The sequence below is a fragment of the Malus sylvestris genome, chromosome 2, assembly GCF_916048215.2.
Source record: "Malus sylvestris chromosome 2, drMalSylv7.2, whole genome shotgun sequence".
NCBI lineage: Eukaryota > Viridiplantae > Streptophyta > Magnoliopsida > Rosales > Rosaceae > Malus > Malus sylvestris.
In genome coordinates, this window is record NC_062261.1 from 35,442,186 (window position 1) to 35,556,519 (window position 114,334).

The window sequence follows — 114,334 nt, forward strand, 5'->3', positions numbered from 1 at the left end:
ACCAGCCAAACATTATACATTTACGAGTTTTTGGTTGTGTTATCTATGTGCCTATTGCATTGCCACAACGTACTAAAATGAGGCATCATCGCGGATTGGGCATTGATGTTGAACACCATCTATCATTCAATATTTAGAACCCTTGACTGGGGATATGTTTACCACGTGCTTTGCGGACTGTCATTTTGATAAGACAATTTTCTCGCCGTTAGGGGGAGAAAATAACATAATTCCAGAAGAACGATGATAAAATATCATTCCAGAAGAATGATGAGAAAAAACCGTTTCAGAAGAACGAAGAGAATTTGTCTTATTTTGATTCACGAAGCAATCAACATGAAAATGAAGTAAGAATAATTGAATGATGCAACGATGTATCAATCAAATGCCAGATGCATTTAATGATGCAACGAAAGTGATGAAATCACATATATTTGCTGCAAATGTGCTTACAAGAATTGATCTCCTTGTTGGACAAAAATAATGAGGCAACAAATGATTTATCTTTGCACGCCTGAAGCGTGGCAAACCCTTAGACTAAAAAAGATTCAGTCTTCCGAAAAAAGAAGAATATGGCACTACTGAACTATTGCATTCCTGAAGCATAATTGCTGCATGCCAGAAGCATGACAGTCACCGTACGGATACACGTCCCAGAAATGACAATCCGTGAACATGGGAATGTTGATGTCTCATGCATGAAGCATGATAGACATATATGTTCCAAATGACTCAACTCCCGGAAATGCAGATTAAAATCCAAGCTCTATAACGCTCAAGAAAAGGTTATGATCCGCATTCTCTAAACTATGACTGTCCTGAAAAAGATAGTGTAATACCCTTGAAGATGCAATGGATATCCAAAGAAATGAAAAGTTTTTATGCATGCGCATGCACATGAGAATATGGGATCATAGATTGATGATAACCAATGTTAATTTTGGTTTTTACAAGTAGCTACTAAATTCATCAATAAGCTGTGATGATATTGAGTTCCGTTCTTTTTCGTCAACAAAATTATTGGCCAAAATAGAGAAAGGCAATTCTATTACAATTTTGTAAGAACGTGGAAAAATGGACCTATATACTTGAATACAATACAAATAACCAAAATATGTTGAACCAATGAGGTTACATATAGGCATTTGTAATATAGTGAAATACACTCACATGATATGACACAAGGTTACTAATTGAAACCTGAAATTATACTCTTGTAAATGAGTTCATATGAATGGAGAATTATATACAAAGAGTTGTAAGTTGCCCACATCATATCTCCATTAGTAAATCCTTCAAGTATACATGGGAGTAAATTGCTCTGTATAAATTCTAAAGGAAAATGTGTCATGAAGTGTAGAAAATCCCTGAATGATTCAAATTGCTTGAAGTAAGCCATGGAAGGGTAAAATATAAATTATATACTCAATACCAATGGATGGTATAATTGCCTTAGTGAGTACTATCATTATGATATTATTGTAACATACTAAAATCTCTTGATATTATTAAATTAGAACTCCTGAAGAGTTGATGATATTAAATTGGGACTCCTGAAAAGTCAAGAAAGATTATAAAGTGTTAAGAGAAATATTGTCTCGAACAGCAGATCGAACAATATGCCAACACGAATCTTATCCATGATGTTTATGATATTAAAGAACCATATGGATTGAAGATTATGAGTTAAATACTCAAATGACGTCGACACTAAGAATGATCATGTATCTTCGTGAGGGTAAAGATAAATTGATATTTGGTCCAGAAGTATCACATCTTAGTGAAGTATATGCTTTATTGTATTTAGCATAATACATTGAATGAAATAAAGCCTATCTATTGATATCTCCGCGAAATTACAGACATGTACATACGCATGTGTTAAAATGAACAAACAGGAGGGAACATTCACAAAGGTTGCTCATGTGAAGCCTCAATACTCGGAAGTACCCCAGAATGGGGAGGCACCGGAGGTTAATTATTTGGAGCCTCAGTACTTAGTGAAACTCCAGACGGTTGAGACAATGGGTGCATTTGGAATAAAGTCTTGACCCCTGACCTTCAGATTCCAGTAGCTAGTTGAGCTTTCTTTTTATGCTCGTCGAGTAATTATTTGCAAGCATGTGTAACACTCTATTCTCATGCTTAAGCCCTCTAATCTCTTGTTTAAGACTTGCCACCTCAGCTATCAATGATTCAACTTGATAAGTTCGAGCAAGTAGGCGTTGGCCCATATTAGAAACAGATCCTGCACACTGAATACTAAGAGCCAAAGAGTCTTAAACGACCAACTCATCAGACCGGTTTGAAAGGATTCTGTTATCCTTTGGAGTGAGAAGATTCCTGGCTACCACAGTAGCGGTTATGTTATTCTTCATCACAAAATCCCTAACTGTAAGAGAACCATTAAAAGATAAGAATGACGGGCACCATATATTATCCTGATGCGGCTCGCCTGTATTAGTCCTAAGACTCAAATCTAAGCAAATATTAGATGGGCAAGCTATTTTCAGAAATTGATGAAAGAAAAAGGTTGGATATAGTGAAATTTTAGAAATACAACAAAGACAATTTTCACAAGTGGGAAATCTTCAAAGTGTGCAAATTTGAATACAATCAATACCTCTATAAAGAAGAGGCAACATGGCCACCCATTCAAAAATCGAAGAGACATTGCTCTCCGAATTTCAAAAGCCGGATTTCCCTGCATAAAGTCAATCAACATTTTTCAGACATAATTTCAGCTTTTCGGATATCACGTGCAACTTTGTTAAAGATCTCTGACAAAGTTGAAAATGCGTAAATCTTACTATTCCAACTACAACACTATTGCCGATAAGCGTGGATGACAAAGCCACATCCACACCACTACTTGCTATTGAGAAATTCCTGTGTATGTTGACCTCTATCTTCCATAACAAGGCAAACCTGCAAAAGTATCTAAACTCTTCCCCCTCTCCAAAAATGCATCTGCAACCAAACCTCTCAACATACTCAGTTTTCTTTCTCTCCGAGAATACCTCTTCAAAACAAGTCATACCAGAGCAAGAGTATCTCATATCATCAGGGACGAGAACAAGAGTATCTCATATCATCAGGGACGAGAACAAGAGTATCTCATATCATGCAATCTCTCTGTCATTTCCTTTGTCCTTGTTCTTACCTGCAAAGACAAGGATAAAGAAAACAATCAGTCAGAACCTGCAATCAACCTTTCGGTAAGGAACTGATTGCCTGGAAACTTTCCTGATTGCTTACCTAGCATTGCTCTCGAGTAGCCATCTTCAACTGTTGTTGGAGTTGGGTTTCAAGTCACCAAGAAGTGATGGACCATCCAAATGCAAGGGTTGCATTCCACTCCTGCATCAGAGGACAAATACTACAAGAGAAGATGCCACAGATGCATGGGGGAAAACTAAGGAAAATACCACTTATGCAAGGGGAATAGATAAGGCAAGTGAAAATGATACATTGATGCATGTGGAGACAAGCGCGACAAACACGTGTTGATTCTTCCCCGATAGAGCCGAAGATCACTTGCCATATGAAGCTTTTCATGGTCTAATTTCATTCAAGATCAAGCCTCGAAGGTCCTTGAAGAAATCACAAGTCCGATTAAAAATCAAGTGTCCACCACCCTTGAATCAAATTCTGCTCCAGATAAAAGGAGTAAATTCAGACCTTTGATGCAAGTCTAGCAGAAAGCCATCCAGCCCAGTTCAAGAAATAGCCTGTGGAAAGTCAACAAGTACAACATATGTGTTACTACTCATCGGGGGGAGCATCCAAAAACAGATCAAGGTTTTAACGAGTCAATCAAAGACTTATGGCCATCCAAGAGGGAATGTTATAATATTATGAGCCATTCAATGTGTGGATGGCCAACCCACTACATCCCACTCATCCCACTCTACATGTCCTCCCACTAGGAGCTACCATTGCTTGCTTTTGGTGCTCCTGCTTTGCCTATAAATCAAAGGAGATACGAAAAGAATAAATAGAAGAAAAGAATGGAAGAGAGAAGCCAGAAGGCTCATGGCAGAGAGAGGAAAAAGAGAGGAGATAATAGAGAGAGTTATCTTTGTAATCTTATTATTTCAAATTATAAATGAAAGCATCACTACTGTCCCAAGGACATACTCCAGTCACACTGTAGAGGAACCTCGTAAATTTTGTGTTTTGTTTATTTATTCCACTGCACATACCGCCGATTTTACAACAGTATTCCAATATACAAACTTCTGGGGTGTCTTTGTCACACCAAAAGTCACATCCTAACAGCATTAAGAAATACTGCTTCAATCAAAATTGTTCGGAATAATTCAACACATCATGAATTGAGCTCAAAAACCTTAATATACAAGTAATTAACAAACGACTTGAAAACATTACCTTTGAATTAACTTCACAATCAGCCTCTTATGAATGAACTTATTAATTGGTGTATTGGGGTATAATTGAGTTTAAATATTCTTCTAAATTATGATCACCATGTCCTGCGCTTATGTATTTATTCATTTTTCTTAAACCCTTTAAATTTCCGCATCTAGCCTCCTAAATTAGAAATTAAACATATATAATCTTGCAGTATAGCAGTTGGTAGCCTCCCGATTAGTAAGTGGGGCATCCATTCTCTGCAAAGAGAGATGAGTAACTTGGGAAATATTCTATCACAAAAATTTAGGAAATATTCATGGAAATTTAATTAAAAAGTAAAACCATGGTTTTATTGTACAAATGAAGATACTGCCTTTTTTCCTTGACAAATCCATATATCACATTTCCAATTTGACAAAATATATATCACATTACCAAAGTAGCTCAACACGTCCTCAATTGCATGGTTACTATTTGTCTCCCGCCAATTGGGCATGGCACAAAGGCACAATTCCAAGGCCTTAAAAAGGAGAAATTTTTAGTTGTGACAGGAATACGGATGGTACACCACGTGTTTTTATGCAAGTGGTGGAAAATTTTAATTTTTAAGTTATTAACCTTTTAACATACATAACCCACCATTTAAATAGGGACACGTGGTGTAACACCTCATGTGACAGTCACACTGAAAAATATCTCCTTAAAAAGGTGAAATTTTTTATTATACAGGAACACAAGTGATACACCACGTGTTTTAATAAAAGTTGTGGGAAATTTTATTTTTTAAGTTATTAACTTTTTAGCACACACATCCCACTATACAATGTATAGTGACACGTGATATACCACCTTATGTACCGATCACACTGAAAAATTTCTCCTTAAAAAGTGGTGAGAATTAGGGTTCACGGACGCGGACGCTCCTCAGTTCTCACGTGAACCATCGTCAGCTTTCTCTATTTGCTTTATTCCTCTCACATTTGTTTTCGTTTCTAGAGGGGGCCAAAACCCATGCGGTTTGTTTCCATTAGCAACAGCATCTCCAAAAAGAAGTAACTACCAAAATAGTGATGGCAACAGTGGGGGGGGGGGGGGTAGAAGTCAGCTTTGCACTCTCCATCTCCACCTCATCGATCATCAGTCGGTGATCTATGGCCTTACTTTGCTCTAGTACCCTCAGCTGAAGCAGATGGTTGAGCTCATACAAATCCAAATGCATACGATGTCAAAACCAAAGCGAAAAAGCGGGGGGGGGGGGGGTAGAAGTCAGCTTTGCACTCTCCATCTCCACCTCATCGATCATCAGTCGGTGATCTATGGCCTTACTTTGCTCTAGTACCCTCAGCTGAAGCAGATGGTTGAGCTCATACAAATCCAAATGCATACGATGTCAAAACCAAAGCGAAAAAGCGTACATGAAACCCAGTACTTCAAGTTGCAATGTTGTAAAATGCAGCTAGTCATTAGTCGGTGATTTTTTATGGCCATGCCCAGATGGTTGAGCTCATAGAAAGATCTAAATAGATACGACATCAAAGTTGAAGCGAGAAAAAATAATTGACTTCAGGTTATGAGATTGAAAAATATAGTCAGTCATAAATCGGTGATATATGACATTGCCTTAGTACCATCAGTTGAAGCAAATGGTTCATCTCCTAGAATGAGTTAAATCCATACGACATCAAAACCGAAGCGAGAAAACGTAACTGAAACACAATACTTCAAGTTGCGAGGTTGTAAAATGCAGTTAGTCATCAGCTCGTGATCTATGACCTTGCCCAGATAGTTGAGCTCGTAGAAAGATATAAATAAATACAATATCAAAACCGAAGCAAGAAAAATAATTGACTTCTGTTGGAGATAGTGCCACATCAGATGCTATCTCAGCAATTCTGTTATGCCACCTCAGATAAATGGTTAGTTAGTAACTGTCAGCTAGCTTAAGGACTAAGGGTCTATATAAGAAGGTTGTAAGGTTACTGTATAATTCATTTTTTCTGAAACAAATACAAAGATAATCTTTCTCTTTCTTCTCTCTCTCTATCTCTCTTCCTCTTTCACTTTTATTCATTTCTTCGAGTATACGGTTCTGTGATATCTATGCTTCTTGCCTTCATCAATGGCAGAATCATTGATATGTTAACATGGTATCAATCGCTCAGGACGGTCTTCTGCTGGTGATTTCTTCCGCTGGTGATTCTTGCAAGATCTACAGAGTCTTCTGTTGGTGTTCTTCCGTATTTCTTTTGCTGGCAACTTTGGGGTCTTTGCAGATAGCTCGAAAGGGTAATCTGTTGATGTTCTTGGGTTTTTCTGGAGTCAGGGTTTTATGCAATGGGTATGGAGTATGTGTTGTGCTATCTGGGGTTCATGATTCAAGATTCATGGCATTTTCAGGGTATGTTTGAAGTTAGTGCACTCTATGTGTTTGTGTAAATGTTAGTTGCTGTGTGAATGATCAATACAAGGCCGAAGCCGTTATTGATAATTTTGATATAATTGTGAAGTTGTTTTTCTGATATCCACTTGTTAAAGGCCGATGCCAAAGTGTGATTGCAGCGATATAGTTGTGTTTCTTGATTAACACTTGATAAAGGCCGATGCCAAAGTGTGCAAAGTATTAGATTTGAAATTGATTACAAGTTGTGTTTGTTTGATTGTTGTTTGGTTGGTGTTAATTTGAAGAAGAAATAAGGAATCTGGGTGAGAAAGGTGTTCGAAATTGGATAAAATGGCTGTAAATTCTGTAAAGATTGAAGGGCTTTTGGGAATGATAACTGTGAAGCTTCAAGATGACAATATTACAAAGTGGAGTTATCAATTTCAGTCTGTGCTAAGAGGGTATGATCTTTTTGAGTTCTTTACTGGTGAGTCTCAATGTCCATCAAAGTATTCTGTGAGTACAGAAACTGGGGTTACAAAGGAAATAACAACTGAATATAAAGAATGGGTGAAGAAAGATTTGGCATTGTTAAGTTTGCTAATTGCTACTCTATCTGATGAGGCGATGGATCATATTGTGGGTTGTAAAACATCTCAGGAGGCTTGGGAATGTCTTCAAGAAAGATTTGCATCAGTTTCTGTTGTTCGGGTGAATCAATTGAAGTCTGAGTTTCATACCATACAGAAAGGCACAGATTCGGTGGATAAGTATTTGTTAAGGTTGAAAGCAATCAGAGATCAACTAGTTTCTGCTGGAGAAAAGATTACTGATAATGACTTTATCATTGCTGCGATATCTGGGTTGCCACCAGAATTTGAAGTCATTAAAACAGTAATCTTGGCAAGGGATTCTTGTATATCATTAAAAGATTTTCGAGCACAGATTCTAGGTGCAGAAAGATATATTGAGTCAAGAATGACAAATCTCGCTACTTCTATGTCTGCTTTATGTGTGCAAGGAGAGTCATCGCATACACAGGGAGGACATGGAGGTTTTTAGAATTATGAACATGGAGAGGGCTTGAATTCTCAAGAGTTTCAAGGCTTTCATGGTGGATCTGGTTATATTGGCAATGGAGGAAAGAACTTTCATCCACAGCAAAGGAATAATTTCAACAGCAATAACAGGAGGTTTTATGGTAACAACAATCCTACCAGGTCTTTTTCAAACTTTGGAAATAGACAAGGTAATGGTTACACAGATAATGGGAAAAGTCCACAACATGGCACAAATGGCGCAAATGGTTCATTTTCTGGTAATAATAATTCCGGTTCTGGAAACAATTTCTCTGGAAGCAGTTCTAAGCAAGGAAACAACTGGAATGGTAACACCAATTATAAGTCTACAGTGTCACCTGAATGTCAGATCTGTTCAAGAAGAGGTCATACAGCTCCAAACTGTTATCAAAGACATAATTTCAATGCTCCTTCATCAAATGGATTTCTGGTATGCCAAATATGTGGAAAGAAAGGACATACAGCTCTGGAGTGCTATCACAGGAACAACTATGCCTATCAAGGTGGAACTCCACCTCAATCTCTTGTAGGAATGACTGCACAAGGGCCAAATTTACCCAGTTCACATTCACCTCCATCGATTCATGAGTTCTCAGGTGCAGACAATTGGGTTGTTGACACATGTGCAACTCACCACATGACTGCAAATGTAGATATATTAAGTCAAGTAACTCCTTATACTGGTGATGCTACAATTACTGTTGGCAATGGTGCAGATTTGCCAGTTTCTAACATTGGCTCATCTGTCATTCATACATCTTCTAAGTCTCTCATTTTGCATAATGTATTACATGTGCCAAAGATAGCTATGAATCTGTTATCTGTAAAGAAGTTATGTAAAGACAATGGCTGCTGGTTTATATGTGATGATTTGGTATTCTTTATACAGGACAAGGCAACACATCAGATGCTGTACCAAGGAAAGAGTGATGGTGGAGACTTGTTCCAGATTCCAGTAAATGTTTTTCAGAGAGCTTTTGCTAAGAGATTGGGAAGATGTGCTGCATTCTTGGGAAGGAAGGTTAAAGCTGTTACATGGCACAAACGATTGGGACATCCATCTGAAGAAATATTGAAGTCTATGCTACAGAATAGTCAGATACCAATTAGTATAGATGAATGTACTTCATTGTGTATAGCTTGTATTCAAGGAAAAATGAGCAAGTTACCTTTTCATGTAAGATCAGAAAGATCCAAAGCTGTATTTGAAAAGATTCACACTGATGTTTGGGGTCCATCACCTCAAAAGTTAGTTGAAGGCTATCGGTATTATATCAGCTTTATAGATGACTATTCTAGGTTTGTATGGATCTTTCCTATGGTGAATAAATCTGATGCATTCTCAATCTTTGTCAAGTTTTGTGCTTTTATGACTACTCAATTCAATCAAAATGTTAAATGTCTTCAATCTGATGGTGGATAAGAGTATGGAAGTAAGGTGTTTAAGGATTTTCTGCAGAATAAGGGTATTATTCATCAGTTATCATGTCCACATACCCCACAGCAGAATGGGATTGCAGAACAGAAACACAGGCATTTAGTGGAAACAACTTTGACATTGATGAATGAATCAGGTGTTCCTATACCATTTTGGTATCATGCATGTTCACATGCTGCATTTTTGATAAATAGAATGCATTGTAAAGTACTTGGAATGAAGTCTCCATACCAGGTGCTGTTTAATCAAGATCCTCAAATTCACAGTTTGAAGATATTTGGTACTGCAGTATATCCATTACTCAGGCCTTTCAATGACAATAAGTTGCAATCAAGATCAGTTCAATGTGTTTTTCTTGGGTTTACTCAAGGATACAAAGGGGTTATATGTTTTGAGATCAAGTCCAGGAAGTTCATATTGTCAAGGCATGTTATCCATGATGAGGATATATATCCTTTCACGAAGAAGAATAATACAGGCTCAAGTACTACAAAAGAGATGTCAACATCAACTCAATCACATATTGTGATTCATTTGCCTGAACTAGATACGCATGATCAAAGGCAACGACAGGAATGTATGAATAGCCAAGTGCGTAATGAAGAAACAAGAGCAGAGGATAGTACCAATTCAAGTCACAGTGAGCCAAATGACAGAGTTTCACTTGTTATGGAATCTGTATCTCCAAATCAGCACCAATCTCCTAGTAATCATCACTCTGGTACAAATCACATGTTGCCTGTCAATTCTCCATCACAACTTGAGGTCATTCTTCCGGTACACTTAAAATCAGATTTTAATGTCTCCACTACCAATCCTCCTGAGTCTATTATAACTAGACTAAGAAGTGGTGCTATTCCAAGAAAAGATTATGCAACCATGGTTGCTTCATTGCCTGAATTGCAATCTCTACAGTTAAATGAAGATAACTTATTTACTGGAGGATACTCATTAATTTCTGCAATTAGTGATGTAACAGAACCTAGTACATTTCGAAAAGCGGCTAGTATGCCACAATGGCAGTTGGCAATGCAAGAGGAATATGATTCTCTCAGAGCACAGGGAACATGGACATTGGTTCCACCACCACATGATCGATCCATAGTTGGCAGTAAATGGGTTTACAAGATTAAGAAGAATCCAGGTGGAACGGTGTCAAGGCACAAAGCTCGATTAGTGGCTCAAGGTTTTTCTCAGGAACATGGGATTGACTACTTAGATACTTTCAGTCCTGTAGTACGACACACAACAGTAAGGATCATTCTAGCAGTTGCTGCAGTCAATTAGTGGGATCTAAGGCAATTGGATATTAAAAATGCCTTCTTGCATGGTGATTTACAAGAAGAGGTGTATATGAAACAACCTCAAGGCTTTGTTGATTCTGATAAACCAAATCATGTTTGTAAACTGATCAAATCATTATACGGCTTAAAGCAAGCTCCCCGCGCATGGAATTCCAAGTTCACAAGCTACTTAGCTACATTGAATTTCATTGCATCCCCTTCTGATACAAGCTTATTTGTTAAATATGATGGTGTTGATACAACTGTGTTACTGTTATATGTGGATGACATCATCCTCACAAGATCAAATTCATCCAAGGTTCAGCTTATTATTACAGAATTGTCTGAAGTGTTTGAATTGAAAGATATGGGGAAGTTGACCTATTTTTTAGGTTTACAGATTCAATATAAAGCCAATGGTGATATATTTGTTAATCAATCAAAGTATATTACAGATTTGATTCACAAGGCAGGAATGGATTCATGCAAACCTGCAAACACACCTTGTAAGCCTCACAATCAACTACTTGCTGCAGAAGGGATTCCAATGGCAGATCCTTCTTTATACAGGAGCTTGGTCGGATCATTACAGTACCTAACTTTCACACGACCAAATGTTGCCTTTGCAGTTAATTCAGTTTGTCAGTTCATGAACACTCCAACAGAGCTACATTTTGGTGCAGTGAAACGAATTATCAGATATTTGAAAGGTACTATTCACACTGGCATTAACTATACTGCAAATACATTGTTTAGTCTCAGTGCATTCTCGGATTCAGACTGGGTTGCGGACCTAAACACTAGAAGATCAGTGACTGGTTATGTTGTGTTCTTGGGGCACAATCCCATATCTTGGCAAGCGAAGAAACAAAGTTCAGTCTCCAGAAGTTCAACTGAAGCTGAATATAAGGCTCTTGCACACACTGCGGCTGATTTGGCATGGGTGAGAAATGTTTTGAAGGATCTGAGAGTTCAATTGTCTGCACCTCCAGTCCTCTACTGTGACAATATGTCAGCCATAGCATTAAGTGCAAATCCAGTGTTTCATTCTCGGATTAAGCATTTAGACACCGATTATCATTTTATTAGGGAGAGAGTACATAAGAATGATTTGGAAGTAGTGTATGTGCCTACTGCCGATCAAACTGCTGAGGTTTTAACAAAAGGGTTACATAGTCCAGCATTCAATCGTCATTGCTACAATCTTCAACTTGGGAATCCCAGTTGAGATTGCTGGGGGATGTTGGAGATAGTGCCACATCAGATGCTATCTCAGCAATTCTGTTATGCCACCTCAGATAAATGGTTAGTTAGTTAGTAACTGTTAGCTAGCTTAAGGACTAAGGGTCTATATAAGAAGGTTGTAAGGTTACTGTATAATTCATTTTTTCTGAAACAAATACAAAGATAATCTTTCTCTTTCTTCTCTCTCTCCTCTCTCTCTTCCTCTTTCACTTTTATTCATTTCTTCGAGTATACGGTTCTGTGATATCTATGCTTCTTGCCTTCATCAATGGCAGAATCATTGATATGTTAACAACTTCAAGTTGCGAGGTTGTAAAATGTAGTTAGTCATTAGTCAGTGATCTTTGACCTTGCCCTAGCACCCTCAGTTGAAGCACATGGTTCAACTCATAGAAAGAGTTAAATCCATAAAACGTCAAAATCGAAGTGAGAAAATGTAACTTAAACCCGATACTTCAAGTTGCGAGGTTGAAAAATGCAGTTAGTCATCAGTCAGTGATCTATGGCCTTGCCAAGATGGTTGAGCTCATAGAAAGATCTAAATAGATATGACATCAAAACCGAAGCGAGAAAATATAATTGACTTCAAGTTGCAAGATTGTAAAATGTAGTTGGTCATCAGTTGGTGATCTATGACCTTGCCCAGCTAGTACCTCCGTTGAAGCAAATCGTTCAACTCATAGAATGAGTTAAATCCATACGACGTCAAAACCGAAGCGAGAAAACGTAACTGAAACTCAATACTTCAAGTTGCGAGGTTGTAAAATACAGTTAGTTATTAGTCGGTGATCTATGGCCTTGCTCAGATAGTTGAGCTCATAGAAAGATATAAATAGATACGACATCAAAACCGAAGCGAGAAAAAAATAATTGACTTCAAGTTGCGAGGTTGTAAAATATAGTTAGTCATCAGTCGATGATCTATGGCCTTGCCTTAGTACTCTCGGTTGAAGCAGATGGTTCAACTCATAGAAAGAGTCAAATCCATATGCCATCAGAACCGAAGCGAGAAAACGTAACTGAAACCCGATACGTCAAGGTTCGAGCTTGTAGTTGGTGGCAGTACCCAAATGGTTGAGCTCATAGAAATATCTGAATAGATATGACATCAAAAACCAAAGCGAGAAAAGATAATTGAGTTCAAGTTGCGAGGTTGTAAAATGTAGTTTGTCATTAGTCAGTGATCTACGGCCTTGCCCTAGTACCCTCAGTTGAAGCAGATGGTTCAACTCATAGAAAGAGTTAGTAGATCTGTTTGGAAATTCAAGTTGATGTATATACTTCATACTTGTTTGATGCACAATGCAGATGTAGAAAATTTTATTTGAAACTATACAAAATAACTTGAAGGAGGTCAAGTATGATTAGAAAAAGTCGGAAGAGCTTATTTTTTTAAGCAAAAACAATGGGAGAAAGACGTGATTTCTTATGAGCTGCGGCTGTATGTACTGTATAGTAGAGAATTGAGTGGACCTCCTCATACAAGTCCCCATCAGCTTAGAGAAAGGAACTTTAACATATGTATTGAGACAACATATCTATAAGGATATGCGAATGTCTTAGCCTAATACGTCAATTTTGCAAGCAGATGCTACATGTCTTATACAAGGACTTAATTTTATGGGTATTAATACTGGGAATCACTCGTGTTCAGTAGAAGGAGATTCACAAGTCCTTATCAACATCATTAGTGGCAAGGTGCAACTTCTTTGAAGAATAAAGTCGGCTATTGAAGACATTATTCACCTCAGGAAACCAATTTTCAGGAATATAATTCACACATATCTTCCACAAAGCCAACATGACAACTGATGCAGTCGCTGAAATTGGACATCACTGTAACCATAATTGTATTTAGTTTCACAATTTTCTCATTCCGTTACAAGGTATATGTAGTATGATTGTATCTGTAAAGATCCTACATCATTGTAATTCCAACTTGTTCTAAAAAAAAATTATTTGATTAAATTTTTGTTAGAGTGAATTTTGAAATGATATTAATTATTGTGATATTAATTGTAGGTGAGCTTGGTATTCGTGATTTAGTTGTTTTGAACTTGATGGCTTTGCTTAGTTTGTTGGGATGCTTTGCAATCCTTTTCTTTGTGGGGTTCTTTCGCTCGTCAACATTTTCTTCTTGCGCCTTACAAAAAACATGATACTATTTTGTAGTCTTCTATGTGGCATGGTTTGAAGCGTGCTTTGCCTATTTTGAATAATAATGGTTGTTGGATTATTCATGATAGAAAGTCAATTTCCTTTTGGTTCGAAAAATAGCTGGATGACTCAATTATTAGCCCTTTATTATCTTTGGTCATTTCACTACTTACAGATCTTTTTCGGCTTCAAATGTTATTGAGCCTCAAAGTTGGTCTTTGCCAGATTATTTTATGGATTTATTCTCTTTTTGTGGTGCAATATATTCTACATTTACCTAAATTGTTCTGGGAGCCCTAATCTACTGGAAACTTTTCATTTTCTTCTGATTATCATCTTATTTGAAGAAAACATAGTCATTGTGCTTGAGCTAAGTTGTTGGGCAACATTTTATTTTGCCTCGACTATTTATTTTGGTTTGGTGGCTTTTTCACGATAAACTTTTTACCGAATGTACACTACAAGGACGTGGTATTTCTTTGGCATCCATTTGTTGTTTATGCTATAATTCTGAGGAATCTACTATTCATCTTTTCTTCCGTTGTTGGATATTGAGATAGCTTTGGAGGTGGTTAGCATGTCAATTTGGTACCTCTTTGTCTTTTTCAAATTCTCTGGTTGCTTTTTTTTATTTTTTATTTTATTTTTATTTTTTATGTCTAAGTACTTAAGCACACCCTTTTCCAATAGTTATACAATGTTTGAATTTTTGTGGGTCGTTCTACTATTTCCGCTATTTGGAAACCTCAAAATAAGTTTATATTTTTAGGGTCACCCTATCTATATTCATCGCCTTTGCATGTCTATCAATTCTAGGATCGTTCATGGTGGGAAGCTTATTCTTGATTATTCTAAGGGTTTTAGCACTTGTATCATTTCTTTTTTGGGGATCCAACATATTCCTCGCAATACGCCAAGTTTTCTTCCTGTGCTTTGGTCTTCTCTTCGGTTTCCTTGGATTAAACTTAATACAAATGATTTTTGTAAAGGAAATCCTAGTCCTACTACTTGTGGATGAGTTTTCAGGGACTGTTATGGTCAGTTTCTTAGTGGTTTCTGCCAAGGGATTGGTTATCGCAACTCTTTTTCACAAAATAATCAGCAATTATTATTGGTGTAGAGTTTGCATATTAGCAGGGTTGACAATATCTTTGGTTGGAAAGTGACTATTCTAGTATTTTTTATGCTCTCCAATCTACTAATTTTAATTCTCCTTGGCCTCTTCATATCAACAGTCTATTTGTTTGGACCGCATTTGGAAGATAACTTTGTAAGCCTCTCACATATATCGTGAAGGAAATATTGTTCCGGATAATTTTGCTAACATGGGCTTGATTCCAACTTTGGTATGGCTTGATTCCCTCATTGGCAACTCGTGCTGCTTTGTTTTCAGACTATATGAGCTTTGCTGGCTTGCGCTTATCAAATTAATGTGTCTCTCGACATATAGGTTTGTTTCACTTTCTTGTTTTTTCATAACCTTGTGATGTTGTTCAATTTGTTTTGCAGGTTTACACCCTTAGGTTTGACTTTATAGGTTAGGTTTCATGTTCTCCCTTTTTTCCTTGTACATTTATTGTTTTCGTTTCTAGAGGGGTAAGGTTTATATCTCCTCCTTTTTCATGTATTTTTTTAATCTTTTTTTCTTATATTATGAGGCATTAGGTTTATGTTCCTTCTGATTTTTTTAGTGATTTTCCTTCTAATTAAGTATAGTTTTTTTTTTGTTATTAATAAAATTATTCTTGTACCATCGATATTTTATAAAGAAAAGATGAAAAGGAAAGGTCGGAAGATGAAGTTATAAATTACATAAAGGGGACAAAACTAGAAAGCAAGAGAGTAGGGAAACCATGTGCCCTTTTTTTTTTTTTTTGGTGAACTGGAAGTTCTCATTATCAGGGCAAAGATGCCAAAAGTAAAAACGAAAGCCTACTGCGAGGCAAGCAAAATAACGAGGATGAAAACTAAGCAGTGTAAGGGGTTGAAAGAGAACCCGACGCCGCTACCAAAGTTAAGACGTCACCCCTTACATTATCAATACATAAATTTAAGGGGGGCAAGGTAACCCATCATTGTTTAGGACATGAACAAGAGAAGATAGGGGTCGATCGACCCAAGTTAAGTCACACATCTCCAAACATCTTCGCGATCCCAGGTGGTCTGCCGCCATATTGGCTGATCTTGGGATCCAAGACTAGCAACAGTCTTGAAAGGATTCTCCCAGTTTCTTGCTCTTTACTAGAGCGGGAAAAGCCTCCCAACTGCCATTTGTTAGCGTATCCCTAAGGCATGAAATTGACTCCAATGAATTGGATTCAATGATAAATGAGTTCAGACCCAAGGAAATACCCAACTTGCACCAATGAAGAATGGCTAGTGCCTCAGCCGCCGCAATGCATGGAGCAGAAAGACGGTACCTACGAGCTACAACGAAGCTCCCATCTGAAAAGCTAGATGTTGCTTTCTTTTCCAACAACAACCGATTAACCCGAAACAGGTGATTGCTGCCATTTCCACCAACACCAGTGCGTTTATGGAAGCTTCTCGTGTTCCCGCTCTGAATTTGATGTCAAGCAGCCACGTCACTCCGACAACAGCCCAATGGTTTCCACCGGGCCCCCAGTTTGTCAAAATTAATGTTGATGCCAGTTGGTAGGCTGCTTCGCATGCGGGGTTTGCTGAGGTTGTTGCCATGTGCCCTTCTGTTGTCCAAGAAATGTCTCACTCGAGGTTTATGAGGGAAATAGTTATCATCGCTAAACTACAATATTATGGGGCAAAATGTTGCATGAACAATTCATATGGGTCCTTCGCAATATCAGTGAGATCTTGAAGATAGTGAGATGTAGCAATTTCGTGGATGTAGGTGAGTCACTAGGGGCTGCTTCACTTTCTTCATTAGGAGCGATTTTATATATATATATATATATTTAATTTTAATTTTAATTTTTGCTTCAAGTTTTTATAAAAAAATTGAAAATAATTATTAAGAAATATTTTTATTTTCGAAAAAATGAAAATAAAAAATGCAAGAAAACAACTTTTGCCTCTTAACTAAGTAATGAGAATAAAAGACTCCTTTTTGAGGTTTAAAAAAAAATGAAATTTCATTTAATGAGAAAAGTCAATACTTTCTCATCAAACTAGCCCAATAAAGTGGGAATAGTCAAAGTCTATCTAGCAAAAAGGCTGAAAATAAAAAAGAAATCATAATCCTTAACCTACAAAAGTTGATCGCCATCACCTTAATTTGACGAAAGCATCACAACGCAAAACAATTCAACCCTCTTACCCCATATAACTTTTTTTCTTTTTATTACTTGTAAACAAAGGATATTTTTTAAATGATTTGAACTTTTAACCATAAAACCTTTTGCCTTAATAAGATAGAAGAAGATAAATAAAAATGGAATCTGACAAAATGAATAATTGACCTTTGTTAAAGATGTCCCCTTGATCTCCATCATTACATGCAAGTGAGAGAGCGGCTGATGCATATGTCCACAAACACAAGTATTAATTTTCTCCATTACTGTTGAGCAATTGCAGAGCTGATTTCGCTTCACAGGGAAAGAGAAACCATGCACAATTGCAAGTTATCTTTTACGACAAAGAAAGAGGTAACTACACACTAAGGTTTGGAGTCACCTTGTTCACTCAGAACCCCTAGACAACTACCTAAGATCATGCCTTCGAAATAGAAGCAATCACCTACTGAAGGTCAAATATGGTCGTTAGATGTCATTACATTACATCTGATAATTAATCAGTGATTGTACTAAGTACTTAGATGTATTGTAACCAAGTTTCAAAGTCACAATGTGTCAAATATTCAGAGAGACATTTCATTGTTCACTTCTAACCATATCGATGTTGTCCCAACTTAACCACCTACCTATTATTAGGTGTTGAATTTTAACCCAAAAGACCTTGATGTTATTAAGAGTAGAACCATACATTTATATATTGTGTTTTATTTTTTCCAATTTCCCGTTGTGGGACTTGTATTCAATACAATGAACTTCACAATTTAGCCTCTTTGATCCTCCCCGTTCTTTGAAATTCCTCAACCTTCTCCTCACATAGTCTAAGGACAACTAACAAAATTGGAAACAGGAACAAAATAATAAACACAGGAAGAATCATGTGCAAGGGTTGACTAACACTACAAGAATTGTAAGTATTAGAGGCAATTTTATTGGCATCTATTAAACATTAATGGGTGGATTTATCATAGATTTTCGCCCCTAAAAAGGAGGAGTGGCGAATAACATAATCGCCGCTAAAAGTGGCGTCGCTAATACTATTTCCGCACTCAATTATGATTATTTCCGCTCCCAGTTTTAGATTCCATGCTGGCAATTAAGCAATAAAGACATTTAATTCTGCCCCTATTGTATTATTATAATATTAATAATATTCACAAATTTTACAATTTAATGCTATAAATAAATAATTGGACCTGTTTTAATTGAAAAACGTTTTCATTCCCCATAAATGATATTATTAATAGGTTTCTTTCGTGTTAAAATTTTTGGTTCAAATCTAATATATCATCATGGTATCAATACAATCAAAAGTAGAATCAAAATTTACTTTTCATTCAAAACTCTTTAGATATACAAGATTAAACTTCGATCGACACATGATGGATAAATACAAATACACCAAAATGATGCATCTTCCATGATCCATTCTTTGATCTATTTCTGGGTAACAACATTTCACACGAACAAGAAAAACAAAATCATATAAACAGATAAAATTAATGCAATATAATGAAAACAATGTTTGAGTAGAACTCACATGAAAAGAAACGAGGATAAACATCTACCCATCGCAATACGAATAGCATACAAAACCTGCAAAACAAACAGAAAAATCAAACCTAATTCATCCAATCTGGATTCATGATGAAATTCATCATCTAATGTATACAAAAATAAAACAGAAAAGATAAATAAAGAACACAACCAAAAGATTTATAACCAATTCACTTCAAATTCTTCACACCCCGTCAAATATACCTGCAAAATAGCAGATCGAGAGAGAAAAAATTTAATCAAACAATACTAAAAGTGTGACTAACAGTCCCTAATTTCCTATGTAATTTCTTCCCGAGTGTGTAAATTGACATTTATGCCCTTGTTGGCAAAGTGTCGTGGACGCAATTACGCAACTTTAAATTATTTTTCTTACTATCACAATTAAATTGTACTCGTCATTACAAGTGTGTGTTAAATTATTCAGTGTAAAACACTGTTTTTGATAAGGTACGGTAAATTTCTTGTGATTTCATATGTACAAAATCCTATCCTTTTTCTTCTTTAAAACCGGATCCGTGCCTTACACCTCACCACCAATTATTTTGCTTCCCACTTTCTTTCACCCAATCAATCATCATCTCTCTTTGCTCAGCCAATCAGAAAACACATCACTCTCTCTCATCTTCTTCGTCTCTCTCTCCCGGCACCCGAGCCATCCTCTGTAACACATACACCCACCATCAAACTCATAGATCGAACTAGTGACCACCACCATTGTGCTCTACTCGACCCCACAATCACAACCGTACCAACTGATCATGACTTGGTTGAGTTTTGAGTGGTCAACGAGGAGCAACTTGGAAGCTCCAACTCGGACAAGTTTTCACCAACGCGATCCCGGCCGAGTTATGACGTTTTGAAGGTTGTAGAAGCTTCTACTCAACTCCCCGAGGCTCCTAGTACAAGTTTAAAGAATGTTCAACATAAAAACAAGCAAGTTCAAGGAGTCGAGTTTTTGACTGAACCTTTCAAGCCATTTTCATCCACCTTTTGGACCTCTAAAAGGTATAGACTTGTTCTACTCCTCAAGAACTTCATTTCCATGTAAAGTTTGTCAAAAATGATTGGGAAATGAGCAAGCTATAAAGGTTTGAAAATTTTCCAAAAAACCGGCCACTTTTTCCAATTTTCGACTAAACCAAACGGTGGCCAACGGCAACCCACAGGAGAAGATGACGAATATTCCGTCAAACTTGATGGAATATTCTAACGACGTCAGGTAACGCCGTTACTATTTAACGAAATATTCCTAACGTCTTTTAGGGTTCTGTCAGGCGTGTGCCTGCGTGTGGCCGTGGGTTGGGCAACGCATGAGGGCAAGTCCAGCCTCCGACCAGCGAATGGTTGACACGTGTGGGTCCGTGACTTCGAGTAGAACATTTTCGTACATTTAAACCTTCCGTTTGAGCAAACTATGGGGAGTTATTCCTAGCTTTTAGTGTATGTCCTTATTAACCAATTAGTATTAGTTGTTTCGCATATAGGGGAAACTTACCTCGAGGACGTAAGAGGACAAGTGAGACTAGGGGGCTACGATCCATCGACATATCAGTGAGTGGCCATTTTTGTTTTTGTATATATATATATATACACACACACACATATATATATATATACACATATATACATATATATATATATATAAACTTTATAGTTTCCACAAATGTTTTTAAATTGATTTATGCATTTTATGCCATGTTTTGTTAATTTTAAAAATGTTGTTATGTGGTTGAGATTTATATATAGTCATGGCATATTCATATGCATTTTACCTGCTCATAAATGTTGTACCGTTGTGAAATGCTAAAATAATTACAGGATGTGCAAGTAAGTATAGGTAAGGTTATTATGTTGATTGAAATTGTTAAATCATTATGGCATGCTTATATTCATATATTCTACTCATCATTGCTACACCCAGGTGTTAGTGCTCAGCCCAGGGCCAGGCTAGTCTTTCACGTGTTGTTCACATCAACACCACACGCTCGCCTTGGATCCAAGTAGGTGCTAGTCATGTCGTACAGATTGCAATAGACAATTTCAACTTGTATGTGGCAGCGAATAACACTAATCTTCACGTGATTGTAGCACTATAGCGTATATTATCATTGCACCTAGTCTTGTTGTACGAGTCGCATTAGGCAACTCCGACTTATGTGCTAGCATAGATTGATGAGCAATAAGTGAAGTCGTGCAAGTCGCATTAGGCGACTCTGACTTGCGTGCTAGCATAGATTTTTGAGCACATGATTATATCTATATCGCCGTTGAGATATTTTGTTGTTGCATACTCCTGGATTTACTGTTGACATGCATTTGATTTCATACCTATATGTAGTATGATTTTCTGGAAACTATACATGTTTTACAGCGAGGGGTTAGTATGTTCATAAAATAAATGGATTTTGTAAACCTTTGTTTTTGTGCCCACTCACCCTTTTGCTTTTTGCCCCTCCAGGTCCTAGATAGCTGACCTACTCTGTGGCATGCGAGGATTAGCGTCAATTCTGACATATTCCTGTTTAAACGTAGGAACTTATCCCGTTGTGTATTAAGTATTTTTCTAGTTTCGACTGCACTATTTGTCATCTATGCTCTGAACATTTGTATTCTATAGGTTCTACCCACTACTGCGGACTCACTTTAGTAGTTTGAATAAGTTCTAGTTTCTATTTTAATTTATTCACATTTTTACATCATTCACACTTTGGTTACATCACCTTCGGGTGACGGCCAGCATGCCTCGACTTTGATCGGGATGTGTCAGAAAGATAGCAATATTAATAACCAATGGAGAAGGAAATAAGAGAAAAAATATCTCGAAAAGAAAGAGAGAGCATGACAAGAAATATGAAGGAAAAGGGAGATGGGGAAGTTTGTGTCGTGAAAGGAAGAGAAAATAGGGGAGATGGATGTGCGATTATCAGAGAAATAGGGTTTTGATGATTTCTTTTATTTATTACGTTAAGGAAATATACAAAATAATTAAGGGTTATTATACAAAATGGTCCTTGAGATTTGCATGATCAATAGAAATGGTCTCTAAGATTGAAAATCAATAGAAATGATCCATGAGATTGTCCACCATCCATGATTTTGGTCCTTCCGTTAAAAACGATTTTGGGCAATTTTCAAAGCTTTGTTACTCAATCGTTTCTTAACCAAATTCGACCCATAATATATCAAAATGAAAATAGGAAAGTGTAGAATAAGATTATACCTATTTGGAAACCCAATGGTTGCCGGAGATGGCTGGAAAATATCCTGCAAGGTGACTGGTTCGTGGAAAAATTGGAAAACTCGCCAGAAACTGGGTAAATTTTAAACGTTCATAACTTCTTCAATACTCAACCAAATCGTGTGATTCAAAAACGAAAATAATACTTCTTGACGAGACGAAGAGAATGGTACCTTCTTCGAAGGCTAACTCACCATGGTTTGGTCGAACAACAGCTTGAAAGTGGCTAACCATTTTCGAGTTAGCCACTTTCGAGCAGTTTTTTTCAGTCAAACCACGGCGAGTTAGTAGTAAAGAAAGATGCCATTCTCTTCGTCTCATTAAGAAGTATGATTTTCATTTTGAATCACTCGATTTGGTTGAGTATTGAAGAAGTTATGAACGTTTAAAGTTTACCCAGTTTTCGATGAGTTTTCCAGTTTTCCCCCGGACTAGTCACCTTTCAGGCTATTTTCCGTCCGTCTCCATAAATCATTGGGGTTCCAAATAGGTATAATCCTATTCTACACTTTTTTATCTTCATTTTGATATATTATGGGTTGAATTTGGTTAAGAATCGATTGAGTTACAAAGTTTTGAAAATTGCCCAAAGAGTTTTTAACGGAATGACCAAAATCATGGATGGTGAACAATCTTAGGGATCATTTCTATTGATTTTCAATCTCAGAGACCATTTCTATTGATCATGCAAATCTTAGGAACCATTTTGTATAATAACCCAATAATTAAATATAACTGCATAAATATTCACATCCTCTCCTAATGGAAATTATTAAATTTGGAAAATATATGTTGAATTTAGAAATGTATCTCTACTAATTAATAAAACACTCATTGTCAACCAAAATCCTATGAAATTACCAATTTAACCATCTAATTAAAACAGAACATGTATAAGAAATATGGGGCAAAAATGTAATTTCACACAACCAAATTTTGCTGTTTTTTTTCAAAGCCTCACCTACATGTAATCGTAACATATCTCTAATAAAAATAAATAAATAAATAAATAACTTTCTCACTTCCACATTCTCTACCACTCTCTTCCTCTCTCCTATTTCAAAAACAAAAACAAAAAATATTCACACACTTTATGTGTGCCCATATGCTAATATTAAATTAAAAATATATATATATTAGAGGCGTACTTATCCTCTAATATCTAAATTTTAATAGAGGCATTTTCTTACGCATCTAAAAGAAGTAATAGAGGCAAATATTTATTTATGCTCTTAATGAAGATTAATAGAGGCAAATCCATATATCCGCATCTAATCTAATGCCCCTAATAGTTACAATTCTTGTAGTGTAACAAGGACAAGGATCATCTCCGGATCCTCTTTGTGGGGATCCAGGAATTAATCAATCATATCCGTTCATCGTACATCATGCGATTAGTTTTTGTTAGGTACTATTTATATTTAATTTAAAATTTAAAATGTTTTCTAACCGCACGATATACGATGAATGGACAAGATTGATTGATCCTTCAGATCCCCACAAAGAGGATCCGGAGAGGATCCTATTCCGACTAACAAAACTTTCAGCCGTATAAGAAGTGGTGGATTGTCCTAATGGTTAGGTATTTCTCTTTAATCCATTGCATCTCTTATTCAAACTCTTATCTCTCTTCCTTAGTGTATATTAGTGTAGGTTGATCACAATCTTGATGGTTAGGATCTATCCTTTTCAACTTACTGCATCTCGATTCAAATCAATACTGTATATAGTAGGATTGTGACTAACCATAGAACGAAAAAAGAGAGACACAAGTGTAACCAAAAACATTATGTGATAAGCATCTATTCGACCAATGTTGTACTTTTTGAATACATGGCAAGCATTTATCAAATGTGTGATTCCAGTAAGATATTGTCTAAATTGCAAGAGAGAATTTCTGTACGGAAAGGGCACCAGAAGATCGAGTTCGATGCCATCTGTTCTTTTTTGGAATAAATCATTGAAAATGGGCTTTATACGCTACGGAGTGTAATGGTGTGGCACCCTCACCACCCTTCATTTGTGAAAACCTGGCTTTCTAACATGAGGTCTGCTCATTGCTCAAGGGTTTAACAATTCCAGGGAAGCAATTCAGACAATCAGAGACTGCAACGATGAAAACGGAATCGTGAAAAGTTGACTGAGAGAGAAGAAAGATAGGAATAGAAAACGTAGCATCTTCATCTTGTTGTCTAACATCATATAGATTAAGTCACTGACTGAAAGGACTTCATTTCTAATTAAACTCCATCCACAAAAGTTTTATAACCATGCATCAGGAAACAAGGGAGCAAGCAAGTCTTATATACGTGATATATATGAACATCAAACTACACGTCTTGTACACTGTAATAAACTTCACCCTAAATATGCTAGAACATGTTTACTTCCATTTTCGGGAATGAAAATCATACGTAAAATATAAAGGATGATACCCAAACTGTTCAGTTATAGGATAAAGGGGTGTGATATTCACACACCCCATTTTACTTCTCACACATATTTTTAATTTTTAACCGTCGGATCAGATGAATTGAAAAAGATCAATGAACATAAATTATTAAGGGGTGCGTGAGAAGTAAAATGGGATGTGTGGATAGCACACCTCTAGAATAAACCCCTTGTTACGAGTCACTTGTTAATAATACCTTGCTGAAATCGGGAATCTACACATATTTACAACACGAGGCCCATTTTTCTTTTCATTCCTAGCGTTTTCGGGAATGGGAATGATAACCATACCTTTTATTCTCTTTGTTAAATAGTAAACATGCCCCTATAGACTTATAAAAATATCTAGGACTAGTATACGGATAATTACCCTGGTATATACAAGAAACTAACATGTTAATACTATAGTTGCTTCACTAAGTTACTTAGCTTGTGTTGACGCCTCATTTGCGTTTGCTCGGCAATCAATTACTGCAGGCTGACAATTTCCTCCTGATGGCACCATTGTTTCCCCCCTTGCACCGATACTAGCCTGAACGGATGACCCAACAGGCGGACAGAAGCATGGTAAATCGGTTTGACAACGAAGTCCCATTGCCCCAACACTAGACTGCAGATTACACTGGCTGTCCTCGAAATAAGTATTACTGTTGCATTGATTTCCGAAGGGGAAAACACCCAACTCAGTATCAATCTTTCCTCTAAATTCCAGCAAAAGGCCTCTCAGCCTTAAACGCTCTGCTTCAAGAATTGCTTGCCCCTGTAATTTCCTAACAAGTTGCTGGTTCAACACCTGCAATTTCTTGACTTCCTCTTCCAAATAAGCTGTATGTGCCTTCTTTTTCTCCCTGTACTTCCGAACTGCTTCTCTATTTCCCGAAGGCCTTCTTCTTCGTGGTCTCGGGATGGAATGATCTTTATTCTTGGTACCATCATCATCTTCCGATGAAAGAATTTGGGTGTGTGTGTGGTAGCAAGTGTGTGTATGTGCAGCATCAGGGCCAGGTGGGTTGCAAGTGTGAGTGTGAGTGCACGTCCGCGCGGTCTTCAAAAATTCATCGAAAAATGTATCTTCATAAGTTGAACCATGAAAATTGCTAGAGGAATTGGGATTTGGAAGCAAAGCATGGTCTGAAGTAACCACCTCCCCATCATCCATGTTTTCTTTGATTACTTGAAATAAGAACAATTTGAAGCTAAACACACAAGAAATATTATCTGCAAAATACACAATTGGGTCAATTCCCATTTTATTGGTATACAAATATAATAACTTGATGCATAATTAAACCAAACTTAGTTCTTACTCAAAAGTATGAGGGCTTGACTGCAGGTCCGGGATTCAAAATTGAAGTGGGATGAACTTTGAAGACAAATTTCATTAGTGAAAGGACTTTATCGAAATTTCTGCGGAGTCCCCTTTGACTGGATCCAAATCAAATCTAAATCAAGAACATATACAAGCAGTAGATCCCTCTGAAAAAATATTCAATAACTTATTTGAACATATAAGCAGAAAATCAACCATGGGCTGAACTCAGAAATAGAGGGCTTGAAATGGAAACAAGTTTTTTTGCAGAAATATATATTAAAGAAGATATAAATTCAACCAAAGAAGTAGAGGGTAATTGATAAATTCGATTCCACTGCTGAAGAGAATAAAAACTTTTAAGTGGGGCAATAATATATATGATGGAACAGAAGAGAATATAGAAAGCAGACATCTGTTGCAGAATATAGATAAGCAAGAAGATGATAGCTTGATCAAATTGTGAGCCAGAAAATTGTGGAATTCTTTGTGAAAGCAGTATGATTTATTAGTTACCTGATATTTGCGTAAGATTCTGTGAACATGATCCATCTGCCACCTTCAGATGTCAAACACCTCTATTTCGGTGGCAGATTCTCTGCCTCTCACTTTCCGTACCCTCCTATTTTATATGATTACGGTTAAACCACGTTAACATTTTATATTATTTTTTTATAGAGATAATAAGACAAAAATAATATAAAATATTGACGTGGCTTAACCGTGACCACACAAACAAGGGCACGAGAAGTGGGAGGGCAGAGAATCTGCCTCCCTCTATTTCTTGGAAAAGGATCCGGCCTGGTGATGCTAGGGATTTCACAATCGTGTCCTTTTATCGTACATCGTACGGTCAGAAATCATTTAAAATTCAAATATAAATAGTAACTAACGAAAACTGATCTAACGATGTACGATAAACAGATATGATTACAAAATTCCTAAAATCCCTATTTCTCTAGCACTTTTGTCACAGGATAAAATGTCAAACACTCAACAGTACCAACAGGATCCTCTCTGGATTCTTTTGGTGAGGATCATAGAGACTCGTGAATCGTGTTCATTCATCGTACATTATGCAATCAATTTTTATCAAGTACAGTTTATGTTTAATTTTTATTAAAAATAATTTCTGATGGTAAGATATACGATAAACAGACACGATTCACGAATATCTGAGATTCTCACACAAAGAGAATCCAATAAAGATCCAGATTCCCAGTTTTATTCCCAGCGCGTTCAGATAATACACATGGCATATTTTGTATTTTTATGTGTGCCAGTGTGACAGGGCCTGTAACGTGCTTTTCAGTTCTGGACCTAATTTTCACACCCATTATTTTAATTTATTACACATCTATTTTTACATATAATTAAATATAAATATGTAAAAGACTAAAAATAATGTGTATTTATTATTTCTCCTTCCGCTTCTTCCTTTAAATTGGGTTTATTATCATAATTTGTGCCATAAAATGGAGAATTGTTGTGGCTTGGCAACAAAGAAATCTTCTTCAGATTCCTTCCTCCTAATCAACTAAATCAGGAAATTCGTGCGGTTGAAATTTGATCCAACGGCTGATGTTATTATAACTTTTAAAATGAGCCCTTATTTGTAGTTGTTGGATCAATTTTCAACGACATGGATTCTCTGATCGCGCGGAGGGGGCCCTCACACAAACTCTCTAATTTGACACCCGCAAAGAAGGCCACCTCCATAAAATGGCCAATTTTAAACTTCTTTGATAACCGTTTTTAATTTTCAAATTAAAAGAAAACTAAAAGTTGTATGAAAATAGTTGGGTAATTGCTAACTCATTATGAGGCTAAACACACTCCATCCCTCTTAGTGTAAGTAATATTATTTGTTAAAAAAAATAACTGAAATTCTTTTTGAGGTCATAAAAAGAAGGGTTTTTATAAAAAATGGTCCATTGAATTGACCTACACAATCAAGATGGTTTCTGAAATTGAAAGTCTTCAATGTAGTTCCTGAAAATAAGTGTTGCAAATCAATGTGAACCTTCCATCATAATTTTGTCAAAAAATTTCTGTTATATACTAATGTGGCACATAAATGGATCCCACAAGATTTACAGGCTTTTATCATAAATGGTCCCTAAATTTGACCCACACTATATAAATATGGTCCCTGAAATTGAAAATCAATCAATGTAGTCCTTGAAAATAGGTGTCACAAATCAATATGGTCCATTGATCACAATTCCATCAAAATTTTTGTTATACACAATCAGATTATCTCAAGGCAGAGCTAGCTAGCCGTTCTTCGTATCACCATGATCACCAAGGGAGCGCTCAACAAGCTCTCCAAGATTAAGGTTGTAAGGATGTTGATCACCCAAACGTCAACGGTGATGTCACAGAAGTCGTCACCAATTCAAGCTATCGCCAAAGGTGGTCTCAATCCTGGTCAATTTCGATGAAGGGTGTCGAAGGGTGAAAAATGAGTGTCTTGAGAATTTTTTTTTTCCAGAATAAAGATGGCAAAGGCTACCATAGATGGAGGTAGAAGAGTGAGTTGGGATTGGAGGTAATTGCCGGACTGAGTTCATGGGTTGACAAACTTTTTAATTAATTATTAAATTATTGAACTTATTTCTAATTTATTTTTAATTAAATTAAATTTGTAGGATTTATTTATGTGTCGCATTAGCAAATAACATTTCGGACCTAGGAGATAACACAAAACATTTCCACCCGGAAGAGAAGGGAGATTTTCGAGCGTGCTGCCCAGTTGGATGTCATTGTTACCACCAAACTCGCCAGGTTGCGGCCGAGGCCGGAGGATGAGTAAACCTTGGAGTTTGCATGTTTCAGTAGTGTTTGATCCAAGACTATTTTCAAATCTGGTCATGTTAGTGGACATGAAGTAATCCATGTTTCATATTGTAATTCAGAAACGTGATTTATACCATATATTTCATACAAATGCTTTCGTTGTTAACTTGTCGAAACTTGTATTATATAGTTCTAACTCTGAAATAAACATAAAATAAACAATAAATCAGAAAACAATGTTATACTCTAGTTGAAATTAGGGGAAAAATCGCAACATACCGCAAAACACTATAAATATCAAATACTAAAAATACCCTAACTTAAAAAGTAAATCAAATTGCAAAACTTAATTAGCTAACTTTTCCAACCTATACGATCACTTCGGAGGAGATCCTTCTAGTCGGATATAGTCGTACATGATACCTGAGAAAGGGCCATTTGCACTTCTGGACTGAGTAAGATAGATAGTGTTGTTTCCTTCTCGTAGTCGAAAGCTTGGCACAACAACACTGAACAGCCGGTACAAACCATGAATTCCATGCCTTGCAATAGCATTGTCCTTCCCTATTAGCCTAGTTGTAAAATGATGTCGGTCGTTGGGGCTCTGGTCGTTCAATCGAACCTGCAGTTCTGCACCGTTTGCTGAGGCCAATGCCAACTGGAGTGTATAATCTCCGGTGTTCATTACATTTTGAAGTTGAAATCAAATTTGCCATGTGGTTCCCGTATACATATTGTTTGTACCATACTTAGGGTCTGTATAAATATTCAGGGGACTCAAATGTAATTATGTAATAAAGGAAGGGACAAATATGTAAAAATGGGAGGAGCCCTTATTCTATAAAAGGGTCTCCTCACCCTCACAAACGCTAAGGCTCAGAAGCCTCCTCACATCCCCTAAGCTCTAAGCTCTCTCAAAGCTCTCACTCTCATATTCAGAGCTCTCTCTTCCTCATAAATACAATATCAGTGTGGACGTAGCCCAAACCTTAGGGTGAACCACGATACATCTTGTGTTATTTACTTTCTTGCAGATTCACGGTCGGATTTACGTTGTTCCAAGACCTCCGGTTTCGTGCATTAACATTTGGCGTCGTTTGTGGGAAACGACATGAAAAGCTATGTTGGTTCTCTCTCAATTTTTCACCTCCGCCGTGAATCTGCAAAACCCAAGAGACAACCAAAACTCTCTCTGCCTCTCTCTTGCTTCTGATCTCTTTCACCTCTACCAAAAAAAAAAAAAAAACCAAGAACACCACTCTCTCTCTAAAAACCTAGAAAAGCCCATCTCTATCAAAACCCAAAATTTACAAAAAATAGAGCTTCTTCCAAAATCCCAATTACAGAAAAGCACCACTCTGTAATTTCCATGGCGAAAGCAAGAAACTTGAAGGCCTCTCCATTCACCACAAACCCACCACCGCCGTCGCTTATCGATCCCACCTCCTCCATCTCCAAAAACTCAAATGAAACTTTTTCCCTCTCACAGCAAACCGAATACGACGGTCGCGTTTGCTAACTTGCGCCGGCCGCTGGGGTCACTCTATGCACACTCAGGACCGCAGCTTCTCCAATGAGGCTACGATCGCCTACGGTTCTCTTGCTATTTTTTCTTCTTTTCTGTCTTTTCGTTACTGTTCCCACAGAGTCCGCCGAGTCGACTCAGTCGAACTCGGTGGCCGTGGCCGATGCGAAGACCAATGCCGGGTTGAAGAACTGGTCTCGTCGTGGGGAAGAGGACAGCTTTGTTGACATGATTGATCAAGCTCTAGAGCGGGAGTTCTCCGAGAACGAGCAGACCCAAGCCGAGAATGCCAGATCTCTACTCGTCGGTGCCATTCCCGGCAGAAAGAGAGGGACAGAGGGTGGAGAATGTCGAAGGCGATGGGTCTGGCGCGGCAGGGTCTCAAAGCTCTCAAACAATGCAACTTGCTCAGAGCTTCGCAGTCTGAGATACAATACGAACTTTCCTCTAATCCCTTTCAGGAAAGAGGAAGCTCTTCATTAGGTTATTTTGTGGTGGAGTGGGATTCACCACGGTCCCAAGATGTGGTTTTGAAGAGGAAATCTGATAGCGATGAAGAGGTTGCTGTTTCTGCTTTATTGGGTCCCTTTCACTCTGAGGAAAACTCTGTTGAAAAATACATCGAGTATCCAGGGGAAGCTTTGATGAAGGTATGTGTGAAGAAGCCTGGTTTGAGCTCAATGCTGCAGTCTGATTGCAGTGTTTTTGAGATTATCGGTTCTGGGTCTGTATTCAACATCCATAATGCCCATATTCTTCAACCATCAGTTGGTTTTGGCCCTTCTGTCTACAGAGGCCCTACATTCAGATGGAGATCTCTCAGCATGCATCAAGACCAAATCTCTCTCTACTCAAACAATGCGGGAAAAGTTGGTGACGAATCTGGCTCTGTCTCCGCCAAGCAGCAAAGATTCTGGCCTCTGCCAAGATGAGCTCCTCCAGTACCCGACTATGCTCGGGCCAATGGCCGTGGACGCCATGCTCTCCGTGATGGACCCCGTGAAGCTCGATCTCGTTAATAGCAGGCCGGAGGATGGGCTAAACATGGGTTGAAGAATGATGTTGTTGAGAGAATATTTCAGAAAAAGCATTAAAGGAAGAAGATAAAAAGAAAAAGTAGGTCTGAATGTGGAAAGAGACTGAGAGCGTGCAGGGGAAACAAAAGCAGAAAAGAAAAGAGAAAACGAAAGCAAAAGCAACAAAAAAAGGAAATGGCATTATTCCCTTGTCTGTCATCTGCCAAAACAAAGAAAAATAAAGAGAAAGCAAAAGGGAGGCACATGGGGACACTACAAAAACAAGGAATAAACACCCCACCAGAATGATGTACTTTATTTTTCTTATTTTTCAGAGACATCTGTATAAACCCCATCAGAGGGTAATCATAAAAAATTAAAAAAAATTAAAAAAAGGGCAAGCCCAAAATAATGGGTTGGAATGTTGTGTGAAGGGCGAATGCCCATATGCTTAAAAGAGCCAGGCCTCTATTATCACCAACCAGGTGATCAAAAGTATGCCCAGTACTTCAAAATTATTCGGCAGCCTGCCGCTATTATCACCAACTAGGTGATCAAAAGTACGTCCAGTACTCCAAAATTATACATGAGCATCACTCATGTCAATCATATATAAACATTCATGAGCATCACTCATGTCAAATCATACATAAACATTCATGACCATCATTTATGTCAACATTCATGTGAGTGGTGTAAACTTGCAAGTGCACAAGATAGTCGTAATATAGCGTGTTGCAAGTCCAAGTATCGTTCCCACGAGGATTCTAATTAAATCTCCAATTTGATAAACTAAACCAAATCTAATAATATTAATGACACACAACCCCAAACAACAAACTAGACTCGATCTTAATTAATAAATCAATCAAGGATGTAAAGAATTTGTTGTGATGATTTTATAAATGAACAAAAACATAACCTTAAGTAAAAACTGAAATCAAAGAAAAGAAACGTTGTGTTATAAGGCAAGTGATGAAAATCTAGGGATTCGGAATCAACCACAAGCAATCTAATTTAGGTTGCAATGCATTCAATGGATCTTTCAATTCTTTAGATGATAATTCCCGTATCTAAGTCCTTGTCAGGCACATTAGACCATAGTTTTCCTTAAGTGAATGATTCTCTCCTAGTTTAGGCAAAGGTCGTATATCCTAACATGCAGTCTATCCTGGGTAAGGCATAAATTTAACAAGTAGGACTCTTTACGCTCTAGAAAACAAGGGAACCAAGCAAACCATTATTCTTTGTCAAGCAATAATGTAATTTACCACACTTACCCACAAGAAGCTAATTGAATTATATTGCTAGTTCAGCCTCAAATTCACCTTCCAATCTTACTAGATGCAAAGCCCTAAGGTGATCAATCAAAGAACTCATACAAAGAGTAACAATTCAAACAGTGATTAAGCATTCATCTAAAAGAATCTAGAAATCCAATGAATAACATTAAAAACCATAAACATTCATGCTAGGGCATCATCCTAACCCTAGACAAAGAGTTTAGTTACTCATAAAATCTGAAAACATAATTACAATTCTGAAAAACATAAAATACTTCCACACGATGATGATGGATTGCCCAGGTGATCGGCGACTCTGTTTCACTCCTTGCTGCGACTTCTTCTCTGCACCTTCGAAAACCCCCAAAAACCTAAAAACTCTCTCTGTCCGCCTCCTAAAGTCCCCCCGGTCTGCCCTCTTTTATTCCTGAATGATTGCTGGCATACTTACTTGAATGGGACTCTTGAATTTATCTTCTGACTTGGATTAGTTCGTTGATGATGTGGCACACTAAACTATTAAATATATTAGCTATGCACCGTTTAGAATAGTCTTTAACTCTTCTAAAAGCTTCCTTTTTTTTACTCTGCTTGTTTCCTTTAGTTAAACTTTGTAAATCTGAAATCTCTTTGCAAATCCCGCGTAAAATCTTGCTGGCGGACGTCTGGTACAAAAACCACTATAACGTCTTCTAGGAAACTCAGAATCACGAACCGTAAAATTCCTCTGAAAGCTAACTTTCATATCTTTCCAATGGTATAAGGCTCAACAGCTGGTTCATTCTTAGGAAGTACAGCTTCTGCTTCCAGCATGCCAACTCATTTTAATCGCAAAAGTGCTCATTTTTCTTCTTTCTTCATCTTCACTCTTCAAATCTAAGAAAAACATAAAACTAAGTGAAACAAACTAAATTCACTCAAAAACATAACAAGAATCAAAACTAAAGGGCGTTAAAATGTATGCAATATTGGTCGTATCAGTGAGCATCACTCATGTCAACATTCATGAGCATCACTCATGTCATTCAACATAAACATTCATGAGCATCACTCATGTCAATCAGCTTCAAAAGCTTCATTTATAGAACTCTAGCTTCGAAAGCTTCATTTATAGATCTCTAGCTTCAAAAGCTTCATTTACAAAAGCTCTAGCTTTAAAAGCTTCATTTACAGAGCTCTAGCTTCAAAAGCTTCATTTACCGAGCTTTAGCTTCAAAAGCTTCATTTACCGAGCTCTAGCTTCAAAAGCTTCATTTACTGAGCTCTAGCTTCAAAAGCTTCATTTACAAAAGCTCCAGCTTCGAAAGCTTCATTTACAAAGCTCTAGCTTCAAAGCTTCACCTACAAAGCTTTAGTGCAGGGTATACAAATACTACCTCTGAACAACCGCCACTTCGACCCATACATGGATTCAATTTGAAGTTTCCAGCCAACAGACTTTATTGACCGAAGACTTGGGGGATTACATTATGTACCATATATTGGGCCTTAACTGGGCCTCATGAAAAATACTTGGGGGACTTAGCCCATTATCTATGTACTGAGGAGCGAGCTCTTATTCTATAAAAGGGACTCCCTCACTTTCATTAGAAAGCACCCATTATTCATGTACTGATGAGCGAACCCTTATTTTATAAAAGAGACTCCCTCACCTTCATTAGAGAGCATCACCGCCTACTAAGCAACCACATCGCCGCTAGCATCATTCCTAACCCATCACTTATGTATTGAGGAGCGAGCCCTTATTTTATAAAAGGGACTCCTTCACCATCATTAGAGAGCATCGCCGCCTACTGAGCAACCGCCTCGTCGCGAGCATCAACTCTAGCCCATCATTTATGTATTGAGGAGCGAGCCCTTATTCTATAAAAGGGACTCCCTCACCTTAAAATCTAAGCCAACCAAGGCAACATAAACCACAAGCAGAGCAGCCTCGCAACATGTGATACTTCTAGTTGAGCATCATTTCAGATTGAGCACCAACTCATATCGAGTATCAGTTCAAGACGACATCTAGTTACTTCAGCCTACACATAGATTGAATTTCAAGTCTCCAACCAAATGACTCTCTTGACTGAAGACTTGGGGGACTACTGTTTGTACCATACTTATGGCCTCCATATAAATACTCAGGGGACTCAACTGTAATTATGTAATAAAGGAATGAGCAAATATGTAAAAAGGGAAGGAGCCCTTATTCTATAAAAAGGTCTCCTAACCCTCACAAACGCTAAGGCTCAGAAGCCTCCTCACATCCCCTAGGCTCTAAACTCTCTCAAAACTCTCACTCTCATATTCAGAGCTCTCTCTCCCTCAGAAATACAATATCAGTGTGGACGTAGCCCAAACCTTGGGGTGAACCACAATACATCTTATGTTATTTACTTTCTTGCAGATTCACGGTCGGATTTACGTTGTTCAAAGACCTCCGGTTTTGTGCATCACCACATGTCATTTCCGATGTTCCTTGTCACATGAGCGAAAAACCAATCGTCACGGTGATTGTCAATACCAACGTTGTAGATGAGATCATGGTTGTTAGAACCAAAGGGATAGCAGAGAACTTTGCAAGGTTTGAATGCACAAAAGCTCGAAGAATTCTTATTTAGCTAAACAGTATTGTGGCTAATAAATAGCCTTACACTGAGATAGAAAGGAAAATAACCACCCACCACTTTATAGGTCCTATAATCGTGGTGCATGACTACGTTAAACAGAAAAACAATCTTGTTCCTCAAGTTAAGGATGAATTATTCAACATAACAGAAATAAACCTAAAAACAATGAGCCCTAACCCAAACGGCTAGGAAGCTCCAACAGTTTCATCATATTCCCTTAAACTGAATGCCATTGTCATTCAGTTTACACCTGGATCTTCATAAATACATCCAGCTTTAAAGGCTTCGTGAGAACATCTACAACTTGTTCTTGAGTAGAACAATGAATTAACTCCAAAATTCCATCCTTGACAAGATCTCGAAGAAAATGAAACCTTACATATGTGTGCTTGCTGCGACCATGCATCACATGGTTCTTCGAGAGTTTGATCGCTGAGATATTATCACAAAAAACCACCGTTGGTCTGCTTTGTTCTTGATTCAAATTATTCAGAATTCTTCTTATCCACACGACCTGACATGCACTTGATGTTACAGCTATGAACTCAGCTTTGGTGGTGGAGAGATTGACCACTTGTTGTTTCTTTGAAGACCAAGAAACAGCTCCCGAGCTCATTAAAAAAAACATAAACTGAGGTATTTTTCCTATCATCCTGATCGCCAGCATAATCACTGTTCGTGTACCCTACGAGTTCTTCACTTCCTTCCTTCTTGTGGAACATCCCAAAACTAAAAGTGCCCTTCACGTACCACAAAGCTCTTTTTGCTGCCAGTAAGTGAGACTTAGTAGGACACTCCATGTACCTACTGATCAGGCTGATGATAAACATCAAATCGAGGTGTGTGGCAGTCAAATACATGAGACTTCCCACCATCTACTTGTAGACAATACTATCAACTTCAACTCCCCCTTCATCTTTCGTGAGTTTAAAGCCAGGAACCACTGGATTATGTATTGAGTTACACTGATCCATATTGAACCTTTCCATAATCTCTTGGGCATACTTCCGTTGATTGATGAAGATACCATATGTCCTTTGTAATACTTCAATACCAAGGAAATACCTCATTTTTCCAAGATCAGTCATGTCAAACTCGATCATCATGGATTTCTTAAATTGTTCAAACATCACTTCATCGTTACCAGTAAAAATAAAGTCATCAACATAAAGGCACATAATCAAAATCTTACCTCCACTCGTAGATTTAATGAATAACGTATGCTCATAAGGGCACTTGGTGAAGCCTTCTTTGATGAAATATGCCTCAATGCGACTATACCAAGCTCGAAGAGCCTGTTTGAGTCTATACAAAGCTTTCATGAGTCGATAAACATTGGATTCATGCCCTTTCTTTTCATAACCTGGAGGTTGGTCAACGAAGACTTCCTTATTAATTTCCCTATGCAGAAAAGCTGACTTGACGTCAAGTTGGTGAATCACCCAAGCTTTCTGGGCAGCGATGGATATAACAATTCGAATGGTGTCTAGGCGAGCCACTAGTGCGAATACTTTAGCGTAATCAATTCCATATTGCAGATAGTACCCTTTGGCAACTAGATGAGCCTTATACTTGTCCACTTCTCCATTTTCGTTGAACTTTGTCTTAAAGACCCGCTTAACTCCTATGGTTTTCCCCCTTGGCAGCACTATTAATTCTCACATATCGTTCTTCTCAATGGCTTGTTTTCTTGGTCCATGGTTTTCCTCCATTTCTCAGACTTCACAGCTTCTTTGAATGTGATGGGATCCCTGTCAGTGAGCAAGGCTAAGTGTGCCAAGTTTGCATTTTCTTCATCAGAAAGACTTGTCCAGTTTCATAGTCTTGCATCCATACCGGTGGTCTCCGAACTTGTATTTCACGAGATGAGCTTTCATTATTTAACGTGTCACTACCATCAGACTCAGGTTCAGTTTCTCCAGTTTCTTAGTTAGCCTCAGGCTCTTCTCCATCTCCTTCGTCTTCCACATCTGCTTCCTCTTCAGTCTCCCACTCGAGATCAGCGAATATGGCTTGTTAGTGGCCATCATCCCAATTCCATTGTTGATCTTCTTCAAATACTACATCTCGACTAACAATTATCTTATTTGAAAAAGGATCAAATAATCTATAAGCTTTGGATTCCTCACTTACCCCAAGTAATATGCATTTAAAGCTCCTGGTATCAGGCTTTACTCTTTTGGTGTCAAGTACATGTACGTGTGAGATGCATCCAAAAACTCAAAAATGGTCAAATAATGGTTTGTGTCCACTCCACACCTCCTCAGGTGTTTTGTTCTTCACGGCAAGTGTTGGGCATCGGTTTAAAACATGCACCGTCCAATTTACTACTTCAGGCTAGAAGGTTTTGGGAATTTGCTTTGCTATCAACATGCTTTGCACCATATTCATAATGGTGCGATTCTTCCTTTCTGTGACACCGTTTTGTTTAGGTGTATAGGCAGCCGTCAACTGTCTATGGATTCCATTCTCGTTGCAGAAGTTGGTGAATTCTTGTGATGTGAATTCTCCCCCATAATCTGTTCTAAGGCTCCATATGTATGTCCCAATTTCCTTTTCAACTCTTGCTTTGTAAGACTTGAATGTAGCAAATGCTTCTGACTTCTCCACCAAGAAGTAAACCCAAGTTTTTCTGCTGAAGTTATCGATGAAGGTGATTAGATGGCGTTTTTTGTTGTTTGAACTCGGGTTGATTGGTCCACATATGTCGACATGCACCAACTGAAGAATGTTAAAGGCTCTTCACATGCTTGCTGTTAGAAATGGATCACAGTGTTGTCTTCTCACCAAACAATCTTCACACACTCTTTAAGAAACTTGAAACTGAGGCAGCCCTACCACCATATTCTTTTGTTAAAGCACCTTGAGCCCATTCCAACTAAGATGTCTATATCGATAGTGCCAAAGGTTTGCTTGATCTGTAGTCAGTGAAGAGAAGCATTGTTGTTCCTTTGGTGCGCAATGAGCAAGCACAACAAACATCATGTTGTGCGTCATCTCAGTTTCCATGATTAAGCCTTTCTCATAATGAAAGATTTTGCATTTTCCTCGTTGGATGAGTACTGCTAGCCCCTCTTCTTGTAACTGACCGATGTTCAACAAGTTGTTTTTTAGATCTGGCATGTAGAAGACTTCTGTGATTACATGCACAAACCCATTGACCTCCATTAGAATCTTACCCTTGCCTTGTATTGTAAAACTCGAGTCGTTGCCAAGCTTCACCGATTCTCGAAAACTGCTATCAAGATCACAAAACATGATTTGGTTTCCACACATGTGATTACTATGCCCCGAGTCAAGAAACCAAGTGTGCTCAATCGCAGCCTCTTTGGAATTCACAAGAGTCATCAACAACATCTCCTCATTTGTTTCTGCATAATTCACTTGTTGTTCCTTGGCTTCCTTGGCTCGCTTAGGGCATTCCCATTGAAAGTGCCCTAGCTCATGACAATTGTAGCACTCTAGGGTAGATTTGTCGAACCCAAACCTACCCCATCCTCTTCCTCTTCATCAATAAGTGCCTCGGCCTCTACTTCTTCCTCATTGCTGAGATCCATAAGTAATTTGAAGTGCTTGTTCATCGTCCACATGTCGGCTAATCCGTTATTCATGCACCAAGAGGCTACTCTAAAGCTCGTCTATAGACATCGTATCCAAATCATTGGATTCCTCAATGGAGCAAACAACGTAATCATACTTTGAAATCATAAACCTCAAAATCCTTTCAATGATTATCACATCATCTATTCGCTCCCCATGCATTCTCATCTTATTAATGATGACGAGAGTTCTGGCAAAATAATCATTAACCGACTCCCCAACCTTTATGTGTAACACTTCAAACTCTTTGCGAAGAGCTTGCAATTGAGCATGTTTGACACGCGTTGTTCCTTGATACTTTTGCTTCAAGGAATCCCATATATCCTTAGCCGTATCTTTCTTCAAGATAGTCTCCAGTATCGAACGATCAATGGCTTGGAACATATAGTTCTTAGCCTTGAGATCTTTCAGCTTCTGCTTCTTATAGGTCTTCTTCTGTGTCTCAATAAGGTCTGAAACTCATGATACTCCTGTTGTAGCAGTGATCCCCGTCTCGACCAACTTCAAATACTCTTTGGAACGTATAAAATTCTTCATCAACATACTCCAATGGTCATAGTGACCATCAAACCTTAGAATGGCAGGTTGCACGAAGCTATTCTCAAATGCCATATCTTTGTTTCTTCACTCTAGTACCTGGGTCACAAGCTTTTAATCAGGCCTTGTGATGGGGCTCTGATACCAGATGTTAGAACCAAAGGGATAGCAGAGAACTTTGCAAGGTTTGAATGCACGAAAGCTGGGAGAATTCTTATTCAGCTAAACAACTATTGTGGCTAATAAATAGCCTTACACTGAGATAGAAAGGAAAATAACCACCCACGACTTTATAGGTCCTATAATCATGGTGCATGACTACGTTAAACAGAAAAACAATCTTGTTCCTCAAGTTAAGAAGGAATTATTCAACATAACAGAAATAAACCTACAAACAATGAGCCCTAACCCTAACGGCTAGGAAGCTCCAACAGTTTCATCAATGGTTAGGGTATAAATCAGCATACCGATCCCACAAGCCATATTGTCTAAACTTGTTTGTGTGATTGTTGTTGAACAAATGGTTTGCCAGTGATGGATATGGATCCGGTATGTAGAGCTCGGCTGTAGATCGATCAGGGATGCCAATTTCGTTGGGCCACTTCTCAGAGGTTTGAAGGTGAGACTACCCAAATTTATTTCACTTGTTGGTTCTATTGTAACGATAGCCTCATATTTGTAGTCCCCAATAATTCCAGGAACAATTGCATATAGACTATAGTTCCCGGGTCAAACATTTTTAATGAGGAAATTACCTTGATTGTCGGCTCGAGTCCAAAACCGATAACCCTTGCATTCTCTTTGCCATGATCCCATGTCTCCAGGTGCAGCCAATCCCACATAAGCAGAACTAGCCCCAAATACGCCCTCGTTAATGTATGAATCATGTATTAGTAGTTGACCGGCAACTGATCCACGTCTATCGAAGCTAGGAAAGTCTTTGGACTCAATGAAATTGTATGGCCAACTATTTACTTCTTTAAGCATCTGCTCTTTAGCATTATTCCACAGCGAGAGGGACATTTGACTGATTCGAGCCTGTAACGTCTTAGTTCAGATGCACATAGACTGGCCCAAAAATCTTCTTCTATGGCTCATCTTCTGCAAAGCTCATCCCAACGTAGTGATCACTGTGAAACTCAGAAAGGGCAGTTGGGCCGACATGAGATGTAAGTACCTGCTTGAATGGCCCCACTGTGAGAAACTCATCACTGGGTGTGATGATCCACGCAAATCCAACCATGGACCTTAATGTCTTTGTTCTCCCTTGAGTACTGGTACTTGTCATCCACCTCTCCTCTAAACTCAAGATTGCTTGGATTCGTTAAAAGAACAGTTTCTTTATAGGCAAGTTGCTGACCTTTGCCATAGTCTTTGGCTGTTGGCATGAACCTTTGTATGTCGTCTGATACAACCATGAACTTAAATTTATCTTGTCTAAGCTTGAAAACAATTCTAATCTGATCGATATGCAATTGTGGCCACCCTTCTAGACGCTCAAATATGCGTACGTGTAAAACCTAATGAGACCATGCTGCATTATGTATCATTTGTCAACATTCAAGGGAATTGTCACGTCATCGACCAAGGGAAACATCGTAAGTTTTATTAAAAGATATCTCTATTTGGTCTGGCGTCGCTGTAACAATCTTAAATTTTGTTCCATATAGAGTGTAATTATTGAGAAAATATATTTTCATATTACTTACCAAATAAGATTACAATCTGAATGTATATATACAAGTTGTGTAGACTAACTAAATCATAACAACTAACAACTTTCCTTAACCTCTAAGTATTATCCCTTGATAATGCATTTACAATATTACCCTTAATATCCCTCCTCAAACGAGACTGAGGAACCCGAAGTTGAAGTTTGTCTCTGAGAAACAAAAATCGTGTTGTAGACAAGGATTTTGTACAGATATCAGCCACTTAGTCTTGTGAGTAGATGTAGTGAAGAGAGATATGCTTGGCAACCACTTTTTCACGGATGTAATGATAATCAATCTCGACATGCTTTGTCCGAGCATGAAAAACAGGATTCTTGGCAAGGGATATAGCAGATATGTTGTCACACCAAAGTTGAGGAGAACAAGGCAAACAATAGCCAACATCATCAAGTAATTGACAAATCAAAGTGATCTCAGAGGCAGTGTTTGCAAGAGATTGATACTCTGCCTCGGTAGAGGAACGAGCAACAGTAGGTTGCTTTTTAGCGCTCCAACTAATGAGAAAATTACCCAGAAAGATGCAGTAACCGCCAGTGGATCGCCTATCTAACTCACAACCAGCCCAGTCAGCATCGGAAAAGGCCTAGATAGATGGAACGGATGAGCACTTTGAGAACCAGAGACCGTGATCAATGGTGCCTTTAAGATATCGGAGTATTCGCTTGACAGCTTGGAAGTAAGATACTTTGGGAGTGTGCATGAACTGGCATACAAGATTGACAGTAAAACTAAGATCCGGCCTTGTCCATGTTAGATATTGAAGAGCACCCACCAAGGACCGATACTCAAAAGCAGTTTCAAGAAGAGAAGAATTATGATCAATCTTGGAAGTGCTCAGGGGTGTGTTGCAGGGTTTTGCACTAACCATTTTGGCTTTGGTAAGCAAATCCAGAATATATTTAGTTTGTGATAGGAAAATGCCAGTAGAAGATCGTTTTACCTCGAGACCAAGAAAATAGTGTAAATGACCAAGATCTTTAATAGGAAACAGATTGTTGAGCTGTGTGATCACATGTTGAGAAGTAACAGAAGAGGGCCCAGTAACTAAAATATCATCCATATACAAGAGAACAAAGACCAAGGATTTGTCCTTTTTGACAAACAGAGAGTGGTCACTTGGAGAATCAACAAAGCCAAGAGAAGCAAGTGCAACATGTAACTTATCATACCAAGCGCGGGGAGCTTGTTTTAGACCATATAACGATTTGTGAAGCTGACACACATGATGTGGCTTGGTAAAGTTTTCAAATTCGGGTGGTTGTTGCATAAACATAGATTCAGAAAGAGTGCCATGCAAAAATGCTTTGCTGACATCAAGTTGGTTAAAAAACCAATCAAATTGAGTAGCTAGGGTGAGTAAGATTCGGATTGTCACAGGTTTAGCCACAGGGCTAAACGTTTCAGTGTAATCGAGACCTTCATGTTGGTGAAAGCCCTTGGCAACCAACCGAGCCTTGTAGCGATCTATGGAGCCATCAGGTTTTCGTTTGATGTGAAAAACCCATTTGCAGCCGACTATGTTCTGTGAAGAATGATATGGAACAAGAGACCATGTTTGAGTATGAAGAAGAGCATGGAATTCCTCATGCATTGCTTGGCTCCAATGTGGGTGTTTTAGAGGCTTGGATATAGGTTGTAGGAATATAATCCATAGACAAATGAGAGGAAATAGGATGATTGGTGGCAATAAAAGCTTTAGGTTTGTAAATACCGGACTTAGATCGGGTTTGCATAGAAGATGGACTTGTAGGTTTTAATGGGGAAAAACCGAAGGAAGAAGAAAGATCAGAATATGGAAAAGTGCTTTCATCAAATATAACATGTCGAGAGATGTAGAGTCTTCCTGTAACTGGATCAAGGCATTTGTACCCCTTATGATTGAGACTGTAACCCAAGAAAACACAAGGCTTGCTCTTAGCATCCAACTTAGAAGAGGTATATGGCTTTAACCATGGAAAACAGAGACAACCAAAAACTATAAGTGTGCTATAATAAGGCTTTTTCTTGAAGAGAGACTCTCAAGGTGGGGGCCGAGATAGAGTAGGTAACCTGTTAATGAGATAGATTGCAGCTGCAAAAACATCGACCCAATATAAGTGAGGAACTTTAGATGCTAAAAAAAGGGTCTGTGCAATTTCCACAAGATGTCTGTGTTTGCGTTCAGCACACCCATTTTATTCAGGTGTGTGAAGACAAGATAACTGATGTTGGATGCCATGTTGTGCCAATAAAGTAGAGAACATAATGCTCATGTATTCACCACCAGAATCAGATCTCAAGGTAATAATTTTGGTGCACAGAACATTTTCAACCAAAGATTTATATTGCATGAAGACTGATAGTACATCAGATTTGTATCTCAGAGGGTAGAACCAACAGTATCGAGTAAAATCATCCACAAATATGACATAGTACCTGAAACCATCCTGAGAAGCTATAGGTAAGGGTCCCCAAACATCTGTATGAATGAGTCTTAATGGTTTCGTGGTAGTACAAGTAGTGGATACAAATGGCAATCTAGAACACTTTCCTAAAGCACAGGCTGAGCAAAAAGAAGAAGCCTTATGTTGGAACACAGAGATACAAGATTGAAAAGCTAGCTTATTTAAAATCTTGACTGAATGATGGCTCAACCGTCCATGCCACAGAGTCCGGGAAGCTTTCGCAGTAGCAGTAAGAGTTGTATGCTTGTCACCAGTGTGAGAAGAAGGATAAAATGGATAGAAGCCATGTTGAACAGGACCTTTAAAACGCATCCTCCCCTAAGAAAGATCCTTCACAGTAAAGTGAGAAAGATAAAGATGCATAGAGCATTGATCATCAATAAGAAATTGATTTGCAGAGAGGAGATTATGCTTCAGATCAGGCACAAATAAAACATTTTTTAGGGCAAAATTACTATGTGAAGTTGTAATAGAATAAGAGCCAGAATGAGTGATAGGCAAACCTTTGCCATCACCAATATACACTTGTTCAGGTCCTGTGTAAGCTTCAGGATTCTGTAGAGTGGCATAGTTGTTGGTCATATGAGAAGTGGCTCCAGAGTCGATAATCCATGGAGAAAAGGAGTTGGAGGTGTTAGCAACCAACGCAATTTAGGATGACTTGCCATTATAGTGAGGGTCCATGCGATGAGGACAGTCACAAGCTTCATGGTCAAATTGACGACATATTTGACAAGAAAGTTTCCTGTTTGATGAAAAATGTGGCCGAGTTCCGCGATTTGAACGCTGATTATTGCCTCGATTGAAATTGGAGAATAGTTGATTTTTGTTTTGCCTGAAATTGCCACGATAATTGTGGCTGCCTCGAGTAAAGGTGCGATCCAGTCCACGATTTTGATTGTGAGAAGAGAACAACTGTTGAGCAACATAGCCTTGAGAAATAGAAGGAACAGGCAGAGGAAAAAGACCAGTGAAGGTGTTGTAAGCTTGAAAAGAAGACACTGGTGTACTTTGCTTGTGATTGGTCAGCTGGATCTCTTTGCTAAGAAGCAAACCATGGAGCTCATCAATAGTAGTTGAACCATGACGAAACTAAATGGCATCCACGAACGAGTCAAATTCAGGAGGTAAGCCATGTAGAATGACAGAGATCAATTCGGAATCTTCAACTGGAGCACCAACATTAGCAAGAGCATCAGCAATCTCCTCAGTCCGTTGAAGATATTGAGCGGTTATGAGATCTCCTTTGGTGAGACTTCGAAGTCGAGATCTGAGTTCGTGGATGTGAGAATGCGAGGCAGCAGCAAGGCGAGACTCCAATTTTGCCCATAGTTCTCGAGCCGAGGAAACTCCAACAGTATAAGGAATTAGGGATTCCGAGAGAGTTGAATTGATCCAGATGAGAATGTTTTGATCATTCTCAAACCAAGCAACATACGCCGGATTAAGACTACGATTGCCGGAAGAGTCAGTGAGAAATTGAGGCGGCGCCGGCGAAGAACCGTCAATCAGACTGGTGAAGTTGTAGCGACAAAAAATTGGAGCGAAAAGAGCACTCCATGTTAGGTAATTGGTAGTGGTAAGCTTAATCGGAACCATAGATCCAATGTTCTGTATGGTAATTGAGGTAGAATTTGAAGAATTAGGGTTTGAAGCTTCAGACGGTGGAAGAATTGGAGAATCCGATGCAGAAGAGGAAGAGACGGCAGGAGCCATGATCAGAGATGTAGAGAAGAGAATCAATCAGAGAAGATCAACAAGATCGGAGTAGCAGAGATCAAGATCAGAGTAGCAGAGAAGCGGGAAGATTTGGGATTGAAGAGAGAGGTCGTCGGACTAGGGCGAGTGATACCATATTGAGAAAATATATTTTCATATTACTTACCAAATAAGATTACAATCTGAATGTATATATACAAGTTGTGTAGACTAACTAAATCATAACAACTAACAACTTTCCTTAACCTCTAGGTATTATCCCTTGATAATGCATTTACAATATTACCCTTAATAGTAATAACCATAGTTCCCGGCGTTAGGATCCCAGTAACCTCCTTGTGGGTTAGTTTTGACTTCAAGCAAGTTGTCAATTCCCTTGTACTGGATTCCAACCACGTCTCCTTCCGGAAAAGAAAAAGTGAGTCGAACAAGGCCATTGTTTAGCTCCACCAAGTTATGAGTCCGTTGTAGCATCTGAATTCCAAAAACGTCTCCTCCAATACTACCATGCCTGCTCCTTAGAGATCTCCTTACAGAAATCGTCTTCTCAAAATCACCATTATTAGGAAGGAACAAGAGAAAAGCAAGCACCGCCACTGCTGATGCGCCAAGGATGCAACTGCTCCATTGCCGTACCTTCTCCATGAAAACTCTATTACCTGGAACAATGTAGTGTTGTTTCAAAAACCAGATTGATCGAAAGGAGAAAATGTATGAAAATTCAGCAGTATGATCGTAAACTCAAGTCCATGAAACATTCGAGTGAGATAGACGCCTATTTTAATATACCACAATCGCAACAGATATGCTACGATAGCTTTACATGATAGATACAAATAGTAGAAAAAAAATATAAATACTATACTAATATTATGTAAATGGATAAAACACTAGAAATATATTATAAGAGAAACAAACACTAGAAACATATACTATAATAGATACAAACACTAGAAACATTAAATATCGCGAATAAAAATACAAGTACAAACTTTTTTTTTGTTCGATTATTATAATGTCTGTTATCAAATGTAATAATATAACTTTTGACAAAAAAAATGTAATAATATAACTAGTAAAACATGTTTCTAGTATTTGTATCCATTTAGGCGAATCATGTCCTTGATAACATTTTGTTAGCTAGTGTAAATAAGCAATTTCTAGTAAAATGCTTGTCTCTGTAATTTATTTAGACTTGTGTATATTTTGTATGTAACCGTTGAGTTTAAGTTTGTCTCTTGTAGTTCAAGAACGTCAAGAAATTTCAAAAACATCTGCACAAGGCCGGTCTTGACATTTTTGAGGCCCGGGGCAACCTTAAAAATGTGCTTTAACTTTATATAAGAAAAATTATTTGTTTTCATACGCAAGACTTTGAAAAAATAATACTTAGAAAAGCATTTCAAACTCAATAATTTAGAAATATGGAAAAACTAATTTATTTTGTATTGAGATAAGGGAACCAAAAAAACTCGAGCTTACAAGTAGATAGATGATGAGTTTTGTTCTCCTTCTATCTAAACTTTTAAAGCATTTTTATATAACTCATGAGTTATTTTTTCTTATTAACTAACCTAGTCAATATGAGACTAAAAAGATAATCATATTTTTGAGTCTTTAATTGATATGTATAAGTAATGAATGAGCACTAAATTAAATATAGTATTGGTCAAGACATACATACATTAATTTCTTGAAGGCTAATGCTAGGGATGCCAAATTTTTAAATCAAATTGTGTAAACCATATGATGTGATTGTTGATAATTGAATTATTACTTAAGTGTTGATTAATGTGTTTATTTCCTATTGGTGACACTTCATATGATTTGAAAATTTGGTCTAAAAATTTGGTCTACACATTACTCTTTGTTGAAGGTTAGACTTGAATTGGAATGAATGTCTAAAAACTACAATCCACATAGCAATGTAATAACCCGTCCCTAATTTTACAATTTTATAAATTTTTAAAGTGTGAATTTACCAAAATGCCCCTTAAGGCAAGGATTGTTGACTTTTGTTGACCATCATTTAAAGGGACGTACAACCCATTCTTTTAACGTATTTGTGTAGTACACAACGAGATAAACGTGTGGGCACAAGCGGAATCGGGTTTTGAGCTACGATGAAGATTTTACGAACTTACGAACATGAAGGGTAATTTGGTAATTTCCTGTTGGGATAAATTTTTTTTGTGTGTGTTGTTTTGTGAGCCGATGGGGCCTATACTCCATTTCTCCCTCTCTTCCATGTCTCCCATCTTCTCGGCCCATCTCTCATTTGTCATTCAGTCACTCTTTCTCTACCTTCACCTCTTTCTTTTTCTCAGCTTCTTCTCACCTCTCTCTTTCTACAACTGCAGAGAGCCCACGCCACACCATACCACCATCGCCGGAACAACAAGCACTGACCCACCACCACTAGCCACTTACGATGGTGGCTACTCCAACGAGCGTCAAAAATCCAGATCACCACGTCACCCTACTCTCTACACTCTCAAACTCTCTCATCTTAAAGTCTTCCATCTTTATTTGCTTGCACCGAAGGGTTGCAACAGTAACACCATCACACCACCTTGTCACTCTGGCGATCCCTCTGACCACTGAACCACCACCACAGTACAGTTACCAACCTCCATTCGAGAATTGAGCTATCTGGGCATGTACGAACCGAGGAGGAGTTTGTATAGAGTTTGACTTTTTTCGGCGAGTTTCTTCCGTCCACAACCAAGGTAGGCTTCAAGACTCCTTAAACCTTTCTTATAGCTCAATCTAATCCTACTTAACCATGAATTTCGTCTTGGTGAAGCTGGGAACGCAGTAACATTGGGTAGAAATTTTCCAGTTTTTTTGGAAATGAAAACCATGGTCATCTGACCACTTTCAAACCAATTTCCCGGCCAACACCTATCACGACTAGGCTTCCAATAGGTATAGACCGATTCCCTGCATTTCTAGCTTCAAATTGGTTTTTGTATCATTGATTTTGGTGGTGAATTGAGCTAGATATTAGCTCTAGAAGTTGGGCCATAAAACAGGTTGAACATCTGCTTCAAGAAGAAAGCAAGTACATTTGTACTCACAGGCGCGTAGGCGCATAGGCGCTCGTGAACGCATGAGGGTGGTCGGCTTGTGCGGCGCATGAAGGAACCCAAGGTCCCTCCTTAGGTTTCTCAATGTGCCGAACCCGATTCCGCCGTCCGTTTTTCGAAATTCGACCATTTTAAAATAGTTTCTTTATTAGCCACACTTTGTACGAAAACGTGTATATACGTTAGTGCGTTATATATTTTATGTAAATGGTTTCGTTTCTAGGTGAAATGCATCACAAGGATCTTCGATGGCCACGAGACAGGTTTGACCCGGCGACATGATTTGTGAGTGGGTCTTTTCTTTTATATAGCTTATATATTGGTTAGGTTTCACATACATATTTAATAATGAATTTTCTATGTGATTGCCATAATTAAATTAAAGTTTATAAGAAAGGTCGTAATGTTGAGAATTATGAAATTATTTAGAATCTTGCGGGATGCATAGGTATGCGTACTATTATGGGATGCCTTAATTATATTTGCAACCATGAATAATATATGTTGACTAGAATTATCGAATCATTGTAGCATAACTATATTTATGTTATATGCTCATCGTGTGCTACACCGGTGTTAGTACTCGTCTGAGACCAGAACCAGTCATTCACTTGTATGTTCACATTGCACCAAACGCTCACTTTGGATCCATTGTAGGTGCCAATCCTGACCTAGATTGCTATAGGCAATTAAGACTCATATGTGATGAGCGTAGTGCTAGTATTCACATGATTGTAGTACTAGAGCGTAAATCATTATTACACCCAGTCTTGTTATGTCAGAATACCTCTACATGAACTCATGTGTCAGCATATGTTGATGAGCATCCGATAATATATGTTCGTTCATTCGAGTTATTATGATTACCGATTGTCATGCAGTTTATATGTTGAATATCGTGTGTTGATGCACAAAACCGGGGTGGTCTTGGAACAACGTAAATCCGACCGTGAATCTGCAATGAAATGTAAATGACACAAGAGTTATCGTGGTTCACCCCAAGGTTTGGGCTACGTCCACACTGATTGTATTATGTTTCTCTGATGAAGAGGGAGAGAGAGAGCTTAGAGCTTAGGGGGTGTGAGGAAGCTTTGAGAGGGGGTGAGAAGCCTCTGAGGGTGAGAATGAGCCTCTCTTAGAATGAGGGGAGGAGTCCCCTTTTATAGAATAAGGGGCTCCTCCTCTTTTACAAAGTATGGGCTTTAGTGTGAGGCCCAAATACAAGGCCCAAGTCCCAAATATACGAGGCCCTAAATATGGTATAAACAGTAGTCCCCCAAGTCTTCAGTCAAGAGAGTCTTTTGGCTGGAGACTTGAAATTCAGTCCATGTGTGGGCCGAAGTAACTAAATGTCGTCTAGAACTGATGCTCGATATGAGGCGGTGCCCAATCTGAAATGATGCTCAACTAGAAGTAGCACATGTTGTGAGGCCGCTTTGCTTGTAGCTTATGTTGCCTTTGTTGGCTCGGCTTGTGGCGTTTGAAGGTGAGGGAGTCCCTTTTATAAAATAAGGGATCGCTCCTCAGTACATGAATAATGGGTGCTCTCTAATGAAAGTGAGGGAGTCCCTTTTATAGAATAAGGGCTCGCTCCTTAATACATAAATAATGGGCTAAGTCCCCCAAGTATTTTTTATGAGGCCCAGTTGAGGCCCAATATATGGTACATAATGTAGTCCCCCAAGTCTTCGGTCAATAGAGTCTGTTGGCTGGAGACTTCAAATTGAATCCATGTATGGGCCGAAGTGGCGGTTGTTCGGATGTGGTATTTGTATACCCTGCACTGAAGCTTTGTAGGTGAAGCTTTGCAAGTGAAGCTTTGAAGCTAGAGCTCTGTAAATGAAGCTTTCGAAGCTGGAGCTTTGTAAATGAAGCTTTTGAAGCTATTTGTCATGAGTGATGCTCATGAATGTTTATGTTGATTGACATGAGTGATGCTCATGAATGTTAACATGAGTGATGCTCATGAATGTTGACATGAATGATGGTCATGAATGTTTATGTATGATTGTCATGAGTGATGCGCATGAATGTTTATGTATGAATGACATGAGTAGTGCTCATGTATAATTTGGAGTACTAGGCGTACTTTTGATCACCTGGTTGGTGCTATTTTGGGCTTATGGGTCTTTGCCCTCCACAACATGCCAGCCCGTTTGTGTTGGGCTTTTTTTTTTTTTTTTTTTTTTTTTTGGTGGTATTATTACCCTCTGATGGGGTTTATACAAATGTCTCCGAAAAATAAGAAAATTACATCATACAAAAAACAAAGGTTTCAGCACAAAAGCTTCGACAGTTCCAGATCGTTGGTGCGTTGCTTTTGCTTTTGTTTTCTGCTTTGCATTTTCTTTCGTTTTTCTATTTTGCTTTGTTCCCCATTGCTTTTCTGCTTTTCTTCTCTTTTTTTGCTTTGCTATGTGCTCCCGAGGGAGCCTTCCTTTTTCTTTTCTCTTTTTTTTTGTGTTGCCCACCATGTGTTCCCCCATGATTCTCCCTTTTTCTTTTTCTTTTTCTTTTGCATCTCTCTCTGTATCTTCACCTGGTAGACAGAAGAAATCATAATAATAGAAAAATCTTTTGCTTTTCTCTTTTCTGCTTTGTTCCCCACTGATTTTCTGCTTGGTTGCTGCTAGGACTTCACTGCTTTTCCAGTCAGATGTCACCAGCGGTGGAGCCATGGACGTGGAACAGGAACTGTCGTGGGGAAAAGATCACACTTTCCATTTGGTGGAGGTATCTGGTCCTGATCTCCATCTCCTGGAACTTGCTTAGAAATTGGCTCATCTGAATCCACAGTATTTTCTCATTGATCCTACTTCTCCTCCTCTTTTAAGACAAATTATGAACTTCTGCAACTCTGCTTCTCTTAGAAGAACTCCGACCGCCACCTGGCCTTGCTTCCACAAACGACTCATCTGGTTATTTGAATTAAGAGGCAGCACCCCAGAATTAGATAGCTGAAAAGCCTTCGCCTTCCTTAAAATAGATCAAATTCCAGAGAACCCAGAAGCAGAACCTAGGCTACAACGCGGCGTCTTCGATGAGGTTCTGATTGCGAGAGATTTGGAGGGATCGATGGATGATGAAGGCGTAGAGAGCAGTTGCATAGAGAATCAGAAATCCCACCTCTCATTTCAACAACTTCATAGTTCTTCCTGCTGCTTCGGTTTCCTCTATCTCCTGAATTTCAAGCTTTGATTTTGTTGTGTGGGTTGTTCTTGGTGACCAACGACACCATCTCTCTCACTTCGTTTCTGCTCTCTCTCTCTGCCTTTTGATGAAAGGGGACAGTCGGTGTGGAGCTCCGCAGAAGAAAGATGGTAAGACTCGGTGGTGGAGAGATCGAAGCGAGTTGAGTTCCCGGATCACAGAATCATCAACGGCTCCGGCTGCGCCACGTGATGATTCCTTCGCCGCCTGAGCATCCCCGACATTGGAGACCCACTCCTGGCCGGACTTTTCCCCCTCGACCTTCCCGGCGACAGCCCCCTCGTCACCTCCTCCTTCAAAGCCGAAAAGATAAGAGGTGTGGTTTGTGGGTTTTGCAGGGAAGAAGTGAGAGAGTGAGAAGAAAGAATGGAGCTCTGGTGAAATGAAAGCAACTTCTGGGTTTTGATATTTGGAGGAACCAAAACTGCTCTGCGATCAATTGAAGTTGAATTGAAGTTGTTGGGCGGCACCAGTAACTGGAAGACGCCAATCGAGATCGGAAAACCATCTGGCGAAATAGACAGTCATCTTGTTTTCAGGGAGGAAGATTCTCCACTTCACCATCTCATCTGATTAGATATCTGTTCCTGATGATGTTGGAGCTTGGATCCAAATCCAAAACCATTCCCTGCCCGTCATGGTCCAGTGAAATCCAGCTTCTCAAAGCTGCAGTTTTTTATTTGTATTTTTTTTTTTTTTTTTTTTTTTTTTTTTTTGCTGGCGGCAGAGGCTTGGGCCTGCGTCTGAGTAGTCTCCTCTGGCGCCGGGACCAGCAGCTCATCCCGGGCCATTTCTAGAGCTAACATATCTCTGATTGGGAAAGGCTGCTTATTGGGAAATCAGATTAAGGAATATGGGGAAGTGGGAAAGTCGAAAGTTTTGAACCTTTTGTGAATCAATTAATTGGGTTTGTTGGTGGATTGGGAAATTTGGATCTGTGGTTTTTAGGTGAGCAAATTCACGGTGGATATTGTGGTGAGGTTTCACGGTGGTGAGATGAAAAATTGAGAGAGAACCGACATAGCTTTTCGTGTCGTTTCCCACAGACGGCGCCAAATGTTGATGCACAAAACCGGGGTGGTCTTGGAACAACGTAAATCCGACCGTGAATCTGCAATGAAATGTAAATGACACAAGAGTTATCGTGGTTCACCCCAAGGTTTGGGCTACGTCCACACTGATTGTATTATGTTTCTCTGATGAAGAGGGAGAGAGAGAGCTTAGAGCTTAGGGGGTGTGAGGAAGCTTTGAGAGGGGGTGAGAAGCCTCTGAGGGTGAGAATGAGCCTCTCTTAGAATGAGGGGAGGAGTCCCCTTTTATAGAATAAGGGGCTCCTCCTCTTTTACAAAGTATGGGCTTTAGTGTGAGGCCCAAATACAAGGCCCAAGTCCCAAATATACGAGGCCCTAAATATGGTATAAACATCGTGAATTGTTGCATTCTGGTGATATTACTATTTACAATAAACGTTTTCATACTATATGTAGTATATTATATGTGGAAAATATACTTGTTTTACGGCAAGGGGTTATAACATTTTCAAAAAGGTTTTACAAAGATTTATTTTTAGGCCCACTTACCCTTGTTTTTCGTCCCTCCAGGTTTTAGTGGCAGAGCTTTCGTGTTGACGAGGATTTCTAGCAAAACATTGTTATGAGAATACTCCTGACGGTATAATTCCTCTTTTACTAATACTGTACTTTACTTATGCTCTAACATCACGTGTGAAATGGGTTCATTCGCGCTCACATGTGCACTCTTCCATTTAGGCACTTCTAGGTTTAAATTTAGGGAACTTTAACAAAAAGCACCCGGTACTGTTCACTTTAACGAGAAACCACATTTTTACACTAAAAAGTCAATCCTGGTACTATTCACTTTACCCTTTATTTTGTCCTTATCATTAAAACTCAAAGTTTTCAAACCCTTTTCATTAGTTTTCCTTTAAATTTATTCACATATTCCACATCATTACATTCCATGGCTTTGTCACCTTCCGGTGTCGGCCAGCATAACTCGATTCAAAATCCAGGTCAACCTTCCGGATCAGGATGTGTGAGCAACTAGCTAGTAATTAAAAGAAATTAAAACCAAACATAAATTCATTAAAAAATGGAAAAATAAATAAATAATAGAAAAGCACATAGCATTTTGAACTCAAGATATTTTGTTAATATTAAACAACAGAAACCATTGCTTCTGATTAAACTTTGAAAAGAAATTCGTAAAAACTGGAAAGTAAAAAAAACGCACTAGTGTTTTGAACCCAAAACCTCCTCGTTAATTTTAAACAATATAAACCACCACTTCTGGTTGAACTTCTTGACCATTTGACCAAATTTTATAAAGGTATACTCTTATGAAAGAAATTCGTAAAAATTGGAAGGTAAATAAACACACATAGTGTTTCTTGTTAATTTTAAAGAACCGAAACCACTAGTTCTAGTTAAACTTCTTTATAAATTAATTGTAATTTAACCAAATTTTATGAATTTATACTCTTATAAAAGTATATACGAATATACAACCAAATAATTTTGGTGCCCACAATTTTTTTGGGCCCAAACAGTCGCCCAACCCGCACTGAGCTGGACCGGCCCTAAATTTACACATGTTGTCATGCATATGCATTAATAAGGGTGCAACTCGGGCGGGTTAGGCGAGCTTGAAGGTCAACCCAATCTTAACCCAACTTTTACAATTCAGGCTCGGGCTCGGGTTCGGGTTAGGTTTCAATTGAGTTCATTTGGGCTCGGGTTTACTTGGGTTGGGTTTGGGTTGCCCAACTTTTTCAAGTTTAATCTTGTAACAACTTAGCTTCTAAGAATTCCTAAAAAATTAAGTCAAGTAAGCTAACTCTAATTCCATAAATCAATCTACTATAAAGGTTTAGGATTAGAGACTACAAATATAGGCTGACTAATCAAAGCCTCTTATTTCGTAAAAGCTTAAGTAATTATAAAGGGTGATTTATTAAAAAATTATTAGAAAGGATGTTGGTTTTTGGACTTGGCACACTTGGGTGTAGTATGAGCATTAATTGATATGGGTTACAATCTGATTAGATTGGGTTTCGTTAGTTGGGATAGGTAGGATTGGGGATAGATGAGCAAATGATCAACCCAACTCAACCCAATCAGTGAATAGGTTGAAATTGGGTTGGGTTGGGGGGGTTTATAACTAAAACGAAAAACCCGCTTGTTCAGGTTTAAAGTCGGGTTGGACATGGGCGGGTTTGGATTGGCCCAACCTAAGTTGCACTCCTATGCATTCATGTAGTATAAAATGAGCTATTTGTTGTAAATATTGATGGCTAGCCACTAAATAATGTGATGGATGACTGTACCAATCACTTCAGACCAAATAGGACAAATGGGAATCTTATCAGTGGGAGTGAGCTTTACAGCAACTTTCAATGCTCTTACTCTCTATATAAATACAAGACACCTTATGCACAAAAGGTGACTGATAGAGAGACAAAAACCACAAAGTTCACAGGAGAGATAGGAAGGAAGAAAGGATGAGAGAAAGAGAAGGGAAGAGAGAAAGGAGAGGAAGAGGATGGGAGATTATAGAGAGAGTTATCTTTGTACTCCTATTATTCCAAATTATAATGAAAGCACCACTGCTACGCCGATGACGTACTCCAGTCACACTGACTGTAGAGGAACCTCGTAAATTTTGTGTCTTGTTTCATTTATTCCACTGCACCCATCATCGATTTTACAACACTATTTAGTTGTGGGTTTATTTGTATGAATAACTTAACTAGGTTTTAGTTAAAGCCCATATGATTCTGAGTCTGCACAAAACCCTAGCATAGGTGCTTGCCGCATGACTAGTTTTATGTTTTTGTGCATATTTAACATGCAAGATAATTAGTAGTGGTTTTTGGTTTTATCCCTTCACATACTTATCTCTTCATAAACTCTATCAGACTATGTGATTAGGGTTTACCTAACTAGGTTGATAAGGTTCTATGTGAGTGTTGGATGTTAACCTATATAGTATGAAGATCTTGCAGTGTGTAATAAGGAAGAACATTTTTAATACAAAGAGAAGAAGATGAGAGAAAATATGTATCTTTGTGTATATATTTCTTAATGAGCAAGTAATATAGGAAAGTTCCTATTTATACAAAGTAATCTCAACTAGTTAACTAAAATAACTTCTAATCTTAGGACAAGTAGCACAATCTCACTCATCAATTCATATACTTTTTCATCCCCTCAAACTCAAGCTTTGAAGATCCAAGCATTAGAGTGTTACAATGAGTTTAAAACAAGCATTAGATAGTGATTGAATGATAATTTGCAATTGGACGTAAATTGAAGCCCTACTATTTGAATTGAACTGAATGTCAATGATTAGAATCGGAGATTTTCTCTCCGTTGGCTGGATTTAGTCAAAGTGTAAGAGAGAGAGTAGGAAGCTGGCTCAGCGGCGAGTCCAGCGACACGGTTTGGAGGCTTCGGCAATGCGGAAGTCACTGGGTAATGGGGATTAGACAGTTGAGTGTTGCGTATTTTGGGTTTTTGGAATTTCAAATACAAATAATAGAATTTAACAGTATTAACTCTCTTTTAATTTTGCGAAATGTACAAAATAAATCAATATTTATGAGAGTTATTAGGGTCATCCACCTTATCAATTTTTATTTAATAATAGAAACACATTACAAGAAGGTGTCATCGAAGTATATTTTTTTCGATGACCAAATTCTTGATCTGATCTGAAAAGAATAAGCACACAACAAACAAGCATAAGAAATCTCCTACGTGGCAGACCACAATAAACAAAGAACACACAAGAACTAACGGTGCAAATATGCTACAATAGATTATTGTTGACAAATTCGGAATCGAGGATCACATAGTCATCGCTAAAAAACGAGGCCACACAAACCTCTAGGCAGTACAAATATACACAAAAACAAGTAAGCCAAAAAAGAAACCAATGTCGACTCCTCTCCACAATAATAAAATAGGGCACGCTCATCTCGACCATCTACAACCTCACTAAATCTGCGATAGTCACAACTCAATCAAGGTTCACCTGTCACTAATCTGGGCATGGAAAATGATTCGACCACAAATCTTGACCATGGTCCATGAACATCCTGTATCAATAAAATCCGCAACATTAATGGCCCAAACAAGCTGATTCCAACTCGAATATGGGTGTGGAAGTTGAGTCAGCAACAAAAACTGTCGAGTAGCACATGGTCAGCCACCATGAGATATAAGCCGTAAAAGGCTATTTCGACCAACCACTGACCCAAATTCACGAGTCAATCTCTAAATGAGAGCAAAGAGATGGGTTTGAGAAACATAGAGAGTTACGTACATTATATATACAGACTTATGTGCACCATATATAGGTCAAAGGGAGAAAAAATACGTATTCGGGACTTCTGCAAATACTTAATTCTGGCACAATTTCAAAGCAAATATCTTAAAAATTTTGCTTTGCTCGAACCATAGACCTTAATACCGAGAAATAAAAATAAATATAAATTTTTGTGCCACAATTACCACCGACGACCATTCTTTTCCCAACTATTGGCATAACTAATGACAATTCTTCAGGTACCCAAGTTTAGATCTAACTTAGACTCAGACTCATATTCAGACCTTCCTAGATCTTAAATTCGATCGTGACCCCGATGACATAAATGACCTTGACAATTTTAGCACATACCAAGATGACCCCAATGTCTCTGATGATCTTGATGACCTAGAAGATGATTCCGTCAGTACCTACTTCGACATTACCAAAGATGACTTCGACAATACCCCTGCAACGTCTTTATTGCCACAATGGCGAGCAATGTACTTATCTTTCAGTTTTTTGGGCCATTGTTTTTTATCTTGTATAGAAAATTAACTCTAGAACGACATATCAGATGATGTTTGACCTGGAAATTTTCTAGTATACTGCGTAACCTTCCAAGACAAGTGTAGCGAATGCTAACTATGTAACTTTGTAGTGACTAGAGTAAAGATAGTCTCCAAGCCTGGTGTGAAAGTAAAAGAGTCTCACATCGATGAAAGAAGAATCCTTGCAAAGGTTTATAAGAGGAAGCTATTCTTCATATTATCAATTGATTTTATGGTAAGGCCCTAATTTTTTCAGGGTATTAGACTAATTGACCCACGTGTGAAGCCCAACGGCGACGCGCCTTCCACATCCCTAGTTCATACTCTCCACGCGTTTGGCTTGAAAAGCCCAACAGCGACGTGTGCTTCACGTCATCAAATTCGTATTGTCCATGCATGTGTGGATGCGAAGGTAAAATAGTTACATCAGTGAAAGGAAAAAGCTTCCAAGGGCTTATAAGAGATTAGGCTGCACCCATATTACTAATTGATTTTATATAGTATGAGGATCTTGGAGTGTGTAACGAGGAAGAATAGTTTTAGTACAAAGAGAAGAAGATGAGAGAAAATATGTATCTTTGCATATGTATCTTTGCATATATATTTCTTAATGAGCAAGTAATACATGAAAGTTCCTATTTATAAAAAGTAATCTCAACTAATTAACTAACATAACTTCTAATCTTATGACAAGTGGCACAATCTCATTCATTATTTCATATACTTTATCATCCCCTTAAACTCATGCTTTGAAGATCCAAGCAATAGATAGTTACAATGAGTGTATAGCAAGCATTAGATAGTGATTGAATGATAGTCTGCAATTGGACGTAAATCGAAGCCCTATATTTGAATTGAACTGAATGTCGATGATTAGAATTAGAGATTTTCTCTCCGTTGGTTGGATTTAGTCAAAGTGAGAGAGAGAGAGAGAGAGAGAGAGAGAGAGAGAGAGAGAGAGAGTAGGAAGCTGGCTTGGCGGCGAGTCCCGCGACGCGATTTGGGAGCTTTGGCAATGCGGAAGTCGTTGGGTGATGGGGATTCAACAGTTGGGTGTTGCTGGTATTTTGGGTTATTGGAATTTCAAATACAAATAATAAAAGTTAACACTACTCTCTTTTAATTTTGTGAAATGTACAAAATAAATCGATATTGATGAGAGTTATTAGGGTCATCCACCTGATCTATTTTTATTTAATAGTATAAACATATTACAAAAAGGTGCCATTGAAGTATATTTTTCTCGGTGACCAAATTCTTGATCTGGTCTGAAAAGAATAAGCACAAAACAAACAAGCATAACAAATCTCCTACATGGCAGACCACAATAAACAAAGAACACACAAGAACAAAATGTGCAAATCTGCCACAATAGATTAATGTTGACATATTTAGAATCGAGGATCACAAAATCATCGCTAAAAAGCGAGGTCACACAAACCTCTAGGCGGTACAAATATACACAAAAATAAGTAAGCCGAAAAAGAAACCACTGTTGACTCATCTCCATAATAATAAAACATGGCACGCTCGTCCCGAACATCTACAACCTCACTAAATCTGCGATAGTCACGAGTCAATCAAGGTTCACCTGTCACTAATCTGGGCATGGAAAGTGATTCGACCACAAATCTTGACCATGGTCTAAGAACACCCTGTATCAATACAAATCCGCAACATTCATGGCCCAAGCAATCTGATTCCAACTCGAATATGGGTGTGGAAGTTGAGTTAGCTGCAAAAATTGTCGAGTACTGCATTGTCCACATGAGATCTAAGTCGTAAAACGCGATTTCGACCCACCACAACCACACCCAAACTCACGAGTCAATATTGAAATGAGAGTAAATAGATGGGTTTGAGAAACATAGAGGGTTATGTACATTATATATATAGACTTATGTACACTATATATAAGTCAAAGGGAGAAAAAATACGTATTTAGGAATTTTGCAAATACTTAATTTTGGCACAGTTTGAGAACAAATATCTTAAAAAATTTGCTTTGTTCGAACAGTACACCTTAATATCGAGAAATAAAAACAAATATAAATTTTTGTGCGACAATTTCGATCAACGACCATCATTTTCCCAACTCTTGGCATAACTAATGACAATTCTTCAAGTACCCAAGTTTAAATCTAACTTAGACTCAGACTCATATTCAGACCTTCCTAGATCTTAAATCAATGACCTTGACAATTTTGGCACATACCAAGATGACCCCAACGTCTCTGATGATTTAGATGACGTAGAAGATGATTCCGTCAGTATCTACTTCGACAATACCCCCACAACGTCTTTTTTGCCACACTGGCGAGCAAATGTAGTTATCTTTCAGTTTTTTCGGCCAGTGTTTTTTATTTTGTATAGAAAATTAACTCTAGAACGATATATTATATGATGTTTGACCTTAAAATAGTCTCCAAGCTTTCGGTGAGGATATGAAAGCAAAAGAGTTTCACATCGGTAAAAAAGTGTAGTGCATGCTAACTATGGAACTTTGCAGTGACTTGAGTTACTCCTTATATTGTTGATTTTATAGTAGAACCCCAACTTTTTTTATGGTACTAGAGTAGTTGACCCACGTGTGAGGCCCAACGGCAAAGCGCGTTCCACATCACCCAATTCGTATTCTCCACATGTTTGGCTTGAAAAGCCCAATAACGACATGTGCTACATGTCATCCAATTTGTGTTGTCCATGCCTTTGGCTTGAGATGTGTTGAGGATGTGAAAATAAAATAGTCACATCAATGAAAGGGAAAACCTTCTAAGGGCTTGTAAAAGATTGGATTACACCCCATATTACCAATTAATTTTAAAATGAAACCTTAACTTTCTTCACCTTTAATATTTAGCCTTCCACGATACTCAACCATGACATTACATGCAAGCCTTGGATGTGGTCCGAGGCCAAAGATTACTGACGAATCTAAGTAGTTGTTATTTCCATTGCTTGTAGTTGATTAAGATATTCACCGTGTAGACAAAAGACATCATTTTCGAGATCGTAAATAACAATTGGAAGTACGATTGCAGTCTTTTTTACCAGTTCAAACTAAAACAATACTTGGCTGCTGAATTTTTTCTGTTTTAATCCAATTAGATTTGAAAACGTGTCCAAATAATTCAAATCACAAACACAAACTAAACACGTATTCAAAATTAATTGAGCGAAAGCAAGAGTGGCTACTGAAAATATTGTTCTCCAAACTAAACTGAAAACAACGTTGAACAGAACACCATTTCAAACTTAAACGTGTCAAGCAACACCAACCCCGAATCCTCGCCTTTGCGTAACGATACAGCTAGCTCGCTTCGGGTAGCGCTCTGCTGCGAATGCAAATATTTCATACTCGTTACAGAGGGACACGTGTCATCACCATTTCAAAACACGTTAGCACATTTGAACCCTGTGATAATGATCGAGGGCTTAGGGAGAAGCCACCGCTGTGTTTGGCCCCACTGAACAGTGAGTAGTGTAGTTGTTGAAACCTATTTCGGTCGCAGAGAAGCATAGCTCTTAAGAATCTAGTTGAACCAATGAGATTGATGTTAGGTATTCAGTTCCCATGCAGTGGGGACAGCGATTTGAAAGGACGAACAAGTTCGGAGAGTTTCTACACACTCTTATCTTCTTTACATTTTCTTCTTGCTTCCCTTGTTTTTTGTTTTTGATTTTTTTTTTTAACAAATGAGATTATCTACACTAAAAGAGAGAGAATGAAATTAATTTTATAATGAACTAGTAATAATGTAATTTAAATTTATGGAACTTTAACGAAAAGCACCCGGTACTGTTCACTTTAACGAAAAACCACATTTTTACACTAAAAAGTCAATCATAGTATTATTCACTTTACCCTTTATTTTGTCCTTATCATTAAAACTCAAAGTTTTCAAGCCATTTTCATTAGTTTTCTATCTTTTTAGAGAAAAAAACAACATTTGTTTTGGGCAAGCTCGATTTTGGAGAAAATATAAGTTTTTTTAATAATACTTGCATTTATTGGGAATGCTTTTGTGATTAACATATATTTCCAGTATAAACTCTATAATTGTAACCGTTTAATTTTTTAATTTTCATTTAAAGATCATTTTTACAAAAATACTATTCGAATTACATATTATTTAGTCATCTATATGTGACAAATAAATGAACGATTCATCATGAATCTATTACTTGGTACTCACACAATCGATTTATTTCATATATTTAAATAATTAAACGATCTCTAAATTGAATAATATTTTTATGGAAACAATCTCCAAATAAAAATAAAAAAATTACACAATTTTGACCATAAAACTTGTACGAAAAACATACGTTAATAGGGGCATGTTTTTTGGTAAGTGAGCTTTCCTATATCCAGGGGAAGAATATAGGACAACAATTTTAAAAGCTCGTATTTTACTTGGCTTCAAAAGGAAGAAGAAGCGTTTAAGCAACCGCGCTATCTTTGTCTCTCTCCCTCGCTAGATTTTGGCCGAATCTCCTAATAGTTGGAGAAGACAGAGCATATATGGCGTCGCAACTCTAATGACACTTCTCTGCTCACTTTGAAGGTAACCCGAAATTTAAAAAAAATATGAAAATTGTTGTTCTTTACGATTTCTCTTTACCCAGGAAAGCTAATTTTGCTTGATCTTTTAGTTAGCTGTTTTGGGGTGTTAATTTTTGTTAAGGATTGGTAAATTAATTATTTTTCCTGTGCTATTATTCAGTTAAATGCTCTTTTGTTTGAAATTGTAATATAGGGATTTTATGTTCTCCAATTTCTTGTAGTTTCACAAGATATATATCATGATTTATTGCTTTTTTTTCCTAATTTTGCAAAGTATTTGTAACTTACTAGTTTTTGTTTTCTGTATTTTTCTTATGTGGAATAGAGGGTAAAGTTCAGCCGTTTCTGAATCGTTGATTTGGTTGATGTTTGCAGAATACATTTTCTGGTTATGGAAATACTCTCATACAGTTCTGCACCATGCTGTGATGCTGTAAGTTTAAGGGCAAAATTAGTCGATAAAAGCTCAAATTTACATCGCTCCGGGTTCCCAGATTTTAGGAGAAAAAGAGTTTATGGTGTTCGATTTGATTCCAGAAGTAGGTTGTTGAAGTGTCATAGTTTAGATCAGTCTTTCTTGAAGCAGCTAAATCGCCAGGGAGGTTTTAGGTTACCCAACACCAGTGAAAACTTCAAGCATGTTGGTCCGATTTTATCTAGTGGAAGCTCGGATGGCTATGTAATTGGCACGGCTGAGGATGCAAATGTTTCAGAAACGGGGGAATCCGTTACTAAGGTTTTGATTCCTGGTCTACCTGACGAACCCAAAGGCGAATTTGGTGCCCCAATAAGTAGTTGCTTTTGGGAATGGAAGCCCAAATTCAATGTGCATTATGAGAAAGCCGGATGCGATAACTTGGGATCCCCTCCAGTATTGTTTCTTCCTGGTTTTGGGGTTGGCTCTTTTCACTATGAGAAGCAACTGAAAGATTTGGGGCGTGATTTTAGAGTATGGGCAATTGATTTTCTTGGGCAGGGTAGGTCATTGCCATTTGAAGACCCTGCCCCTCGTATTAACGAAGAAGGTATGTCCGACAGGCAAGATACAGCGTGGGGTTTTGGAGAAAAAACCGAACCATGGGCAAGCGAGCTTGTCTACTCTATTGATTTATGGCAGGATCAAGTTCGTTACTTCATAGAAGAGGTACACTATAGCATTAAAGCTATTTCCTTGTTCCATTATTTGATGGATACAAAGAATCATATTTATAGGTTCTTTTTAGTAGATAATAACGATATTGTAGCTCATGGATCTTCTGTTTGTTAAAGTTTGGGAAGCATTTTTGATAACTTGGTCTATTTCCTTTCTTCTCTGTCCATTAGTGTTCATGCTAATTTGAGCATTTTACATGGTTCATTTGCTTGAGTTTGCTATGACTTAATACTTTTTTACCAGGGAAATATCATCTAATTTTAGTTTTTTCTTTATGAGAAGTAGCTCTCTTCATCACTTCCTTGACTGTCTATTCATGAGCAATATAAATGCAACCATTTTTCTTGCAGGTAATTGGTGAACCAGTCTATATTGCGGGGAACTCGCTAGGAGGATTTGTTGCTTTGTATTTTGCCGCATGTAACCCTCATTTGGTGAAAGGCGTTACATTGCTGAATGCAACTCCTTTCTGGGGATTTCTACCTAATCCTATAAGATCTCCAAGACTAGCAAAAATATTCCCATCAGCAGGATCATTTCCGTTACCTGCCAGTGTGAGAAAGCTCACAGAAATACTGTAAGTTCTTATAGCTGGCATAATTCTTTAAGATATGTTTTACAATTCAGTTTGTAATTTAGTATGTTTTAGATCAGTAAATGATAGGCTGTAAAACATCTTTGACATAGGAGCTTTGCATATGGATGCTGCAATTTATCTTTCCATATTTACCGGCAATCGAGTTAAAACTGTTTGAGTTTGCTTCATTGGTTTCAGTTGGCAAAAAATTAGTGATCCTCAGAGTATAGCGGAGGTACTCAAACAAGTTTATGCAGATCATTCAACAAACGTTGACAAAGTATTTTCCCGTATACTTGAGACATCAGAGCATCCAGCCGCTGCTGCATCATTGGCCTCAATTATGCTTGCTCCTCAAGGAAAATTATCCTTTAAGGAGGCTTTGTCCAGGTAGACAATACAAAGGGTCATAACGTATATGCATGAAGACAATTTTGTATGTGCTTTTGTTTTTCTGGTCCAAGTTAAGTGAGAAGCACCAGTACATTTTTTCTGTAGATGTCAAATGAACAACACACCGATTTGTCTTATGTATGGAAAAGAAGATCCATGGGTGAAACCTATTTGGGGCCTTCAGGTGAAGCAACAAGTGCCTGAAGCTCCATATTACGAGATCAGTCCAGCTGGTCACTGCCCTCACGATGAAGTTCCTGAGGTAAGCAGCATTTCACTAATCAGCACAGAACTATCCTTTTACGCGTGTTGAATATTTGCTATTGCAGGAATAGTTGGCATATATTATCGCTGTTATCTATGCTTTAATTTGGGTACACATTAAAAGTTTGTGTATTTTAGGTCAGTAAAGTAGGAAAGTAAATCTTGTGTATTTTTTGTGATTTTGTGTAAAAGTTTCTTACACAGCAAGAGTAACTCTTGTTAATTATTTGTAAATTTTTCTTGTACTGCAATCATGAAAATAGATATATAGATATTTCATTCATCTAAGTTGAGAGATTCAGCAAAGTCGATTGGTGTGATTTTTTGAAGAAGAGAATGCATGTATAAACCAAGTTCACTATCAGCTTTCCGTTGGAGCACTTTCGATTGGATTTTTGGATATCCTGTTTGATGAGTCCTATCTTGTTTTTTCGTTCTTAGAAGACTAATTGTCATTGTAATGCAGGTTGTGAATTACTTATTACGCGGGTGGATCAAAAACCTAGAGACTCGGGGTTTAGTTGCATTGCCTTTGATTGATGTCCCAGAAGGTACGCAGAACAACATTGCCAGGGACCTGGAATTTGTGAGAGATGGATCGAAAAAGTCAGTAAATGTTCGGTTCTTTGCATCCAAGTTCTCACTTTGGGACATGATCAGTTCTTATATCAGACCCCTCTTTCGGAAGTTATAGCTCAAATCATAAAGTAGCATCAGATTCAAAGAAAAATCATGAACATGAAACGAATAGAATGTAGACGCTGAAATGTATCTTATATATACGACGTATATAAAGTTGTTATATGTTTTATTTCTGTCATTGTAGTCACTTTGTCTCGCTGAATATTTACTTATAGCAAGAGTGACAAATCTACTCACTCCATCCAACTACTTTTCATGCTTCCCACCCTTTACAGAGCATCTGGGTAAAACTAGCTTCCTAAAACTGATTTGTAATGAACAAAAATTCTCTCCAGCGCACGCGGGGTGAGGGCATGGGTTGCGCCCATATGACCCTGGCCCAACGACCTCCTCTTTGGCCCGCTCCAATGACCCTGGCCCTACAATAGCCCCTGAGCCACCTGCAGACTAATTGTTAAAAGCAAAATGGTTGCCATAAACAATTAAATCGCTATAAGATTTGCTATTTTTCCGATGTGAGAGAGTTGAATCCGAAACCATTCGAAGAATCAACCGTTAGATCTAATCTTGTTTAACGGTTAGATACAGCATAAAAACTCGTATCAATGGTCAAGATTCTAAAAAACGTTAGGCACAGGCGGCGGGCAAAGGCCTAGCGCTTAAGCTAATTTATGTAAATTTATTGTATATCTTGTAAATAAATGCCTACTTACACTTTAAAAATATTTATTAAAAAAAACTAAAAAACTATACTTGTGTGGATAATAAAAGAATGATAAATCCATCCAACAAGTTCAATATTAAAAACAGTAAGCATATAATCATAATGAGAAGTATTCTTGAATAATTGACTAAATTTTTCTTGTTCATGATCCTTCTATTGGATTTGACATAAACTAAATTATTTAACCTTATTATATATAAACAGCCGTTTAACTCCAGACTGATTTTTCAAAACAATTTGCACTAAATCGCAACGGGCCTGCACCGCCTAGTGCCTAGAGGGCCACTTAGGCCGATTTTTAGAAGACTGCCACCTACCAAATCTAAACCATAGCATCAACGGTATTTTCAGGTGTATGCATATTTAAATGGAACAGTTCAAAACATGCAAACTTTTAGGCCGATCGAGCAGAGAATTGAGCTGTTCACCTGAAATTATGCGACGGCTCTCGAGCACATTCCCTTCCGTCAAGTTCCGGAACCCTAACCCTAACCCCCCAAAATTATCATCACCCTCCTCGCTATCCCTGTCGATCAAATCAGAAGCATCCTCGAGCTCTCCGTCCAAATCAAAATCAAAACCAAAATCTTGGTCTGTGTATCTCATTCTTTCCACCAATTCCCCAATCAAAACCTACGTCGGCGTCACCACCGATTTCTCTCGCCGGTACGTTTGATTTCGTTTCAAGTTTTATCCTTTTCATCTAATATGATGCATTTATGAATAAATTCTTATCTGGGTCTTTCAAAGAATCAAATTTGATCCTTTTCCTTAGCTGTTTGATAAATTTGTGAACAAATTATTTTCTGGGTCTTTCAAATCTATGCTTTGCCGTAGAGATTGATTAAATTTGTGCACACATTCTTATCCGTGTCTATATCATTCTGGGATAATTTGGTAGTTCTTTAGTAAAATGCGAAAGAATTGGTGGGCTCTGTGCTCACTGCACGGCTCCATGATACTTAGGTTAGTTCTGATTCTAGCTAGCCCCTGAGTTTCAGAAAGGAGTATACTTTTTGTATCTTAGATTCCTGTAATATTTCTTTTCGGCTTTTGAAATAATTAAGGGAATGAAACAATGATTAGTGTTATGCACATACATTGGATTCGATTAAAAATTATGAAGAAACCGCCAGTTTGTAAGGAACGAATAGTATGCAAGGTGAATTGTTCGTGATCACTTTAGGTTTTGTGGGTGGGGAGCATAGATGTTGAAATATTTTCTCCCTGTGGTGGATTTGCCTTCTTTGCTAGCTACATAGTTGTTGTAGGAATTTAGAGGAACTTTGTTTTAGCTTTCAGTTTCTTGTTTTGCCGCTGGAGTTAAGAGCAACTTTGTTATAGCTTTTTGCGTATTTACTTATGCTGTACTTGGTGATGGTGTCCCTCTAATTATTCTCCTGAAAATAAATGCTTATGTGCCCGCTTGTGTAAGTTTATCTTACATTGCTAGTCCCAATCCCGGATAAAGGAGGAGGGGGAGTGCGTCAGGTAGTCGACAGCCGGCACTCCTATCTTACGTCAAATCCTTGGAATGCTATCATACCAGCTCACATGCACCGGATCCCATCCGAACTCCGAAGTTAAATGAGTTTGGGCGAGAGTAGTACTAGGATGGGTGACCTCCTAGGAAGTCCTCGTGTTGCATCCCCCCACAGCCGACCCCACCTGGTGGGAAAAGGCTTTGTTGTGTTGTTGTGTTTATGTGTTCTTATGATCTGGTTATTTTTTTGCGGACTCAGTGATTTCTGGTTATCTTTTGGTCAAGCAGTAACTATAGTCTATTGTTATATAACTCTTATGCAGTTTGAAACAACATAATGGCGAGCTCAAAGGTGGTGCAAAAGCATCTAGTGCTGGAAGACCATGGATTTGTGCATGCCTAGTACATGGTTTTAAGGGCCAAAGTGAAGGTATTTTATTTGGAATTGGAAAACAAAGATTGTGTTTTAACATAGTTAATCCTTTTCATTCAGTCAATTTTTGGTCAATTTATGGGCTCAGTTTGTATTGCTTCAGCTGTTAAAGTGTTGCTGCCTACAATGGCACCCATTATTTTGAAGTGCCAATATAATTTTAAATTCGTCCACCACAGGGATGATTGATCAGGAGCTCCTTCCATGATGTGTATTTGGATGTGAAAAAATGTCTAGTTAGCTGTTAACTTAAGGGGATACGTTAGGATCGGGAGCTCCTTTAATGGATGAATTTTCAAAGAGTTTTCCAAGAACTAGAGTGGGAGGGATGAGCATTTTGTCGCCCAGTTTTTATGTGGTGGGATTAGCTCTAGTGTGGAGTCTTTTTATGTAGCTCTAAGGGGTTTCGTCCACTTATGATTAGTGACTCATTTTCCATGCAAATTTTGTATAAGATCCTAATGAAACTTAATATCATATTTTATGATTTACTAAACTGTACGCAAAAGGAATGGTTAATCAGATTTAGCTTTTTTCTGATGATCTTTTTATGTAAGCTAAGCTTCACATCTTGAACGCAAACAGACCAAGTAACTCTTTGTTTTCTGTTGTAGCTTGCGAGTTCGAATCAAAATGGAAAACTTTATCAAGGCGTTTGCCTCGGAAAAGAAAGAAACACGACGAGGAGGAGCGAGCAAATGATTTGTCACTTCCATTGCTACAACACAGGCAAGCAGCTCTGGATAGAGTTAAAGGTATACTTGATTGCACCCACTTAGAAATCGACTGGAAACTGGACCCTTTGTGATTTATAAGTCGCGTGGTCTACGTTTCATAACAATTTTTCATTGTAAATGTATAATGTTTAAGTAACAAAAAATGTTGTAAAACTCAGGAAGATGAGTCATATTTATATAGGATAACAATTGCTAGTCGAGAATGGTTGTCTACTTGTACGATAACACTGTATCATGAGATTGGTCAGTCCCATGGATGGACGAATGTCTTAATGTATGTTCTTTCTCTCAAGGAACGAAATAATGAATGAGAAAGGAAGGGACATTTGTTTTATGTTTGCTTTTGTTATTGTCATCTCATGGAACACACCGAATACAACGTCGTCGGTTCATACTCGCATTTTTCAAACAGAGTATATTGTGAGTAAAAATGTTACGTTCTTCTCATGGTGCAAGAAAATTGTAATTATTCATCGTACGATCTCAATACAACAGAGTTAGTCATTAAACTTGTGTTATAATACTTTCTATTTCAAACTTGAATTAAAATCGAACAGTTGATAACCATAATTTTCTTTAACTTATGTTTAATTTTCTTGAAGATAATCAGAATACATTCTTCAAGAACGCGGCAAACTCACCGTGTTCTTGAATCATTCTAACGTCAGCCTTGCACCGAATAAACTGCGGAAAGAACAGCCAATAGGAGGTCACCACAATAAACCCAAAGGTCAACGGCACGGAGATCACCCTCGGCAACCGGCACCTGCCCTTCAACGCCTTCTTCAAAACGATCTCAACCGGCAAGCACACTCCGTGCAAAACGAAGAACCACGTGACCTCCCACGTGGGCCTCACCCGCCCCATGCAGTAGTACATGTGCTCGTGCATGAGCCCCGACACCAGGAAGCTTCCGAGGACAGCCGGCAGAGGGGCCCACAAACGGCCAATGACGCCTGCAGAGTAGTCGCAGGTGGGTTCGTACACGGCGGAGCGCAGGATGCTGTGGGCCACGAGGTTCCATCTACGACCCCAGAAGTCTTGAAGCGACGAGGAGAAGTATGGGTCGTTGAAGTGTGGCTTGAGGTCCAAACCCGACAGAGATCGAGTCAATATTGTCACAAAGGCCAGTAAATTTTCCAGAGTAAGGTAAATGTACAAGTAATGAAGGACCAATACGAGATTTTGGTGGAAGTGCTCACTATACTTAAGGACACCAATTAGAATGACAAAAAGTATACCCTTTATTACTTGATTTAGGGGCAATTTTCGGGCGTTTTGGGGAGATGGGTTGGTTTCAATTTTAGAATTTTGGGATTTTTGAGGTGGGTTTTCTCTGTTTTGACGATTTGGATTGGATTTTGAGGGAGATGGGTAGGTTTCAATTTTAGGGTTTTGAGATTTTGGAGGTGGGTTTTGTGTCATTTGGCCATTTGGGTGGGATTTTGAGGGAGATGGGTAGGTTTCAAATTTGGGGTTTGGGGATTTTGGCGGTGGGTTTTCTTGGAACTCAATTGGAAGGCAACCGATGGCCAAGAAACGTCCAATGGAAATTGGTGGATGTGAAGCCAAAGGGCCTTTGCCAAAAGCGAAGAGTAGGAGCTTGAAGCTGCCGAGCCAAGAAATGAAAAAGGCAGTGCCACCTACAAGATGCATGGAGGAGAAGTTGAGAGGAAGATAAAGGAAGAGGAAGACAACTGGGAGGACACAGAAAAGTCTGGTTGTTCCTTTTGGGACTAATTTCCCAATTGAATGGCTGTAGAAGAAACATGCGAACACTGAAGACCATACCTTAATGAAGTTGTAGAATTCACCTTCCATTAATTGTTTTATGATCTTGCTTTCTGCTTTGTTGTTTATATCCTTGATGTTCAACTGTTGATAATCGATGAGGGACAAATTAGAATCTCATAAAAACAAACACAACATACCCACAATACCTCCAAAGACACTCATCTTAACAGAACGAACAGAAATTGCCCAACTCAGTTGGACATTCCCTTAAACCACTCCAACATAAACAATCATGCTTTTAGCACAACACAAACCGTACGGGGCACTAAAATCTGGGCACAAAAATTGAAATTTGAAGCAGATCCAGATATCTTCCGGCCTCTAAAAGAAAGAGAACCGTAAATGTCAATCTCAACGTTTCAGACTCACTAAATTCTAGTGTTTCTTCAGCTTTTCTAACAATGTGGTAGTTTCTGTGTGCTGTATGTGAGCTGAGAGAGAGAGAGAGAGAGAGCTGTGAGCTGCAAAAAACCTCATTAGTTATATCAAAGGGCATATAAGAAAACATGCCTTAGGAAGCAAGGTGCTAAACTTGTCTCTCATATACACATCCTTAGAGAGAGAGAGAGAGAGAGAGAGAGAGAGAGCTGTGAGCTACAAAAAAATCTCATTATTTATATCAAAGGGCATGTAAGAAAACATGCATTAGGAAGCAAAGTGCTAAACCCGTCTCTCATATACACATCCTTATTATTCTAATGAATTACCCAGCTACTACTCATCATCCAAGTTTCAACTCAAACTCTGCTGAATCATGTATGCCTTCACGCTGCAACCATAGGAACTGCAGGATCTCCTCGACTTCTTCAGCCTTTCCCAGCAAAATCACCAACTATGAGACAGAAAGAGAGACAACTTTAGTATTAGCTAGGAACACATAATTATTACAAAAGTCCAGCAGTGAGTAACATAACAACTTTGATCAGTAAAATCAAAAGGAAATAACGAACCTGAGCCTTCAACACAATCCGTCCATCTTCGCCATCCAGCTTCGAGACAACAGTAGAGGTGCTTATGCCTGTTCCCGTAGTATCCCCACAACATTAACCATTATGTTTATCAAAGTAGTACTGGAAATCAAACACAACACTTGTCAAATATCGACTTACTATTTTCAACCGTAACTCCATTGCTCTTGAGACTCTCAGCAATTGCGATCAAAGTGTGAATAGATATGTACCAAATAACTTGCAAAAGTTAGAACAAAATGCTGAAACTTGATGCAAACTAAAACCATGGCTGCTCTAATTAACACTAACAAATCAGTTGCCAATATTGTCAGTGACGGAAAAAAAATGCTAAAACACAATGTGAGTCGCAAAATATATGAAACCTAGATCAAATTTCTTGATAAAACCTAAGAATAACTCCAAAAATTACTGAGTTGTAAAAAAAAATTCAGAATCCCAGATCAAATTTTTGATAAACTTTAAAAACCCCAATTCGGATTAATATACCCATAATACCTCCAAAGACACTTAATTTTCATAATTCACGACAAAATAAAAAATATACATACATCAAATTTCGCTCTTAAATTCGAAGGAGGACAAAATTAAGATTAGAGTTTCACTGTTCTTACCCAAATTTGGCCAAATTCAAGCCTACCATCAGCAATTTCAGTTCGTACACCCTCAAATCACCATCACCCAGATAAATGTTAAACATGCAACAAGAAAACAAATCAATTCCCTAAAATTTCAAAATTGGGATGATCTGAATATGGACTAAAACCTAGAATACCTTACCTTGTGTAGAGAGGGTTTTAGAAAACGACGCCGTTGGAGGCCCAATGTAACAACCCGTCCCAGAATTTAGGTACCGTTTGGTACGTGGGACGGGATGAAACGGAGTGGGACGAGGCGTTCCATCCCACGTTTGGTGCGCCTAAAACGGGTGGAACGCGCTATTCCACGTGACGAATTTTGAGTGAATTTTCATTCCGCCTCACCCTTTGAAACGACTCGTTACACATCCGTGAAACACAAAATTATAACATCTCCGTCTCCTTCTTCTTCCTCCCTGTTTCCATCCGATGGCATCTTTGCTCCCTCTCTGTTCCGTCCCGTCCCGTCCCGTCCTGTCCGCATACCAAACGATTTACGAAACGGAAGAGCATTTTGGTAATTTCCCTTTGTTGGGCTAGATATTTTGAAATGGTTTGCTTTTGGTCTTATTTGGAGTGCCCAAGGAGGGCCCATCCTTTGGTTTTGTCCCTCGGCCCAAACCCCTCATCTCTCTCTTCCCTCACAGCCTTCTCTCTCTCTTCCTCACTTCTCACTTTCTCTCCTTCTCTCTAACACTCACCCCCGGACCCTATCTCCCTCTACAAGTTCTCCCTCTCTTCCCTAAGTGTCACTCATACAACCACACTACCCCAAACCAGCACCATTTGGACTTTGGACTTCGAAAACCCCATACCAAACGTCGAAAAAATCCACAGTTATGTTGCCACTATTCATTGTCTTCCCTGACGTGTGTCGTGGTTTCCCGACATTGAAATAGCACGGAGTAGCTTTTTCCCATTTTTCCGGCTAGCACTGCCACTTTCAAGGCATTTTCCGGTCAAATCACGGCGAGTTAGCCGTCGTGCAAGTTTTCGACGAGTTCTCCAGTTTTCCCGCAGACCAGTCATCTTTCAGGCCATTTTCCGGCCATCTTCGGCAACCATTGGGCTTCCAAATAGGTGCAATTGTTTATGGCATTTCCTTCTTCTCTAGTTTGCACAGCTCTTCGACGGCGAAGTATCTGTGAGTGGACCCCTTCCAAAATGCATATTTTACTATTAGAAATGCATACATGCATTTTTCAAACAATGTCGTCGGTTCATACTCGCATTTTTCAAACAATGGATTGTTTTATCAGCCATGAAAATGAAAATGCAGTGCCATGCCACCTCCAAGATGTATGGGGGGAAGTTCGGTTGTACCTCTTTTATGCTTTATTGTTTATGTCCTTAATGTTGATCTGTTGGTGATGGTGAACAAGGAGGAGAAAGCAGGAGATGGTAGACTGACGTGATCATGGACCAAAATCAAATACTACATAACTATGTTAATGGTTGATTAAGAGAGATACAATCTGTAAACTTAATGTTGGATAAAACTAAGACACTTTGTGAGCCAAGATCTTAAATTTCATGATTTTGGGGCATCGCATAGAATTCGGTCACATCCCTATTGTCATGTAGTGTCTGATGACTCCCTTGAAGATTATCAGAGTATCTTGTGAGTAAAAATATTGCGTCCTTCTCATGGTGCAAGAAAATTGTTATTGTTCACCGTAAATACAACAGAGTTAATCATTTAACTTTTGTTATAATACTTTATATTTCAAACTTCAATTAAAATCGAACAGTTGATAACCATAATTTTCTTGAACTATGAGGTTTAGGGGGGTGCACCAAAACAAACCTTTCATATATTATCGGAAACTTGGAATGACATTCTTCAAGAACGCGGCAAACTCACCGTACTCTTGAAGAGCCTTGCACCGAATAAACTGCGGAAAGAGCAGCCAATAGGAGGTCACCACCATAAACCCAAGGGTCAACGGCAAGGAGATCACCCTCGGAACCGGCACCTGCCCTTCAACGCTTTCTTCAAAACGATCTCAACCGGCAAGCACACTCCGTGCAAAACGAAGAACCACGTGACCTCCCACGTGGGCCTCACCCGCCCCATGCAGTAGTAGATGTGCTCGTGCATGAGCCCCGACACCAGAAAGCTTCCGAAGACAGCCGGCAGAGGGGCCCACTCGCGGCCAATGACGCCTGCAGAGTAATCGCGGGTGGGTTCGTACACGGCGGAGCGCAGGATGCTGTGGGCCACGAGGTTCCATCTACGGCCCCAGAAGTTTTGAAGCGACGTGGAGAAATATGGGTCGTTGAAGTGCGGCTTGAGGTCCAAACCCGACAGAGATCGAGTCAATATTGTTACAATGGCCAGTAAGTTTTCCAGAGTAAGGTAAATGTACAAGCAATGAAGGACCAATACGAGCTTTTGGTGGAAGTGCTCACTATACTTAAGGACACCAATTAGAATGACAAAAAGTATGCCCTTTATTACTTGATTTAGGGGCAATTTTTGGGCTTTTTGGGGAGATGGGTTGGTTTCAATTTTAGAATTTTGGGATTTTTGAGGTGGGTTTTCTCTGTTTTGACGATTTGGATTGGATTTTGAGGGAGATGGGTAGGTTTCAATTTTAGGGTTTTGAGATTTTGGAGGTGGGTTTTGTGTCATTTGGCCATTTGGGTGGGATTTTGAAGGAGATGGGTAGGTTTCAAATTTGGGATTTGGGGATTTTGGATGTGGGTTTTCTTGGAACTCAATTGAAAGGCAACCGATGGCCAAGAAACGTCCAATGGAGATTGGTGGATGTGAAGCCAAAGGGCCTTTGCCAAAAGCAAAAGGTAGGAGCTTGAAGGTGCCGAGCCAAGAAATGAAAAAGGCAGTGCCACCTTCAAGATGCATGGAGGAGAAGTTGAGAGGAAGATAAAGGAAGAGGAAGACAACTGGGAGGACACAGAAAAGTCTGGTTGTTCCTTTTGGGACTAATTTCCCAATTGAATGGCTGTAGAAGAAACATGCAAACACTGAAGACCATACCTGAATGAAGTTAAAGAATTCACCCTCCATTAATTGTTGTATGATCTTGCTTTCTGCTTTGTTGTTTATGTCCTTGATGTTCAACTGTTGATAATCGATGAGGAACAAACAGGAGATGGTAGTTATATAATTATTAAGTAATTGTATATTGGATTAAAGTCAGAATATCTTTAACTGTACACCATAGCTAGGGTGCCTAGTGTGGTCTCATCGTGCAGTATACGTGTTTGATTTGAATCTGGTGTGGCGCTACAGAAATTGGCTTTTTGACTTTGCGCCCTTTCTGAAGGAGCGTGAGATACATATTTTCCCCACGAGATTAGCACGTAATTTGGTGCAATATTAAAAGACCCCGACATGCCAAACACGAATATATACGTATTTCATATGTCTCGTACTTGCTCGTTTTAGGGGAGTGATTTCTATACAACTTTGTCATCTTCTGCCCGACTCCTCTTATTGTGGCATTTGATTATTCTTTTGGTATGGAGACGAGACGAGACGGGACGGGACGGAACAAGACGGGACGGAACGGAGAGGGAATAAAGATGTCCTCGGATAAAAACAAGGAAGAAGAAGAAGGACATGAAAAGGTTATAATTTTGTGTTCCACGGATGTAGAATGAGTCGTTTCAGAGGGGTGAGACGGAACAAAAATTCGCCCAAAATTAGTCTCGTAGAACAACGCGTTCCACCCGTTTTAGGCGCACCAAACGTGGGACGGAACGCCTTGTCCCACTCTGTTTCGTCCCGTCTCACGTACCAAACGGTACCTTATTTATTCAATCTTGTAATAGAAACAAGTCCAATAATGCTTAAAGCCTCAAATCAAAGCAAACACGGGTCACATGGCCACACGGGCTACGTTATGGGCCGTCTTTTGCAAGCCTAAACTCTCTTTACTACAATGGTGGAAATAAGTTGAGTTCTTGCATGAAAGCGTGGTTCGAATTTCGTCGGTGACTAATCTAACATCCAATCTAATAAAATTTATCGTTTGACAAAAAAAAAATCCTAAAAATTACAAGAACACCCTTGTAAGGTGATCTGGGTAGAGAATATTAATCTCATATTGACAAAAGTAGAGATCTTACATATGCTTATAAGTACTTAGATTACTCTCCATAATATCAATTGATTTTATGATAAAACATCAACTTTCTTCATGCATTAGAGCGAGTTGTCCTAAGCTTCACAGCTTAACGGCCACACATGTTGCACGTCACTTGATTTGTATTGTTCACGTGCTAGATTTGAAAATTCGTTGCACGGAAGAAAAGTGGCGGAGATAGATATCCATGCTAGGAGAGACCTTTAAGCTAATGAAAGAAATTAGAAAGAAAAAAAAATAGTACTATCATGGAATTTTAATCAAACAAGAGTGATGGAGCTTCAAAATTTGCATGAAAAAATTAGTATTGAGAGAAGTCATAGTAAATAGAACATGTGTTGATACCTTACGCAAGGTTGATAATAACATTATAACTAACTCAAAACTATTATTATGAGATTTTTCTTTTAATACTATTGAATCTTCCTCTCCAATATATATATACTTGTTTTAAAATTGGTTTAAAAGAAATCAGAATGTTTGCAGAAGGTAGTTTCCATTAGCAGGTGTCGACCCCAAGGACTTGGTGATACCTCCAAACTCTGCTCTACCAATACACCACATGCTCATCATTGCAAAAGTCAATAGGCAATTGATATAAGTTTGTTTTCAGGATAGGCTCTGAACTAGCATCATGTTAGATCCCACATCGTCCAGGGTTAAGGATTCTATATGCTTTATATGTACATGCTCACCTTCTTTAGCATGAGGTTTTTTGGGAGTTCAACTCTGAAGTTAAGCGAGATCACGCGAGGGCAATCCTAGGATGGATGACCCAATAGGAAATTCTCGTCTGAGATTTCAGAAACAAAACCATGAGGATGTGGTTGGGGTCTAAAACGGACAATATCGTGTTACGACGGAGGCGAGACCGATGTGTGACACTCTGCCACTATGTGAGAAAGCATGTTGGGAGTATTAATCATACATCATTAATGCTTTTTTAGAGTGAAAAAAAATTCACTACGTTAACCTCCTAGGCCTCCCACAGACATTCTAAAATCCTAAAAACATAAGTAATGTTTTTTATTTCATCACAATTCATTGGAAATATATTTTTCCTAAAATATTCAATTCAACTTGGTATTTTTTTCTTAAATATGGTATTTTATCTTAAGACAGATGCCCAATTTGGTATTTATAATATGAATTACCTGATAGGTTATCTTTCAAAAAATTGAAATAAAAAATGTTATTCTTTCAAAGACCAACAATCCAGTCTCACCCGACTGTTTTACATCCTTAACAGTTATTTTTGTTAATAAAAAAAATCAGATATTCAAACTCAAAATCTCTTTCATTTAGATATTAAAAAAAGTATGATATATCCACACACCTCATTCTACTTCTCACATATTTTTTTAATTTTTGACCATTGGATCAAATGAATTGAAGAAGATCAACGAACAAAAATTATTAAGGGATGTGTGAGAAGTAAAATGAGGTGTGCAACACCCCTTAAAAAAATTAATAGCTGCTTGGGTACATCCCTAACCACAAACATTATACAAACAAATGTATTTTTTTTGTTCATTGATACAATTCTCGTAAAAAATGCCAAGTGTCCAAAACTTAGCCTACCCGAGCAACAAATGGGCTAAACAGATTCCTAAAAAATTCACCTACAGCAGCATACTCCTCAAACGCTGTAATCTCAGCCCCAAACCGAAAGAACTGCGGAAGAAACAGCCAAAAGGAGGTCACCATCACGAATCCGACGCTAAAACCTCCAGATACCAACCTCGGCAACCGCCACCTGCCGGTCGACATCGCCCTCTTCAAACCGATCTCAACCGTCAAACACACCCCGTGCAGCAGAAAGAAGCACGTGAGTCCCCACGTGGGCGGCATCCTCCCCATGTGATAAAACACGATCTCGTGCATCAAACCCGACACCACAAAGGTCGCGAGGACCGCGGGCAGCGGGGCCCACCTGCGGCCCACGACGCGTCGTGAGAAGCCGAGGGTTGGTTCGTACACGGTGGGTCGTAGGATGCCAGTGACCATGAGATTCCACCGCCGGCCCCAGAAGTCTTGGAGCGAGGTTGAGAGATAAGGCTCGTTGAACTGCGGCTCGAGCTCGGTGGCCAGGAGGGTTCGAGCCAGGGCTGCAGCCACGGCTAGGACGAGTTCGAGGAACAAGTAAATGTGCAGCGAATAGAGAACCCACACGACGTATGGAGGGATTCGGTCACTGTAATCATAGGCACGTAGCAAAATTCCAAAAAGCAGAGCCTTTATGACATGATTTAGAGGGATTTTATGGCCTACTTTGGGATCTGGGGGAGTTGGGTTCTCTTTGTTTTGGTGATCTGCAGGTGGGTTTTCTTTGGATTGGCCATTTTGTTTTTGTAGGAATCGAATTCCTTCATTTTTGGTAGTTTTTTTGTGTTTGGCTAATGGATTTGGAGGTGGGTTCTTATTTTGTTGGATCTTGATTGGGAGGCAAGCAAGAGGAACAAAACGAGCGAGAGAGATTGATGGGTCAGAAGCCAGAGGTCCTTTACCAAAAGCAAAGAGCAAGAGCTTGAAGTTTGCGAGCCAAGAAACGAAGAAAGATGTGTTGCCGGCAAGATGCATGGAGGAGATGAAGAGAGGAAGGTAGAGAAAGATGCAGACAATTGGAAGGAAACAAATGAGTCTTGTTAAACCTTTGGGGACGAACTTGGCAGTGGCATAGCAGTAACATACACACACACAGACTGAGAGCCATACCTTCAACAAGTTTATCATATCTCCATCCATTTGCTCCCTCCCCCCCCCCCCCCCCCCTCTCTCTCTCTCTCTCTGATCTTCTGTGTTTTTTTTTTTTTTGTATCCTTTTTGGATGAAGGTTTGACGATTAGGTTTTATGACTTATCAAAAGTATGATTTGCGAACAATTAAAACAAATCTAAAAAACAAACCAGTTATTATTTTCTTGAAATCATGTGACACCCATATACCATTCACGCGTAGTTTAAAATTAAAATATAAAATTTGATTTGATTTGGATTCGATCGGAACCCAATGTGATTAATAAGATCCGAATTCATTAATCTGATTATATGTAGATCTCGTCCAACTAATATTAGCATGTTGATTAAGTTTTATATTGAAAGAAATTGAGATATGTTATTTTACAAATACTATATTCTATTGTGTATCATTAAAGCAAGTTTTTTATGCAATCAAAATACACTTGCCATTGTCTCATTATTTAATTTGGAAATTACTAATTAATAAAATAAAGTAGCTACTTGTGATATTTTAATAGTTTTTAGGTCCAAAATTAGATTAAATAATGATCTGATTTAATCTAAATCCGATGCTTGGATATAATTCTCAAGTCAAATCCAATTATCCAAAAACGATATATATTGATAATCTGATTATAAATGCATTTGGATATAGATGAGGGGTTGATTTGCTGCATTTACATGTCTATATATATTTTAATACAATGATATTCTACATCTAAGAGGAACAGGATAATCTACTCTAAGGAGTGCGTGAATTGGGTTAACCCACACAATGCGCCAGCCACTTTCCTAAATATCGAACCCAACACAAATATATTAGGCCATTGTCATTTATGTGAATCGAACAAAAAACCTATCACTTAAAAATGATGAGGAATACAATTAGAACATATGAATCGTTGGTATGTTTGTTGAAGGAAGGGATAAGTTGAAACGGAAAAGTAGGAATAAAAATTACAATTAACCAATCACAAGGTTAGTTTTAATTTTATTAGTTTTAAGATAATGCTATCCACACACCCATTTTTACTTATGACACACTTTTGTTAATTTTGGTCCATCGGTCTTCTTCAACTTATCAAATCCCAAAGTTGAAATTGAGAAGAGTATGTAAGAGGTAAAAATGCGTGTGTGGATATCACCACCCTTTACTTAAAATGTTGTTTGAGAATTCTTAATTTCTTATTCAAGTTGACAACTAGAGTTATTAATATAGATGTTATATATACATAGAGCATCCCTTACGCTAACATCTACAACTCTAATTTCCTTTTCATGCTTACGAAACAAACCACATCAATAAGGGCAATGGGGTTTGTTGACCCCTCACACAACCATGCTTCTTTGTTTTAATGGAATATCCAATGTGACCCAACGTTTGTCAAGGGAGGGTCTTCGACTATTTTAACATAAAACACATAAAATAATCTAGTCTACCGAGTTTAATGTGATGAACAATTTCTCGCAAGATTTAGCGAGGAGGAGAGAGAAATTGAATGGCTAACTAAGCATAAAATAATGTAATTTTACTATATGCTCCTTACTCTTTCTTTCTATGTTTCTCTTCAAATCGAACGAGATACATATATATAGGACCATCGCAGGGACCATGTATTCACTATATATGAACTCTTATACATTTCACTATTTTAGCATTTTTTTTAAATTTAGAATACAATTATATCATTTTTACTGTCACTTAGTACTACGGTTTAGTGGTATTCCTCTTCTCTTGTAAGTGAGAGGTCATAGGTTCGATTTTCGTCAAAAACGAATTTGAACAACATTATTGCTAGCCAATTGTGAGACTAAGCCTACCTCATCTCTCTTAACGTAAACAATATTGTTTGTTATAAAATAAAAAATAAAAAATAAAGGTTATATAATCTTTACTGAGTTTAGGATCCTATAATCCTAGGATCAGCCTAGCCCATTCTTGGCCTTTTTGGGCCGTTATCTTTAAGTTGTCATGCGCATGTTAGAAGTTTATTGGGTCAAAGCTCAATGAGCCTAGAAATCGAAACTAATCTGAAGGCCCATTTCAGTGTTATATGCTCATGTAATTTACTAACTTCTATTAGGTTTAATTTATCCATCCTTTTAACTCAATCATTTTCCATTTAGTTGTTTAATTAAGTTTTGGATATGTGATCTATTAGGTTTTAATTAGTGAGGCTAGAACTCTTACTATTCGTTTACGAATTAAAAGGTTATTTTATTCTCCCTTTTATAAGAACTTAGGGTTCGTTTATGAAGTGTTTTTAAATAACTGAAAACACTTTTAGAATATTTTTGGGTTCCAAAATCACTTGAAGTGCAGTATGCAAGAACACCAGTTATGTGCTTCTTCCATAATTAAATTGTATTTTACTAAAGATTGATTTCAAAAATATTTTTTTTAAATGCTTTCAGTCATTTAAAAACACTTCCTAAACGAGCCTTTATCAATAATTCTCAAAGCTTCTACAAGTCATGAGAGTCACCTAGCAATTATCATGGTTGCTCAAGCTAAGAAAAATAGTAGGGAATACAGTCAACTATAAGTGCAATTGAATATGGTTCCTCTCTAGTGCATATTGAGAATGAATCCTATATCATAGGTAAAATGGACTTTGCTTATAAGTAATTGGGCTACTCTCATAGTGTAACCTTAACTTTCTTCACGGTATTAGAACAACAGGTTGTCTAGAAGCCCAAGGTCACACATGCTCCACGTTACCCAATTTCAGTTATTCACGTGTTAGGTTTGAAAATTTATCACACATAAGGAAACGTGTTAACAGTAAATCCCACCCCAAACCATAGAGCATGTTTTTTATTGTACACTCACATGCCTCTATGAAACAATAGAGAGTCCAAACAATAACTTGAGCCACATTCTTGATTGAACATGTCTACATATCATTATTAAGATTGTATCCATAAGACAATCATGTTGCCTCAAGTCTAACAAAATTTGCATCATTATCACTAAGAGAATACCTATTGCATGAAAACTAGCCTTGACATAAGTGTAATTTAGCCTCGAATGATAAAATTCAATTTCTAACAATGCATATCAAACGTCTCATTTAGTACTACGGTCTAGTGATATTCTTTTTCACTTGTAAGTAAGATCTTAGATTCGATTCTCGTCAAAGACAAATATGAACCATATTATTGCTAGTCAATTATGAGACTTAACCCACTCTCTCACCCCCTTGATATAGATAATATCATTTGTTTCAAAAAATAAGTCACATCTAACCTACGCTAAAATAATACAATGGCTCTTCACATGTCCAGTTTAACGAGATAGGATCCTTGTCGGATCCTATTTGTGAGGATCTCGGGGATCCTATAATCACATCCGTTCATCGTACATCGTACATCGTACAATCAATTTTCATCAAGTACTGTTTATAATTAATTTTAAATAAAAAAATTTACAATAATTTCTAACCATACGATGTACAATGAATGAATGTGATTTTAAGATCTCTGAAATCCTCACAAAGAAGATCCGGCAATGATCCTCAAAAATAGAATCCGACGAAAATCCTTACTCCAGTATAACCCTGACTCTTGCCCAATACTATTGAAGAGTCAACTTTAAAAAAAAAAAATTTATTAATAGCCAATAAAAACTAAGTCAGTAACACTCTTTACCCCATGCCCAAGCCTCTACTACCGACACCACACAAACGGTCGTAGAACACGACGCCAACGGAACCCAATTTTCAACCGACTTTGGTTCTTCAACTTTCATATAATCACAGTCACGTAATATATCATCACACCAAACTCTCGTCTCTCCATTTCAATCCATCCGAAAACACAAACACACAAAGTTGAAATCTCGATTTTCCTCTTATGGGGTACCTTTCTTGCCGAGCTGACTCAGCCATCTCCGTCGCCAATTCCCAAACCTCATCGTCCAAGACCACCGCCACCGCCACCGCTGAAAAGCCCATCAAGATCCAACACTTCGACTACAGTGATCTTGTGGCCGCCACCAATGGCTTCTCCGAACAGAAGCTTTTGGGCAAAGGCAGCCATGGCTACGTCTACAAAGCTATGCTCCGCGGCCGTCTAGTTGCCATCAAAAGACCCTCCAGAGCTCACAGCCGGACTCTCCGACCCAACTCGTGTTCTGCGCCGGAGACCGCCAACGAGGTCGACAACGAGATCGAGATCTTGTCTAAGATTCAGAGTCCGAGGCTGGTCAATCTTTTGGGGTTTTCGAATGATTCGAAAGACAGGCTTTTGGTGGTGGAGTTCATGAGCAACGGTACGCTGTACGATGTTTTACATTCGAGTACGAATCGGCCTCCGAATTGGGGTCGTAGGATTAGATTAGCTTTGCAAACTGCCAAGGCAATTGACATTTTACATTCATCGAGCCCACCTGTAATTCATAGAGATATTAAGTCTGCAAATGTTTTGATTGATCGTAGTTACAATGCCCGGTTGGGGGATTTTGGATTGGCTCTGAGGTACTGCCTGTTCGACGAATATAGGCTCCGGTCGACCCCTCCGGCGGGGACGATGGGGTACTTGGACCCTTGCTATGTGACCCCTGACAATTTGAGTACTAAAACTGATGTTTTTAGTTTTGGGATTTTGTTGTTGGAGATTATAAGTGGTAGGAAGGCTATAGATGTTGGGCATTCTCCGCCTTCGATTGTGGATTGGGCTATCCCGCTTATAAAGCGAGGGAAGCTGATAACGGTTTATGATCCGCGAATTGTACCTCCTAAGGACCCTGTTGTGAGGAAGCAATTAGCTGTCATTGCAGCCAAGTGTGTGAGGTCTTGTAGGGAGCGTAGGCCAACGATGAAGGAGGTTGTGGTTTGGCTTACCGGGTTGAGTAAACTGGTTCCCCTGCATTCGTGGAATGGTTTTAACAATCCGTGTACAATGGTAGAGACTGTGGGGCGGCCTGTTGAATCGAGGAATGCACATTTGAGTTCGAAGCAAGAGGGTGTTGGGGAAGAGAATTTGGAAGCCTTGGAAGCTAAGTTGACTAGGCGAGTATTGAGGAATTCGCAGAGAGTTTATTCAGATTTGGGGTTTAGTAGCAATCTGATGGAGCTTATGGCAGGTACTGATGGGGAGCCTGACTTTCATGGTAAAGCAGATGGAGATGATCGCAGTTCAAAATCAGCAAATTGGGTTTCTAGATTTGGTAGCGGACGATACATTGGCAGGATTAATAAATCAACTCCTGGTAACGGGAAACAAGTCCCTGATTTGATGCAAAATCATTCTTTTGGGAAAAGGTCGTTTACATGTTCAAGGGGAGATGATGCAATGCCTAATGTGAGCGGCAGTTCCCGTGCATCTGCTGGTATACAGCTTGCTGCAGAAATTTGATTTATGTGTATAAAACAAAGGCATGTAAGCTTTCTTGCTTGCTAATTTTACATTGATGTAGATTTGTTGTTGGTCTCTCATTTGTTCCGGGTTTTGTTATCTCGGCTCTAGTGGTGCATTCATTAATTTGTTAATGTGCTGTTAATTACCCCATATATGTCAGTCAAGGGTACAATGCTGATGTCCCCAATTGTAAGTTGTCGATCATTTTTGTTTTTCGTCTTTGTGAGTTGTTTAATGTCGATGCAAGTGATATCGTTGTTGTTCTTTGCAGTTCTGCATCTATATTACTGCATTGTTCCAATTTCCGCGATCTTATGATCTGCCGAGTCTCGAGTGTTTTGAAATGGAACGAGGATAAAATCTAGGATAAGATTTTAGCATAATGTTTGTGGCTCATTGCATATGCCTTCAGAGTTTTGTTATGTCTTGTTTGTATTCAAATTCAAATAAACAGAAGAAGAGGCAATCTGTTTAAGATTCAAGTGTTGTTTGCATCCCAAGAGATTTATGTTTAGTTGTGAGCTAATGTCTATGCATGCGGCTTTGTTTTGTTAGGTTTCGATTGGTGTCAAGGGTTGAATTGGATAATTCACTAGATTTAATGCGTGTCAAGGGAAGCAATAGATACTTTTGGGGAAGCAAACTTTTTGTCCAAGTTGAAGGTTGAAGTTGAATAAGTCACGAAGAAAACTCATTTCTTGTCCTAGTTTCTCAATTTTTCTTAATCTTTGACTTGAAGTAATACCCATTTGAAATCACGATTTAAGTTGGATTTTTTTCACATGCAAATTCAAATTGCACAAGAACACGTAGGAAGTTGTTAGATGGACGAGTTCATCCATTTTCTTTTAGAGTACAGATTGATCATATTTTTTGACGAACTTACGTTGTACGTGGTAGACAATTTGTTGCTTCTAGATGGGTTTGACATTAGGTCGACGAGGAAGAATTATTTCCACCAAGAAATATATTAAAAGGGAATGGCTCAACTTCCATCATGTCACTTTGAATTCTTGTTTGACGCTCTTGCAGTATCACACTGTTGCTTTGTTTACCCATCATGAAAATGTACCAGTCTTGTCAGTTAATTTAATTTGTAAAAGCTTCTTTATTTCCTAATCTCTTTCCCCTTTCATGTAACAAGGGACAAGAATCTTCTCTGGATTCTTTTTATAGGAATCCGAAGATCAATTAATCATGTCTATTCATATTACATCGTGTAGTAAAAAAGTATTTTAAATTTTAAATTTTAAATTGAATATAAATAGTGTCTAACGAAAATTAGCCGTACGATGTACGATAAACGGACACGATTAATTGATCATCTGGATCCCCACAAAGAGGATCCAGAGTCCTATTCCACAAATAAGGACCTTTTCAAATAAAACAAAGACAGATGACTCACTTACTAGTTCCTATCAAATTGAGAAGAATTGAATTGAAAATGAGTTTGAAGTGGAATTAGAATTAGATTCCTCCATCTAGGTAATTAAATTTAGAAAGATTTAGGACATTCGATTACTGATATTAGGTGATCTCCAACTATTTTCTGATTCCCTAAATGCTAGCAAACACTAGAAGGCGTTTGGACGAGTGTGATTTTGTTTCTTCTGACTCTAATCCCATTTGGTAAACACGCCCTAAGTGTTGATAAATCAAATGATCATTGACTCTTCATTCATAAGTCTCAAGTAAATAAATCATACATAAAATTGTATGAATTGTGAATAATACTAGATGTACTGCTACATCTCTGAATTACATTAGTTGACTACATTACGTGACAACTAAAGAACGCTTGTTACATTATTATTATGGCTGTTAATCTTCTTCTTAATCCTACTACATTTTGAGTTCGAGCACCCTCTTTTCCCTCATTCAGTCGGACATAAAGTTTCCTTGGAGAACGTAGATTTTTTATGACGCATTTTCTGGGTACAGTAACAGCAGTGCTGTGGTGGTCCAAGAAAAAGGACTGGACAAGTGCAGCTGCCAAACACTCTCTTTAGTGGTGACAATTCTTTATGTCGTAGCTGTTGCTATATCTGCTGTTTGTTTCCCTTTGGATTGGATAAAACAGTCAAGTACAAGACAAACTGAAGTTCGAAAGATGAAAAGATTCCGGAGCGCTTTTAGCTAGCTCCCCAAACACGGTTTTGAACTCAAAACGTAACCTGGAAGAGGAACTGTGTTTTTAGCTGTTTGGCAGCAAGGGTTTTTAGCTGTTTGGCAGCAAGCACAAACAAGTATATTAGGTATCCGTTTGTCAAGTCTTTACAGCTACTCCCACTTCTTGGCCTCTACTTTTTTGAAATTCTAAAATGAGGTAATTGTAGCACGGTCCTCATATTTAACTCAACTGGAGCAATACTCTCTCAACTAAAAATCTGATCATTGGTCCCTTAACTCTTCGAAACGTGCAGCTATGGTCGTCTTTGTCAATTTTGTCAGAACTTCTATCAAAACAAATTATGTTCGAAGTGTCATTGCTACAATTGGATTAAAGTTGATGGATCATTGCTCCAATTAGGTTAAAGTTGATGGACTATTTCTCTAATTGGGTTAAAGTTGAGAGACCATTTTTAGTTTCCCTTATTTGCCCCTTGATTCAGCTATTTTGATGAAAGTTTTAACGGAGTTGACGAAAAGAATAACTGCATATTTTGACGAGTTAAGGGACCAATGGTCATAAATTTTAAATTCAAAGATCATTGCACCAATTGAGTTAAAGTTGAAGGAGTACTGCTAAAATTTTCTCTTGTAAAATTGGAGAGGTCTGGATCTTTGTGGCCTAGCGTGTGCAAAGTTTTATGCTCTTGGGGTGGTTGAACTTGGCTCCTTGCCAGATCCTTTTCCTAGGGATCCCGTGATCTCATCCGTTCATCATATATCATACGGTCAATTTTTTTTAAGTACTATTTATATTTAATTTTAAATTTTGAAATGATTTTTAACTGCACGATGTACGATGAACGAATGAGATCACAGGATCCTTAGAAAACTGACCGCATGATGTACAATAAACGAATGAGATCATGGGATCCCTAGAAAACGGATCGAGCGAGGTTCCTTTTTCCCACATCTGGTCCTGCCATCAGACATGAACAGGATATCCAGTGTAGCAAAAATGTCCACCAAATACAGATATCTACAACGTTAGGGTGTCAGTTTTTCCATACAAATTTGCATCATACAAGACTCGGGCAAAACAAAGAACCATGGAAGAAAAAAACCAGACAAATGCGGTTCCATTGACATGAATATCAAAGGCCCCTTCAAATTCGTGTGCCCAAACCAATACAAAAAACTCAAATTGTGAAGGAAAAAAAGGTCGCATATAAACGATACACATCCAATCATTTTCGACAAAATTGAGTTCGTCATTCTAATTTGTGTTCATATAAAAAAAACACAAAGGTGGGGGGGTACAATTTCATGCCATTGGCAAAATGTTACCACATCACTAGGAAAAGCTCGAACAGCTTAGTAAACGTACTATGAATTTATGTAAAAACGTCGAAAGAAAACAAAAAATCAATGCTATTTCTAAGCACTACAAAAACAAACTGAAAGAGTCAACAAGATGTCCTTTAATGTGCGGCGACTATCTTTTCTAACTGCCTTCAAACCCACTAATTGCCTTCCAAGGTAGAATTAATCCAAAGCTAATCAAATCCCGAAGCCAAAATCTAGAGATGCACTTTTTGAATGCAAGAAAACAAACCGTCATGTGTTCGTGCAGATAAGGCCATGAAAGATTTCTGGGAACCAAACAATCCGAAACTTGGGTAATCACAGCCTTTGTAACTTATAGTCTCACATTTTGCCTTGTCTTGATCATCCTCTTGAGAGTTGCAAGCCAAAAGTTGCACTCGTCCCATTCACTAGTGGTAAGAAGCACCTGACAGCAAGCAGAAACAGAAAGAGCCCCCTACTAAACATCACCCTTTTATAGTGTAAATGTAAAATATAAGAGTGAAGTTTCCATAAACGTACCTGGATTTGCAGGGCAGTACCGAAATCACCATTATCCAACGCCTGGCAAAGTTGAACAAGCTTATCAGCAGCGTTTCTAGATATGTCCCCACTGTTGAGTTTGGCAAACAATGCACCTATCTTCCTCGAATTGTCTTCTATTTCACGCTTCTTACCGGGATTTGCACGTGCACCTCCCAGCGCCTCCGATGTCTCATTGAAAAGTCTTGTTAATGTTGTAATTACCGATTTTTGATGGGCTGTACCACATTATCCACAAATAAGCAAAGATTGTCACATAACCATAGGTTGGAAATTCTATGTGACAAATAGGGAACCGCAAAATGAAGGATAATATCTTACAGAGCCCACACACACATGAAAATATAAACAGCAGACTCCTAACTGTTGTACTTGTTTAAATACACAATTAACACTAACGTCTAGATGTCAAAACGCCTCGTAGACCATATCCCAGTTCAAGATTTAGGCCATTCCATGATATTAACTGCAATACAAACACTCGACTAACTGCGCTCTGTACAAATATTTCATTCCCTCTACTACTTTTGACCAACAATCGCATGCCAGACAAGAGGACAGCCCAAATAGTGTAAGGAGTCCACCATTCAGGTCAGGTCGATTTTAATTTTAAAATAGGGAAACAGCCTACACTATATAATACCTAACAAACACAGAACCTAATTAGAACTCAATTTTGGACCCTCTATTACACAGAACCTAATTAGAACTCAATTACAGTTGTAGTTCTCTCAACTATAATTGGAGTCAACTGCACAAATCCTCTTCCTCTACCAATCTGAAACTGGAAAATACTTTTGTTCCAAGTCGTACTTTTATCATATATCTCGTAATTACCTCCACCCATAATACTTGTCTTCATCATCCAAATGAATATCAATGCAATTTGTCCATAACCACTCATGCTTGCAGTGATCACAGTGATCCAAAATTCTCATGTCCTTATTGTCAGTTTTCCAAAATTCTCATGTCATCGAGATCTCAACACCTTAAAGAATCCGCACCTTATTATTTAGCAAATACTGCAATTCAAAATATTGCAATCCTACCAGCATATTACACTAATTGCATGCTATATATTTCATGGCCCTCTAATTTTGTCTGTATTCCTCTGTTTCTAAGTTTGAAACTGAGGGAACTACAACCAAGAGAAAATTACAACACAAAGCTTGCTTCATAATTTAAAACTGCACAAGTTAAACTGATATACAGAGCAAGACAATTCTGGAGAGAAGTTAGCAAATTTCCAAAAGAAAAAAAGAAATCTTGAATTACCAGGAACACTGGATGTATCAACTGTCTGTATGGTGGGTGGTGGAGCTGCTACTGCCACAGGAGTACGAGCTGGAGCTTGGTGAGTAGGACTAGGTGGTTGCAGTGAACCCGCATGAGGCCCCTGAACAACTCCTGGATTAGTAACTGGCATAAATCCTCTTGGAGGAACAGAGGGAGCTACAACATGTGGCTTATTTACAGGAACTGGAGCGACTTGTGATTGAAGAGGAGCAGTTGAACCAGGCCCCGGTTGCATAGGTTGGAAAGTCTGAAACACCACCAAGAAAAAACTTAGAAAAACAGTCATGGACATGATTTCTGATAATTAATTTGACATCAAACGAAGATATACGGACAGGATACAACTGAGAACCCAATGTTGGCTGCTGATATTGCTCCACATTTTTTAGCACAGGAGGAGTTGAAGGAATGAAGGGCCTTACTGTGGGCTGAGAGGAAACAGGAGGTGCGGAAAAATTCTCCTACAAGTACACCATGGAGATTCCAATGAATCAGATCCTTGAACAATGAAAAATGTGGGAAGTGACCAGTAACTTCTCAATAACAAAAAGTTAATTACAAATAGGATTTCATGTCCAAGTGTGATTAACAGCTAAATTTCAGATAATCATTAAAATAACAAGTGCATGTTTGAAGGCTGTAACGAACAATTTTATAATTTTGTGGCACCTGCAATTTATCAAATATGAAAATCCTAATAACCCTAAACCAACAAGAATACACATTGGCAAGTGGCCCTCTACCAGTGTTGGAGAGGAGTGTTGCCCTTGCACCATGGCGTGGGTTTGAACCCCGTTGGCTCCCTAATCTAACATCTAATCTAACAAATCTATCATTTGACAAAAAAAAACAAGAATACACATTGGCTTTCTAAGAATGCAATTTCAGTTGGACACTGGTTCCAAGAATATACTTTTCGTGGTAAAAGTATGTTATAGCATACTCATAAAGAAAACAAACTAATAACGCTTATAAAGACCCCAAATAAGAATAAATTACCTGTGGAACCTGAGGTGGTTGGTTAGGAAGAAACATCTGGGGTTGGGATGCAGGCTGATACGGGGCAGGAGGGCCATATCCTCCTCTTCCATACGAAGGATTCACAGGTTCTTGGTAGCTCTCGCCATAAGGACTTACAGGAACACCTGATTGCAAATGTGATGGCACTGTTTCCTAACCATTTAAAGAGAGAAAATTAAAGGTCAATCCACATCGAGGCAACAGATTTGGCAACAAACGACAAATAAAAAAAGGGCAATGTAAAACTTTATGAACACCTGATAATATGGAGGAGAGGCCCCCACAAAAGTAGACTGATCAGCCGCATATACAGGCCCACTTGCTGCAGGTTGGTTTCCAAATGTTTCATTCTTGGCAACTTTTTCTACTGCAATAACACAACAAATAACATGGGGAGGAAATAAATAATGCAGGTGACAAGAAAGAAGCTTTTGAAATTTTAAGAGCTTTAACCATCGTATTTTATGCATATTGAACTAATTAAAATATCGACTACCAGTATTAACTTTGATAAGATTAATTGCCATTGATCGCAATCTGCAACATACAAAAATGCATATATTAAAACGTCACTTCAGTAACTCTTTAAGATGCACATACCAGGTTCTGTTGAAAGAGAAATACGATCTCTTAAGATAACAAGCTCAGGTGACAACTCATCAGAACCCAAGAGTTTTAGGTACTCCATTGCTGTTGTTAAAAGGCCTTGACTAGCTAAAATTTCGGCGTATTTCTCAACAAGTTTGCACAAAGATGCACTAAACCGCTTCTGCCCAGATGCCAAGGCAAGGACAATTGTCTTCTCCATTAATTCCTAAACCAATAACAAAACATATTTAACCCCTTTCTCTCTCCAAAAAAAACACATTTAAACCTCATGGCCAAGAAGAACATGACTGTCTAAATGAAAAATTACCTGGAGGAGGTCGACATAGGATCTCCCCTCATGCTCAGTGGTCAGACTTCTTGACCAAATCTCTACGGTTTTATCAATATTTCCCGCACATATATAACAAATAGTTGCCGCCAGCGTATTACCAGCAGCCACAAGTTTGGAAGCAAGTGTATCACAAAGCACAGTCCACTCGTCTCTGGATGCAAACTGTTGATTCAAGAAACATAGAAAAACATAAATCAATAGGTGGATACACAAATTTCAAAGTTGACTTGTTCATGGTATTCTCTTATGATACAGCTATTAAGAGCACAGTTTAGGGTGAGTCGGGAACAGTAATGAGCCAAATAACCAAAAACACTTCATTTACAATTTACAATGGCACAGTGCATCACAGCATTAACATTTTGAGGAGCTGGGAAACTTACACTACACAGAAGAGCAAGTGTTTCTTTCCAGAACTTTAGAGGCCTGGTGTTGACAAGACTCAAGAGATCGTTGCTCACCATTGCAGAAACAATCTGAATGTAGGAAGTAGTCATGTTAAGCCTGAATTATGGGAAAACTTAAAGACACAGTACAATCAATCTTTCACATCTTTTCAACAAGTTACAAATATTATAAAATATGAAATAGGAAGTGTTCCGAGCCTTTTAAGAAAGTAGATTTTAAATACCTTAAGGTAAGGCGAATGGCTCATCTTAAGATACTGATCCCGCGTGCTCTCCCACAATGAAGAACCACCAGCATGAGCAATAACTAAAGCATCAGCTATTTTATTTGCTGAAATGCATTTTGCAACAGCGCCCTTATAATCTCCTACAACTAAAGCATGTTGAACAGATTCATCAAATGATGGGTCAGCACTCTCCTCCAGTCCATCAGACTCTTGTTCCATTTGTTCCGTAACAGGAATTGTATCCCCCACAGATAATTTGTCACCAGAGGTTGACACAGGAGTATCAGCTTTAGGACTAGGAAGATTATTGAAGAAATCTTCTCCGTTATCAGAAGGAAAGATGGTGGCTTCCTTATCACTCCCAAGACCCCCTTTATCAGTTATAGTATCATCAAGCCCAAGTGCATCGACTTCCTGTGATAGATCCTCTGGAACATCTTCTTTTGTTTCCTCGGGCATACTGAAACCAAGATGTGTGATCAGTTTCGTCCTTGCAGTCCCATCATCTTCAAACATAACCCTTAATAAACCCCATGTTTCCTGGTCATCCTCAGATCTGCCGAAAAAAATCATGCAAACAGAAGTAAAAGAGGATGTTAACCATGACAGGAGAATTAATTTTCAAGAGATATTAACTCTCGCGGAGCTCATAAAAAGTTATTCTTCTGGTAAATGGCATACTCAGACTCCTGTGATTTCTTCTCACACAAGGCTCGAAGTAAATGCCTTTCCCCATTTTGGATTGCAGCTTCAAATTCAGATGAGCGATTCACCAAACTGTGTTCAGTAACCAAGCTGTGTACATAAACCTGGACACAAGGGAGGAAAATGAACTCTAAAATGCATCATTGCAGAAGACACAGGGAGCACACCAATAAAGTCTACCTCCGAACCAGCAGAAGTATGCTGAAAGGACACAATCTTGCCTCCAAAGCCAAAAGATGCCCCAACTGGGCGCTTATACCATTTTGGAGCTCTCAGAGGTCCTGAAAAGAAAGGATAACAAATGAAATTTTGGAACACTGCAGATCTACCATTCTGTACAAATTAAAAACGTTCCCACCTAAAATCCAAAAGAAACATATAGCCAAACTTTATTGCGTGCTGTAAGAGATAATCTATGTACAAAAAGAAACAGAGAAAAAAAAAACAGCCAATGAAGTGCTGTTGTTAACAGTGTTCAGCAACCCAAAAAGAAAATACTAAAATTGTCAAGGCAATATTTAGGCATGTTCGGTATCCAACTTTTTAAACTCAAAACAATTTTTGAGTCCCAAGCTCGTAACTCTTGAACTCCGCCTATGTCTTACATGGCCGGTCCCAAGCCCGGATAAAGGAGGAGGGGGAGGGCGTCAGGTAGTCGACAGCCGGCACTCCATGATCACGTCGAATCCTTATGAAAATGAATCCAGAACAAAATCGCGCTAAAGCTAGGGCGTCACCCGTAAGTGGCGCGCTGTGTGGCCTGAGCACAGTGATAAGTGAGCAAGGGTCGCTGTATCTCCATCGGCACCCGGATGCAGTGTTAAATGAGCAAGGGGGCCATAGAAACTTCTTTTCGAACGACTCCACTCAAAGTTGTTTGGGAGCATATGCTCCTATCAACTTTACCCGGGACACACAAAAGAAGTACTTTGATCCTATTAGACGGGGGAGGGTGAAGAAGCTAGGACAGAAGGGTAGAGTTCAAGAGAGCAAAATGCGTTTAGGAACGTGGAATATAGGAACCTTAACGGGAAAATCTATAGAAGTAGTGGAAGTTATGGTGAGGAGAAGGATAAATATTATGTGCCTACAAGAAACTAAGTGGGTTGGTAGTAAGGCAAAGGATCTAGAAAACTCAGGGTTTAAACTTTGGTATTCGGGCACAAATAGAACGAGAAACGGTGTTGGCATCATCGTGGACAAGACCTTGGTACAAGATGTTGTAGATGTCAAGAGGGTAGGAGATAGAATCATGGCAATCAAGATTGTAATAGGACAAGAACTTATCAATGTGATTAGTGCGTACGCACCTCAAGTAGGGTTGGATACGAGTTCGAAGGAGAAATTTTGGGAAGATCTTGGAGACTTGGTGCAAGGAATTGCTCAGACGGAGAAGTTATTTATAGGAGGAGATTTAAATGGACACGTGGGCAGGGAGACAGGCAACTATGGAGGTTTTCATGGTGGCCATGGTTTTGGGGAGAGAAACGAGGATGGGGAAGCTATCTTGGATTTTGCAATGGCATATGATCTCTTCTTAGCCAACACCTTCTTTAAGAAGAGAGAAGAACATGTGATCACCTACAAGAGTGGGTCGTCAAAAACACAAATAGATTTTCTTCTAATGAGGAAAGGGGATCGTATAACTTGTAAGGATTGCAAAGTTATACCAGGAGAGAGCGTGGCTAATCAACATCGCTTGTTGGTGATGGATGTACATATCAAAAGAGTAAGACAAAAGAACAAGACTTGGAAGTGCCCAAGGACTAGATGGTGGAATCTAAAAGAAGAAAAACAAGCCATTTTCAAAGAGAAGGTAATCACCCAATGTGTGTGGGATAGAGAGGGGGAAGCTAGCCAAATGTGGGATTCCATGGCTAGTTGTATCCGAAAAGTAGCAAAAGAGGTATTAGGAGAGTCCAAGGGCTTTGCCCCACACCAAAAGGAATCTTGGTGGTGGAATGAGGAGGTACAAACAAAGGTGAAGGCTAAGAAGGAATGTTGTAAAGCCTTATACAAGGAGAGGACTGATGAAAATGGTGAAAGGTATAGAAAAGCGAAGCAAGAGGCGAAGAAAGCTGTCAGAGAAGCTAAGTTAGCGGCTTACGACGATATGTATAAACGACTAGATACCAAAGAAGGAGAGTTGGATATCTATAAACTATCTAGAGCAAGGGAAAAGAAGACAAGGGACCTAAACCAAGTGAGGTGCATCAAGGATGAGGATGGAAATGTTCTTGCTACAGAGAACGCGGTTAAAGACAGATGGAGAGGTTATTTTCATAATCTTTTCAATGAAGGACATGAAATGAGTGCTTCTTTAGGGGAGTTGAGTAACTCAGAAGAGTGTAGAAACTACTCTTTTTATCGTCGAATCCGGAAGGAAGAAGTGGTTGTAGCTTTGAAGAAGATGAAGCATAAAAAAGCAATAGGCCCAGACGATATACCAATCGAAGTGTGGAAACTTTTGGGAGAGACAGGTATAACATGGCTCACTGACCTTTTCAATAGGATTTTGAAAACGAAGAAGATGCCAAATGAGTGGCGAACGAGCACTTTGGTGCCTATCTACAAGAATAAGGGCGACGTACAAAATTGCATGAACTATAGGGGTATTAAGCTAATGAGTCATACAATGAAGCTCTGGGAGAGAGTCATTGAGCATAGATTGAGGCAAGAGACACGGGTTTCGGACAACCAATTCGGGTTCATGCCAGGGCGCTCAACCATGGAGGCAATCTATCTCTTACGAAGATTGATGGAAAGATATAGAGATGGGAAAAAGGATTTACACATGGTCTTTATAGATTTGGAAAAAGCGTATGATAGGGTCCCAAGAGACATTCTTTGGAGGATTTTAGAGAAGAAAGGAGTACGAGTAGCATATATCCAAGCTATAAAGGATATGTATGAAGGAGCAAAGACTGCCGTAAGAACTCATGAAGGACAAACCGAAAGCTTTCCCATAACTGTAGGATTACATCAAGGCTCATCCTTAAGTCCTTACCTTTTTGCGTTGGTAATGGATGAGTTAACACGACATATTCAAGATGATATTCCTTGGTGTATGCTTTTCGCAGACGATATAGTGTTGATAGATGAAACTCAGGAAGGGGTAAATGCAAAGCTTAACCTTTGGAGAGAAGTGTTGGAATCTAAAGGTCTTCGCCTAAGCCGATCAAAGACAGAATATATGGAGTGCAAGTTCAGTGCAAATGGAGGCCAAAACGAGTTAGGGGTGAGGATCGGAGATCAAGAAATACCAAAGAGCGACCGTTTTCGTTACCTAGGATCTATCTTGCAAAAGAACGGAGAATTAGATGGAGATCTCAACCATAGAATACAAGCTGGATGGATGAAGTGGAAGAGTGCATCCGGCGTGTTGTGTGACCGCCGTATGCCACTGAAGCTCAAGGGAAAATTTTATAGGACGGCAATAAGGCCGGCGATGCTGTATGGCACAGAATGTTGGGCGGTGAAACATCAACACGTACACAAAATGGGTGTAGCGGAGATGAGGATGCTTCGTTGGATGTGTGGGCACACGAGAAAGGATAAGATTAGGAATGAGGATATCCGGGGTAAAGTAGGAGTAGCCGAAATTGAAGGAAAGATGAGAGAAAATCGGTTACGGTGGTTTGGACATGTGCAAAGAAGGCCTACTGACGTTCCGATTAGAAGATGCGACTATGGGACAGAGGTTCAGGGCCGAAGGGGTAGAGGAAGACCTAGGAAAACTTTGGAAGAGACTCTAAGAAAAGACTTAGAGTACTTAGATCTAACGAAGGACATGACACAGGATCGAGCACAATGGCGTTCTAAGATTCATATAGCCGATCCCACTCAGTGACTTGGATTTTCCAAGTCTCCAACCGAGAAGTTTTCCTCACTCGGGAAATTAAGGGAACACTACCCCAACCTACATGCTCCACTCAGAAAGCTTCAACATACAAGCTTTAACAAAAGAAAATTCAAAGAACTTAGCGAAGAAGGCTTTGGTGTATTTAACACAATACGTTGAAATGAAGGAAAGCTTATTTATTGATATCCCCGATAAGCTACAAATATGTACATATACATGAGTCAAAATAAGCACACAAGAGGGAGCCTTCACAAAGGTTGCTTAGGAGAAGTCTCAGCAGTCGGTAGAGCCCCAGAAAGAGAAGGCACCGGAGGGGGATCATTTGGAGCCTCAGTACTGGACAGAACCCTAGAAGGAGGAGGCATCAGAGGTTGATCATTTGGAGCTTCATTACGCGGTACAGCCCCAGAAGACGAAGGCAATAAATGCCTTTGGAACAAACCCACAAATCTCTGATGATCAAGTAAAACCTGACCATCAGTTTCCTTCATCTGGTCAAGCTTCCTCTTCATGTTTGTAGCATAGTCATGTGCGAGCCGGTGCAACTGTTTATTCTCATGCTTGAGCCCTCTAATCTCCTGTTTGAGACTCATCACTTCAGCCGCCAATGATTCAACTTGGCGGGTTCGAGCAAATAGGCGTTGGGCCATATTAGACACAGAACCTGCACACTGAACACTGAGAGCCAGCGAATCCTTAACAGCTAACTCATCAGACCGTTTGGAAAGTAGTCTGTTATCTTTGGGAGTGAGAAGGTTCCTGGCCACCACCGCAGCGGTCATATCATTCTTCATCACGGAATCCCCAACGGTAAGAGGACCAGTAGGGGAGACGAAGGATGGGCGCCATATGTTGTCTGGAGAAGGCGGGGCTGCCTCTTCAACAAGGTTCAAGTCAAAACGACGGTCGGAGGGGCCAGACATTTTCAAAGGTGTTGAAGAGAGAAGAGGTCGGACAAATCAAGATCTTAGAAGTGCAAGAATGAAGCTTCTACTGGTGGAGATTCAAGTGTGCTTTGGAACTTAATGCCAGCCCCTATAAAAATCTGCACTCGACGAAGCTTCAGAAATCGAAGAGGCGCCTGCTCAGAAATCGAAGAGGCGTTTGCTTTCTCAAAAGCTGGGCTGCTTAGAGATCACGAGGGTTGATCTCAGAAATCGAAGAGGCGTTTGCTTTCTCAAAAGTTGGGCTGCTCAAAGACCACGAAGGCCGATCTCAAAAATCGAAGAGGCGCTCGCTTTCTCAAAAGCTGGGCTCCCCAGAGACCACGAGGGCCGATCTCAGAAATCGAAGAGGCACCTACTTTTCCAGCCTTTTCCAGCCTTGTCAGCACCTGTCACACGCACACTCAGTTTTGCGGAAATTATGGGCATTCTGTCAAAGACTTCTGGGGAAGTAGAAAACACATGAATCTTACTGTTCAATCACCCACTTCTCACACGCAACAATAGCTCATGGGTACCACAGATAACTTTGCCAAAGTTCTCTGCCAAAGTTGAGCACGTGAAGCTTGCAGCTCCCACTACATCGCTCTGACCAAGAAGGGTAAAAGAATAGCAAAGAAACAGCACTAACAAAGTTTAGACCCATAAATTTTGAAGGTCTAGCTACCATATTATTACCCACAAGGGTAAAGGAACAGTACCACTGCTGGATAATTGGAAAGTCCCTGTGTGTCAACCTCTGTGCTTCGTGGCAAGGTAGACTAGCAAACATGCCCAACCTTTACTCACATTCGAGAAAACACTCCCAATAAGATTGCTTGCTCCAAAATCGAAGAGGCACCGTCCTCCGAATCTCAAGAGCCAGACTCCCAACATGACTACTTTCTTAAAAATCGAAGAGAGGGTAAAGGAACAGTACCATTGCTGGATAATTGGAAAGTCCCTGTGTGTCAACCTCTGTGCTTCGTGGCAAGGTAGACTAGCAAACATGCCCAACCTTTACTCACATTCGAGAAAACACTCCCAACAAGATTGCTTGCTCCAAAATCGAAGAGGCACCGCCCTCCGAATCTCGAGAGCCAGACTCCCAACATGATTACTTTCTCAAAAATCGAAGAGACACTGCTCCCTGAATCTCGAGAGCCAGACCCCCAGCATGATTGCTTTCTCAAAAATCGATGAGGCATCTTTCTCCGAATCAATCGAAGAGGCGCTCGCTTTCTCAAAAGCTGGGCTGCTCAGAGACCACGAGGGCCGATCTCAGAAATCGAAGAGGCACCTACTTTTCTAGCCTTGTCAGCACCTGTCACACGCACACTCAGCTTTGCAGAAATTATGGGCATTCTGTCGAAGACTTCTGGTGAAGTAGAAAGCACATGAATCTTACTGTTCAATCACCCACTTCCCACACGCAACAATAGCTCATGGGTACCACAAATAACTTTGCCAAAGTTCTCTGCCAAAGTTGAGCACGTGAAGCTTGCAGCTCCCACTACATCGCTCTGACCAAGAAAGGTAAAAGAATAGCAAAGAAACAGCACTAACAAAAGTTTAGACACATAAATTTTGAAGGTCTAGCTACCATATTATTACCCACAACTGTAAAGGAACAGTACCACTGCTGGATAATTGGAAAGTCCCTGTGTGTCAACCTCTGTGCTTCGTGGCAAGGTAGACTAGCAAACATGCCCAACCTTTACTCACATTCGAGAAAACACTCCCAATAAGATTGCTTGCTCCAAAATCGAAGAGGCACCGTCCTCCGAATCTCGAGAGCCAGACTCCCAACATGACTACTTTCTCAAAATCGAAGAGAGGGTAAAGGAACAGTACCATTGCTGTATAATTGGAAAGTCCCTGTGTGTCAACCTTTGTGCTTCGTGGCAAGGTAGACTAGCAAACATGCCCAACCTTTACTCACATTCGAGACAACACTCCCAACAAGATTGCTTGCTCCAAAATCGAAGAGGCACCGCCCTCCGAATCTCGAGAGCCAGACTCCCAACATGATTACTTCCTCAAAAATCGAAGAGACACTGCTCTCCGAATCTCGAGAGTCATACCCCCAGCATGATTGCTTTCTCAAAAATCGAAGAGGCATCGTTCTCCGAATCTCGAGAGCCAGATACCACAGACCACTTTTTCAAAGTGCTCTGACAGAGTTAAAACATGTGAAACTGGCAGCTCCCACTACCGTGCTATGACCAAGCAGGGTAAAGGAATAGCATTACTACTTGTTGTTAGGGAGACTCCTATATATGTCGACCTCCATCCCCAACGGACAGGCAGACCTGCAAAAATGCTCAACCCTTCATCATATCTGAGAGGGCACTCCCAACGAAGCCTTTCGAAATATTCAGCTTTCTTTCCCCCCGATAATACCTCTGCAAACAAGCTATACTAGAGCAAGAATATCTCATATCATCAGGGTTAAAAGCAAGAGTATCCCATATCATGCTTTTTCCCTGTCTTTTCTTTTGGCCTTGTTTTTACCTGCAAGACAAGGAGAAAGAGAGCAATCAGTCAGCACTTGGAATCAAGCTTCCAGCCAGGAACTGACTGCCTGGAACCCCTTACCTGATTACTTACCTGGCATTGCTCTCGAGTACTCATCTTCAACATCTTATGTTTCCAGGGAAGATTCCGCATCTGCTTGAGGAACAGATAGGGCAAGTGCGAAGGATACAAGGAAGCATGTGGAGACAAGCGTAACAGCACACGTGCCGATACATTCATTACTCTGTCAAAAGCAAAAGTATCCCATATCAGCAGGGTGGAACGTACTCTAGATTTGATGGACTTGTTTTGACCCTCAAATTCTTCAGTCGGCCTTATACTCTGGAGGAAACCAGAAAACCCTCCAGCTCAGTTCAAGAATAAGCCTGTGGAAAGTTACTTCTTCAAAAGCAAAAGTATCTCATATCATCTCTTTTCATTTTTCTTCTCTTTATCCTTCATGCTGCTGCAAGATGGGGAGAAGGTGAACAATCAGTCGGAGCTCTGATTGCTTACCTTGTCTGTCACCTCTTTCAGCAAACCCCCTAGCTTGGCGACTTGGGGGACTCCTACTACATGGTTTGTATCGCGCTTGACCAAGCCTGAAACTACAAGTAAGCTTCAAGTGAAATTGATACATTACCTTGTGCATATCCACCAGTTAAAGATACCACCCCTGGATGGAGGAAGAGTACTTCCAGAGAAGATGCCACATCTACCTATGAGACAGATAAGGCAAGTCAAGACGACACCACACTCCGATACTTATAAGTTTCGTGATTACGAGATCATTCTCCCACAATATTTTCTAATGTCATTTGTACTAAATCATTCACTTGTACTCACTAAATGAGAGCTTGAACCTATGTACTTGTGTAAACCCTTCACAATTAATGAGAACTCTTCTATTCCGTGGACGTAGCCAATCTGGGTGAACCACGTACATCTTGTGTTTGCTTTCCTATCTCTATCCATTTATATACTTATCCACACTAATGACCGGAGCAATCTAGCGAAGATCACAAAAAGCGATCGTTTTCGCTACCTAGGATCTATCTTGCAAGAGAACGGAGAATTAGATGGAGATCTCAACCATAGAATACGAGCTGGATGGAAAGAGTGCATCCGGCGTGTTGTGTGACCGTCGTAGGCCACTGAAGCTCAAGGGAAAATTTTATAGGACGGCAATAAGGCTAGCGATGTTGTATGGCACATAATGTTGGGTGGTGAAGCATCAACACGTACACAAAATGGGTGTAGCGGAGATGAGGATGTTTCGTGGGATGTGTGGGCACACGCGAAAGGATAAGATTGGGAATGAGGATATCCAAGGTAAAGTAGGAGTAGCCGAAATTGTAGGAAATATGAGAGAAAATCGGCTCCGGTGATTTTGAACATGTGCAAAGAAGGCCGACTGACGCTCCGGTTCGAAGATGTGACTACGGGACAGAGGTTCAGGGCCGAAGGGGTAGAGGAAGACCTAGGACAACTTTGGAAGAGAGTCTAAGAAAAGACTTAGAGTACTTGGATCTAACGGAGGACATGACACAAAATCGAGCGCAATGGCGTTCTAGGATTCATATAGCCGACCCCACTTAGTGGGAAAAGGCTTTGTTGTTGTTGTTGTTGTTGTTGTTGAAGCTCGTAACTCTTGTTTGCTCAACCCATTTTCAAAAACTCTAAACTAAAAACTCGCTCAAAAAAACTCACTTTTTAAAAACTCAAAAAAGTTAGGTTTCTGAGTTTTCAATCCAGCCACTCTTTCTCCCTCTCGAATCCTTTCTCCTCTCAGTCCCTTCTCCAGCTCTTTCTGCTCTTGATTATCATTGGCTCTGCAAACAAGCACTAGTTTCACACTCTTCTGCAGTAGGAGTTTCTAGTTGCTTTTCCATTTTCTTGTTCCACTACATTCTTTGCAATATTTTTATCACTTTTCCCATCTCTCCTTTTTTCCTTCTTTTCCATTTTCTGTGAACTGTGGTCAGTTTCACTATTCTCGGCTGTTAGATCCGGGTTTTTTTTTCTCCTTAATATTTAAGATTTAAAACAGTTTTCTTCACTAAAGATATACAAAAAAGGTTTCAAGTTCCATACCAAACGACCTTTCTAATAAAAAAATCTAGTATTTGAAAAATTGTGTGTTGTAAAGAAGGATCATAGTTTTTTTAGTTCAGTTTTTTTAATAGAACCCCAATATGTTACTATGCAATGGCTAATTAATTGCGCATTACCTGCACCAAAATCACTTTCCCCAACTCCATATCTGCTGCAACCCTGTGAGAAAAATATAAAAGAATAGAAGAAATTTAAAACATGATAAGTTCATGAAGTAACATAAACACAAGGACGTGCACACCATATATGTGCAGTTTATAAAATAACAGTAAATGTAGTGGTCTTGTAGCTGGAAGGTATTCCAAATTACATAATAACAGGATACATGCGCCTAGTGTCTCGTACAAATTGTGATCCTCAGTTTGATAATGCAGTAATAGTAATCAAACATAAAATTTGTGGTGTATATATAATAATTATAAATCGTGGATTTTAGCACAAGCATTCACTAAAAATTGGAGTTCGCCCATTGCCAGTTTAACAGATCACCTAACATTTTGCTACTTTACCCATCTACATATCAGATACCACAACTAAGTTTTTTTTAATAAACAAAAGCAAGCAACAAAGCATATGTAGAGTTTTCTTTCAACCTATTTCACATTCCTTACACCCCATGATTCTTCAATACTTGTGCAGGTACAATAATTCAGAAATATAATAAAAAAACTCACTATACCTCAATATTGTAAATTCCAATTTTTCCATCAAATGAAGATGCCGATATCACTCCAGGTACTTTTGGATACCAATGCACATCAAAATTCCAATTGGTGCCTGCCGGCAATTCACATACAATCTGAACCAATATGTTACAAAAAAACAACCCCACAGTCAAGACAATGATACTGAAACCAAAAGTACAGGAGAAATTAAAGTGTAGACAAGGTGCACAATGAAAAATATTGGCCTCCTTGATGAGCGGGTAAAGACCATACCTCTGCAGAAACTGTGTCCCAGCAAATAGTTCGATTATCCTTGGCACATGTAAGCAGATAAGAGCTGTCATTCGGACACCAAGACATTGCAATTACACCTGGGGCAAGATGTGCACGTAACATAACCATAAGCATATCCAATTAACTTCGGATCAAAATAATATCATTAATACGGTACTTTTGAGTTACAAAAATAACAATCTTGTCAAACTGAATGCAAGTTCAACCACATGGATTATGAGGTTGACACAACAATTCCTAAAAGCATAAATAGAAACATAATGGGGAAACTTGTGTACTACTTAACACAGCCTCAAAGTTGTATCTTAAAAAAGTCACTAATCATGTACAATCACGCATAAAATGGCATGATATCCGGGTGACCCATTGAAAGTCTTGTGCTTTCTCACATGCCCACTTCCACAATTAGTGACAAACAATAACCAAAATGGATTTGCTTGTTTACTATAGTAAGAGACAACTCATGTAGACTAGCAGTTTGAGGATTTGATTAAATGAATAATATGTGCCATTCCCTGAATTTCATAAATCCTTCCAGGTTCATAAGACTCATTATCGTGTTTATATTTGAATGCAGTTTGATTTTCAAACCACATCGAGAAGGGCTGTACAAAAACCTCATAGCATATTAAGCTGTAGAGAAGAATATTTAAACAGCTATCTCTGATCTGTTCTTATGTCCAGTAATTAGTTAAACAACAATGGAAATTAGCACTAGAGTTAAAATAGCTTTATGAAACCAAAAGAAAGAAACTGCTCCTAAACAAAAAGAAAGGCACCAAAGAATCATTAACAGGTAGTACGTCAAGAAAGAGATGATTTTTTCCGTCTTATTACCTTTTGTGTGCCCGACAAACTCTTTAACTGGTGACATTATATTACGCATATCCCACAGCTGCATGGACAGAAATGTTAAAACGTTTGACCACTAAACAAATAGAATATTACTGCAGTATCATTACCCTAAGAGAAGGTGAACCATCTTCATCTGAAGAAACAATTAGCTGAGTGGCAATATCAGGATTCCACTGCAAAACAGAGCACCGTCTTCTAACTGAATCTGTAAAACTGCCGGACAACCAATGTCAAGTTAGGTAATGGAAATGACCAATCCAGATAATCATTGAGATTTTAATACAATAGCTTCACAGTAGAGAATAATCAAATCACCTTATTACTGGCTTTTGCTTTTTCAGGTCCCAAATCACTGAAAAATTCAAAATGTTAAATTTTCACACTAAATAAAAGTTATAAAACTACTAGACAACAAGCACCTAAAGAGAATAGTATATTTCTCACCAGTTGTCCCATTTAATGAAGTGGATGCTAATATATGTTGGACCTTGCTATTCCAAGATAAAAATGACACCTCACCCTGGGCAGCAGATCCACTACCCTGCATAAAGAACAAAACGAGAGAGAAAAATCATTTCATGCAAAGATGGAGACAGAAAAGACTAGAGGGATCTAATTATAGGCTTTCTCTTATACAATAAGGAATACGGTCAGAATTAACAATGCTCTCTACAGGTTATGAGAATAATTTGAAGAAAGGGACCTTGCATCCTTTCCACTTCTCTATGTTTATTATGATTATACATTGCTTAGTAAATCCAACTTGCGACTCATTCACCGTAGACTGTAAGGTGAAGTATGACAACCAAATCAAAGGCTCTAAGGCAAGAAGAATAACTAAAAATTAGTGTGGCCAAAAAGATAACTACACCAAAAATTGAGGATAAAGAATACAATACAGACTATAGAGAAAGAGTTTGCAATATTTCAGATAAACTGACAACTAATTAGCACAAACCTTGAGAGGTGGAAAGTGAGAGGGTTCTGCAGGATTGGTCAAGTCCCAAATGCAAATTTCACCATCATCAGCCCCAGATGCAAGTAAATTGGGTGCAATTGCATTAAATTCAAGACCACGAACCTGGAACAAAATAACAAGACTCAAATTTAAGAGTTTGAGAAATAATCTAGGTAATGATCAGATGTCCAAGCATTGAAAGAACCGCCAAAAAGACAAGCATTCTGAAAAAGAAGAAAACTTACAGGGCCTTTATGTCTTGTGAGATGCCCAACTGAAGCACTTACACCCGCCTCCGGACTAAGGATAAGAGAGAACAAAAAATAAGGCATTTCCAAAGCATACCATAAAATGCTTTCTCAAATACAAAAATAATGTTTCACAAAACCAGAGGGCGTGTATTTCCACGCATATTTTTGTAAGGGAAAGATCAAAACCAAATAAATCTAACAGGAGGTTCAAATTATTGCAAATAGGTCCGCAATACTAACAAATATACTGACAATATAAGTCAAATGCAAATGTTTCAAGTAAATATACACATTACCAAAGAACCTAAACCACAAAAATAAATAATGAACAGAAACGTCCAGAGAATACGCCCAAGCTTTCATCTTCATAGATAGAATTCATGAAAATCCCAATTCACATTATCTCCATATTCAGACTTCCAGCAACCAAGAAAATATCAGGATATCATTTCACTCCAAATAATGAAAAAAAAAAGAACTGGGTATAAAAGCACAGCTTAAATTGAGATCTAATCACTCACAATAGAACAATAAATAACAATTTCAGCTACCCTTAACCCCATTTCCCGTCACCCCAAACAGGCCATTCACTCAGATCAAAGTCAAGCACCAAGAAACTACAGAATTTGTTAACTTCTCCAGTTTCCCACATTGTTCCAGCACCCAAAAGAAAACCCACAATCCAAATCCACAGAAAATCCGAAATTTACAAGCAAAACTCAATTCATATCCATTCAATTCAATCCCAATCGTAACCAAAAGCAAATGCCAAATTCAAATCCAATTACCGGATCAGAGTCTGTGGGTTCCAGATATCAATAGTGCCATCAACGAGTCCACCAGCGATGAGCCCAAGCCCGAATTCTTGCGACCCCGATCCAGTGGGCTTGGCCCATGACAACCTGTTGAATCTCTCAGAGCTCGTCGACTCGCCCACTACCGGGAGATCACGGTCGTCTGACTGTAAATCAAGCTTGAAGATCTCAATGTTGGCGGAGGAGCTGAAGGACAGATCCACTGCTCCGGCCATCGTCCCTGCCGCCATGTAGGGCGCGTCCGGAGCCAGCGCCACGCAGGCCGATCGATTCACCCCCTTTACGCACGCCATGGCTCGAAAATTGAGCGAAACCCAAGAACCCCAACTCAATCTTTATTGCAAAACGGAAGAATTGGGGGATTTGAAGGCGAAAGAGACAACAGATCTGAGAGAAGAAATGGTAGATTTTATTGGAAATTGAAGAATTGGGGATGATTTTGTAAATCCAGTCTGTAAATTTTTTGAATTTTAGGGTTTGGTTTTGAGTGTGATCTCTGTGTGTGAAAATTTTATACCGAGAAGGTGAAAGATAAGCACTTTGGCTTCTGAGTTGAGGCCTCTCTCTCTCTCTTCCCCTCCTCTCTCTCTCACTCTCTCTCTCCCTCTCTTTTTGATATTTGGCAATCGTTTACGAGATGGTGTGTTAGCGGGTTTGGGTTACTATTCCTCTGCGGTCGGTTGCACTGTGTGCCTTCGGTGTTTGCGCTGTTGATGGTTGTACGGTGAAAGCTCATAAAAGGGTGGGTTTGTGTACAAGCGGGAAGAGCCTGGTTTAGGGAGGTGAGGTGAGTGTGTGGATGTAGACGATGATTTTGCACGATTGACTCACGCACCTCCAGTTAGATGATGGCAAGTATAATACTAGGCGTTGTCCTATGATTTGCATTTTTTTGGGGACCTGGGGTGATTTTGGGCCCTAGGTACAGCCTGTTTGGACAAAAACTTTGTGCCTGTTGTAAATATTATGTGGATGGTCCACATGAATAGTTTGTTACTATTTATGCACAGTATTTTCACTATTCATTTGTGGAAAATTTGTAAAGTGAATAGTGCTTTCTTTTGTTTATATAAAGGAAGAATAGATAGATGAATGTGAGGAGTTCACGGGAAGGAAAGAGAGGAAGGAAGGAAGAGGAAGAGAGAGAAGGAAGAGGAAGAGAGAAAATAGAGGAAGATGAGAGGAGATAATAGAGAGAGTTATCTTTGTACTCCTATTATTTCAAATTATAATGAAAGCACCACTGCTGCCCCGAGGACGTACTCCAGTCACACTGACTGTAGAGGAACCTCGTAAATTTTGTGTCTTGTTTCATTTATTCCACTGCACCCACAGTCGATTTTACAACACGTTATCAGCACGAGAAGCTCTCATGTCAGTGGAAAGCACAACGCCACAAATCCTGTTCACCTCCTTCAGCTGGAATCTCACAGATAAGAAACAATTTTCATTTCATCTTCAAATCTCAGTACAATTGATTTACTTGAAGCAACTATATATATTGTTGTATGACTGTATATCATCATTTGCAGAAGCAAAAGAAGTACATACTCAAAATTCGTAAAGAATTTGACAGCCATGTAAATAGCCTCGGAACTCTAACTTGCGGACCTCGGATTGAAATACTTTCTTCTTGAAAGTTGTTCGTCTGCTCATTATCTACAACATATCAAAATTTCAGAAAATGTTAACGGTGCAATCGTGGCAGATGTCTGAAATACCAAACCAGTTTCCAATTTCCGCAGAAAACTGGGCAGCCACCTTATGAGTACCAAAACGCCATTTCGATAGCTCAAATCGAAATTGTTTCTTCACGAAAGTTGTTTGGTATCCTCTTATCCATATCATACTAAATTTTGAATTAAAACTAACGGTTAGATCTTCTCATAAGTTGCAGACACTCTTGACTCCAAAACTTATGGGAACCGTTTCGACTTTTTCGAAACTCACCGGAGGAGGAACACCAATTGGAACTTATTGTTACTATTATTTACTGAGTAACCAAAATGACTTCGAACTGTGAAATAATAATAAAAATAAAAGGGATGAAACAAAAGAAGTGGCAGACCAAGAAAATGAAAAAGCAAAACATGAGGACTTAATCATTGTATTTTCTGTTTTGGCATATTTATGTGCATGGTGTTGGTTTAAAGCCCATGTCACAAGTTCTATTTATTTAAAGCAATTTATTTATAGTGGGTAGAATTATTACCCTTTGCTTTAAAGCTTTGATATTTATGTGAATGGTGCTGAATCAAAGCCCTTGTCACAAGCTTTATTTACTTTAAAGCAATTTATTTACCATGGACGGTTTTACCGCCTATTGCTTTAAGTTTTGATGGTGCTGAATTAAAGCCCTTGTCACAAACTTTATTTACTTAAATGCAATTTATTCATTATGGCTGGAATTACCGTCTATTGCTTTAATTTATTTATTGTACTTATCTTTTGTTACTATGAGTATATACAGGACCTGAAGTTCCTTGATCAGATCAGAACCTGCAGTTTCTTGATCCTCATCATATAAAATGATTGGACCCGAAGTTCCATCATACAAAAGGATCTGGCATGAAGTCCATTGATCCTGAAGATCAGGACATGATGTTCCTAGATGAGTACCATTAGTTTGAAGTGCCGCAGTGCCTTAACTTAATTGTAATAAAAGCCATAAGAGTCTCAGTTTACAGACTATTAAATAAGGACCAGAAGTTCCTTATGTCCATACTCAAAATGGTTTAGCAGAAGCCTTTATTAAGCGAATGAAATTGATTTCCCGCGCTCTGCTCATGAAAACGAAATTGCCAATTTTCTACATGGGGACATGTAAACTTTACATGATGCATTATTAATTCAGTTGAGATATGTTATCAACCATCAATACTTCTCAGTACAACTCGGGTTTGGGAACCAACCAAACATTATACATTTACGAGTTTTTGGTTGTGTTGTCTATGTGCCTGTAAGACTACCACAACGTACTGAAATGAGGCATCATTGCAGATTAGGCATTGATGTTGAATACCATCTATCATTCAATATTTGGAATTCTTGATTGGGGATATGTTTACCGCATGGTTTGCATACTGTCATTTTGATAAGACAATTTTCCTGCCATTAGGGGGAGAAAATAATATCGTTCCAGAAGAACGATGAGAAAATATCATTCCAAAAGAATGATGAGAAAAGACCGTTCCAGAAGAACGAAGAGAATTTGTCTTATTTTGATTCACGAAGCAATCAATGAGAAAATGAAATATGAATAATTGAATGATGCAACGAAAGTGATGAAATCATATATACTTACTGCAGATGTGCCTACAAGAATTGATGTCTCAGTTGGATAAAATAATGAGACAGTAAATGATTTATCTGTTGCACGCCTGAAGCATGGCAGATTTTTAGACTCAAAAGGTTCAGTTATTCGAAAGAAGAATAATATGGCACTACTGAACTATTGCATTCCCGAAGCATAACTGTTGCATGCCAGAAGCATGACAGTCACCGCATGGATACACGTCCCAGATAGGACAATCCACAGACATGGGAATGTTGATGTCTCATACATGAAGCATAATAGACATATAGGTTCCAATGACTCAACTCCCGGAAGTGGAGATTAAAATCCAAGCTCTATAACACTCAAGAGGAGGTTATGATCCACATTCTCTCAATTATGACTATCCTGGAAGAGATAGCGTCATGCCCTTGAAGAGGCAATGGATATCCAAAGAAATGAAAAGCTTTTATGCATGCGCATGCACATGAGAATATGGGATCACGGATTGATGATAACCAATGGTAATTTTGGTTTTTACAAGTAGCTACTAAATTCATCAATGAGCTGTGTTAATATTGAGTCACGTTCTTTTGTTTGTCGACAAAAGAAAAATTATTGGCCAAAATGGAGAAAGGCAATTCCATTACAAATTTTGTAAGAACGTGGGCAAATGAACCTATATATATTTGAATACAATACAAATAGCCAAAGAATGTTAAACCAAGGAGGTTATATATGGGCATTTGTAATATAGTGTAATACACTTACATGATATGACACAAGGTTGTAAACGAGTTCATATGAATGGAGAATTATATACGAAGGGTTGTGAGTCGCCCACATTATATTTCCATAAGTAAATCCCTCAAGTATACATGGGAGCAAATTGCTCTGTATAAATTCCAAAGGAAAATGTGTCATGAAGTGTAGAAAACCCTTGAAGGATTCAAATTGCTTGAAGTAAGCCTCTGAAGGGTAAAACATAAAATATGTACTCAATACCAATGGATGATATAAATTGCCTTAGTGAGTACTATCATTATGATATTGTTGCAACATACTAAAATCTCTTGCAAGAGTCAATAACATTAAATTATAACTCTTGAAGAGTTGATGATATTAAATTGGGACTCCTGAAGAGTCTAGAAAAAATTATAAAGTGTTGAAGGAATTATTGTCTCGAGCTGCAGATCGAACAATCTACCAACACGAATCTTATCCATGATATTTATGATATTAAAAGAACCATATGGATTGAAGATTATGAGTTGAATACTCATATGATGAAGACACTAAGAATAATCATTTATCTTCGTGAGGGTAAAGATAAATTAATATTTGGTCCAGAAGTACCACATCTTAGTGAAGTATATGCTTTATTGTATTTGGCACAATACATTGAATGAAATAAAGCTTATTTATTAATATCTCCAAGAAATTACAGATATATACATACACATGAGTTAAAACAAACAAACAGGATGGAGCCTTCACAAAGGTTGCTCATGTGAAGCCTCAGTACTCGGAAGTACCCCAGAAGGGGGAGGCACTGGAGATTGATCATGTGGCACCCCAGTACTTAGCAAAACACCAGAAGGGGAAGGCATCAGTTGCTTTCGGAATCTAGCAACGAACCTCTGGTGATCACTTTGAATCCGACTTTCGGATTCCTGCAGTTGGACGAGCTTTCTTTTCATGCTCGTAGAGTAACTATTTGCAAGCACGTGTAACGCCCTATTCTCGTGCTTAAGCCCTCTGATCTCTTGTTTAAGACTTGCCACTTCCGCCATCAATGATTCAACTTGGCGAGTTTGAGCAAGTAGGCGTTGGCCCATATTGGACACAGAGCCAGCACACTGAACACTGAGAGCCAATGAGTCTTGAACGGCCGACTCTTCAGACCGTTCTGAAAGGATCTTGTTATATCTTGGAGTGAGAAGATTCCTAGCTACCACAGTAGCGGTTATGTTATTCTTCATCATAGAGTCCCCAACCGTAAGAGGACCATTAGAAGATAAGAAGGACGGGCGCCATATATTATCCTGACGCTGCTCGTCTGTATCACTCCTAAGACTCAAATCTAAGCAAATGTTAGATGGGCAAGTCATTTTTCAGAAATGATGAAGGAAAAACAGAGGTCAAATAAAATTTCAGAAGTGCAAGAAGGTGGAAATTTCTCAGGCAGCAACTTTCTGAGCATACTCTTGAACGCAATTGATGTCTCTATAAAAGAAGAGGCAACAGAGCCGCTTGTTCAAAGATCGAAGCGACACGGCTCTCCGAATTTCAAAAAGCCAGATTTTCCTGAATAAAGTTCGTTGGCATTTTTCAGACGTAATCCCAGCTTTTCAGATGTCGCGTGCAATTTTGTCAAAGATCTCTGACAAAGTTGAAAACGCGTAAATCTTACTGTTCTATTTACACCACAGTTGCTGACAAGAGTAAAAGCACAGCACCACCACTTGCTATTGAGAAATCTCTATATATGTCGACATCTGTTCTCCATAACAAGGCAGACTCGCAACACTGCAAGAATACCTAACTCTTCCTCATCTCCGAGAATGCATCTTCAACATAGCATCTCGAAATACTCAGTTTTCTTCCTCTCCGAGAATACATCTTCAAACATGTCACACCAGAGCAAGATTATCACATATCTTCAGGGACCAGAGCAAGATTATCTCATATCATGCAATCTCCCTGTCCTTTCCTTTGTCCATGTTCTTGCCTGCAAAGACAAGGATAAGGAAAGCAATATGTCGGAACCTCCACTCAAACTCCCGGTAAGGAACCGATTGCCTGGAACCTTTCCTGATTGCTTACCTAGTATTGCTCTCGAGTAGTCATCTTCAACGGTTGGAGTTGGGTCTCCAGTCACCAAGAAGTGATGAACCATCCAAATGCAAGGGTTTGCATTCCACTTCTGCACCAGGGGACAAATCCTACAAGAGAAGATGCCACATATGCATGGGGGGGGAAAGCAGTGAAAATACTACTTAAGCAAGGGGAGCAAGTAAGGAAAGTGAAAATGATACATTGGAGCATGTGGAGACAAGCGCAACCAACACGTGCTGATTCATCCCCGACAAAGTCGAAGAAGCTCTTCACGGTACAATTTCATTCAAGATCAAGCCCCAAAGTCCTTGAAGAAATCACAAGTCCGATTCAAGATCAAGTGTCCACCACTTTTGAATCAAATTCCGCTCCAGATAAAAGGAGTAAATTCCGATCTTCGATGCTAGTCTAGCAGAAAGTCCTACAACCCAGTTCAAGAAAAAGGCTGTGGAAAGTTAACAATAAGTAAAGCAACTCTTTTAGCAACTCTTCTTACTAAGAGACTAAAGCAGAACAATCAACGATCAACCTAAATGATTTGAAATCAGGGGGAGATACTCATCAGGGGGAGCATCCAAGACAGATCAAGATTTTAACGAGTCAATCGAAGACTTGTGGCCATCCAAGGGGGAGTGTTGTAAATATTATGTGGATGGTCCACATGAATAGTTTGTTACTATTTATGCACAGTATTTTCACTATTCATTTGTGGAAAATTTGTAAAGTGAATAGTGCTTTCTTTTGTTTATATAAAGGAAGAATAGATAGATGAATGTGAGGAGTTCACGGGAAGGAAAGAGAGGAAGGAAGGAAGAGGAAGAGAGAGAAGGAAGAGGAAGAGAGAAAATAGAGGAAGATGAGAGGAGATAATAGAGAGAGTTATCTTTGTACTCCTATTATTTCAAATTATAATGAAAGCACCACTGCTGCCCCGAGGACGTACTCCAGTCACACTGACTGTAGAGGAACCTCGTAAATTTTGTGTCTTGTTTCATTTATTCCACTGCACCCACAGTCGATTTTACAACAGTGCCTTTATTTTTGCAGGATATGAATAATAGCCGGCCCAAAATCATTTTTTGCTTTTTCTATGAGTGGAATGACCTCGATAATTTCAAGTCATTTGTAATTTTGTTTGACACCAAGTCAATAAGGCTTTCCAATTTGTGAGAATCAGATAATGAATGTTTATTGTACGCAGTCTTATCATTGCTTTAAAAATGTTGTTTTCATGACTTGAGTCTGTGACATTTCAATCACAAATGAGCAATTTCGATGTATCAATAGGTTATGATATTTTAGCGGGAAAGGAAAACTTGAGGTTACTTACGTTCATCCAGACAGTGGAAGGTTTGAGGTCATAATACATTCCTTCGAACACATCCATCAACATATACACCTCTCGGATTTGAGCTTTCATTTTGGTTTGAGTTACTCAATTCAAGTTCGATCCGGATTCGTTGTAGCTTTTCATAGACTAAGTCCTTGAATCAGTTTACATCGATATCTTTTTATGTCAAATGTGTGATTTTCCATATGTATGTTATGATTTCATCAAGCTTTCAAGTTTGTATCGTCTTTTATAAATAGTGTTTCTCAAATCGATTTACTTGTAGTGTACATGTTAGTCTTGTTCGACATCATGGTTAAGTTGATGTTAAAGACGTGTATATAAATTCGTTTATTTTTATTCACATGATGTTTTGCTTGGTTTTTAAAAAAGAGAGAGTAAATTTAAGAGTAAATAGTAGAAATTGTCATTTAACTTTAATTAAAAGGAAAACTAATGAAAATGACCTGAAAATTTTGAGTTTTAACGATAAGGACAAAATAAAAGGTAAAGTTAAAAGTACCATGATTGACTTTTTAGTGTAAAAATGTGGTTTTTCGTTAAAGTGAACAGTATCGGGAGCTTTTTGTTAAAGTTCCCTTAATTAAATTGGAGCAATGGTCCCTTAACTAAAAATTCATTACCATTGGTCCCTCAACTCATCAAAATGTGTAGCTATGGTCATTTCATCAACTTCGTCAAAATTTTGTCAAAATGAATTATGTTAGAAGGACCATTGTTACAATTGATGTCCCTCAACTCATCAAAACGTGTAGCTATGGTCCTCTACGTCAACTTCGTCAAAATTTTGTCAAAACGAGTTATGTTGGAAGAACCATTGCTACAATTAGGTTAAAGTTGAGGGACTATTGCTCGAATTAGGTTAAAGTTGAGAGACCATTTCTCCAGTTGGATTAAAGTTTAAGGACCAATGGTAATGAATTTTTAGTTGAGGGACCATAGCTGCACGTTTTGATGAGTTGAGGGACCAATAGTAATGGATTTTTGGTTGAGGGATCATTGTTTAAATTGAGTTAAAATTAAGAGATCATTGCTACAATTTACTCTAATTTTAAAGTTGAAATTTGACGCATGCATGTTGTAGTCGACAAACTTCTTGTTTCACTATCGACTATAGTATTGGTGTACGAGTGAGGAAGGTGGTTAAGCTCTTGCCTAGATGAAGAATACAATCCTGGGGAA

The 114,334-nt window shown here is 38.7% G+C and overlaps 8 protein-coding genes, 2 long non-coding RNA genes, 1 other non-coding gene and 1 pseudogene across 16 annotated transcripts; 6 read left to right on the forward strand and 6 right to left on the reverse strand.

The window, feature by feature from the left end:
• Nucleotides 1-18,542: 18,542 nt before the first annotated feature.
• Nucleotides 18,543-18,880, reverse strand: LOC126613679 (uncharacterized). Its single transcript, XR_007620168.1, has 2 exons — nucleotides 18,769-18,880; nucleotides 18,543-18,671 (listed from the first exon to the last, which is right to left on the reverse strand). It is a non-coding gene; the product is annotated as an uncharacterized LOC126613679 (long non-coding RNA).
• Nucleotides 18,881-23,801: 4,921 nt separating this feature from the next.
• On the reverse strand, nucleotides 23,802-26,398 carry LOC126613677 (basic leucine zipper 24-like). 2 transcript variants are annotated; one of them, XM_050281259.1, is made up of 3 exons: nucleotides 26,303-26,398; nucleotides 25,785-25,953; nucleotides 23,802-25,695 (listed from the first exon to the last, which is right to left on the reverse strand). In XM_050281259.1, the coding sequence occupies exon 3, from the start codon at nucleotides 25,634-25,636 to the stop codon at nucleotides 24,899-24,901; it is 738 nt and encodes a 245-aa protein (XP_050137216.1). In that variant the 5' UTR covers nucleotides 25,637-25,695; nucleotides 25,785-25,953; nucleotides 26,303-26,398; the 3' UTR covers nucleotides 23,802-24,898. The 2 variants fall into 2 exon arrangements, with proteins under 2 accessions (XP_050137216.1, XP_050137217.1); XM_050281260.1 differs by having other exon boundaries at nucleotides 25,785-25,902; nucleotides 26,303-26,394.
• A 3,072-nt stretch (nucleotides 26,399-29,470) lies between these two features.
• On the forward strand, nucleotides 29,471-31,506 carry LOC126613678 (uncharacterized). Its single transcript, XM_050281261.1, has one exon. The coding sequence runs from the start codon at nucleotides 30,458-30,460 to the stop codon at nucleotides 31,040-31,042; it is 585 nt and encodes a 194-aa protein (XP_050137218.1). The 5' UTR covers nucleotides 29,471-30,457; the 3' UTR covers nucleotides 31,043-31,506.
• A 15,864-nt stretch (nucleotides 31,507-47,370) lies between these two features.
• LOC126598788 (uncharacterized) lies at nucleotides 47,371-53,143 on the forward strand. The gene is made up of 3 exons (XR_007614972.1): nucleotides 47,371-47,988; nucleotides 48,373-48,434; nucleotides 52,930-53,143. It is a non-coding gene; the product is annotated as an uncharacterized LOC126598788 (long non-coding RNA).
• An 8,487-nt stretch (nucleotides 53,144-61,630) lies between these two features.
• On the forward strand, nucleotides 61,631-65,007 carry LOC126598636 (pheophytinase, chloroplastic-like). Its single transcript, XM_050265003.1, has 6 exons — nucleotides 61,631-61,806; nucleotides 62,181-62,949; nucleotides 63,309-63,535; nucleotides 63,734-63,925; nucleotides 64,034-64,190; nucleotides 64,659-65,007. The coding sequence occupies exons 2-6, from the start codon at nucleotides 62,197-62,199 to the stop codon at nucleotides 64,884-64,886; spliced, it is 1,557 nt and encodes a 518-aa protein (XP_050120960.1). The 5' UTR covers nucleotides 61,631-61,806; nucleotides 62,181-62,196; the 3' UTR covers nucleotides 64,887-65,007.
• Nucleotides 65,008-65,811: 804 nt separating this feature from the next.
• Nucleotides 65,812-68,545, forward strand: LOC126598725 (structure-specific endonuclease subunit slx1). The gene is made up of 3 exons (XM_050265094.1): nucleotides 65,812-66,224; nucleotides 67,365-67,471; nucleotides 68,089-68,545. The coding sequence occupies exons 1-3, from the start codon at nucleotides 65,926-65,928 to the stop codon at nucleotides 68,280-68,282; spliced, it is 600 nt and encodes a 199-aa protein (XP_050121051.1). The 5' UTR covers nucleotides 65,812-65,925; the 3' UTR covers nucleotides 68,283-68,545.
• Nucleotides 67,091-67,209, forward strand: LOC126614106 (5S ribosomal RNA). The gene has a single exon (XR_007620275.1). It is a non-coding gene; the product is annotated as a 5S ribosomal RNA (ribosomal RNA).
• A 113-nt stretch (nucleotides 68,546-68,658) lies between the features above and the next one.
• On the reverse strand, nucleotides 68,659-74,679 carry LOC126598671 (acyl-CoA--sterol O-acyltransferase 1-like). Of its 3 annotated transcripts, none has more exons than XM_050265042.1 (5): nucleotides 71,115-72,298; nucleotides 70,956-71,023; nucleotides 70,375-70,837; nucleotides 70,003-70,086; nucleotides 68,659-69,291 (listed from the first exon to the last, which is right to left on the reverse strand). In XM_050265042.1, the coding sequence occupies exons 4-5, from the start codon at nucleotides 70,030-70,032 to the stop codon at nucleotides 68,818-68,820; spliced, it is 504 nt and encodes a 167-aa protein (XP_050120999.1). In that variant the 5' UTR covers nucleotides 70,033-70,086; nucleotides 70,375-70,837; nucleotides 70,956-71,023; nucleotides 71,115-72,298; the 3' UTR covers nucleotides 68,659-68,817. The 3 variants fall into 3 exon arrangements, with proteins under 3 accessions (XP_050120999.1, XP_050120990.1, XP_050120995.1); XM_050265033.1 differs by having other exon boundaries at nucleotides 68,659-70,086; nucleotides 70,375-70,436; nucleotides 70,672-70,837; nucleotides 71,115-72,290; XM_050265038.1 differs by lacking the exons at nucleotides 70,375-70,837; nucleotides 70,956-71,023; nucleotides 71,115-72,298 and adding an exon at nucleotides 74,636-74,679 and having other exon boundaries at nucleotides 68,659-69,854; nucleotides 70,003-70,025.
• LOC126598746 (acyl-CoA--sterol O-acyltransferase 1-like) lies at nucleotides 73,033-74,698 on the reverse strand (annotated as a pseudogene).
• A 2,510-nt stretch (nucleotides 74,699-77,208) lies between these two features.
• On the reverse strand, nucleotides 77,209-78,833 carry LOC126598691 (acyl-CoA--sterol O-acyltransferase 1-like). The gene has a single exon (XM_050265052.1). The coding sequence runs from the start codon at nucleotides 78,466-78,468 to the stop codon at nucleotides 77,296-77,298; it is 1,173 nt and encodes a 390-aa protein (XP_050121009.1). The 5' UTR covers nucleotides 78,469-78,833; the 3' UTR covers nucleotides 77,209-77,295.
• A 3,288-nt stretch (nucleotides 78,834-82,121) lies between these two features.
• Nucleotides 82,122-84,123, forward strand: LOC126598654 (serine/threonine-protein kinase-like protein At3g51990). Its single transcript, XM_050265016.1, has one exon. The coding sequence runs from the start codon at nucleotides 82,317-82,319 to the stop codon at nucleotides 83,817-83,819; it is 1,503 nt and encodes a 500-aa protein (XP_050120973.1). The 5' UTR covers nucleotides 82,122-82,316; the 3' UTR covers nucleotides 83,820-84,123.
• A 3,058-nt stretch (nucleotides 84,124-87,181) lies between these two features.
• On the reverse strand, nucleotides 87,182-106,480 carry LOC126598600 (protein transport protein SEC31 homolog B-like). Of its 3 annotated transcripts, none has more exons than XM_050264975.1 (22): nucleotides 105,663-106,480; nucleotides 104,869-104,923; nucleotides 104,624-104,746; nucleotides 104,110-104,206; nucleotides 103,981-104,017; nucleotides 103,773-103,878; nucleotides 103,648-103,705; nucleotides 102,790-102,887; nucleotides 102,531-102,650; nucleotides 101,968-102,010; nucleotides 92,615-92,715; nucleotides 92,411-92,538; nucleotides 91,727-92,285; nucleotides 91,479-91,571; nucleotides 91,072-91,257; nucleotides 90,756-90,969; nucleotides 90,413-90,522; nucleotides 90,135-90,308; nucleotides 89,558-89,596; nucleotides 89,115-89,382; nucleotides 87,819-88,057; nucleotides 87,182-87,723 (listed from the first exon to the last, which is right to left on the reverse strand). In XM_050264975.1, exons 1-22 carry the CDS (start codon nucleotides 105,980-105,982, stop codon nucleotides 87,631-87,633), a joined length of 3,261 nt encoding a protein of 1,086 aa, XP_050120932.1. In that variant the 5' UTR covers nucleotides 105,983-106,480; the 3' UTR covers nucleotides 87,182-87,630. The 3 variants fall into 3 exon arrangements, with proteins under 3 accessions (XP_050120932.1, XP_050120926.1, XP_050120938.1); XM_050264969.1 differs by having other exon boundaries at nucleotides 89,471-89,596; nucleotides 105,663-106,479; XM_050264981.1 differs by lacking the exon at nucleotides 89,558-89,596.
• Nucleotides 106,481-114,334: the final 7,854 nt, after the last annotated feature.

Coding starts and splice junctions, on each gene's coding strand:
- LOC126613677 (XM_050281259.1), bottom strand. CDS start 25,636: ATGGATGATGGGGAGGTGGTTACTTCAGACCATGCTTTGCTTCCAAAT.
- LOC126613678 (XM_050281261.1), top strand. CDS start 30,458: ATGTCGAAGGCGATGGGTCTGGCGCGGCAGGGTCTCAAAGCTCTCAAA.
- LOC126598636 (XM_050265003.1), top strand. CDS start 62,197: ATGGAAATACTCTCATACAGTTCTGCACCATGCTGTGATGCTGTAAGT. Junction 63,926..64,033: donor TTTAAGGAGGCTTTGTCCAG/GTAGACAATACA, acceptor TTTTTTCTGTAG/ATGTCAAATGAACAACACAC. Junction 64,191..64,658: donor CTCACGATGAAGTTCCTGAG/GTAAGCAGCATT, acceptor ATTGTAATGCAG/GTTGTGAATTACTTATTACG.
- LOC126598725 (XM_050265094.1), top strand. CDS start 65,926: ATGGAACAGTTCAAAACATGCAAACTTTTAGGCCGATCGAGCAGAGAA. Junction 66,225..67,364: donor ACCACCGATTTCTCTCGCCG/GTACGTTTGATT, acceptor ACTCTTATGCAG/TTTGAAACAACATAATGGCG. Junction 67,472..68,088: donor TTTTAAGGGCCAAAGTGAAG/GTATTTTATTTG, acceptor TTTCTGTTGTAG/CTTGCGAGTTCGAATCAAAA.
- LOC126598671 (XM_050265033.1), bottom strand. CDS start 70,032: ATGGAAGGTGAATTCTACAACTTCATTAAGGTATGGTCTTCAGTGTTC.
- LOC126598691 (XM_050265052.1), bottom strand. CDS start 78,468: ATGGATGGAGATATGATAAACTTGTTGAAGGTATGGCTCTCAGTCTGT.
- LOC126598654 (XM_050265016.1), top strand. CDS start 82,317: ATGGGGTACCTTTCTTGCCGAGCTGACTCAGCCATCTCCGTCGCCAAT.
- LOC126598600 (XM_050264969.1), bottom strand. CDS start 105,982: ATGGCGTGCGTAAAGGGGGTGAATCGATCGGCCTGCGTGGCGCTGGCT. Junction 104,018..104,109: donor TTCATTAAATGGGACAACTG/GTGAGAAATATA, acceptor TGAATTTTTCAG/TGATTTGGGACCTGAAAAAG. Junction 91,258..91,478: donor CACTTGCTCTTCTGTGTAGT/GTAAGTTTCCCA, acceptor TTGAATCAACAG/TTTGCATCCAGAGACGAGTG.